General features: G+C 41.5%; 1 protein-coding gene and 2 long non-coding RNA genes across 7 annotated transcripts in view; 1 reads left to right on the top strand and 2 right to left on the bottom strand.

Annotated features, from left to right (window-relative positions):
- Positions 1-27,521: 27,521 nt before the first annotated feature.
- LOC144336355 (uncharacterized) lies at positions 27,522-69,458 on the bottom strand. The gene is made up of 4 exons (XR_013408049.1): positions 67,402-69,458; positions 58,893-59,074; positions 29,001-29,126; positions 27,522-28,368 (listed from the first exon to the last, which is right to left on the bottom strand). It is a non-coding gene; the product is annotated as an uncharacterized LOC144336355 (long non-coding RNA).
- On the top strand, positions 32,337-73,841 carry LOC106994245 (uncharacterized). Its single transcript, XR_013408048.1, has 5 exons — positions 32,337-32,511; positions 63,370-63,549; positions 66,590-66,662; positions 67,747-67,884; positions 73,415-73,841. It is a non-coding gene; the product is annotated as an uncharacterized LOC106994245 (long non-coding RNA).
- A 19,334-nt stretch (positions 73,842-93,175) lies between these two features.
- LOC106994247 (uncharacterized) overlaps positions 93,176-144,179 on the bottom strand; it is a 66,098-nt gene continuing 15,094 nt past the window's right edge. For 2 of the 5 annotated variants that reach the window (XR_013408052.1, XR_013408050.1), the window contains exons 3-4: positions 119,520-119,682; positions 104,296-104,628 (exon numbers count right to left, since the gene is read on the bottom strand). The gene's annotated coding sequence lies outside the window, so the exon portion shown is untranslated. Of the gene's footprint in view, positions 97,406-104,295; positions 104,629-119,519; positions 119,683-134,041; positions 134,162-144,179 lie in introns of those variants that run through there. The other 3 variants (XR_013408056.1, XR_013408051.1, XR_003724367.2) reach the window with 3 other exon arrangements.

Below are 144,179 nucleotides of genomic sequence, written 5' to 3' on the forward strand. Positions count from 1 at the left end.
TGTCTGGGCAGGGGGAGGGGTATGCAATGACACTTTTCACTCCCTAAACCCTTTCAGCTCCAAGAGAAGTCCAGTAGTGAGCCTTTGTCATGTAAAACGGAGTAGACAAAGGATAAATGCTTTCCAATGTTTGTCTCTTTTATGCAAGAGATAAGATTAAAATTATGCTAGCTAGTAGGGAGAAGATGAGTCTGAGGTACAGATCAGATAAGGGCTTTCAGGAGGAAATGAATCCTCTGAACGGACATTGTGCTAGACACTATGCAGCAAAGCCTTACTGGCCCGAACTCTCAATAATGCCATGATCTTGGGATTGTAAGAGAGGTCAAGACCCTCTCCATTCTCCATCCCATTTCCGACAAGACCAGAATTTAATCTTCACTCACTCATTCATTTGATAACTATCTCTCAAATGCCTACTATGTACCATGTGCCATTCTAGACACTGAATTGGCAAACAAAACAAAGGCAAAAAATAGTAAATACATAAGACGTCCTATTACATAACAAGCAATATGCGTATTAGTAAATGCTACGAGAAAGAAAAGGAGAGCAGGTAAGGTGGTTGGGAAAGCTGTGGCAGGGAATGGGAAGTGTGTTGTTAATCAGGATAAGCAGAATAGGCCTCACTGAGAAGCTAACATTTGAGCAGAGACCCGAGGGAGGTGAGGGATGTGGCTGTTTAGATGGCTGTCTGAGGGAAGGGCAGTCCAGGAAGAGGCAGGGCACAGGATCTAAGCAGCACACAGGCTGTGTCAAGGAACCACAGGGAGTTCTGTGTGGCTGAAACAGAGCGAGCAAGGAGGGCACAGCTATAGCAGCTGAGGTATTGCAGAGGCAAATGTAACGGCCAGATCATACAGGGCCTTACGCCCTTTGTAAGAATGTTGGATTTGATTCTGAATAAAAGGAGAAGCCTTTGCAGGTTTTTGAGCAGAGGAGTGGCATGATCTGATTCATGTTTAGAAAGGGTCAGCACTAACTTCTGGGCTGATGACAGATGGTGGACACCAAGGGTAGAAACAGAGAGACTGATGGGCATTTAGGGCAGTGATCCAGGCAAGAGCTAAAGCTGGCTCTGACCTGCTCGGTAACAGTGGAGGTTGTGAGAAGTGGTCAGATCCCTTCCTCTGTCCTCATCCCACTCTTGAGTCCATAAATACGGAGAAATGCACTCACTCCTCACACAGCAGAGCTAGCAGAACAGGAGAAAGGAGAAAAGTCTTGATATTCTTGTGCAAATGGAGGCTGTAAAATTGACAAGATAAGAGTGGACTTTGGACTTGATACTGAAACAAGCTGGGACATTGAGGAACTATTAGGATGCAATGATTGTATTTTGCAATGTAAGAAGAACATGAGATTTGGAGGGTCAGAGGTGAAATGGTATGTTTTGGATGTTTTTTTCCCTCCGAATCTCATGTTGAAATGTGACCTGCAATGTTAGAAGTGGGGTCTAGTGGGAGGTATTGGATTATGGAGGCAGATCCCTCATGAACAACTTAGCACCATCCCCTTGATTAGTAAGTGAGTTCTCACTCTGAGTTCATGCAAGATCTGGTTGTTTAAAAGTCTCTCTTTCTCTTGCTCACTCTCTCGCCATGTGACGTATCTGCTCCTGCTTCACCTTCTGCCATGAGTAGAAGCTCCCTGAGGTCTCACCAGAAGCAGAATAGGTGCCAGTGCCTTGCTTTCCGCACAGCCTGCAGAATTATGTGTCAATTAAGCCTGATTTTTAAAACAAATTGCTCAGTCTCTACTATTCCTTTATGACAACACGAAAACAGACTAATACACCTAGTATACTTCCAGGCACACTGTGTCAAACAATAGTAACTGATGGAAATACAGAGCTGTAAACACAGTGGTGTGACACACTTTCATGTGTCACATGAAAAACTACATGGTGTGACACACTTTCATGAAGTCAAGATCTTAGTCCTTCTAATCCAAATGTGTTCTCTTGACCTTTTTGAGATAGTGTAACATTTGGGCCTTTACTCAAAGACATGAAATCACTTAATGTAGACGAATATATTGTCAGAGGATAGATTGACATATATCTGCTACAGTTATGTCTCTTCAAATAATTGTAATATTCCTGTACATCTTAATTGGAAATTTCTGTTAGGGATATAAGTTTTATTACTCAATTCAATTAAATCAAGTACATGCAAGAAGTCATTGAGGAGTAGCAAGTATAGGTCTTACATGTTCAAACCCAGAAAATAGAACATAAGTGTGTTTTAAAATACAAACTTTTTCAATTAAACCAACCCCCTCCTGCTCAATAAAATTCATCTAAATCAAAATTGATGACAGTACTTTCTAACTGTAATAAGTGGCTGTAAATAAGCAATTCAATCTGCAGTGCCTGCAACATGAAATATAATTAACCTAGCATAACCTTCATTATAATATTTCCCACACCTTGAATCAAGGTTATCAAAATGGCCATTATTTACAAGGGACAGAAACCATTCATTGCTGAATTTGTTATGCCTGCATTCTGAGGCAACAGTTTATCTATCTTCGATTTGGAAATTAAAATTTTAAAGTAATTACATAAAATAATATATTACAATTATTTGTTGCTATAATACAGGATATGAAAAGTATTATACACAGAGAAATCTAAATAGCATGGCAACCCAGGTTCCATTTGTGAAATTTACTATCCTTTTATTGGGAGATTTTGATAAATCCTTTGTTACTAGAATGCTTCTGTATGTATTTTCATCAGTAAAATAAGAATAGGAGAAGTAGATGCCCCCTCATCTGAATGAAGCACATTAGGATTAAAACAGCAATATTCCAGTAGTCTTTTTTTTGAGACGGAGTCTGTCTCGCTCTGTCGCCCAGGCTGGAGTGCAGTGGCCTGATCTCAGCTCACTGCAAGCTCCGCCTCCCGGGTTCACGCCATTCTCCTGCCTCAGCCTCCCGAGTAGCTGGGACTACAGGCGCCCGCCACCTCGCCCGGCTAGTTTTTTTTTTTTTTTTGTAGTTTTAGTAGAGACGGGGTTTCACTGTGTTCACCAGGATGGTCTGGATCTCCTGACCTCGTGATCCACCCGTCTCGGCCTCCCAAAGTGCTGGGATTACAGGCTTGAGCCACCGCGCCCGGCCCAGTAGTCTTGCTTACAGCAAAATAAGCATTTTTGCTTGAAAAGACTAGATCAGTTGAGAACTGATGTTGGAAGATGATGCTTGAATTCTAAATAAAATTCTAAATAAAATTATTTAATTCTAAATAAAATTAACACTGGCTTTGTTTATGCAGAGATTGATTGTTTTTAAATCAGTGTATTCCTGTATTTATAGTGATGTTAATTGGATATAAAAATGTTATCATTTGAGTTAAGCGTCTTGCCACCTTTTTTTTAAATGGGAGCTATTATTATAATTCTTTATTATTATCATTATATTCTAAGTTCTGGGTTACATGTGCAGAACGTGCAGTTTTGTTACATAGGTATACACATGCCCTGGTGGTCTGCTGCACTCATCAACCCGTCACCTACATTAGGTATTTCTCCTAATGTTATCCCTCCGCTAGCCCCCCATTCCCTGACAGGCCCAGATGTGTGATGTTCCCCTCTCTGTGTCCATGTGTTCTCATTGTTCAACTCCCACTTATGAGTGAGAACATGTGGTGTTTGGTTTTCTGATCTTGTGATGGTTTGCTGAGAATGATGGTTTCCAGCTTCATCCATGTCCCTGCAAAGGACATGAACTCATCCTTTTTTATGGCTGCATAGTATTCCATGGTGCATATGTGCCACATTTTCTTTATGCAGGATATCATTGATGGGCATTTGGGTTGGTTCCCAGTCTTTGCTGTTGTGAATAGTGCTGCAATAAACATACACGTGCATGTGTCTTTATCATAGAATGATTTATAATCTTTTGGGTATATGTATATGCCCAGTAATGGGATTGCTGGGTCAAATGGTATTTCTGGTTCTAGATCCTTGAGGAATCACCACACTGTCTTCCACAATGTTTGAACTAATTTACACTCCCACCAACAGTGTAAAAGGGTTCCTATTTTTCTACAATCTCTCCAGCATCTGTTGTTTCCTGACTTTTTAATGATGACCATTCTAACTGGCATGAGATGGTATCTCACTGTAGTTTTGATTTGCATTTCTGTAATGACTGGTGATGGTGAACTTTTTTTCATGTGTCTGTTGGCTGCATAAATGTCTTCTTTTGAGAAGTGTCTGTTCATATCCTTTGCCCATTTTTTGATGGGGTTGTTTGTTTTTTTTCTTGTAAATTTGTTTAAGTTCTTTGTATATTCCAGTTATTAGCCCTTTGTCAGATGGACAGATTGCAAAAATTTTCTCCCATTCTGTAGGTTGCCTGTTCACTCTGATGGTAGTTTCTTTTGCTGTGCAGAAGCTCTGTAGTTTAATTAGATCCCACTGGTCAATTTTGGCTTTTGTTGCCATTGCTTTTGGTATTTTAGACATGAAGTCTTTGCCCATGCCTATGTCCTGAATAGTCCCAGGTTTTCTTCTAGGATTTTTATGGTCCTAGGTCTTACATTTAAGTCTTTGATCCATCTTGAGTTGATTTTTGTAACAGGTGTAAGGAAGGGGTCCAGTTTCAGTGTTCTGCATATGGCTAGCCAGTTTTCCCAACACTATTTATTAAATAGGGAATCTTTTTCCCCATTGCTTGTGCGTGTCAGGTTTGTCAAAGATCAGATGGTTGTAGATGTGTGATGTTGTTTCTGAGGCCTCAGTTCTGTTCCATTGGTCTATGTATCTTTTTTGGTATGAGTACCATGCTATTTTGGTTACTGTAGCCTTGTCGTAGAGTTTGAAGTCAGGTAGCATGATGCCTCCAGCTTTGTTCTTGTCCAGGATTGTCTTGGCTATGTGGGCTCTGTTTTTGTTCCATATGAAGTTTAAAGTACTTTTTTCCAATTCTGTGAAGAAAGTCAGTGGTAGCTTGATGGGGATAGCATTGAATGTATAAATTACTTTGGGCAGTATGTCCATTTTCACAATATTGATTCTTCCTATTGAAACTGAGTTTGAAAGAATTGCGGTTACATCAAGGACTCATACTAATTCTCACATCAGGTTAGAATCAGCAATAGGTTTACAACTATAAAAACAATGACAGCTCAAGGACGTTTGTTTTTTAAAAATAAAAATTTAAGTAGACATTTATAGATTTTACTTTTATTTGTTGGCTGAAGTTCTGTTTGGCATAAAATAATTGCAGGCCACTCTGAATTACACTTATCTGTCCTATTATCTCATATTTAAGAAATGGCTGAATCACTGGAAAGATTAGGAGGGAGGAAGGGCACTCCTAGGACCTGAAGGCTGTAAAGAATTTTCTGGGTCTCCAGAGTCCCTTATCCCCAGCATGGAATATTCTTTCAAATATTTTGATCATTCACTTTTATCATTAAAAGTTATATGTATATTAATTTATTATTATATATTAAGAATATATATAATGTGCATCTATTATGTTCAAATACAATAATTTTTAAAAGATGAAATATAGGTGAAATAAATCATACTTTAATAATAAATGCATATTTTCTTAACGAAGTAGAACCCATGTGCTCTCACTATAAACATTATATTGAATGTACTTCTGTATCAGTTAGCCTTTACTATATAACAAAATACCCAAAAACATAGTGACTGAAAACTGCTTTCACTCGCTAGCTCACAATTCTGTGAGGTGGCAGCTTTGGCTTTGTTTCTCTGGATGGTTCATAGGCTGCTCACTTCCAGGCTCATTCATGTGACTGCAGTCAGCTGGCATCTCAGCTGGGGTTGGATGGTCCAGAATGCTCTAAGTTGGAAATTGGCAGCCTGGATGTCTTGGTTTTCCTCCATGTGGCCTCTCTAGTGGGCTAACTTGGGCTTTTTCACGTGGTCACAGGGTTCCCAGCAGCAAGAGAGGAAGGTCCAAATGTGTAAGTTTTTTATTTTTTATTTTTCTTTTATTTAGTCGTAGTCTCACTCTGTGACCAGGCTGGAGTACAGTGGCACAAACTCGGCTCACTGCAATCTCCGCCTCCCAGGTTCAAGTGGTTCCCCTGCCTCAGCCTCCTGAGTAGCTGGGATTATAGGTGTGTACCACCATGCCTGGCTAATTTTTTGTATTTTAGTAGAAACAGGGTTTCACCATGTTGGCCAGGATGGTCTCGATCTTCTGACCTTGTGATCCGTCTACCTTGGCCTATAGAGTTTATTTTTAGAGCATTTTTAGGTTTACAGAAAAAAATTGAACAGAAAAGCAAACTTCCCAAAATACCCCTTCTCTACCCACTTGCATCCCCCGCAAGAGTTTCCCCTATTAACATCTTGCACCAATACAGTACTTTTGCTACAGTTGATGAACAAATATCAATACATTATTATTAACTAAAGTCCACAGTTTACATTAGGATTCACACTGTGCTGTGCAGTTCTACAGGTTTTGCCAAATGCCGGATGTCATGTATTCACCATTACAGTATTATACACAATAGTTCCACTAAAACTACCTTAAGTTCCACCTATCCATCCCTCTCTCCACCCCCCCGCCCACATACTCCTGGCAACCACTGATTTTTTTTTTTTTATTTTTACTATCTTTGGAAACTTGCCTTTTCCAGAATGTCTTATATTTGGAATCTTACAGTATGTAGCATTTTCAGACCAGTATTTTTCACTTAGCAATATGTAATTAAGGTTCTTTTTTGTTTTTTCATGACTGATAAGTTTTTTTCTTTTTGTAGCTAAATAATATTCCATTGTGCAATGTACCATACTTTGTTTATTCATTCACCCATTGAAGTAAAGTTGCTGTAAACATTCATGGGCAGATTTTTGTGTGAACCTAAGTTTTCAATTAATGTGGGTAAGTAGCAAGAAGTATGATTGCTGAATCATTTGGTAAGGTTATGTTTAGTTTGCAAGAAACCGCCAAACTGTCTTCCAAAATGGCTCTACTGTTTTGCATTTGCACCAGCAATGAATGAGAGTTCCTGTTGCTCTACACCCTCACTTAGCATTTTACATTGTCAGTGTTTTGGATTTTACTTACTCTAATAGATATGTAGTAAAATGCAAGCTTATTATTGTTTGAATTTATCTAAGTATGTTTCAAAGCCTGTTTGCATCATACTTGCTAGTGATCCCTTCACCAAAGCAAGTCATACAGACCAAGCCCCATGTCAGTGTGGGAAGAGAATACCCAAAAGGCACGGCTATCAAAAGAGAATTGTGAAGTCATTTAATAAACAATCTACCAGGGCTTTGTCATTGTTTTTCATCTTGGTTTTGTAGTTTGTGATATAGTGATTCCAAGTTCTGGATTATAACCATTACTTGGTTTTAATAATCATCAAGCTAAAAAGATATCTACAAAGATCACATTGAAAGTTGTTGACTGAGTTTACAATATAACATTCTGATTTTTTAGTCTCATTCATAATTATATAAAAAACCTTTTTGTTAAAATTTAACTATTAATTTCCATCTTCTCTGGCATCAATTCATTTTTCTTACAATTTTGAAGGTGAACTATTTTATTTTTTAAAACATTGATTTAAAAATTCAATGAAACTCTCTGAAAGATATTTGACATAATAAAACATTGTCTTGAATTTTATAATGGTACAGACAAGAGATTTCTAAATAGGTTGTCTACATTGTTTTCAGCATCAGGATCACATAATCAAGAGACATTTTCAAACATCTTTTTTCAGATTCTCTTTCTATAGCACACATTTCTTTCAAGAGCAATTTCTTTCTCACTTATCATTAAAATTAATGTGTTAATGTTTTAAAAATATCAACTAGCTTAACTATTAGCCATTTGTCATGGTAGAAATGGTAAGCAATTTTGGAACACTACTGTCTTTACAGAAGAAAGTAACTCATTTTAAAATTTAACAGTTCTTCTAAGTAACTTACTATGAGATAACTAAGGAAACTGTGTAGTACAAAAGTATTTTATGGTCATGGTCACAGGCACATGTAAACTTCAAAATAGTGGAATATGCTGAAAATGAAAAAGTGCTGGAAGGTGCTGCCATTAACACCTCTGTCTTGTGAAACCCCTGCCAACTGTGGGTTACACAAACCTCTGACACTTGAACCAAGTGAGGAAACCAGTATCAGTCCTTATGTTAATGGTGAATTTTACTCCTTTATTTATAATTTAAGATAAGTAAATAAAAGTCTGTTATGCTCAGCTCTGGGATGCCTGCACCCTCTTTGGAGACCCTTATAACAAACAGCCACTGATTTTAAGGTACATGTGAAGTGGGTCTTGGAAGCGGATTTGTGGCATGGTGTCAAGGAGGGTTTCTTCAGTGTCAGGTTGTATGGTACTTGTGTCATATTTGATTCAGAATACATTTTTCCATAGCATCCATGTTGTGATGCTTAGGGTCTTGAGTTATTTCTCAGATTTAAAAAAATCTATACCATAGCTATTAATCTATAATCTAAACTAATTAAAATACTATTTTGGTCACATAATAAATTAAGTCAATTTTATGAGCTAGCTTTCAAAATTAACCGATATCAGGATAATTCTGAGTGTCACTTGTTTTACTTTAACTCTCTTGTACCACCATGAATACATCCACCCACTCTGCCCCCTTGATGCTGAATGGAGCAGTGGGACACAGAGAGAGGTTGTCAGGACAATCAAACATCTTCCAAATGGGTTGTACCAATAGCTGTGGAGGAGAGTCATGGGCCCTTTCTTTTCTGAAACCATTCACCTGCCTTTCCTTGCAATGATAATAAATATACTACATGCTGAGAATGACAAAATCAGTTCTTTACTCAGGGGTTCAGTTGATAGGTGTAAAGCAGGACTTCTCAGCCACAGCACTGCTGGCATCTTGGGCCACATAATTCTTTGCTATGAATTTCAGTCCTGTGGATGTAGGATGTTTAGTAGTATCCCTGGCCTCTACTACTTCTAGATGCCAGAAGCACTCCTTTCCAGCGGTTACAATGACCAAATGTCCCCTGAGGGGCAGAGCCATCTGTTAAGAACCATTAGTCAAAAGGTTAAAGGATCAAGGGAGGGGTTGGATGTCCTGCTACTTCTTTCTTCCTTTGCACTAAACAACAAAGGCTGTTTCCCAAGTGAATTTCTTTTCTTTCCCTTCCTACATCCCAATCCTCTCTTCCTGAAGTCTCGTTTTTATTTCTTTCCTTTCTTGGTATCTTTACTTTCCCTATTTCCCTGGACATACCACTTAACCCTACAAAAATTATCAACCCCCAAATACACTCTTATCTTGTCAATTTTGCAGCCTCCATTTGCACAAGAATATCAAGACTTTTCTCCTTTATCCTGTTTCTGCTACCTCTGCTGAGTGGAGGAATGAGTGCATTTCTCAGTGTTTATGGACTCGAGGGTGGGATGAGGACGCAGGAAGGGATCCAGCCATTTCTCACAACCTCCACTGTTATCGAGCAGGTCAGCACCAGCTTTATCTCTTGCCTGGATCACTGCCCTAAATGCCCATCAGTCTCCCTGCTTCTACCCTTGCTGCCCACCATCTGTCATCAGCCCAGAAGCGAGGGCTGACCCTTTCTAAACATGAATCAGATTATGTCACTCCTCTGCTCAAAAGCCTGCAAAGGCTTCTTGTTTTACTCAGAATCAAATCCAACATTCTTACAATGGCCGTAAGGCCCTGTATGATCTGGCGCTCACATTTGCCTCTGCAATACCTCAGCTGCTATAGCTGTGCCCTCCTTGCTCGCTCTGCTTCAGTCACACAGAACTCCCTGTGGTTCCTTGACACAGCCTGCATGCTGCTTACATACTGTGCCCTGGTTCTTCGCTCTTCCTGGACTACCCTTGCCTCAGACAGCCATCCAAGTAGCCACCTCCCTCACCTCCCTCAGGTCTCTGCTCATGGGGCAGATCCCTCATGAATGTCTTGGTGCTGCCCTTGCATTAATGAGTGAGTTCTCACTCTTAGTTTACATGAGAGCTGGTTGTTTGAAAGAATGTGGTACCCCTTCCTCTCTCTCTTGCTTCCCTCTCTGGCCATGTGACATGTCGGTTCCCCCTTCTCCTTCTGCCATGAGTAAATGCTTCCTGAGGCCTCACTGGGAGCTGAGCAGATGCTGGTCCCATGCTTGCACAGCCTGCAGAACCATGAGCCAAATAAACATCTTTTCTTTATAAATTACCGAGTCTCAGGTATTCCTTTATAGCAACGCAAAATGGACTAACACCCTGGATATTGTGCAAAATGCACCAGAGAATGGAGGGGGCAAATTTCACCTGAGCATCAGTTTTAACTGATTAAGAAGGCTCATGTAAATGGCATCATAGAAATAAAAAACAGACTTGGGTCCTACGGAAAATTAGTCGCAAAGATGGTTCTACTTCATATTTCTTTTTCAAAGAGACACTTTTTTTTGTGGCATCAAAGGTCCTTCTTACTCTGGCTACTCTATTACTACAGTCTCCTCTCTCATGACATTCTACCACAAAACCTGCATTCCTGCTGTAGTGCTTTTTCAGGTCATGCCACAGGATAGAGACTGAATGTCATGTGTTGAAATCTATTGCCCGATGTGCTGCTATTTGGAGGCATCCTAATGTGATGACTTTAGGAGGTTATTAGGTCATGAGGGCTCCTCACAGGATTAGTAGCCTTAAACAAGAGATTCCAGAGAGCTCTGTATTTCTTCTGCATTGTGAAGACCCAGTGAAAAAAGGACCATCTATGAAACAGGAGGTGGACTCTCACTACTGAAACTGTTGGTGGCTTGATCTGGGACTTCCCAGTTTCTAGAACTATGAGAAATAAATTTGTGCTGTTTATAAGCCACCCAATCTGTGGCATTTTTTTATGGAAACCCAAATGGACCATGCTTTATTTCACTTCTGAATCTCTATTCATAACATCCTTTTGGACTGAAATTCCTATTGCCCTTTCTTCTCTAACTCTGCTTGGGGAATATCTGCTCGTTCTGGAACCCAACCTTCAGATAATCCATGAGGGCTTTTCTAAAACATTTTCACTCTTCAGGCCTCAAGGAGAATTTACCACTCTCTCCGTATTAATTTGCTAGGGCTGCCATAACAAAGTACCACAGACTGGGGGGTGGCTTATATAACAGAAATGGATTGTCTCACAGTTCTGGAGGCTTGAGCTCGAAAATCAAGGCGTCAGCAAAGTCGGTTCTGAGGGATGTAAAAGAATAATTTGATTCGAGGTTCTCTCTTTGGTTTGCAAATGGCCTTCTTCCTATGTCTCTTCACATCACCTCTCTCTGTGTGTGTCTATGTCCAAATTTCTCCCGGTTATGAGGGCACCAGTCCTATTAGGTTAGGGCCCACCCCAGTGACTTCATTTTAACTCTCTAAGATTATCTCTACAAATATCCTATCTCCAAATAAGGTCACATTCTGTGGTACTGGGGGTTAGGACTTCAACTCAGGAATTTTGGGGGAAATAATTCCACCCATACCACTCTATTTTGTTTATTTTCCTCTATTTATGCTGTAATAATTTTTTGAACTAGTGTATTTGTTTCTGCCTGACATCTTCCACTAGTGGGAACCACATTTGATTTTTCTTTATTCCTGACCCAGTGTAATTCATAGCACAAGAGGCTGATTGCTAAACTCAATTGGTTGGTTTTCTTTGCTGTGTTTTTTATTTTTGAGGCAGAGTCTGATTCTCTGTCACCCAGGCTGGAATGCAGTGGCACCATGTCGACTCACTGCAACCTGCATCTCCCCGGTTCAAGTGATTCCCGTGCCTCAGCCTCCTGAGTAGCTGGGACTATAGGTGCAAGTCATTATGTCCAGCTAATTTTTGTATTTTGAGTAGAGACGGATTTTTGCCATGTTGACCAGGCTGGTCGTGAACTCCTGACCTCAAGTGATCCACCTACCTCAGCCTCCCAAAGTGCTGGGATTACAGGCGTAAGCCACCACACCTAGCCTCAACTGGTTGTTTTACTGATTAAATGATCAACCAACAAAGATCCAAAATGATGGTAGTAAACCTTCCCCATTTAATGTTTAAGAGGGATGATGGAAATACATGTGTGGAATTCTACATTTACCTTTTATATAGGTCCATCTTCCCCATTAGACTATGATTTCTTTGAGGACAGAACCAGGTTTTATTCTTGATATACTAGATAGAAATCATTAATTAGTATCTTATCTGCTGTCTACCATACTCTTCCTTTTAAACAAAAGCTACATTTTGTAGTGGAAGGCAACATGTCTCAGACTCCTCTGCAGATAAATGAGGCTATGGGATGGCATTTTGGCCAATAAGAAGTAAATGGAAATGTGGATAGGACTTCCAGGAAAAGAGTAGAGGGCCCAGCTGGCATGTTTTCTTGCCCTTTGTCATTTCCCATTTTCCTATCTGGAGTGCAGAGGCAGTGTTCAGAAGTGAAGTGACCAGTCTGTAACAGGTAAATAGAATACAGTAGAAATGGCTAAGCAGAAGGATAGAAAATATCTTTACTTCAACCTCATTCTTGAAAGATGGTTTCCTAGTATAAGATTCTAAGTTGACATTTATATCCTCTCAGCATGAAGAAATTATTGCTGTCATTATTGCTGTTGAGAAGTTAGCCACCACTCTAATTGCCTTTTCTTTGCAGGTGGATGTGTCTTCTACTTGCTATTTTTAAAAATCATTTTCTCCCTCTCTTTTGGTGCTTTGCTTCACTGTAATAAGTTTAAGTATGAATTTATCTTGTTTATCAGACTTGTGACTCACTGGCCTTCTTGAACATGAGGATTGGAGTCTTTTGACAACTAAAAGCAATTATCAGTCATTCTCTCTCCAAATATTGTCTTTTTCTCATTATCTGAATATATCTCTCTAAAACTTTCACTAATATATGTCAAATATTCTTACTCTATCTTCCATCTCTCTTTACTCTCTTTCATACTTTCTATCTTTTGATGTCTCTGGACTGTATTCTGTATAGTTTCTTTAGCTACATCTCCCAATTGACTAATTCTCTCTCTAGCTACATCTCTCTTATCTGCTGTTTACATTGCCTTATTAATTTCAAGTTGTATATTTATTACTTCTAGAAGTTCTAAAACTTCTCTAGTGACACTTTTACAAATATATTTGGTTCTTCTTAGAACATTTCTTATTGTTGATATTCTTCCTTTCTTTCTCAAAACATTAAATATATTTTGCCTTTAGTATCTGGTAATTCCAGTATATGAAGTCTTTGTGAGTTTGATTCTTCTGTTTATTTTTTCTGCTGGTTTTTACTTATGGCTTCTTTGTTCTTTATGTGCTTTGTGAGTTTTGACTGTAGACTGCTTATTTTTCTCACAACATTTTCAGTGGGACTTCTTTGAGGCCTGACTTGAAATTCCTCTAAGAGTATTTGGATTTGTTTGGCTTACATAATATGACGAAAGACACTACTAATGTGGGGCCACTTTATATTCTTAATGTTTTTTTGAAACACAAAGACATTGTGAATTAGACAGCAAATCTACCATGAAGTCAGGTTTAATGGTTTGAATTCTCAGGAGAGATTCCCCTCATCCCCTAGACAGCACCCAGGTAGATTTCTTTGTTGTCCCTTCTAATGGTGGTTTTACTTCTTGTTTACTATTACCCTTTGGATACCAGCTTTATGTTGGGTGTTCTTTATTAGCTTCATTTCCTTATATGGACCTTAAGTTTCATTTCCTGACTCCTCTGATTTCACTAGACTAGCTCAACTTTTCCAGAGTTCAGCAGAAAATCTCAGAAAGAAAGACAACTTTGGCAATCTCTTGCTCCATGGGGTCTCTGCTTTCACTTTAGTTTTGACCTCTGTGGATTCCTTTCTTATGCACCAGGCATTAGATTATTTCTTCTCCAGCATTATGGTTGTTTCAGTTACCACATCATTCAATGCTATCTATAAGCCATACCACAAGACACAGAAACAAAAATTGTTTGTTTACATTGGTGAAAAATTTGCAAATCATCTGAATATTTACCCATGAAAAATTTATGGTGCATATACATGTATGAGCTGTACACATAAAATATCATGAAATCATGAAAAGGAATATGGTCGATGTACAGGTACTCACATAAAAATATGTTTAACATATATTTTTAAATGCAAAGAGCTAGTTGCACAACAATATACATAACATTACTCTGTTTATGGCTTATGTTTTAGAAAATGAGAAACGTATGTTCTTTTGCAAAGACACATTTTTATTTAAATGAACAGAAAAAGATCCAGATGCTTACATACTAAATGTAAAGGAATTTTATTTATACCTTTTTTAAACTTTTTAAAATGAAAATGTATTCCTGTACTACTCGAGTTTATTTAAAAATAAACACAAGTTTAAGAGATTATAAGTTATAAGGCATGTGAAGCACTTAGTACAGTGCCCGACACATCATAAGACCTTAAAAAATTTTTGCTTCTACTGTTATTTTCATTTAAAAGAAAGAATTATTGATACATAGTGGAGTATAGTATGATATGATGGTGGATTGTGCTGCTCTACTAATCAGTAGCAGACCTCAGATTGGAAATTTCATCTTTTTTTTTTTTTTTTCCGAGATGGAGTTTAGCTCTTGTTGCCCAGGCTGGAGTGCAATGGCGTGATCTCGGCTCACTGCAACCTCCGCCTCCTGGGTTCAAGCAATTCTCCTGCCTCAGCCTCCCTAGTAGCTGGGACTACAGGCATATGCCACCACACCTGGCTAATTTTTGTATTTTTAGTAGAGATGGGGTTTCTCCATGTTGGTCAGGCTGGTCTTGAACTCCCGACCTCAGGTGATCTGCCTGCCTCGGCCTCCCAAAGTGCTGGAATTACAGGCGTGAGCCACTACGCCTGGCCTAGAAACTTCATCTTTTTTTTTTTTTTTTTGAGACGGAGTCTCGCTCTGTCGCCCAGGCTGGAGTGCAGTGGCGCGATCTCGGCTCACTGCAAGCTCCGCCTCCCAGGTTCACGTGAAACTTCATCTTTTGATTAAAAATACCTATCTATTTCCAAACTATAATTTATAGATCACTTGTTTCACTTGCCGCTTTCATATGTTAATAGGTATTATTTAAAAAAAAATCCAGGATCAAATGTATTTTTAAATGCTGGGTTACACAAGTATAATAGTTTTTTGTTTGTTTTGGTTTTTAACAGAGTTATAAAATGCTAATATACATTACGAGTCTCAAAGAGGGAGATCTTGTATAAAACACTCCTCAGCTTATTGAAACCTAGAATCCTTTCTTTCAAGCATCCCCAGGGACTTCTCTTCCATGAAACACCCTTTTGGAAACACTTCACTAGACCATAATACATATAACAGATACCACAATATCCATTTACTGAGTCTGAATAAATTGTGAGTTTTTGTAGCCAAGTTGTCATGATGTTTAATGGATAGTGCATTCTCTTTTGTCCTTTAACTCGTCTAGAACAGATTCCAAGTATAAACAATGACTTGTTTTGTAACTGAAGGCAAGAGACCTTCCCTGTTGAGACATTCCCTGTCCATGTCTCAGTATACGAAACACTTCTTTGGATTAGCATTGATTAATGGATGGAAAATATGATGCATCTAGAGCTGTTTCTTGGCATCAGATAACCTAAAGCCAAACAACAAGGCAGGGATGAAAAATAAGAGGAGACAAAAACAAGGCCCCCGATGTCCTTGTTCCTGCTGACTGTTACTACACAATTAAGATCCCTGCTGATTGGGAAAAAAAAATACACTACCATCTGTAATTGGATGAAAAAAATATTTTTTGCACATGTTTGGACTGTATAAAGGAAAACTCAATGAAGTCAGAAGATATCAAAACAAAACATGCAATTTGTTAGCTGTAAGCTATATAAATAAGCTATGTAAATAATGAATGAATGTATACATCATGCTAAGTATCTCCTTCCTCCACTTTTTTCATCTGCTAATTGTAACATGTTTGCAGAGAGCTGTTATCTTGGCATTCTTCATCCTTTTGAAAATACACCATTCACACTTGTTAATTTGTTCTTACAGCATCAGTTAACCAAAGGGCAGGCATGGAGAAGAAGAGATTGTTACTGGTGGTAGGTACATGAGCTACTGGTGGCAAATCCATATGGGTCTGCAGCAACCTCAGTTCTTTTCTCCTCAGAAGAAAGAATTTGACTGAGGGGCAGAAAAAGAGACCAAGGCAAGTTTCAGAGCAGGAGCGGAAGTTTATTAAGAAGGCTTTAGGGGCGAGTGTGGTGGCTCACACCTGTAATCTCAGCACTTTGGGAGGCCGAGGCGGGTGGATCACAAGGTCAGGAGTTCGAGACCAGCCTGGCCAACATGGTGAAACACTGTCTCTGCTAAAAATACAAAAATTAGCCAGGCGTGGTGGCAGGCCCCTGTAATCCCAGTTACTCGGGAGGCTGAGGCAGGAGAATCGCTTGAACCCGGGAGGCAGAGGTTGCGATGAACTGAGATTGAGTCCCTGCACTCTGGCCTAGGCAAAAGAGTGAAACTCTTATCAAAACACACACACACACACACACACACACACAAGCAACAAACAAAAACAAGGCTTTAGAACAGGAAAGAAAGGAAAGAACACTTGGAAGAATGTGAAGTGGGTGACGTAAAGAACAAGACTTAGTTTATTCCAGATTGTGGGTAAAGAGCAAGTGTGGTGTTTAACCATGATCCTAGGACTTTATAGGCTGCCATCTTGCACCCCTTTCCCATGATTCTTCTCTTGGGGTGAGCTGCCCACACGTGTAGTACCCTCCTTACCCTTGGGAAGTGAGCACTCACAGTGTGTTTAGGAAGTTGTATGCATGTCCATCTCAGGCTTTCTTCCCTTTTCCAGTGGAGTGCCCCCAGAAGGTCATATTCTACCATTTTGTCTCTTAATGCGTATGCCCAGGAAGTTGCTTCTCCGTGACATCGGCATTCAGTTAACACTTTAATGTTAACAGCTGTGGATCACCTGAAGCCTGTCTCTCCTGGCTCTGGCCACATTTTTTAGAGAGGCAGAATGATAATTGTTGAACCATCACCTGACATCCTAGTGGGTGGCGGAGAAAAGCCCTCTCCACCCTCACTCATGTCTGTCTAACTACCTGTAACAAGAAGATAAAATGAGACCCCCGATGTCCTTGTTTCTGCAGTCTATTAGCACCTTCAGACAGAACCATCCCTAGGCACATGCATTTTTACTATGAATGGCATGTTAGGAATACAGAGAGAGTACAACCTGAAGAGGTAGAATGGGGACTTGTGACTTCAATAGAAAAGAATTGCTTCCATTTTTAACATTGGGGATTAGGATAGTTTTGCTTCTGTAGTATGTGCAACTGGGCTTGACTTAGATTATTCCAGACTGTGGGGGAGGAGGAGGTCTTTACTTCCAAGAACTGTCTGAAGAACAGAGAACTCTCCCTGGAACATGATTTTTTTAAAAGCCTTCTAGAAGGAAAAGACCTCTCTGGTGACATCAAAGGGCTTCCTCATTCTAATTCATAAAGAAGTTCAGTTGAAGTGAATAGAAGTTCCTCCATGGCCTGAGATTGTAACATTACTTTTTTCCTCAATTACATAGAAAGCAAAAAGTGATAATTTGGATTCTTTAATTTTTTAAGCACAAAAGTACTAAGTACAGTATTTCCTGACCCTTGCCTCTGAGTGGGTTAATGAGGGGAGGGCACTGGTGAGAAAGAAGTATATAGAGTACTGTCTGTGACCAAGAAGTTCTCCATTCTCATAAGGTTGAATTTGATCATTCTATTAATAATAAGTGCTAAAGTCTGGAATACGTCTTCTATTGTCCTACATTTGTTAAAATTGTTCATCTGTGCTCTCTTGCTACTCATGAAAATGACAGTGAAAAATAGCTATCCATTAACACAAAAGCAAAATGTGATGCAGTAATGATGCTTGAAGCTTCCTGCAATGTTAGAGTTTTTAGAAATCATTAATAATAAATTACCAGCAATGCAATGGGCAGCTGATAACTCCTTTCTTTGGTAGGTAGAACTCTCCATTATAAAATAGTAATACACTAAGTCATATGCCATAGCCTTCAGCAATTTTCTTAAAGTTATTTTACTTTAAGACCGGTGTTGTCAACACTGAATTCATTTTACAGATAAGAAAACTGAGGCTATTTTACTCAATGATAATGTCAGAATGACTCAGAATATTGTAATTGAAATCACTAGCTTAGTTCCAGATTTAAATTAAGGCCTCTCTCATATTTGTAAATGTGACAGGCACCAGGAGAGATCATTGGTTAATGAGTGGAGGGTGGAGTGGAGATAGGGTTTCATTAATCACAAACTGTAGGCCATATTTCTCAATGTGTGGTTTGGGGCCATATGGGGAGTAAGAAAACATACTCTGGGAGGAAAGGAAACAAACATAAAGCTTGCAAACAGGATGGCAAAACACCCTTGAGTCAAAGACCCTTGTTTATCAGCTCAAGGGCTCAATACTCAGTTATCAGTGCGTAGCAGGGTCCAAGGCATGCAGCAAGTCCAAACATACTCTGAGATGCTTCCCTCCTCTCATTTCCCTTAGTTCCATTCAGCAATCATCCAAGAACCTGATGGCTTCCTTTTTATGACAGAGTCTGCAAGAATACGAAAGCGAAATAAAAATGGCCATCCAATTCCCAGAGCCCACATCCAATTCCCAGAGCCCACAAAGAGGGACTTCACGAAGGATAGTTCTGTCCGGTGCTATCATCCAACACTTTACCTTTGTAATATGTGAAATCAGTCTGTTAGATAAAGATTAGCTCACACACTCAGTTCTTTTTTCTGAAGAAGAACTCATAGGAAAATGAATTCTGAAATACAAATTGTGTGACTTTTGGTAGGACACTTCCCTCTGTGCCTTTGTTTCCTTATAGATAATGGGAGGTGGAAGGATTAAAATAAGTCAGGATCCTAAATCACTGGCCCACCAGAGAGCAGTGGCTTAAACACGATAGTTTAAGTTCCTCCCTGCTTCAAAATTTGATGGTGCTTTTATGTTGAGTAGCATTGATATTAAGCAGTCACGGTTCATTGTTCCACCCAGTTCTAGGCTAGATATATATAGCCTGATACTTTATAGACTCCTAAGGGATGATCCTCAAACACATCAGAAATATAGAAAACCATAGAAATAACAAGTTCCTGAACATCTACCACTGCTTGTGAAATAGTTGTAAATCATTTGTCTCCAACTATATTATTTGTATAGTTACAAAATTCAGGACTCCATTCCAAGTGAGGAAGCAGATCTTCTCTTCAGTTCTGCAACTGTTGAAACTTTAGGTAGACTCAATAATAATGGCTTAGGGCAAAACCTTAAAATTCAAGCTCTTTTAAGGAAGAACACATAATTTTAACCACATAAACAATCTTACAGTCCTCATTCAAATCAGATACCATAACACATTTCTTATCAGACCTTAATGAATAGAAATTCAATTTCTTATAACTTAAATTCTGAAAGAATTAAGTGACATGAGACAGAAGAAGGAAAAATGTATTGAACAAAAAGAGCCTGATACATCCTCATAAGCTTATTGGTAAATATTTCAAAAAATAGGGAAATAATCATGAATACACGTCTTTTTTTTCTGGATATAAATAGACTTCACTTCAGGCTGCCATCTTCATTGTGTTCTTTCTTTCTCTTTCTCTCTCTCTCTCTCTCTCTTTCTTTCTTTTGAGATGGAGTCTCGCTGTGCTGCCCAGGCTGGAATGCAGTGGTGCAATCTCAGCTTGCTGCAACCTCCACCTCCCAGATTCAAGCGATTCTCCTGCCCCAGCCTCCCAAGTAGCTGGGATTACAGGCATGTGCCACCATGCCCAGCTAATTTTTGTATTTTTAGTAGAGACAAGGGTTCACCATGTTGGTCAGGCTAGTCTCGAACTCCTGACCTCGTGATCCACTTGCCTCAGCCTCCCAAAGTGCTGGGATTACAGGTGTGAGCCACCGCATCGGGCTGACTGTGTTCTTTCTCATGGAAAGAATTTCAAAATGACCTGCCAACAGGGTCCCAACCAGCCTGGAACAAAAGAAATGGCATCACCCACCCTGGTGTTCTAACAAGAAATTGCTTTGGAAGAGTTGATTGGCCTCTCTTTTCATATGACACCTGATTCATATCCTTGACAGAATTAATTTTCAATGAAGGGAGAGCTAGTTAGTAATTCATTGAAATGGCCCTGTGCATTGAGAGCCAATTCTCCTAAACTTGAACATCCTTGTCTGGCATCTTCCAGGAAAACAATCTTGCCTCCTTGAATGGCTTTTAACACCTAGAGCCAGGAAAATTCCCTGACACATTTAGACTCTGACTGAGGTCAACGTTCAGCACCCCACTAGCACTCCTAGGGATAGTGACACATTTTCCATCTTCCCTCTTGTTTCCATTACTCCCTGGGAAGGTTCAAATTAGGCAAGCATCAATATTTTGATGCAGTGACATGACAAATATCCACGGTCAAGGCTTGCAATTGCATTTTTGAAATGTCAGATAGAAGGGAATAAAACAAGCAAATAAAACCAACCAAAAACACCACAAAGAGAAAATATATTAAGTGCCTTGAGAGATGTCCTATAGAACAATCTCTTATAGAAAAAAAAAAAAAAAAAACTCAATATCAACATGCCTAAAACAGAATTTATTAATTTCCCTTCAAAACCCAGTCTGTGTTTCTTAGAGAATGGCATCACTGTTAAACCCACTTGTACAACCAAAGAACTAAAAAGACATCCTTGATGACTCCCTTGCCTTCAGCCAGCATGTAGAATTCTTCACCAACGCCTGTTGATTTTACCCCTTAAATATCTCTTGACTCTGACTCCTCTCCATCTCCACTGTCATCACCATCATCCTTCATCTCTAGTTACTGGTTGTGTTAGGTCATTCTTGCACTGCTATAAAAAAGTATCTGAAACTGGGTAATTCATAAAAAAAAAAAAAGTTTAATTGGCTCACAGTTCTGCAGGCTCTACGAGAAACACAGCAGCATCTGCTTCTGGGGAGGCCTCGGGAACCATCCAATCATGGCAGAAGGCAAAGGGGGAGCAGGCACATCAAATGGTGAGAACAGGAGCGAGAGAGAGGTACGGGGGAGGTGACATACAACTTTAAATGACCAGATCTCACAAAAACTCACTATTACAAAGACAGTACCAAACCATGGGGGATCTGCCCCGTGATCCATCTGCCCCCATGATCTCCCACCAGGCCCCCACCTCCAGCATTGGGGATTACAGTTCAACATGAGATTTGGGTGGGGACAAATATCCAAACTATTATCACTGGCGAAAACTGCTGGATTGTCTAGCCTCCTCTGTTAACTCTGACCTTCTACAATTTATTCTTATGCCACAGCTAGAATAATCTTTTTCAAACATAAATCCAATTGTAATATTGCTTTCTGGATGAAGTCCAAGATCTGTACATGGCTGACAAAATTCTGAATCTTCTGGCCTGACCCACCTCTTCAGGTTGACTTTGAGCTACTTCTCTTCATACACTGTGATACACTGTGCTTTAGTCACTTGGACCTCCTTTCAGTTCTTCAAACTCATGTTTCCTCCCAACCATAGCATCTTTGAAGATGCCATGATGCCCAATGTCTAATGCTCTTTGGTTCACACTTCGTCCTCCATTCACCTAATTAGCCATTATTAGGTGAGATCAAGTGTCGCTCTCTCAGAAAGGCCTTTCTTGATTCCCTCAGTCCAGCCATGTTCATTGTTATAAAACTGTCTTTCTTTCCTTCAGAGCAAACAGCTAACGTGCAATTTTACATTCATTCATCCTTTAATCCATTGTAAGTTCAATATAGGTGGAGACCATGTCTGACTTTCTTTATCATTGTTTGTTTGTTTACCAGTTTCAGTGAGAAATATGTTTAAAAGCTTCCATTGGGATTATGAATTTTTCGGCTTCTGCTTTAATTCTATCTTTTTTATACATTCTGAAGCTACACGATAAAACACACAAATTAAGACGATTTTATCAGCCTAGTGGATTGACACTTTTACAGAGGGTCCTTCTTGACTTGCAGTTTACTTTGTTTAATATTAGTATAACTATGGCAGCTTTCTTTTAGTTAGGGTTTGTATGGTGTATCTCTCTCTATTATTTCACTTTTTTTCCTGTATCTTGTATTCAAGATGCTTCTCTTGTAAGCATTGCGTTATTGGGTCTTGTTATGTTTTAATACAGTCTGACAATATAAATGTTAAGAATTATTTACATTTAATATAATTGCTGAAACCCTTGGAGTTTTTTATGTTATTTTTTCCAATTTGTTTCATCTGTTCTACATTTTTTTCTTTACTTTCTTTTGAGTTAATCAAATTTGTTTTACTACTCCATTTTTTTTCCACATCTTAGCAGTTATAAATAATCTTTTGACATTCTTTCAAAAGTTATGTTAGAGATTCAACATGCATCCTGCATTGGTTAATGTATCATACAAATTTATACTTTTATCAATTTCTGTACAATTGAAGCGTATTTGAACATTTTGACTTTATCTTCTTTCTGCCTTTCAGGCTAACATTCTCATGTATTTTAAATCTACATATTAAAAATTTAAAACCTTTATAAGGACATCATTAGTATTGGCTTATATAGTCAATATTTATTTAGATTTACTTACATATTTATCTTTCTTTTACTATTCATTCTTTGCTACAATTTTTCCCTGTCATTTAGCATCACTTGTCTTCTGCCTGAGAAACTCCCTTGTGTTTATTTCCTTTACAGCAGGCATTAGTGACAGATTCTTCCAGAAAATGCAGTGTTCAAGGCTGTGGGTCCAGCCACAATTTTACTGGAAACACAGAGAAGAGAGGACTTCTTGAGCTCTATTCTGTGACTATGAGATTAATGAAATCCAGACTTCAGGAAGTTCTACAGGTGAAACGTCCCTAGATTTTCAACAGATAAAGTATGAGGAGAAGAAAGGATTAGAAGGAGGTGCAGTGGATTAAAAGAGATTTACATATCAAACATTTCTTATTGGGCAAGTCTAGACTATATTGTCTAGGGATGCATATGGGGGTAATAAAGCTATAAACACAAGAGAGAGATTACAATAAAAGTGTAAAGGTTGCTTCTAGGGAAGGTGGTGCATTGTGATCAGGCTAGCACACAAGGAACGTTTCCAAGTGGCTGGAAAAGTTCATTTCTTTATGGCTGTTACAAAAGTTTCTGCCTTAAAATAATTTATTAAGCTACACATTTGTTTTGAGTGGTTTCTGTCTTTGTGTTTTTTATTTTACAAAAAAATATACAAAGTAAAAAATGAATTAGAAATTGTAAAATTTCAACTTCAGTATTTTTTGTTATCTTACTTTGGCAGGGATATTTTACACTTCAGGGTGACTTACTATTGTCTTTTGCATCCATAATTTTGGTTGAGAATTCAGCTGTCCGCCTTATTGTTTTTAAAGACAATGTGTCCTTTTTCCTCTAGCTATTAACATTTTATCTTTGTCTTTGGTTTTCAACAATTTTATTACCGTGCACCTTGGTGAAGTTTATTTGCATTTGACTATCATTGGATTCATAGTGTTTCCTATAACTGTGGCTTGAAATATTGCTTCTACCCACACTTTCTTTTCTCCTCTTTCTGACATTACGATGTCCTGAATATCTCGTACTTTCTTTTTATCTTGTTTGAATGTTTTTTCCTCTCTGTGATTCAGTCTAGATATTTTCTACTGACCTATATTCTAGTTTATTATTTCTTTCTTCAGCTATGTTCAGTCTGCTCCTAATTAATTTCTTGAATTTAAATTTTATTTATTATGTTTTAGTTCTAGAATTTCCTTCTTACTCTTTTTTATAGATTTTAGTCTTCTGTTGAAATTCTCCATCTCATCAACAACTTTCATTCATATGTTTAATAAAGTATTTAAAGTCTGTGTCTGATAACTCCAGGATCGATATAGTATCCAGATCCCCTGTGGATCTCTTTCTATTGTCTCTGAATGATTTTTGGTCACTTGGCTTATCTCAACAAAAAGAATGTTGGGGCCGGGCGCGGTGGCTCAAGCCTGTAATCCCAGCACTTTGGGAGGCCGAGATGGGCGGATCAGGAGGTCAGGAGATCGAGACCATCCTGGCTAACACGGTGAAACCCCGTCTCTACTAAAAAATACAAAAAGCTAGCCGGGCGAGGTGGCGGGCACCTGTAGTCCCAGCTGCTCGGGAGGCTGAGGCAGGAGAATGGTGTGAACCCCAGAGGCGGAGCTTGCAGTGAGCTGAGATCCGGCCACTGCACTCCAGCCCAGGCGACAGAGCAAGACTCCATCTCAAAAAAAAAAAAAGAATGTTGGGCTTTATTCTTTGAAAAATTATAGAGATTATTTGAAGTTCTGGATGATGTTATTTTTCTTCCTGGGGGTTAATGCCAGGCAGTTAAGTGAACCAAGTCACCTTAGTCCAACCGGGCTTAAGCTGATTTTACTTTCTGTGAGAGCTGGTCTATACCTAGTTTGCCTTTATGCTTAGAGTGCTGTCCTTGAGGTATCCCAGCTGAAAGCCTAGGGTGTTTCTCAGTGCCCATCCTCATAGAGCCATGACCTCCAATTTTGTTCATGAGATTGCTGAAAACTATCTTCAGTCACTTATGAGCAGGCTAATGCCTCAAGGACAGAGTAGAACTGCATTTTGATCTTAACTTCTTTGTATTTATCTTCTGTCTGGAATGTTGTCTACTGATGCCCTTGCTGCCTTGATAGCTCTCATAATCCTTCAAGTAGTTTTTAAAATATATCATCCATTTTTTTCCCAGTTGTTCTTTGTGAAGCGTTTGTCTAATAGAAGCTAGTCTGTCATAGTTACAAAAAAAGGCTCTTTAACTACTATTTATTGATCATTTACTCAGAGGTCCTGTTATTTTCTCACATCACTCTGAGTTTTTTCTTTATTGAACTCTCTACAGTTTATAATTATTTTTATGTTTCTTTTTTTTGACATCTGTTTCCCCCTTAGACTGAAAACTCAGTGGGTCATCAGGAATCATGTGTTTTGCTCATCACTGAATCCTTGATATCTAGCCAAGAATAGGCACTCGATAAATATTTTTAAAAAATGAATATAGGCTCTTGGTCTAAGCATTTTATATACTTTATCTCATTTAATCCTTTCCATAACCATATGAAGCAAGTATTGTTAGCTCTGTTTTAGTGAAGAGATAACAGAAAATTAGAGAGATAAGTAACTTCACGTGATCACTAGATGTAAAATGTTCTGTAAAACTCCTCTTCCTGCACACCTCATCATTATGCTTCTGCAACCTGTTACGTGCAGCCAGCTTTTTATTTTTAAATATACAGGTTATAAAGTGTGTTCCAGTTCCTTCTCTTCATTTTCTCCTTCCTCCTTTTGTTAATATTTCATGCCTTGTTTTTTTAGGCCTTCAGTGCTCATAAGCATTTCATTACCCAGTGAGCTGGAAAAATAAAAGACGATGAAGCTCACATAGCTGAGCAAGGAGTCTATGCTCCAAAACACCAAGAGGAGGGTGCGCCCTCCCCTCCCCTCAGGCCACAATTGGTAGCTTTGGTAACTAGACTCATTCATTTAAAATTTTTAAACATTTAATTTAATTTTCTTTTAAAATACACTGTATTTTTTAGAGCAGTTTTAGGTTCACAGGAAAAATGAGCAGAAAGTACAGAGAGTTCCCACATACCCCCTCACACACATACAGAGTGGTGCATTTGTTACCATCGATGAACCCACATTGGCTCATTCATTTTTATGCTGTGTAAAACCATCTGGGATCGTGTGTTTGCCCAGTTTCAGCTACCTTGTGTTAAGAGTCCTCTTTTGACCTGCAGTTAAAATTAAAAAGTCTGCTTCTTTGTCAGCATTCATTCTGTTCTTAACACGCTGCAGTCAAGTTCACTTACCCCTGAACTTTGACCGTTCTAGCACATTTCAGCATTCACATGCTCAAAATCAAGCAATTAACTTTAATATGCATTCTTAAAGGAAATCAGGTACAATCTCTGGAAGCCGTAAAGGATCACATTGTCACATTGAGTCTCAAATCTTTGTGATGCTGCTCACACTCACGGTGCTCTCTCCTCCTGCCCAACAGACCAAGGCCTGGCTCAGGTCCCACCACAGCTGTGAAGCCTGTTCTAACAAGCTCCATCCCGCGACAATTTTTTTTTTTTTCATCTTTGGCATCATATCTGGTATCACACGCTCCCAGAGAAAGTCATTAACCCTCTCTGAGCTTCAGTTCTCTCTTCTGAAAATGTGGATTAAAACACCTCCTGACAGGCTTGTAGATCAATTTACATGCACCCAAATGTGTCCAGGAGAGGCACAGAGCAGACAGGCAGGAAACGCCAGTACTCCCCTTCTCCTTGCCTGCTCAGGGAAGTTTTCCTGGAGGACAGGTACACAATGTGGGAGACAAAACTGTAAAACTATATGCAAATGTGCTTAGACATAGATTAAAACAAAGAAACAATACCTCTGTGCTATCAAGTCCTTTCTGGATTTGTAAAGAAAGGGGACTAAGAAGTTGCCGGAGCAGAGCAGGGGAAAGATAGTAGAGCTGCCAGTGAAAATCAAAGAAAAAGTGGGGAACAGAGCACCATGTGGCCCAGGAATATCTTATTAATCTCCATCCATCTCAAAGGGAAATGGAGCATAACATGGCTACTCATCAAGACAGGTAGCCCTGTGCAGTCTCCATCTACGTGGAGACTGAGCTTCCAGTCACAGTACAAAAGGACATGGGTGAGATTTGGACAGACAAGGAAGAGGAAAATGGTTTCTGAAGGGGGAAGACAGACAGATCCATAACTCTAGGGCACAAAATAAAGGTATTTAAGCATCTCACAGCACACCGAGACAATGAGCAAACCCACTCGACAGGGTCAAGTGCCTGCAAAGTCAGAAGGAAGCTGATAGTAAAGGATTTTGAATGTCTGGTTGAGGACAATGGGTTTTGTAGGGAACTACTGGGGAACTTTGAGCTGGCATATCACATGACGACTGAGATACTTGAGCAGCACACACTGCACAGGAAACAGGCCAGAGAGCAAGTGCAAGGTTCTTACAACAGTCCTGGTAGGAGCTGAGAAGGCTTCACCTTAAATGGTTACAATGCAAATGAAGCAGAAGGAATTTGTGTTCAAGCCCTGCCTTCTAAGATATTCCCGTGGCCTCCATTTCTTCTGGATTCTTTCCCAATATCACTATATGGCAGACTCCAGGTGTTTAAATATGTTTTTTTAAAAGTTGGTGAGCATTATATGTGCTTTTTAAAATATATAAATATATATAATATATATTTTATATTATATATTATTATATATAATATATAATATATATTTTTTAATATATATTTATATTTAAAAGTAAAAGAAAGTAATAAAATGGCCTTAATTCTGAGGATTTATTTAAAAAGAATTGTAACACAAAGAATTGGCAAACCTTCTCCCTAACCCACCATCAAAGAGAGATCCAGAATACAATATAATATAACATCAAAACCGGTGCTATTCAACTCAGGAAGCAAAAAGCATAACTATGACAACCATTGTGATTTTTCTTATATAGTAGACAGGATCAGCACAGGCAGAAAGAAACAAAAGCTTCTTAGCATTCATGAGTATATTGTTCCAAAATGCAGAAGGTGAAAGTCATGGTCATGCAGAAGTCAAGTGACCTGGGAAGAGAATTGGCCATGGCTCTCCAGGTGAGGAGGAGACAGAAATGAAGCTGGGAGACTTACACCCTTCACCCTTGCTCATGGAACCAAGCTCAAGCCTCGCTCCCCTGCTCGCAGTATAAATTGAATAGAGAAGTATCAGTGAGTATCCAACTGAAAGGCTTAAGGAGGAATATTCTGGGATGTTTCAAGATGCAGAAAAGGATCCAAACATCAGTTCTCAAATGAACGATGAAACACAGCTACCATTTGTTGAGACCCCTTCTGTGCCAAGCTCTAAATGCCCTTCTGTTGTCACGTCACCTAATTCTCACCATCAAAGTGGATTTGGGGGTGGTCTTCATCCTATTTTATATATAAAACTATGAAGCTCAGAGACCTGCAGTAAGTAGTCCAAGACCTCAGTGTAGAGCCAGGATTAAAATCCAGCTATCCCTCCCTCCAAGGACTGATTTGCTTGCCTTGTTATGGCATTGAATATTATTACACATAAGGCTTATAAAGTGGGGAGAAGACACCTTTATGCAGTGGCCGTGTTTTGTTGGCCTCATTTGAGTCTTATTTTCTAGTCCAAAACATCACAGTCCTCCCACTGCACAGCTGCCTCTACCTGGCCTGTGCCTTCTTGTGAAAAGCTCTTTGGTGTGGCTGGCAAGACTTCGGAACTGCATGTTTCTGTTGAAGAAAAAAAAAGTCTGAGTTAGGAATTTAGTCTCACTCAGACTCAGCCCTTTGGCCCGAATGCAGAGAAAGAAGTCCAAGTCCCTGAAGTCCAGAGAAGGAAGAGTTTCTGGAGCTAAGCCAGGGTGACCTTTCAACAAGGAACACCCTTTATTGAGGCAAAGGAGAATCTTTGCTCTTTTGCTGAAGGTGCCCCCTCCACTTAGAAAACTGTTTCCCCCACTCTCCACTTGGCTGACTCCTGCTAGGCATTAGTAAGCCCCAAGTCAGGAGTTGCCCCTCTAGGACACTCACCCTACTACCTCCTGTGTTCCCACCACACCCGTGCTTTCCTCTGACATCACACTTGCCCTTTAGGTGACTTCTCTCCTGCTAAACTATGAGCTACTTAAGGTCAGAGCTGGTTTTACTCTGCTAAGAATCCCTAGTGCTATAAACTTCATAAATGTTGAGTGAATAAATGGACAAAAGTGGCCAATCCAAGCCTTTGTGGGGAGTATTAGAGTAGGGTTTAGATCTGGAGTACAGAGAGGGCCAGATACCTCCTACCTGACTCCAGAAACTTCCCCTCTCCTCTGTCACCCCTCAGACTTTGATGCTCTCTCAGTCATTGGTAGCAACGATACCAGAAATACTTTAGGGGAGTCACCTTTGTCTGTGAAGTCGGAGGTGTGAAAGCAGTTCAGCTCTTTGCTTTGGGTTCATGCTTCATTCTAGGAGGCTGAGAGCTGAGGCTCTGCCCTGGTGGGTTCCTAGCAGAGGAGAAGGAAGGTGCAGTTTCAGAATCCCACCTGATTATATTTATTTCAGACAGTTATGGCTAAAGGTGCTCTAGGTTGGGGAAACAAGAATCAGAGGATGCTTCCTTCCCATTCGACAGTATATATCAATCAACATGACCTTCTTGAGTTGACCGCAACATCCTGAAATAGGATTTAGAGGCAGCCCAGAGAACCTGGTGCAAGCCCTGAGCTGACACAGTGCAGGATGACAAGGCAGACACTGGGGAAGGAAGTTCGTCTCTCTGCAGGTAACTGAGTGTGCATAGGGTTACCTGCCCCAGTCAGGCCATGCCCTGTTCAACTTTCTACCAAATATCTCTCCTCTGCGCCTGCTTCTGAGGGTTGGACGGAAGCCAGGTGCTGCTGTAACCATGAAGACGGGTTATTTGCTCACTTGGGCTACTCTCCTTTTGGAATCCTCACCTGCAGGCGACACCCATGCTGTACAGCTGGCTCAGGGTGGCGGTGGAGCCTCCTATACACAAAGCTCCTGTGGGGTGCTGCTGCCCTGGGCTCCCTTTTCCTTGTCTGTGTGCTCTGTCTGTTCACTCTTTACCTAAGGATTCATGAAACACATGTGAAGCAAATTGCATCAGGGATTGGTGGCCAGACAGACTCAAGGTTGAAGTCCCTGATCTTGTACTTGCACAAGTTGTCTGTTGACCCTGGGCCCTATTTTCTTTATCCATCCAATGAAGCTAAAAATTCCTACCTTGCAGGTTGTTGTGATGATGAAAGCTGTGGTTCTCAATCTTAGCTACACATTCGAATTCCCTGGGGAGCCTTAATGTGCCAATGCCCTGGCCCTACCCAATCAATCTTTGGAGAGTAGACCCAGGCCCCGGTATTTTGAAGACTCCTGGGTGATTCCTAAGCGAACCCCAGGTTGTGACCACTGGATTACAGGCAATGTGTATAACCTGAGTGGCATACTGCTTTTGGAATAGGCTATCCCATTAATAAATGATACCAATATTACTATAATATTATTGCTGCTCCTAATCTTCCTTCTGCCAAGAAAGGAAGTATGGTTATGGGGCTAAAATATCCAAACTGTAAATAACAGAGCACATATAAGTGACATCACTAGCCTCCAAGCTGCTCAGTGAGATAATAACAAGAGTGGCTTGAAGTAGCCAGTCAGCTGTGAGGACCCCAGTTCTTTAAAATATGTGCATGCCATCTCTCACGTCCTTGCCTCATCCAGCCTGGGTCTGTGCCAGTAGAAACATTTCCAGTTAAAGTCCAGTGCCTTTATTTCTAGTACTGATTGTCTCCTGGGAGACAGCTGTCAACTTGTGCATCCCAAGTTACCTTTGCTCTGCAGTAAACAGATGAGTCACAGTTGGCCCCAGCAGGTCAAGGAACAAGCAGCCCTGGGCCATCCTGTCTGGTGGCTGAGGCTACTGAGACAATGCCCTTGGTGCCTATGAAGGAGTCATAAAGTTGGGCTTGACACTCTAAAAAGTTATCTTAGTTTGCTGATTGTTTGGCTAGAGGGACTGGTGTTGTGCCCTTCCTGGCTGTATTAGGGCTTTGCATGATAAGCGTAATTAGGGTGAGAGGAGGCCAAGCAGCCTGCAGTGTCTGAGGCAGCAATGGGTCAGGCAGAGCAGTGCAGATCATTGACCTCAGTAGAAAACCCCCAAGCTGCACTTTAGATACCAGGTCCCCTCTTTTTCCAAACTAAAAATGCCCTGGGTGTTGGTAGCAGAAGGGCTGACTATAGGTTAATGTTGCTACGTATCCTGATTTGTGGGGCAGGGAGGGCTAGCTTTAGTTTTAAGTCAAATGTTTAAATGATTCTCAAATCTGTCTGCCTCTTTACCTCCAAACCACCCAAGCCTGGGCCAGAATCATTAAAGGATGGTGCACTTGTGCCGACTCGACAGCTACAGCCTCCCACCAGGATCCCCACATTCTCTCCTGCCTCACAGAGCAGCCGAAATGATCCAGCCTCGCCTCAGGTCGGACCATTTCACTCTCAACGTGAAACCCTTCCGTGATGCCCTGATACTTTCAGGATCAAGTCTGACCCTTTGACATGGCCTCCAAGCCTAGGTCAGCCTGACCATCATCCTCTTGCCGCCTTACATTGCTGCAGGTGGGTGGAAGGCCTTGGCTGCTCTCAACTCCAAACTTCTTTTCCTTTTAGGTCTTGGAACCACATTCGTCCACCCACCTGGGGCTCTTTCTCAAGCATAACTCTCAACCCCCTTCAGTTCTGAGCTTAAACTTTACTTCTTTCTCCCTCCCCTTAGAGTTCCTCACACATGAGCCCCTTGAACTCTGAGTTTGGGATCCTAACCCTTCTTAGGTTTTATTATTACCCCTTGCCTAACCAGAATCTAAGTTCCACGAAGGAGGGACCCCATCCATACTCCCCATGCCAGTGAATACATTTCACGTAAACCCTGAAAGTATTTGCCAGTGATAAGGTAAAAGCAGTGGGTTCACAAAGGACAATACCATTTGCAGAAGAAGCACCATGTAGCAATGAAAACCCAAATGGTTACTCAGATTATGTGAGGGCCACAGTCATGGGCAAGGTCCCTGTCACGTGTAAGAGACAATGTGAGTTATTTTATCTACATGAAATATGCCTTTTTTTTGGTAATTGTCATTTTTTCAAAGAACTTTTTGCTAGGTATCGAAAAGGTGAACGACTCAGGAAAATGGGCATTGTAGTTGATGGTTATTTAGCACTACAGTGTGCCAGGTCCAACAACCTTATGAAGTAGGTGCTATTATTACTGCCATTTAGTGAATAGGGAAACTGAGATGCATAGGAAATTAAGTAATTTGCCCAGTGCTGTAGAGCTGATCGGTTGAAATTGTATCTGAAGCCAGGCACTGCTGTTTCCGGGCAGACACCCATTGTACTGTCTCCCTGTGGAACTGCAGACCACCTTCCAACACTGAGGGTCTTCCACATTTGCCAGAAAATACCAAGGGCTGAAGATATGCAATAGGCTTTACCTCGCTCTCTCAAGAGGTGGAGCTGGTGCATGCCTCAGAACATAAAAGGGTGGGGTTTGATTTCTCATCTTCGTGAATTATTTCTGAAGAGTTTATTGTATAATCAGTGACTAAGTAATTGTGGCCATGAGGAGATACAAAGTTGTTTCATTACAGACGGTGTAATCTTGAACTTCATGGAAAGGCCCCAGGGCTCTGTGGCTTCCCATCCGTCTTGTGATCCGGAATCATGCTGATCTGAAAGAGTACTGTGACTCTGGGAAATTTGTTACCAATGGATGTTAGCCACAAGTCCTATTGGCAAATGGACCCCAGGTGGCCTGCAGTGCCAGGCTATTTCCCTGCCAGCCTCCCAGTCTGGCCCTAACTCCCCAATGTAAGTGAAGGGCACAATGGAAACGTTATTTTAGGCCTTTCCACTTTAATTTCATTTCCTACAAGGGCATCTGCTGGTTTTTCTTCATTTGGCTGGTGCCTCCCATATGATTAGTGGAGATCCACTGAGCAAGGGCATTGACCTACTAATTGTTAAATGCATGTAGAAACTCTGAGGGTTCGGCTTTCAACGATATCCCAATTATTACTATACATTGTTTAGATGTTCTCTTCCCCATACTGCGTTATTGGGTTCATACTGGCTTCTAGTAGTAAAATCACTTGCTCTGTTTCTAAGCCTGGTGACAATTCTGTTGTGATTAACTCTTTCCCAACTTCTTGAACCTGAGAAATATATTATTCTATTAGAAGGAGCTCAAAAATGGTACATACATTTTTCTCTTTTATAACATACTTCTATGAAGTATCAGACATTTCATTTGCACTTTCTCATCTAACCTTTGCAACATCCATATGCATACTTATTATTATTGTGTCCATTTTATAGAGGGGAATATTGAACACACAGTGTTTGTTTTATTTTGTTTTTAAGTGACTGACCTATCAAATGTCACACAACTAGTAATTAGCAGATTGGTTTATAAACTCAGGCAACTGGCTTCAAGCTTAACTACTTCATGCTTAACTACTGTACTGTGCTGTTCTACTTGACTTCCTTGTATTGTTTTTAATTTGAGTGATTTTATCTATTGTAGTTGAATCGATGACTACTTGTTTGTTTGTTTATGAAAAACATATGGTCTTGAGTAATTAGGATGTATTTCCCAGCATCATTCAATTTCCATGACACATATTCTTCCAACCCCAACACACACACAACTGTGCACAACATACCGTTGGATTCAGACATATAAACATTGGTGCATTTTCCTTTTCATGATATAAAATTGTCCTCTTTCTTATACCCAATCACCTTACCATTTTTTTCAAGATGATCTGGAACCTGCTCTTGGTGAGCCACTTTGGAAATTAGGGGGACTTTTCTGAGACAGCAATAGTGTCTCTAATAAATATGGAATTCCAGGGAAGGTACACATAGTGTCTTAACACTGGATGGACAGTGTTTATCTCTTCAAATGGTTTGAAAGAATCCTTCAAATCTTTTTGGAACTGATTTCACTTCACCTTAGAAATCAACCACATAACACATTGGGTTGGATCAATGCATCCTCTGTATCTCTTGGAGCAGCAGCAGTGCAGAATTTTCCTTCTAAGATCAATGGCAGGCTGGGAAAATACCCAGACATTGTACCCAATGTGACAAGCAATAAGGAGTGGAGGTAAGAGATCCAGGCCAAGTCTTGGCCTCACCCCGCTTACTGGTCTTATGATCCTAGGCACATTACAGTTTCTTTGAGGCTTGCGTTTTATTTCTTCACAATGGGCCTGACAATCCCTGCTCTCCTTCTAGACTTTTCAAAGGGTGAAATGAGATGACAGCAGAAGCTGCCAGGCATGGTGATGAGCACACAGCAGGCCCTCACTAATGTGGAGTCCAAATCCCACACCTTAGCAAGGCTGGTTTAGGAACACTCCAGGGAATGTTCAACATTTTTCCTGTAAGGTAATTTCTTAAAATGAGTACATTGCTAGATCTCAGATCCCCAAATTTCCAGAATATAACGGAAATGAAGTTTCAGTCACTTCGCAATGAAACCGCAAACAAACTAAATGGAAAGTGATTTGAAGACTGTCAGAGGCACAAGGAAGTAGTCTCTTAAGAATCATTTTCTTTCTTCATTTTCTTTCCTTAGGATTTGGGAGTAGATTATTTAGATTCTTTTTTAAAGTAATTTAGATTAACTTTTGAACGGTCAGACTATTTGAGGTTAAAAAGAGTGAAGATAGATAAGGTTAACAATCATTTGATAACAGGAAAAAAAAAGTATAAATCATAGTAACTGTAACAGAACAAAATCCATTTTCCCCACTTAGAAACAGTAACTATTAGGTGGACAGAACCCAGAGAAAACACTTTAGCAGTATTGTTTGCTGAAGAGAATTCCTGTAACTAAATCAAAAATACTATTTTCGTGGGCCCTCTACCAAGGCATAGAAATAATTTTGTTATTACAGGCTCAACTTTCTAGAGATGATTTTGTGAGAAGATTTCACAAATGGTCGTGCTTGTCTTTTAAAGATAAATGGTGATGAATACACTGAGAAATCAACTACAATCTTCAGGGTATGTGTGAGTCTCAGACTCAACACCTTCATGACCTGTTTCTTTTTCCTGTGAGAGTTAGGAATCCCTCCTACGTGTCTGTGCTGTTGCATAGAGATGAAAATTTACTTTCTGTTACGTTGGGTACTGGAACTGGCAGAGGTAGATCTCATCCCTCTTGGTCTTCCAGCCATTTGTCTTCTTCCTCTCTCTGCAGAAACGCATCAGTAGACACTGCTTTCAATATTCGGGCTTCTCAAGAGGCTATTTTTGTTGTTTGTGACTTACAACTCATTAGAAGAAGGTGAAAGATAATTCTGTACCTCCGTGGCTGTTTAACTCCTTGAGAACTGTTTGCTTATGAAATCAAGCAAGACTGGAGAGGGTGCTCTGGGACAGTGAAAGAAGCCCAGGACAAATGATTTTAATTGGCAGAAGCAGTGCTGACTGGGACCCCAGACAGCCACCTGAGACCACTATAACTTTTCTCACTGTTGCCTGTCTCTGTTCTGGTAGATGCCGGGTTGTGGGTTAGATGTTCTTTTGCTTTTAGAAAAAAAGAAAAGAAAAAAGCACCTGAAATTATCTCTGCTTGTATTCATTCATTCATCAAATACTGATTGAATGCATATTGACAGGCAAAGATCTGTGCTGGTAGCCATAGTGATCAGAGCCAGGCCCAGTGTAAGGCAAGTGGGACACTCATCCCAGGGGCATCATTTAAGGGGACACACACACACAAACAGGAATCAAGATAAATAACACCTTAATGCAATATTTTAAGAAATCAAAAGTAATGCAAAAAAAGTGTAGTAAAGACAGAATCAGTAACAGTGCTATGCCAGACCATACTAGTGCCTGAGGCAAAAGGAGAAAATTGAAAGGAAAAGGGAAAGTAGAAGGAAAAATACGGATCCTGTCTTTATTCATAATGTTGATATATTGTTCATCACAGATTTTGCACTCATTTTTTAGAGTGTCACATTAAAGTATTATTTATTTTGACTTTTGTTGGGGGGGCCCTTTCAAATTCTGTATCTGAGGTAAACACCTCAGTGGCCTCACACTAGTCCCAGTCCTGATGGAGATGCAGAGCTCCTGCCCTTCAGCAGTTTATAGTAATAATGGGAGTGCTACATGCACTAAAAAAATTACTGTATTCCCCGGTAAAAAGTGATACATGCAAGGAGAGAGGTTATGGATAAATAGCATAGGCACTAACAGGAAGGAGAGTGTATTTCTACGCAGGGGTCAGTGAAGGTTTTGGAAGAGACTGTGTTTAAATGGGACCTTACCATGTTCTGGTTGGAGATTAAGAGAGAGATGACTCCAGAAACCACATCAAGTTTTTAAATGAAGAAAGAAGCCTTACCAGGTCAGAATAGAGTAAGGGAGCTCACAGGCTTTAAATGGAGAAGGCGTGCCAAGTGTGGATGAAAGGGTGTGTTTATAGGGTGCAGAGCGTGTCTGGGAGTCCTTCCTGTGGCAAAGGAGAAGGCCTGTAGGGGTGGATTCATTTTACAACCACCTTATATAAACAAGACCCTTCTTTCCAGTTCTCTGGATGGTGACAGAAGCCAGTGTGTGGAAACGAGTGAATAAATCCTGCTTGTGAATGATGAAGGAGGAGCCTTGTACCTAAAAGTTATCTTCATTCATCAGGTTAAATCTTGCCTCAAAGACTGATCTCTGACCCAGCAAGCAGCATTCTGCAGCGGTCAAGATGCATGCCAATGACAAAAATCTTAATGTAGAATATCAAATTTTTATAAGCCACAGTTACACAAAAGCAGAGGATAAAGCATGAATTCAGAATCTTCTACAAATTAATATCCAAGATCGAATCAGGGCTGAGCTAGAGGGTTTGATTCTGAATTCTGTAATTCATTCAGGGCCCAACCTCCTTTATTTACTACTAACCAACTTAAGGTTCAGAAACAGAGATTCTGGGAGGTTGTTTTAACCTAGTTCTCTGTTTTGAATAAGAGGAATCATTTGCGAATCTCCACTAACGCAGCTGGAGGAGGAGCAGAGAGAAGGTTCCCACTATGCAGAGTGAAAGGGAGTGTTAGCAAGAGTCAGTAGAGATCACCTGATCCACAACAAGTCAAACATAGACTGCTGGGCAAGCAGTGAATGGTCACCATTAGCAATTATTTGTTGAGTTAAGAAATGAACAGCACAAATCCTGCAGATTGTATTTTTCTAAAATCAGCTCACAAACACATAATATTTAACAGGAAGGGGGAGAAACAAGCCACCTGAAGATAAAATTGATGGCATTCTATGCTCCCAAAAGACATTCACCATCTTCCAGGAGGAGTGAAGGTATTGATTGTCCACTGGGTGACTTTACACTCACATCGTCAAAGCCTTTACCTCACCTAGAGGCTCTACTTTCTCAGAAAACCAAATGATCAAGTTACCAGATTAGAAAAACAATCTGTTTTAAGGACGAAAAAGTTTTGGCCTAAAGTGCATTGATGTACTTACTTTTAACAGAGTGATAGGAAATAGTTTTTCATAGACTCAGAGGAGGTGAGCATAGAAAGGGGGCATGGATGTTGCTAGCCCAGCAGTAGTACAGCTGTGGAATCCCTTCTCCAGGGGAGGCCCCTCAGCTACCCCAGTATGTAAAAGAAATCAAAGGGAGCTGCTCTGGCCAAAGTCAGAAAGGACCTGGAAACCTCAAATCACAGCTTTTGCCTAACCCTAAATAAGCCAGTGTAAAACCAAACAAAACAAAACAAAAAAGGAGAAGAAGACGAAAAATCCTCAAGGAAGCAGAAGCTGTGAAAGTTTGGATGATTTGCTCAAAGACACACAGGTGTAAGGGATGGGTTTGGGATACAGCTCCTGACTCCAGGTTCTGGCTTTTCCTGCTGTGCCCACAGAGAGGATGTCAAATCCAAAAGATGCCATTTCCCCTTGCAGTGTGTGCACTCACAGGACCCACATGGTGTATCTGTAAGGCACACTGGAGTAATAGACGGAGGTCATTGGTCCTTGGGGATTGGGTGGTTCCAAGCCTGGCCCAGCCACCCTGAGGGGCAAGAGACATTTTTCTCTCCATACATCTGTAACTCATCCCTGTGGGGAACACAAGCTGGGAAGCTCTAGGCTAAGTAGTCTGGCTCCCTACTCTTCCAGAGAAAAACAAGAGAGGAAAAGATTTGGGCCTGATCATGTTCTAACTGTGCCTTCAGTGCTAATCATGTACTGTTTTCTACACTTGCTCAGCAGCAAGACGTCCTATGCACCTGGAACAGGGCTGTGTGCTAAACCACGTCAGCAGAAGCTGGCTGTAGGGATGGGGAAAGAGGACAGATGCCAAATGTCTAGCACGGTGGTGACAACAGGAGATACTCAATGAAGAACATTCTCTCCCACATCCCCACCCACCCCTAGGACTGTTACCAACAGCAGTCTTCAAACCACAAGGGGGACATCAAAGCTGACTTCCAGTAAACCAGGCTTGCTCAAACTGCTTAAGAGAAAAAAAAAAGGACCTTTTGCTTTAAACATAGCTTTAAGGAGAAAAGTTGTGTCTCTCAACTAATATAAATATATTTAATATTTGAGATGTTGGCTACAACCAACCTTAATATTGTTTTGAAACGTTCAAGCAGTAACAGACCACAAATTGAGAGATATGCAGGCTTCCTCGATGTGCCAGCTCGATTATACTACTTACTCTGTGGACTTTCTGCTCAGAGATTAACTGTGACCGTTTCATTTCATTTCACACTTTCCCATTTAAAATGGTATGTCGCTGAGCTAATGCACTTAGCATAGCCATTTCCTGTTTGGTTTTCCTTTTCTATTTAAATACTGTAAAAGATATTGCACTATTCCCTGTGTGGGCTTTAATCAGTAAGTCTAATTTTATTGGGTAAATTACATAACCAGTGACCTACAAAGGCATCTGCTTCTAGCCAGTTGTGTGACCTTAGGCAAGTTTCTTATCTTCCTTGGTCTCAGGTCTTCGTTAAAAAAAATAGGATTAATAATGCCCCCACTGTTAGGAAAATTAATTGTTGGGGGGATTGAGATAATGTGTTTACATTTCTTAGCACATAGGCCCCTTCCCAGATTCTTGTAGGAAGGTAAGAGAGTAATAATTCAGATTCTGAATGTGCTAGAACTATTCTAAATGCTTTCTGCACACTTACTCACTTAATCTTTTCAAGGACGTTGTGAGCTAGAAATTATGATTATTCCCATTTTACAGAAGAAGAAACTGGGACATAGAGAGGTTAAGGAACTTGACCCCACACACAAGTAAGAGGGGTCAAGTTCATGCAGTTGGTTCCAGAAGCTGAATTCATAGCTCTATGACCCTTGCCAAATGTAGGTTCCTAACATCAACGTTTTTGGGTGATTCCATATGTCTGTGATTCATAAATTTTTGTGAAAGAAAGCCAACTTCTCTTTTAATATAGTCAAAGTGCTGGACAGAAGTTTAATAATTCTATTGGTATAGCCTCTCTTCCCAAGAATAATACTAGATTCAAACCGAATCAGATAAATGGCTGCCCAGGCACCTTCCCCTTCTCTGCTCAGTGTCCTCTTAATTTAACCAAAGTCTCAGAGAAAACCAAAATCTGTCCTTTGAGTTTCAAATGAATTGCCTCATATTCCCACCTGAGGGATGCTTACGCCCCTTTCTCCTGCTGGATTCTAGATGGAGAGGGAAGGTGTATTTTTCCATACTGCCGGTCAAGTTCCAGTTCTTTCTGCAGAAATATTAAATCTATGTATAAATATGTGCATCACCACACTGTCCACTGTGGGCTTTCTCTAACATGTGGATCTGGATGTCAAAAATCCAATCCCTTCTCTTGATTTATACACACACACACACACACACACACACACACACACACACACACGTCTTTATCTGTTCTGTTTTGTAATTTATATGTACTTTAGATCCTTTGCTGAAGACTTGGATAAATAAAGGGGTTTATATGATACCAATTCCAACAAATTAAAACAATTTAAAATTGACGTTATGTAATTTTTTTTCCCATCAATTGGGGCCTGTACCACGTGGTTCAACAATCTCCCCACCCTTCTACCCAGATTCTCACTAGTAAAAAATAGCATACTTTCTTTTTTTTATGCAGAGCAAGTCAACTCTGTCTTTGTTCAATCTTTTCCTTCCATAACTTTCCTTAGGCTTTTTTGTTCAACTCTTTGCATCAGGCTGGCTCATCAAGGTAGGAGAAATTCTGAAGCCAGCTACTTAGATAATCTGTTTTCTTAGATGGCATTAAGATTGTCCACAACTGGAATAAGTAATGCATCTCTGAGATTAACCAACCTTGACAGTTACATAGCAAGTTTCAACATCCCATTATAATTCTCTCTCTTACAACTCAAGGCAATTGCCTCTTGTCCTTTGTTCAGAAACCCAGGGTGCAGGATTCATTAACCCTTAACTAATATTCCATTCTAGAGATTGTGGGCTTCTTGGTGTGAAAGCTGTTTTTAATTTTCTCCAACCCTTGAGGCCACTGACTGGAGGTGAGGAGATAGAAAGTGAGGCAAGAGAAGCAGTTACCTGGGAAAGCTCTCAGCACTATGGGGGTGGGAAAGAAAGAGCACTGATCAAAGGACAAAGGGGCAGAGTTTAGGTGGCACCACTGGAGGTGACTCAGAGAAGGGACCATGGCAGAGACAGCCTCAAAGCTTGACTTGTCTGGGAGCCCTGAGAGAATAATTTTCAATTTTCAGTAACTGAAAATTAGGTCCAGGTCTGCCCTGTTTTATGTTTTGCTAATGTGCAACAAGCTGCCATTTTTCTTTCCTCTATTCATTTGATCTCATGACCAGCATTTCCAATTAATATTTGTTTAACACCAGGCCTGGGGTAGATATTTGGAGAACAGACTGAGAAGAAAATGCCCGCACCCTGCCCTGGAAACTTTCAGAGATACCTGCTGATTCTTCTGGTGCTGCTGTACTTGTAACTGCAAAGCAAGTGCACCAGCCATTCTGCCCAGATTCAGTCCCAACCAGCTTCCTACTGGGGGAAGGAAGAACACAATAGGAATTAGTGAAATTTCCAGTTTTGCCAAATACATGGACTTTGACACACAATAAAAATGTGTTTATAAAAGTTAAAAATGCCTTATGAAAGTGTACACTTACAAAGTAGAAAGCTGTTCAACCCTAGTCCTGCCAGCCCTGGGAACGCGGACAGCCCGGTCCTGAAGGAGGGCAGTGAGATCTTCCAGCAACACTTCAGAGTGGGTGCCATCGGATGGCTTCTCCTCAGGGAAGCCATTTGCCATCAAATAAAAATATTTCCTCTCATTTAATTATGTAGATTTTTGCTAAATTAAATGTACTAAGAGGCTGGAATCCAACATTTACAAAGGAGAAATCTCAGACTCCTCTGTTTTCTGCTGGCCTGTGCTTTCTTGAAAACAGACACCGGGCAATGGAAAATGTGGTAAAAGTTTTAATGCTCATGCTAAAAGGAAAAACACCTTTCCTTTCCTTTCCTTTCCTTTACATTGGCCAGCCACACCTGGCAAGGCAAAGATCAGCTGAGTGAAAAGTCATTTGTGTAAAATCCAGCCAAGCTGTCAGTTGAGCTTAGCAAGTAGTGACTTGGAAACAAAAAAATTAGGGGAAAGAAACTCATCTTCAGATATATTTTATTTTTGGTGTTTATATATATATATATATATATATATATATATATAATTGACAAGGAGTACATTGAATTCATCTTCAAAGAAATGTTCTCAAGAAAATATCCCAAAATATCCCAAAACATACCATTTTAATTTATATTAATGCTTGACATGAAATGGGAGAAAATGAAAAGTAATGAAAACCATTTTCCATAAAGTAGGACATATTTGCTCTAAAATTTCCAGTGTGATGCTACTCTTTTATGGAGCTGAAAAAAGGAGGCAGAAAAGAGGGACTCCTAACAATGTCTGTAAGTCTTTTCTCTAATTCAGCCACAAAGGGATTTACATGTTGTTCTTGCTTGATCCCAAAACATGTGTCCCCAGGTGGGAAAAGAAATCTGGTGGTAGGGAGAGGAGAAAATTCTACTCTCAGCTTTTCCACATGGCTTTATTAAAAAATCATTTTACTTTTTTGGAAACAATTTTTATATATGAAAAATAGAAACACAGATGCTTCCTAACAGATCCTGATGGTCCCATGCCTTGAGACTGTATTCAGAAAGGTGAAGAGATAGAGATGTTTCTCTCTGCTCTGAAAAGAGCACACAGTCACTGCCTCAGCACCACTACCTCCCTGTCCAGGGCAAGTCTTGGGATGCTTCTGAATTTGTACATAACGCTGAAGTCTGCAAAAGCCTTCTCTAGCATTAAATTCCCTAGTCAACTCTTAGGCCCCTTTAAACCGTGAACAAGACGACCCTTGTTCTGGAAAATCTATCTTGCCAACACACACATATATACAAAAACACAACTGTTGGGCAAATAAATCTTTCCAGAGAAAATAGATTCCTTTCCAATTCAGTCAACTGTACTGAGCTGGAAAGTGAGAAACGTTATTTTTCCAGGACGAAGGAAAAACAAGATCTCTCCTTGTTTACCCTGTCTAGCCCATTTCAAAAGAAGGTCAGTTTAATGCCTTCATTTAAAAAAAAAAAAAAAAAAAAAAAAAAAAAAAAAACTCAAGTGTTGTGTATCAGAAGACACTTAGTTCCTTTCAGGCTGGGAATCACACATTGAAGCTCTGTGGCTTTTTCCTTTGACCTAAGATACACATGGCAGGGCTGAATTGCCTACTGCCCTGGAGATGTCAAAAGTATCAGGAGTGGGAAGGACAGAGTCTGGTGATGTGGAATTCTTTGCTATTGGCCAGCCTCCTGATTGCCAGCCTGTGTCCCACCCCACTCACTGAGCATGAAACATGGAGCTTATGAATTGATCCCCACGTCATTCAAGGCCACACACATTCTCCATGCTTACTTCTCCCTATTCCCCATAATTTGAGGGCCTGGATCATCCCCTTGGAGAGTGAGAAAACATGGAGTTATAATATTCCTGACTGAAGAGCATGGATAGAATATAAATTGGACACAATGCTTGTCTATTCCCTGGGATGCTCTTTAGGACTTAGAGTTCTAAGTCTCAGGGAAGTCCTAACTACAGCGACAGTAACTGGAGTCTGAGGATTCCAGCTTCCTCGTTCCTCAACATAAATACAGGCTTCACATGTATAGCATGTAGCATATAGTTGTTGCCCAGTAAAAATTTGTTTCTATTTTTTCACCAAAAAATTTCTATTTGCCATTAGATATGGCAGAAAAAAGGTAATAATTTCATATATTTTCATTTCTTCCAAGCATCATTAGTTCTTGTCTTATCTAATTTGTGGTTGCCATAAGGGTATGCAATTATACATATTTCTTCTCTGCCTCATCCCAAACCTATTCCAAACAGAATAGTCTGATATATGACTGCTGGGTCACAGTGGCACATGAGCCAGAGCCAAATGGAAAAAAATGCAAAATATCTTACTAGTAACTATATTGATTACATGTTAACAAGATAATATTTTGTATATACTGGATTAAATTCAATATATCATTAAAATAAATTTGACCTATTCCTTTTTACTTTTTTAATATCGCTACTAGAAATTTAAAATTACACATGTGGCCTGCACTGTATTCCTATTAGACAGTGCTGGTGTAGACTACTTTGTGAAATGTAGAATAAATAAGGTAATAATTAAAGGTAAGGGCCTATGATAATAACTAGCCTTTATGGTACATTTACTATATCTGGCATTTTATATGATTTTATTTCATTCTAATAACGTTTATGAAAGGTAATTATTATTAGCCCATTTGTTGAAAGTATCCTGCCCAAAATTTTACAGCATGCTAGCAGAGCTGGTATTTAAATTCTGGGTTTCTGGCACTAGAATACACGAGCTTTACAGTCTAAAATGATATCTCTTAAGTATTCCTTATCTCACTTAAAAAAAATTCCCAAGAATGTTGACATCAGGTGACCTGGAAAAAATAGGATTATCTACTCCATTAGTTACTAATTACAGCTTTAAAATTTTGATAATCTGAAAATCAGTGTTATATATTTTTTATTTTATTATTGAGAAGGAATAATAATAGAAACGTTGGTCTCTAACCTATGAATTTAAACTGGAGAAAATTAAAAATTAAACTTCTGTCTTTCCTAAACACAGAAGAAAAGGGAAACTTATTTGATGGGAAAGACGTTAATATTCATTGAGCACCTACTATTTCCATTTGTGTCCCATAAATGCATTATTCTTAACAGGTCCAAAACAGAAAACATCATCTTTATCCCCAAACCAGCTCCTCCTCATCCTCCATTCTCTATCTTAGGTATAGTCACCTGAATCTACCTACTTACTCACTTACGCCAGAAACCTCATTCTTTTCTCAGCTCCTCTCATTTCTTTACCCTCCTTTCAGTCTTGCCAGTTTATAGAACACGGGTATTCTTACTTTGCCTGAGCAGTAGAGATTGTGCTTCCCAGTGACTGTGCCAAGTTCTTATTCTTATCAGCAGAACGTTTTCCCATATCCCCCAGCACATGGAGTTATTCAGCTTGCTAATGTTCTCCAAATAGGCATAAAATTATATCTCATTGTTATGTTAATTAGCTGAGGTACTTATGATTTGTTCATTTTTTGGGTTCATTGCTTTGTAAATTGCCTGTTCATATACTTTGCCCATTTCTCTAAATGAAGTTGCTCTCTTTACCTTGTTTGATTTGACTTCTTATTTGATCTGGTCTCTTCATTTATATTCTAGATAGGAATCCCTTGTCTGTTTGAATATTATAAGTCTCTGTTCCTATTTTTAAATATGTTTCTAACTTTATCCATGTTATGTGTCTTTCTGTATAATTAAAAAAACTTAATTTTGATATATATCAATAATCAATGTTATACCACATGGCTTTTGTGAAGTTTTTGTTTAAGTTTTGAAATGCTCTACTGGTCCAACATTACATACATTTTTAGAACAAATTTATTATGAATTTCAGACTAGAATTTTGATGGAATTACACTATACCTACTAGATATATGCAGAGAGGGTTAACGTCTTTATGATATTAAATCTTCCCATATAACAATAAGAAATATTTCTCATTCACTCAGGAAGTTTTTCAAGGGGGCTGTATGTATTCTTGTTTAATTACCAGATATTTTTAGTTGTTGCTACTATAAATCGTATCTTGCTTTTAAAAAAATAACATTTTATAGTTGCTTGCTGTTGGAAATGCTCTTATAGTTTGATCACATGTCCACCAAGTTTTTACTGTTTAGCTGTTGATCCTATTGTTTATTCTGAATAGATGGATATATCATCTGCAAACACTGACAGTTAATTTCTTCCTTTCCAATCACCATTTTTATCCTTCTTTCCTTCAATGTGGGTTAGGATTTCCAACAGTGTCGTATTGGTTGTGTTATATAGTGGCTTATCACAGTGAGAATGCTTGTCTTAACAGGAATGCACTTAAATTTTCTCCATTAACTATAATGTTTGTGGAGGTTTTGGAATATAACCAAAATCCACTTAGGGGAATTAAAGAAATCCTTTTCTACTCTTTGCTAAGAGCTTTTATCATAAATAAGCAAAGAATTTATCAAGTACTTTTTCTGCATCAATTGAAATTATTGTGAGATTTAAAAAATTTAATTTACTAATGTTCTTAATTTTGTTGGCAGAATCCCTAATAAGGAATCATTTATTAATCAAGCTGTATTATTTTAAAACATACTATTGGATTCAATTAGCTAATATTTTAAAAGATATTTTTCATCTACTTGAGTAAGATAAATGGAGCTATAATTTTCTTTCTTTCTTTGTAAAACACCATCGTTGTAAAATGTCCATCTGATTGCACCAATATCATAAAATGAACTCAGCCAGCTTTTGCCATATCTGTTTTGGAATAACAGAATACAGATGAGAATTTGTTGTTCCTCAAGAGTTTGATAGAATGCACCTGTAAAACCATTTGGGCCTACATTTTTTTGAGAAGACAGATCATTGATTGCATTTAATCTCTAAAATCTGTTGGTTTAGTCAAGTGTCCTATTCTTTATGTCAATTTTGGCATTTAATATTTTTTCATTTTGATTAGGTTTTCAAAATTTTTATATTTTCTCTCTTCTAATATTTCAATGCTTTTTGAAAATGATACCTGTTGATAGAGAATTCAAACAATATAGAAAATATTAAAGAAAAAAATAACAAAAATCCACCCCAAATCCTATGCTCCAGAAATAATCATAATATAAACATCTATAGAGATATTTTTATAGCAGTCATCTTTCTATGTACAGAATTATAATAATAATAATAACAATAGACACACATATAGCACTTATTATTATTATACACAGATACTGTATTAGTCTTTTCTTGCATTGCTATAAAGAAATATCTGAGACTGGGTAATTTATAAAGAAAAGAGGTTTAATTGGCTCGTGGTTCTTCAAGCTGTACAGGGAAGCATAGCAACTTCTGCTTTTGGAGAGGCCTCAGGAAACTTACAATCATGGCGGAAGGCAAAGAGGGAATGAGGCGTCTCACATGGTGGGAGTAGAAGCAAGAGAGAGGGGAGGTGATACACACTTTGAAACAACCAGATCATGCAAGAACTCACTCACTCATTACCACAAGAACAGTACCAAGAGGATGGTACTAAATCATTCATGAGAAACCGCCCCAACGATCCAATCACCTCTCACCAGGCCTCACCTCCAACACTGGGGATAACAACTGAACATGAGATTTGGGTGGGAACACAGATCTAAACCATATGAGATACTGATAGAATAATTATGTACATATATAGATAGAAGAATGGATGCTTAGAAAGCTAAATGATGGATAGACAGATATATAACCCTGCAAGTATTTCTATTACAAGACCTACAAGAACTTTTTATTTGCATTTAATGATCACAAATATATCCCCTACAGGATTCTGCACTCAATGAGAGTGGGAACCCTGTTCTATGCATCACTGCAGCCAGGCTGGTTTCTGGCATTGATTCAAGTTTATAGAATGTTTATTGAATGAGTGAGTAAATGAAGAACATGCAGTGCAATGTGCAAACATTGTTCAAGGAACGACATACATTTTGCTTATGTAATCCTTCCCAGCCCCTTGCAAAGAAGATGTATCATCCCCATTTTTCAGATGAGGAACTGAAATAGGAAGAAAGTAATTTGCCCAGGGCGTAAAGAGCAACATGCTGGATTCTGGCACGGGCTCTGATTCTGATAGCCCCCCTTTCCACTATACCACACTGATACTCAGAACAAATACCCCAAGAGGCCAAAAAAGGTATGAAGAATCTGCAGTTCCTTCATTGAAAAAATATTTATTAAACTCCTAAACACCATGCACTGGGATAGGAACTGAGTTTCAATGACTCCTAAACAAGGCTCCTGCACTGTATCCCAACAACGCAAAAAAAAACAACCTATGGTTATGCTGTGCTCTGGAGTGTGTTGTGTGAGTGAAGGGAGAAGTACAAAAAAGAAGGTAGTTCCTAGAGGCCTCCTATGTAAAAGCAGGAAAATAGAAGGCAGGCAATTGGAGGAGCCAGGGACACTGCTCCAGGCCAACACGGGTCCAGCAGTGGAAGTGACGAAAACAGGAGGGCCCTGTGGGAGACACAGCAGCCCTGCTTAGAAAATGGGCCTACCCACTTTGGGCCTACCAATTAGGGAAAAAGGCCCTCGCTGCTGACCAATTAGAAGAAGGTTCCCTTTCATCTCGCTGACCCAGCCCCATGCTGCACACATCGCAGGGGCCGAACAAGAGCGAGTCTCAGTCCCGACTGCCCTGACTTAGCTGGGTGCCCTTGTCACAACAAAACCCACATCATCACCCAGCCCCCTGGGCGAAGCTCTCAGTAGGGCAGCCCTCATCATAGCTCCCTTTATTTAAGGCCACTTTTACAAGTCATTAGAACAGATCCTGGTTGGTTTTATGACATCTGCCCCCTAAGGTTAACAAATATGTCAATCAAGAGGTTTATAATCCAAGGAGGGAAAGGAGGCAGGGCAGGTTATTTTCTAGTGACTTTCGTATTACCAGAAATCCCAATTAAGAATTTCAGATTTTTTTTTTTTTTTTTTTAGACACGGTCTTACTCTGTCACCCCGGCTGGAGTGCAGTGGCACAGTCTCAGCTCACTGCAACCTCCGCCTCCCAGGTTCAAGTGATTCTCCTGCCTCAGCCTCCCTAGTAGTTGGGATTACAGGCACCTGCCGCCATATCCAGCTAATTTTTGTAGAGAAGGGGTTTCATCATGTTGGCCAGGCTGGTCTTGAACTCCTGACCTCAAGTGATCCGCCTGCCTCAGACTCCCAAAGTGCTGGGATTAGAGGCATGAGCCATTGCACTGGCCAAGAATTCCAGATTTCTTAACATTGTTTTCAAACATCACCAGTTCTCCAAGAAGCTATATACACTGGAGAAGAGTGTGTTTAAAAACAATTTTTTGTACCGTGTTCTTTTCTCTTCGTTAAAAATTTTAAATCTTTGTTTTGAAGTTTAACATACACACAGAAAAGTGCACAAATTTTAAGTGTACAGCTCAATAAAGTTTTACAAAATGACTGTATCCAAGTAACCAGCACCCAAGTCAAAAAACAGAATTATTAATAACATCCAGAAACCCTCTCATATCTTCTTCCAGCCACTGCTCCCTCTCCACAGGTAACCTCTGCTTTTAACTGCTAACACCCCAGGCTCATTTTGCCTGTTTGTGAACTCTACATAAACAGAATAATTTAGTGGGTTCTCTTTCCTGTCTGGCTTCTTTTCCTCAACCTTATATTTGTGAGACTGATACATGGTCTTGCCAGTAGCAATAGTTCATTTATTCTCATGCTGTATAGTATGCCCTTGTGGGGATGTATCATAAATTATTTCATTCATTCTACTGTTGGTGGACATTTGGATCATCTTCAGTTTAGGGCTAATGTGAACAGTTACCAGTCTGTTTTTAGTGTTTGATTGTTATTAACATACCCCTGCCAAAAGCCACATCAAATGTGAATGTGAAATTCAAGGGCTGATAAATTGCTGTGGCCGTAGGAAGCAAAAATAACTGTAAAAGATCTTTTATCTTGATTAGAAAACTTAAAGACATGTTACCATATAAGCCAATTATATACTGTATAAGCAATTATATGCAGTTCATTGCATAATGCTGGTAGTCATTAGACTGTGAGAAGCAAATAAGATTGATGAATTATCAGGTAAAGAATGGGGGCTATGTGATTCTGGCAACAGCTGGTCAATTTTACTCCCTGCGTTTAGAAGAGCTTGGTAACTTTTTCATGATATGACAATGTGATATTCATAGGATTGTGCGTATAAACTGTGCTGATTGACTTCAAACTCTGTGAGGTAGGTGGCAAGTAGCATCACTTTCATTTTCCAGAAAAGGGAGTTTAGACAAATTGCTTTCCCTCCCTCTCCCCATGCTCAGGACGGCAAGTTAGTGTCATGGCTACAGAACGATAGGCTTCTGCCTGTGAGCTGAGCTTCTCCAACTGTCCTCCCCACATGTGCCCAATATGCAGCAGGAAGGCAGTGGGAGGAACTGCAGCCTTGAGGTGGGAGGAATTCTATTAATACCTTGGATATTTATAGTACTCTGGAGTACTTCGAGCATCTTTTCAGAAGAGCTGGCCAAAGTCTGTGACTCATATGCCAACACAAGGAGCAATGTCATTTTGGAGACAGGCTGTCACATGGCTCTTGCAACTTCCGAGACTCCTTATAGGGGCCAATTTCTCACCCCTGGTTATTATATTCAAGAAATTGATGAATTAATCAAGGAACAATCCTTGAAGATGTTTTCTGGGCATCTCCACACAGGCTGGCTCCATCCCAGCGGTTCTTTGCCTTTTGTGCTGTGAATTTCCTGGGCCATCTGGTAAAGGCTTACAGACTCCTTTTCAGAATATTGTTTTAAAATGTGTAAAATAAAATACATGGAATTACAAAGGAAACAAAGCATATTGAAATACAGTTATACAAACTGTAGAAACAAAAACAAGTTTGTGATCTAATAATATGTGTGTTTCTTTACTGACATGTTCCACAACCAGATCTAGAGGTGAGAAAAGAATCAACATAATTTCAAAGTAATGATAAGTATTCACAATATTTGACAATACCTGCAATAATGTGATGTGATATTAAAATACTTTTCCTTCTATTGGTGACAGTCACAGATACTGCAACTACTTCTGCAGTTTGCCGCCTATCATCATAGTTGAAAGAGATTTAAAATTTCCATTAGAGGTTAGTAAAAACGTCAGAGGTATCTTTTTTTCCTGTCTAAATTCACAGACACCTGAATTCCATCCCTCATTCCTGAAATCTATTCCTACCTTAATACCCCAAAGATGGCTCCTGGGTTAGGTGCACACACACACACACACCCCTACCTCTAAACACCATCAGCTATCTGAAACCTGGCAGCCTCTCTCCAGAAAGCTGGACTCCAGGCCAGTCCTATGGCCTAGCCAGAGAGTAGGAAGCTAAGGGCTTGTGATTATGAATCTCAGATTCTGCTACTACTACCAAGTAAGAATTGGCCTTAGGTATAATCAAGGTCAGTTCCCGCATGGCTCCTTGTGACAGGGCTGAGTAACAGGCCTTCTTTTCAATGATGTTCTAAACAATTGGCAAGTTCAGATAATATCCAGGAACTACTGTTAATATTAAGTTGATGCTCATTAAGTGGATGAAAGCATTATGATTATTAAAGAAAATGTCCACATTTTTAAAAGATGCATGCTGAAGTATACAGGGGTAAATAACATATCTGGGTTTTATAATCGAAGTTTTTTTTTTTTTAATGACTCTGGGTTAAGAAGGGGATGAATGAAGCAAGAGTGGTGAAAAATTCAATTAAAATTTCTGGACTGTAGGTGATGCTTATATAGGGGCTAGTTATACTGTTCCCTCTGCTTTAGCTTATGTTTAAAACTTTTTCCTATAAAAACCTTAAAAATAATTTTGGACCAAAAAATTAGGTGGAGAATAGTTTTTTATAGTGCCAATTTGCTTTTTATCATTTTTAATTTTTTTTTTTTACATTTTTACAATATTTTATTTTATTTTATTTTATTTTTACTTTTTATTTTTATTTTACTTTAAGTTCTGGGATACATGTGCAGAAAGTGCAGGTTTATCACATACGTATACATGTGCCATGGTGGTTTGCTGCACCCATCAACCCATCATATAGGTTTTAAGCCCCAAATGCATCAGGTATTTGTCCTAATGCTCTCCCTTCCCTTGCCCCCTACCCACTGACAGTCCCCGGTATGTGATGTTCCCCTCCCTGTGTCCATGTGTTCTCATTGTTCAGCTCCCACTTATTTTTTTTTCTTTTAGCAAAATTATTTATTTATTTATTTTTTATTATACTTTAAGTTCTAGGGTACATGTGCACAACGTGCAGGTTTGTTACATATGTATACACGTGCCATGTTGGTGTGCTGCACCCATTAACTTGTCATTTACATTAAGTATATCTCCTAATGCTGTCCCTCCCCCCTCCCCCCTCCCCACAATAGGACCCAGTGTGTGATGTTCATCTTCCTGTGTCCAAGTGATCTCATTGTTCAATTCCCACCTATGAGTGAGAACTTGCGGCATTTGGTTTTCTGTTCTTGTGATAGTTTGCTAAGAATGATGGTTTCCAGCTGCATCCATGTCCCCGCAAAGGACACGAACTCATCCTTTTTTATGGTTGCATAGTATTCCATGGTGTATATGTGCCACATTTTCTTAATCCAGTCTGTCACTGATGGACATTTGGGTTGATTCCAAGTCTTTGCTATTGTGAATAGTGCCGCGGTAAACATATGTGTGCATGTGTCTTTATAGCAGCATGACTTATAATCCTTTGGGTATATACCCAGTAATGGGATGGCTGGGTCAAATGGTATTTCTAGTTCTAGATCCTTGAGGAATCGCCACACTGTTTTCCACAATGGTTGAACTAGTTTACAGTCCCACCAACAGTGTAAAAGTGTTCCTGTTTTTCCACATCCTCTCCAGCACCTGTTGTTTCCTGATTTTTTAATGATTGCCATTCTAACTGGTGTGAGATGGTATCTCATTGTGGTTTTGATTTGCATTTCTCTGATGGCGAGTGATGATGAGCATTTTTTCACGTGTCTGTTGGCTGGCCAATTTGCTTTTTATAATAATTATTACTCAATTTAGTTCAACGTACAACGCAATGGCTAAATTGTATCATTTCTCTTATAGTAAGTATACGAGTTTTAAAAACTGGTTTTCTCCATACCTTCTGCCAGTTGTCATGCATGGTCTCACCCTCCAGGAGTTCATTTTTAAGCTGTGAAGACATAATGGATACACATGAGACAAGAGTTGGGAAACAATGTCAGACAGGGTATGATGTAAATGCCAAGACAAGTGACAAAAATGGAAAATGTGATATGTGTTCAGGAAAAGGGGTGATCAGGGAGGGCTGGAAGGCAAGGCTGGTGGCTTTGAGTTGCAAGTTGTTCGCTGCCTATTGGTCTCAGAGCTTTGGATTCATTGCCTCTTTCCGTTTAGGCTTCTTTCTTTGCATTCATTTCTCCATGGTAGAACTCCCTCTGGATTCTTAAAGCTTGTAAGCAACAACTTTTTTACTTTCAGTATCTCCCTGTGCCCTTTCCTTATGAGGCTGTATTTGACACATACTGAGTCTCCATGGATGTGTACCCTCCATCTGCTCACGGCTGCTCCATCTCACTGTTCTGTCCCAGATGGTGAACTGCAGCCCAGATGCAACCACCACCAGCATTCTTGCCTGCTCAACCCAGTGTCCCCCTGGCCCTGAGTGGCAGTAATGTCTGCCAGGCAGGCAGCCAGGGAGCTAACGTGCCTGGACGTGACAGTGGCCTCAGAGGAGAGCCCCTTCCTGCCAAGTGCTGGGGAAGGGGAAAATTGTCAACCATAAAGGAAAGAGTGGACACCTAACCAAGATAGGGAACTCAGCTGGTGCTGAAATCACAGCCCTTCAAATGGGCTAGAATGATCTCTCAAAACAGGAGGAAAAAAATTCCCTAGAAACCATTCAAAGAAGACCCAAGTTCAAGTTATGGATGATCTAAGTTAAAAAAAAAAAAAAATTTTGTCCCGACATTTCCTAGGTCATTCACACAAAAGAAAGTTTTTCTTTGCTTTTTTTCCCTTTTGGCTTATTCTCACTCTGAATTATCTGAAGCACTGTGACCAGGTTACTTGGCCATGCTGAGTTGGCAAACAGATGAAGCCATGTGGGTGAGGAGGTGGGATGTACCTAAGCATCTGCCATCCACATCACACTGGGAGACTGCCGTGTCACAGTAGCCATTGGATCCTTTCATGGCTTAGAATCACAAGTTTGAAGTAAAAAAGAAAACATCAAATCCATGTTACTTAAGAGTGGTAGGATTCAAGAAGACTATCAGAACACATTCCCTGCCTCACAGGCAGAACTTCAACCCAAGTAGTCATCTGTCTCTGGACCCTGCCTTCCCTGGGCTCCGTATCATTCCCCACACCTCCTTGGTTATGGGGGACTCCATAGGAGACTCGGGTCTACGGGACTAATTTCATTCCACCTCTCATGTGTACAAAAACGAAAACAAAATGCTTTAACATCATCAACAACAAAAGGAACACTGCTGTTCTGCATCTAGGGGAGAAGCTTCTCAAAGGAAAAGACATCAAAGTGTGGCCATGATTTATGCACACGAGGTCTGAGCCTGACCCGGAGAGGCTGGGACACAGAATCATTGAACTTTTGCTGAACGAAGTAATGGGAAGTTTGAGTTTTCTTCAGGGAAACAAAGAGACACCACAGGGGCTGCATCGCTGGGAACAAACAGGGGTCTCTGGTGAGAGACACGAGAGTCATGTGCATGTGGCAGGTGAGGGGCTCAAGAAGGACCGTGAGATATTTATTGGGGTGAGGATAGCTATGGCATTTTAAAGAACAGTGGCATTTGATTTTTTATTTGAAATAGTTTTCCTTCTGCATCATCTTGTGACCCATTCCATAACCCCAGCCCTCCCCCAAGTCTTTACATATGGCAGTTTTATGTGAGGGAATCTTTGGGGAAGAACAGATGTGAGATGCTGTCTGGTGAGGGGAAGGAGAAATAGGACAGTAACCACAGGAGCTGTGAGTAGTCACTAAGAAGAGGCGGTCGTGGAGAGAAGGCTGGAGCACAGGCCACCTCGCCTCAGGAGCAGATGTATTTCACTCAAAATATACTAGAAGAAGGTGACCCTGACGGCAAGGTGGGAGGGGAAAGCTGGTTCTTACTGGGGAAGGGGCTGTACTGGCAGGAGACACTTAGGTCCTTAAGAAACAAAAAATCACATTTCCCTGGTTTGAATGAGAACCCACATACACATACAGATACATATAATTAATCTTTGCCATTTTTGGCTTACTAAAGTTTTATCTTTCATTACAGAATTTATCACATTATACTGTATTATTTCTGATATATTCATATGTTTTATAAATACACATGTGAACTTTATATCTTTTGTACCGGCAAAGTGCCTGGCATATGTTAAGAATAGTTCGTTGAATGAATACTTGAATAAATGGCTGCTACATATATTTGTTAACAAGATGAAACTCTGAGTCACTCAGCAGAATCAGGTCTCATCTGCCATCATGGGACTGATGTCAGTTTTGTTCCTACTTTTCTCCACCTCCCTGATCCGTTTAGATGAACCCTGGGATTCAGGAAGTACTAGTTCTGTGATGTCCTGCACTGGGATACACAACACTCTTCTATGCACCACAGTTTCTGGCTGAGGAGGAGGTGTGAACAGGCTGGCGTGGGCATGTCACTCTCACTGGGCCTGGCAGAGCTGGCCAGCTGCACCGTGCAATACAGGGGTCAGCTCATTGCCAAGAGCAGTAGTGGCCTTGTGAGTAAGCTGAGTGGGCAGGCATGGCCTGAGTCATTTTGCAAGTGCCCGGAAGCTGACCATCCCACAGCCTCCAACACTGAACTTCCCATTTCCTGTTACGGTAGCCAAAACTCTACCACCCTTAGCTATTCATGTTTTTGGATCTTTCAGAGATCTCAATTAGTGAGTATTTGTGTTGGCTTCCAATACAGGGAGAGAAGGACAAGGGAGGAAGACAGTGAGAAAAAGAAACAGGAGGAAGATACCGATAGGCTTTGTACCCTTCCCTGTCCTTGTGCGGAACAACGCTTTCTCGAAAGAATAGCTTTAGCTCTTCCAAACTGCCCAGACAACCGTGAGAAGCCCACAGGGTCAGGACTCTCCACACATCTTCTTACACACATATTTACTCTGCCAGCCATACAACATCTGAAAACTCACACACATGACAGAGATGGGAGAGAAGGATAAGAAGATCAAAACAAAGTGTGCTGTACAGTAAAGGCACTGTAATCTTGACCTGATACCCCAGGCCCACATTTTAGGCTCCCTTCCCCAACTAGGTAAGACCTAAGATCTGAAGAAGAATCCTTTTCTAGATGAAGGTTACGATTAAGAGGAGACACACAACTGTATTTTCCTGATCCCAAATTAGAATGTAGGATCAGACAGATCTGTAAATATTTTTATCTATGAAGTCTTAAAAAAAGGAAAACAAATGAAATTGCTGCAGTTTACATGTAATAAATCTCCTTTATTGATGAATGGATTTAACTTTATTGACTTTGGTCTGGAAGAGAGCTACGAATCAGGTCTTCCACCGCATCAAGACCACTCTGGAGCTGCTGCTCTTAACCACCTACACCATGGACATATGCATAGGCCAGTCCCTGGAATCTCCATTTCATTTGCCTTTCATGACCTTTTGCCTTTCAAATCATTGAACAAATGATTTGTTTTGCTCTCACTTCTCATTCTAAGTAAATGTTCACTTTTTTTGTTTGTCTTTAAGAGATGAGGTCTTGATATGTTGCCCAGGCTGGACTCGAACTCCTGGGTTCAATTAATCCTCCTGTTTCAGCCTCCTGAGTAGCTGAGACTATAGCCCTGAGCCACTGTGCCCAGCTAATATTCACTTTTCTACCTAATTTTGTATTTGTGATTTTGTATTCCTTTTCATCAAGAGGGCCCCCATGTTATATAAGTTTCAGTCCCTACAAAGTTGTATCTGCCCTTTCATATACTACCCATGTAGTACACGCTCTTAGTGTGCATAATTACACAGGAAATCTCAACTAACGGATATCACATTACCATGTTTTTTTTTGTTTTTTGTTTTTTGTTTTTTTTGAGACAGAGCCTTGCTCTGTGACCTAAGCTGGAGTACATCTGGGCTCACTGCAACCTCTGCCTCCTGGGTTCAAGTGATTCTCCCGCCTCAGCCTCCTGAGTAGCTGAGATTACAGGCGCCCGCCACCATGCCTGGCTAATTTTTGTGTTTTTAGTAGAGATTGAGTTTCACCATGTTGGCCAGGCTGGTCTCGAACTCCTGACCTCCTCATGTACCTTGGTCTCCCAAAGTGCTGGGATTACAGGCATGAGCCACTGCTCCCAGCCACCATGATTCTTAATTAAGCAGAATGTTGTCTGCATGATGCCCTTAGAAGTAATTAATGAAATTAAAAGCATGAAAGCAGATAGTGGAGATTTCTATTTCAGAAATGTAGTAAGTACTTAACCTGGTCCCCAGACTTTTGTCCACCTGTATGCACAGAAAAATATGATAACAGCTAACACTCACATAGTGTTTACTGTGAACTAGGCCCCATTTAGTCCTCGTAGCCACCCATTGGAATAGGTGCTAACTCATTTTACAGATTAAAAAAACTGAGGCACAGAGAAATCAAGCATTTCTAAAGTTACACCTAATATAAGGCATACCTGGTTTGTTGACCCAGGCCATCTAGGTCCAGAATCCAAGGTCTCCACCTCTATGCTATTATCACCTATGTAGGGTCATTGCTGATGTGTGAGATGATGATCCAGTAGCACAGAAACAAATCATTACTTTGTTTTCTACTGACAAATATTGTCTTTTACTCTTAGCATTCTGGTTAAATAAAATCATGGTTGCTTTCCTTTCAGTTTCTTCCCTTCCTCAACTAGGAATGAGAGGTATCCCTGGACATGCCTGACACGTAGTCTGACGCATTGGCAGGGGTTGAAGTTGGCTGAGTGGTGCCTCCAAAGATATCAGGCCCTAATCCTCAGTCTGTGAATATTCTTTAATATGGTAAAGTTTTCACAGATACATCTAAATTAAGGATCTTGAGATGAGAAGAACATCTTGAATTATCTGGGTGGGCCCTAAATGCTATCAAAAGTGTCCTTATGAAAGAATAGCAGAGGGTAATTAAACACACAAAGGAGACAGCAATGTGAAGGCAAAAACAGAGATTGGAGTGATGCAGCCTCAGGCCAAAGAACAGGAAGGAATGCTTCCAGCAGAAGCTAGGAGAGACAAGGGACTGATTCTCCCCCAGAGCCTCTGCAAGTAGTGTGGCTCTACTGACACTTTGATTTCACATTTCTGGCCTCTGTAATTGTGAAAGAATACATTTCTGTTGTTCGAAGGCATTAAGATTGTGGCAATTTGTTACACAAGCAATAGGAAACTGATACAGGGGTCAATATATAGCAGTCAAAACAGTTTAAACGCAATAATAGTCATAACTGCCATGCCTTGCACCCTTGCAATGTACTGGGTATGTACTGTGTGACATACAGTCCTCCATTTCATTATCATAAGGTAAATGAAGAAACTGAGGCCACACAGCTACTAAATGGCAGAGGAAGGATTCGAACCAAGGTCTGTCCAACTCCAAAAACCATAAATAGAAAGACTACACTATTCTGTAAATTCCAGCATCCCACATAGACATTCATTCCACTAAAATGATATCCAAATCCTAACAGTTCTTAATGCTCGCTATGGGTAGATTTATTTCTTAATCTTTCCCTCTTTGTCCATACACCCTCTCTCATTTTGTTATCTGTTGGTTGCTCTTAGTGCCACTTAAAAAAAAATAACGTCCAAATTACTATTAGTCTGTTTTCCCAATGAAGAAACTGAGGCACAGAGAGGTTAACTCACTTGCTGGAATCCTGCAGAGCCTGATCCTGGAAACTGTGCTCTCACTACTATGATACATACCCCTACAGAATCTTGGTCTGGGTCAGTAAGAAATATCTGGCAACTTAATACTTTTTTCTCATGTGACTTTTACTTTGTAGAGTAGGTGTATCAGCTCTCTGTGCACACTTAAAGGTTAATTAAACCACTACAAAATGCAAAAGCAGCTAGGTCTTTGTTTCCGAGGTAATAAAATCACAAAGGATTCCTGTTCAAAAATGAAGGCTATAATATTCTGTTGCCAGTGGGTTTTGTGCATTTTTCCTGTTTTAACAACGTGTACTTCTCTCTTCACCAGAAACATTAGGTCACAAAAGCCAATCTCATCTACATCTTTACAATGTTGTTTATCATCTTTTTGCATGCGGGAGATAGAACTGGTAATGAAACAGCCAAATTGGATTCCAGCGAGGATTTGTCCTGACTTAGAATACTTTCAGAATCCATTCAGAACGCCTCTGATTTATCATTAAGCCCCCAGAAGCCATTTATTTTGGGCCAGCTTTTCAGGGATAGGACATCAGTTGTGTGCTAGTTATTGGGAATTATAACACAGCTGATGAAGCGTGACAACACAGAGTCTATTGGATTCGCAAAAGATTACAGAAGGGTGTTACAGAAGTCAACAGCTATTATGCTGAAATTGTCTCTGAGCAGAGAGAGAACATGAAAATAAGGAAATAGATTCTATCCTGCTGCCTGTCATCCCTCCTAGGGTCTTTGGGTTCAGTGTACATGAATTCCCCTCCCACAGTTCCTTTTCCTACCCCTGCAGTTTTTCAGCGTCTACTCCCGCCCACTCCCTCTCTCCCTCAAGCAGGTTATCATACAAAATTAGAACTAGGGAAAAAGGGTGGATTGATACTTATGGCTGTGCAGTGGTAGGTGGTTAATTCAGCCACATCATGGATACAGTTATGTTAAGCAAAGGGCAGACAGCATGTTATTAAATGAGGTTTTAGCTGACCCATAAAATCCAAAACACTTCAGAAACCAGGAATCATAGTCTTGTCATACTCACTGTAGCATCCACTTGAAGGTGTTCTAGGTCAGCCTTCCGCCTTCCCACAGTGTATGTGGCATGCCCAGGAGAAGCTGGAGGAAAGCAGTAGTGAATTGTTTCAATCTCTCTGGCAATATTTTCTAAAATTACCAATGTACACACCTAGTGACCTAATGATTACACTTTTTGGTGATTCCATCCTAAGAGAAAAGAAAAGCATGACCTAGTACATAGTATAATATGTCCAAGCGTGTTTATTACAACATGATACCCCATAGTTAAAAAAAAATCTGGTAGGAAACAATCTGCATTTCTAGCAATAAGAAATGTCTGAAGAAAGCATGGGAAATATCTATCATGCAATATCATGCAGCTATAAAAAAGAATGAGTTAGATCTATATGCATGAACCTAGAAAGATATCCACATAGATTATTAAGTGGGGAAAAAAAAAGTCAGTTACAGAGTAACACACACAATACCGTATTATCAAACTTTAAATTTCTAGGCCTTTTCCCAGAGAGTGCCATCATGTTCATATCATCTCTAAGTTTGAGGCAGCTCTTCAGCATATCCATAATGCAAAAGGAAACTGGAATCACAAGTTGAGGTGGTTTCAATGCAGCTCTTCTTAGACAGACAGATGGACTTCATAACATGTATGTGTCCTGCCCGAGCTTTTACTGCCCTGGTAATCCTCATAAAGTAAAAATACCTCTCAGTCTCCAGAGAAATCTCTTCAAGTTGGGATTCTGGGGGAGGTATTAGGTTTAGGGGTAAGATGAAAGAAGGCATTTCAGATTTGCCTTTTCTTTTTTCTTTCCTTTTCTTTTCTTTTTTTTTTTTTTTAGACAGTCTCGCTCTGTCACCAGGCTGGAGTACGTGGCACAATCTTGGCTCGCTGCAACCTCTGACTCCCACGTTCAAGCGATTCTCCTGCCTCAGCCTCCCGAGTAGCTGGGATTACAGGCACGTGCCACCACACCCAGCTAATTTTTGTATTATTAGTAGAGACGGGGTTTCACCGGGTTAGCCAGGATGGTCTCGATCTCCTGACCTCGTGATCCACCTGTCTCGGCCTCCCAAAGTGCTGGGATTACAGGCTTGAGCCACCGCGCCCGGCCTGTGGCCATTAATTCTTAAAGTTTCAAGTCAAAGCCATCTTTACCTCATGCAAGCTGGGTTCCTTGGCTGATACCTTCTTCTACATCTTCTCTCTAGGCCCCCGTGGCTCCCTTTATTAAGGACAGGTGGTGAGCAGAAGTAGACAAGGCTTATAAACCAGGCTGCTCCTCAAATGCAGCCATAAGAAAAGAAACCTATGGGGTGTTTTAAATGCATGCCTGATATAAAGATAAACCTCGGGTATCATATATCAGGGGATCCCAATCCTCAGGCCACCTATGGGTACTAGTCCATGGCCTATTAGGAACTGAGCCGCACAACAGGAGGTGAGCAGCAGTCAAGCAAGTGAAGCTTCATCTGTATTTACAGCCGCTCCCCGTTGCTTGCATTGCCGCCTAAGCTCTGCCTCCCAACAGATCAGCAGCAGCGTTAGACGCTCATAGGAGTGCAAACCCTGTTGTGAACTGCACCTGCCAGGGATCTAGGTTGGGCGGTCTTTAGGAGAATATAATGCCTGATGATCTCTCACTGCCTCCCATCACCCCAAGTTGGGACCGTGTAGCTGCAGGAAAACAAGCTCAGGGCTCCCACTGATTCTTCATTATGGTGCACTGTATAATTATTTCACTATATATTGCAATGTAATAATAAAGTGCACAATAAATATAATGTGCTTGAATCATCCCCAAAACGTTCTCCCCACCTCCACCCTGGTCTGTGGGAAAAACTGTCTTCCACAAAACCAGTCCCTGGTGTCAAAAAGGTTGGGAACCACTGTCTTATAGGATATATAAAGTGCAAGTTCTATGTGTCCCAGAAAAGGATTTTAAAGGTAATTCATGGTGTGTACATGGCGTGTATCTTATTATATATTAGTAATACTTTGAATGTGTAAAGTGCTTCTCCCTGTTCTGTTGGATTTATCTTTGAAGTAGCTTATAAAGATATGAGTATAGAAAACATTCCTTCACTGGCCCTATTTTATAAATGAAGGAACAGAGACTGGATGCAACATGTGGCAGATTATGCGAAAAATCTAGTAGCTAAGCAAACGTAAGAATTCAGGTTCCCTGGATTCCACGACAGTTGACTTCCCCATCTGAAGTGATACCTGAGCACAATAGCTTTTAATCGTCAGATTATAATGGTTCCTTTTACTCTGATAATATTGCTGATATTTCTAGAAATAACTTGTTCATCCATTTATTAATCTCATAAACCCCTGACTGGGGGAAAGGGAGTGGAAAGTGGTCAGAAATGGGGCTGGAACCGTCATCAGGAAGCCAGAACCTCCACTGCCTGGAGAGTTCAGTTCAGTGTCAGGCCTTTGTCTTGAGGGCAACGGGAAACTATGGAAAGGTATTTAAGTTGGGGGATGTGGTGATCAGCAGCATTTGGCAGCAATCTAGTCAGAAGATCACGACGATAAAGCAGGTGAGAGACGACGGTGGCTCAAGGGCAAAGGGGATCCCATCAAGACATGGGAACCGCCACATCGTTCTTTCCCCAATATCACTGTTTCTATACTTTTCCTTCTAGGAGGCCTGCAAATGTCTGTTATCGGGAGGAAAATCCGGCCCTGCTATTTCTCCAGCCTTCCCTTGTTCCCAGTCCGGCCCTGCCCCTTTAACATTCAGGAATGAGAGCGGAAGCAGAAGGCCCAGGTCCCCGCGGGTCCCGACGCCCGGATTCCACAGCCTGTGAGGATCCCTTGCGCCTAGAGGGGGACGAGGCCACTGGCACTACGTCGTGACTTCACCAACAGCCTGCAGTTCTCGTTAACGGGCTTTCGCCAGGCCCCTTGGCCTAACGCCAGGATTCCCGGTGCCAGCCCTCAGCGCTCTGAGATTAGACAACGCCCCACAGGCCGCGGCTCTCTGTTGACCATCCGCAGCGCCGAGACCGGCCTACACAAGCCTGCGGCCGCTAGCTCTCCCACAAGGCCGAGCGCGGCCAAAGGGCAGCCCCGCCCCCGCCACCTCCTGCAGCTCTATTGGCTAATGCGCCTGCCACTCAGCCGCGCGCCCGACCTCGGCCTCGGGCCTGGAGGAGGGATCCCAAATCTCGGCTCGGCTCGGCTCCAGCTGCCTCGCTTCTCCTTGACGTTTACTGTGTTTGGCATCTCTGTTCCAACGCCAGCAGCCGTTTCGCGACCCACGGCGGACTTGCATAAACACTTTCTAGTTGGAATCTCACCCTACGAGGTGGGCAGGGTGGTGATATTCCTGTTTGACGCCGACAGAAATAAGAGAGATTGACTCTCAGAGTCTTGTGGCGGGATTTTAAAGGGGGATCTTAATAGTGGCTCCAGACAGACCCGTGTTTTCTGCTTCTAGCATTAACTACGTCATTAGACACTTCTGAATTAATTTTGTCTGTGAAATGGGGAAAAGATAGCCACCTTGCATAACTGGTGAAGAATTCGTAAACTGACAGAAAAATCTAGTAAGAGGATTGGCCCGTGGTCGGCTCTTAGTGGTGTATGTGGGGCTGTGAACATTCCCAGGTCTTCTGACCTCTTGTCTGGGACTCTTTCTGCTAAACTAGCGATTCTCAGAAGCCCAGAGACTTCGGGAGATCCGGGGGCATCTTCAAGGGGATCCCTGAGTTCTAAACTGCCGAGGAACACTCAAGAGAGAGAATAAATATTTCCACCATATTATTACGGATAATATATATGTTGTCATCTATTTGCCAAAGACTGTTGTAAGTGCTTGTATACATTAAGTCACTTAATCTTCACGGTGAACACTATGGTACATCCTATTATAATTCCTATTTTACAGGCAAATAAACTGAGGCACGGAGACGTTAAATACCTTTCCAGCTAAAAAGTGTGGGAGCTGTTTTACGTTCATGCAATCTAGCTGATAAAGCCACACACATTAGTGTTTGTACTATATATTATTGCGCAAGAGGTGTCTTTGATAATGATTCTTGAGACACAATTTACAAGATGCCTCTGACTTTTATTAAACTCTCAAAGGGCAGGAGAAGAAAAAAAGAAAAATACAGAGGAACCTAAACCCTAAATCAGAGACAGACTACATGCAGATGTACAAATGGAAGATTAGAAACCCAAGTTGTGGGTACCATGTTTGGAATTCCGTTTTAGCGGAATGCTTTGGACTATCACGTCCCTTGGTGGCTCCCTGGAGCTGCCCACTAAGGGAGAACGATTGAATGACAGGATTGGAATGGAATGTAGCCATCATCTTATCTGACCACACAGACACCTCCCAGCAGATGAATGCATCACCTCCACATGATAATTTTGAAGACTTTCTGAGAAAGTGATAATATTAGCCTGTTACCTCACAATCACAAGGAACAGTACAGTGACTACAAACCCTATGTGCCTTATTCAACAGATGTCACAGAATAAAGAAAAAGAATGGGAGAGAATGGGAGCTGATAGACCAGAGGAGACCAAAGACTTAAACTGAAGACTAAATCATGGGAAATGGGAGCAAGGACTTATTTGTTTAGAGGGTGAAAAGAGTGAATTTGCCTACAGGGCAAATCTGGAAGCAGCTCTCCCTGGGAGCCAGGTTAGAGTTCCTACTAAGGTGTCCTTGGCCTCTGCAGTGGTGGTGGCCTTGAACTACACAGCACACTTGGACACTCAGCTTCTGAATGTCCAGAGCAGTCCTGAGTCTTGCCTGAGAAAAATACTCAGGTGCTTGGGCTTCGCCTCTCCCTTCTGCCTTCTTTTCCTCCACCTTTCCAGGTCAGCCTGGGGAATATGGGGTGTGAGGAGGGAGGTGAGTGGAGGCTGAGTTTTGACCAATGTTATATGACATTTGAACCTGACCGATGGCAAAAGGAAGATCCTTTGGGAGGCAGGCCTATGTTCTCATCCCTCTTCCTGCCCCTTTGGATCAGATAGCTGTCAATCATTGTCTCTGGGGCTGGTAAAGAACAGAGAGGGGCACTGGACAACATCAGCCAAGTAAAAGTAGTGCTGGGGGTTGGGTCCCAAGTGATCTGTCAACACATCCTGAAATGGTATTTTGAGTGACCAGAGAAAATGCAGGCTCCATGAAGGAGAGAAGTCTAGGGTGATTCCTGTGGAGAAATATTGGTTGTGAGATTTAAGAGGTGAAAGTGACATAGGAAATGAGGCAAGAGGCTGAGAGTCAGTGGCACCACTTGCTTTGGAAATGGAGCAAAGGCTGTGAAGCTCACAAAAGCTTGGTCCTGGGGTGAGGTGTGGGGAAGGTTGGCCACATAGGACAAGAGCAGGGCTGCAGAGTTAAAGTCCCAAGGACAAGCAATGTGACTGTCTTTCCAGAAAGATTGGGACCTCACCAAACTACCATCTCCCAAGCCCTTCCATCCAACAACTGGATATTCTCTCTATGGCATGAATAACAGTTATTGTGCCACTTGGTATACAAAGACAATTATTATACATTTGCTTTGTACTGGGCTTTTGCTAACTGGCTGTAAGTGCTAACCTTTCATAAGTGACTCTAAAAAGGATGATTTCTGCACAGCTCTCTTAAGCATTTGTGGACCCAGTCAGGAAAGCGGAAAGAAGCAACAGGCTTAGCAGATCATTCTGAATAGCTTTGGAAACATAAGCCAGGGAGACCCAGAATGAGGTAAGGAAACTAGTCTTCTCATTTGGAACCTAGAACATTTGAATATGGACACTTTGATGTTTACCTTGGCACCATTAGTATTGAGCAGATTTGTTAAGTATTAGTTTGAACCATCTGAATGATGTGCTGATATTCAGCTGTTTTTGATGCACAAAACATAGCAATTTCCTATGGCTGAATCTGATAAAATCCTGAGGTAATAAGATACTCTAAGAGATGTTAACTTAGTTGACTAGGGGAGAAAACTGAGGAACTTTGGGGACCTAGGTCTCTAAGAGTGAGTGTTCCCAATTACAAAACAATTCATTAAAAAGAGGCTTGCAGGATCTCCAGTTAAAAATTCTAGCTTCATTTATTTATTCATTCATTGTAACAACATCAAAAATCATTAAGCATCTCCCATGTGTCAGCCACTGTGCTAGAAAGACAGAATAAAATGATGGTCACTGCCCTGAAGGAACACACAGAATAGCGGGAAAGGAGTGAGGATGGTGCAGTGGACAGGACTACAGGGAAGGCCTTGGGGAAACAGAAGAGGAACAGAGAGAATGATTCTGGGGAAGGAAAGGAGGAAGAGAAGGAGAGGTGTGGTCTTAGCCAGAGAAGGTTTTGATGTGGGAAAGGCAAGTAATAATTAGCCAAATAGGCAAGGCAGGAAGGAAAGTTCCAGACAAAACCAGGCAGAGATGACCATATGATTTAAAGAAACAAGTTATATTTAGAGTGAATATAGGTGTATTAAGTCTACAGAAAGGCATTTATCAAAGGGCTTTAGGCATCTCCAAGTCAGGAACCGTGTCATATTTATGTTCATATAGCCAGTGTTGTGTCCAGGACCATACCTAGCACATGGTAGGTGCTTGGTAGATATTGAAATAAACTGGCCTGAGGTAAAAAGCCTGAAATTGAAATATACCACAAATTTAAAAGAACTTTTTTCTTTCCTGCTCCCATTAGTCTGAATTGATGAGGTTTCAATGTATTACTTGAAATGTTATGCATGAAAACATTCATTTGCAACCTATCTCTAGAAAGAGATGTGGTTATGTAACCTTTTAATCTGTGTGTCTAAGTAGATATCAAAAGTATGTCTTGCCTTGAGGACTTTCCTAAGTCTGTTCAATGCTGCTATAATAGAATACCTGAGCCTAGGTAATTTATAAAGAAAAGAGGTTTATTTAGCTCACAGCTCTGCAGTCTGGGAAGTACGAGAAGCATGGTGCCAACATCTGCTCAGCATCTGGTGAGAACCACGTGCTGGGTTGAAAAACATGGCAGAGAAGGTCACAGGGGAAGCGAATACTTGTGAAGAGAGGCAAAACCTAAGGGACTCTGGGTTTTATACCAACGCACTCTTTTGGAAATAAATCCACTCTCACAAGAACTAGTCTAGCCTCCCCAGAGCAGGAACTCAGTCACTTGGTGAGAACCATGACAAGCCATTCATGAGGGATCTGCCCCTGTGACCCAAACACCTCCCATTAGGCCCCACCTCCCACCACCACCACAATGGGGGTCAAAGTTCAACATGAGTTTGGTGGGAACAAATAAACTATATCCAAACCATAATACAGACTTTTTCAGTTCCTTATGTTGAATATTTAGTGTGTACTCTCCATAGGCCAGGTGATATAACAGGCTTGTGACCACAGTGGTAAATAAGGCAAATATAGACCCTGCCTTGAGAGAGTTTAATATTTAGTAGATAAAACAGTTATTATCTGTTAATTTGCCTGGATGAATCAGGGAAGGCTCTCAAATGGAGCAGCCTCTGGAAGATGAGGGCATTCCAGGGAGGAAGGGCAGCATATGCGCCAGCATGGAGGCAGGAGGAGATAGCATGATGTACCTGGAGAAGAACAAATAATGAGTGCTACATGGGGCTATTGGAAACGAGAAGGAAATGTGGAAGAAGAAGTTAAAAAGGTGGGCAAGGGTTAGCTCTTGAAGTGTCTTGAAAAGGAGTTTGTATTTTATTTTGTAGTCAAAGAAGAGCCATTGGAGGATTTTAAACTAGGAACCAAAAATAGAGTCTGAAAATAGAGGTGCAGAGACTGGTAAGTTGGTGGTTGCCAATCAGTGGTCCAAGGAAAAGATAGATAAGCAGAGCCGTGATCAGCACCAGAGAGGAGGCAACAGAAGGGAGATGCTCAGGATACAATCAATGGGCTTCGAGAGTGACTGGACGTGGGGCACTGGAGAATAAGTGACATGGAGAGATCTAGATTGACCTCTGGGCCTACAGCTCAGGAAAGTGGGTGGGAGGTGGCATTCAGAGAGACCGGGAGCACTCTTCATCTTTCAGAGTCCAGCACATGATCAACAACAGCTGACTTATGAGTAAGATCTTGGGGTCCTCAAAACACCAAAACACTGGTATTTTTAGAATTTCACATTCTTACTGCCCAAGGAAACCCCTTGCAAAGAAAAAAAAAAAACCTTAAGAAAAGTAAAAGTATTTAAAAGGCTCCGACTTCTCCAAAACACCTCCTCTTTTCCTACTCTCCCAATTGTACAGTCAAAGCAATAACAGCAGCCACATATTAAGTCATTACCATCTATAGCCAAATAACTACAAAACCACAAGAGGGCAATGAAAATGGCCGTAAAGGCACAGAGTTGTAATTAGTTTCCCATTAGCACCAGCTACACTAATGTCAACATAGAACAATTAACATTCCTAACCTCATAATTAGGCTATAACCTCTGCATGTCTTGCCAGAGTAGATTGATGAATGGCACAGGAGGAATAAGCAATAATAAGGCAGCCGTGCAGTGAGACCACTGCATCCTGACCTTGTCTGCGGGTGATCCACAGTGCTGTTGGATAGAAAGGCAGTGGGAGAACTCAGTTGTGATTTCCACTGATCTAGCCAGTCCCCAGCTAAAAACCATCTAATTCAGCTGCACTTTCTTTGAGTCCCAGGAAGTGAGTGAGTGAGTGGGAGAAAAGCTACAGCAGTAATAACACAGAAGGCAGAGTCCTTTTGCATTTATATCTCTTTATTCTGTCCATCACTAGGCAACCATTCTTTGTGCTTAAAACTACACATCTTTGTACATGTGACACCTTCTTCTTTGACGTAACCACTTTGGTTTGCAGTGTGCTAAGGGATATCTATTCTATTTATTTCTGTTTAGGTCAACCGCAATGAAGACCAATCCATTTGACCTCCATCCTGGCTCATCTCCTCTGTGTTCTCATAGCATCATATTACAGAATGGATCACAGACGCCTTTGCAGTTGCCTATTTATTTGTCCATTTCTCCCTCCAGACTGTGAGTTCCCAGAGGGCATGTCTTATCTATGTTAGTAGCTACATCTCCAGTACGTGGCTTTGTGGACAACACTCCATAACTGTTGGAGGAATGAATGAATGAGTGAGTGAGTGAATGTTTTCCCTGAAATTCAAGCCTTGGTGGTTGAACTTGTGATTATTTGGTTTATGGAACAAGCTAGGCTGATTGAATTGACTCGGGCAGGCAGAATTAGGCAAAATGTAACACAAAGAAGATGAGTACACCAGCCTCGCTGATTGAGGAGGTTAGCTGTGGATGAGCCAAGTGCCAGCTGCCAGCTGCAGTTGCAAGGCCATGTTCTTCTTCTAGCTAAGAACATTTCGTGGCAGAGACTCACTCAGGGGTCTGAATATCAGAATCACAACCAGAAAATGGCATTATTGCACAGGCAAAAAGTTGGCGGCTGTCTCCAAGTAACAGTGTCTTGTTAGGTTCCCTAGAAGCAGAGTCTAAGACAAGGACTCTTGGTCAAGTGATTTACTGAGGTCATGCTCTCAGGAGAAAGGGAGTGAGAGGAGCATAATAGGCAGGGAGAAAAGCTAGAGGAGAGCTCAGCTGGAGACTGGCTGCAGCCTGATCACCTTGAGCTATGGGGTTGGCCAACCCTTTGTCTTTCTGTGTGGATCAGTCATTGGCTGTGGGCTATCCCCCTGGGGACAGGAACCCATAACCTCCTAGTGAACACATCTCTTATTTCAGTAGAGAGCCATTCTCTGGAAAAGTGGGCAGCTGTGAGCTGTTGACAGTATCCAGAGCTGGAGGATGGGTGCATGGCTGGTAAAGGTGCTCTGAGCATGGCACCTCCAGCATCTACAAGAGTTGTATTGTGTGAAATATTGTTATAGTCACTTCTCAAAAAAAGACATTTATGCAGCCAACAGACATATGAAAAAATGCTCATCATCACTGGTCATTAGAGAAATACAAATCAAAACCACAGTGAGATACCATCTCACGTCAGTTAGAATGGCGATCCTCAAAAAGTCAGTACACAACAGATGCTGGAGAGGATGTGGAGAAATAGGAACGCTTTTACACTGTGGGTGGGAGTGTAAAGTAGTTCAACCATTGTGGAAGACAGTGTGGCGATTCCTTAAGGATCTAGAACTGGAAATGCCATTTGACCCAGCAGTCCCATTACTGGGCATATACTCAAAGGATTATAAATCATTCTACTATAAAGACATGCACACGTATGTTTATTGCAGCACTATTCACAATAGCAAAGACTTGGAACCAACCCAAATGTCCATCAATAATAGACTGAATAAAGAAAATGTGGCACAGATACACCATGGAATACCATGCAGCCATAAAGGAGGATGAGTTCATGTCCTTTTCAGGGACATGGATGAAGCTGGAAACCATCATTTTCAGCAAACTAGCACAAGAACAAAAAAAAAACAAACACCGCATGTTCTTACCCATAAGTGGGAGTTGAACAATGAGAACACATGGACATAGGGAGGGGAACATCACACACTGGGGCCTGTTGGGGGATGGGGGGCTAGGGGAGGGATAACATTAGGAGAAATACCTAATGTAGGTGACAGGTTGATGGGTGCAGCAAACCATCATGGCATGTGCATAACTATGTAACAAAACTGCATTCTGCACATGTACCCCAGAACTTAAAGCATAATGAAAAAAAAGAGTTTAAAAAAAAAAAGAAATATTGTCATAGTAATCACTACTGATTATTGAGCATCTACTATATGCCAAGCGCTGTGATAATTAGATGTATTTGCTCAGATACTCCTTTGGATACACCTGTTAGAAAGGTAATATATTAGCATTTCCATCCGACAGATGAGGAAACTCAGATTCATGCTTAGAATAATTCCTTTCTCTGTCTACATTCCTATGATAGAATCAGGATAGTGCACATCCAACTGGCCTGAATTCCATGCATTCATTCTATTAATGAATTCCACCAATGCTTTTGAGCACCTATTACGTACCAAGACTAGGCTAGGCCCTAGGGATATATATCAGTGAAACGATAGTCTTGAATCCTGTCCTCAAAGGATAGGACTAAGCCTCAGGCCTAGATCCAATGTGATCTAATTAAAAAATATTATTTGGATATCTGCTATGTACATTCTGATTCACCATGCCCTGATCAAGAAAGAATCCAGACCCCGTGCCTCTGTGAAAGTCCACTTGAATCCCTCACGTAAAACATGCTACTGGATTGGGAAAACCTGTTTTCGATACTTCATACAAACCAAGCACGGCAGGCACTTTCCCTGTGCATGAAGATTAAATTTGGTGATCTCTAAATTCCCTTCCAGCTATCACATCCTCAGATTCCCATCTCTGACCATCCACAGTGCTCATGGCTACACCTTTACTGGGGACTGTGACGGTCTGTTTTATGTGTCAACTTGGGTAGACTGTAGCCAGTTAATCAAACACTTATCTAGGTGTTGCTATGGCAATATTTTGTAGATATGATTAACATCTACAATCACTTGACTTTAAGTGAAGGAGATTATTGTCACTAGTATGGGTGGACCTCATTCAATCAGTGAAAAGCCTTAGGAACAGAACTGAGGTTTCCCTGGGGAAGAAGAAATCCTGCCTGTGGAGTGTACCTTCACCTCTGCCTGAGTTTCCAGCCTGCTATCCATCACTACAAATTTTAGACTTTCAAGCCACCCCCACAATCACTTAAGTGAATTCCTTGAAATAAAACTCTCTCTCCCTCTTTCTCAACACACACACGCACGCACACACACACACACACACCCACCCCTCTCCTCTTGGTTCTGTTTTTCTGGAGAACCCTGAATGACACAGGGACTCACCATGTACTTTTCTCCTTGTAATATTGTCTGGTATATACAGTTTTACAGCTTCTGATGTGCATAGTTATGGCCCATCCAGGTTACTAGTACGTAGATGAAACCCATGCTTAGAACACCAACAAAACAAGGATACCAGAGCACGAGAAAAGCTTATCGTCAATTCAATTAACTTAACCAGAGTTTTACAATAAGAACATGCAGAAATTTTGCTTACACATGAATTCTAGGTTTTTTTTTTAAGTATCTGTATATGGGTGGGAAGGACTATAATCATTTCAGGTTGGAGCCCCTAAATGTATTAATCCAGCTCTGTACATCTCCAAGTAGAATATAAGGTCCATGAGGTCAGAGGCCAAGCCTTGGTTTCTTTATGAGCCTATAGTACCCAGTATGATATTTTACAGATAATCACATACATAGGAGGTGCTGCATCAACCTAGTATTTTCCTTTTGTTTTATTATCCAGAATATGTTAACTTTGGGAAATGGGAAAAACAGGCTCAGAGAAATGCAGATTTGTTTGTTTTTAGGAAAATTGATTTACCATCTCCAAAGGAGAGGCTGCTTCCTCCATATGGCTAGATTTATTATCTGGAAGGCAGTCCAGAAACCAGCCCTTCTCTTGTTTCTGTGTCCATTGGCAGGTGCTGGGAGTCCAACTGACTGACATGTGTCAGGTTTTGTGAGTGTTTTAAGAGAGATTCATTTTGCAACAGCACATAGGCAGGCTGTCCCAAGCCAGCAGCAAGCAATGTTGGCAGTGGAAGGGATTAAAAGGACTTTTGCAGAGACTCAGAGTCTAGACTCTTTCTTGAACACAACCTGGAATAGCAGTGTGATGTGTAAACAGCAGGTGTCCAGTAAATTTGTGTTTATAGGCCAGCTGACTTTTGACCCCTGAATGATTAACACCCCTGATGGAGTATGTAGAAAGGGGTCCAGATCCTTAAGCAAATAACTTCTGCTTCAGGTGAGAATCTACCAACTTGAAAAGAGTTGTTTCAACCATAAAAAGGGACTTCAGATTGAGTCCAGCCTGTGGTAGGAAACTTCCACTAACTTGAGTGTGCACCCTGGTGTGTCTCATCCCCAACCAAAGACAAAACTGATCATGCAGCCTAACATTACAGAAATAGAGAATAGAACTCAGAGCCCAAGAGAAATATATGGAAAGGCTTCCAGAATAAGAAAATTAGGAGAATTATAAGACAACTGTGTGTAGGGGTACCCGAAAGGCATTGAAGAGAGAAAAACAACATAAGAGCCGAATGAACTCCATCTCCCATGCATCTCTTTCCTGCAGGCCTTGCTAGCCCTGGCCTTCCCTCCTTCCATCCAGTCCCCTCCACACTGGCCAGAGTGAGGCTGTGTACGTCCTCTGTCTACCTAGAGCTGGTTATGTAAAGCCCACATCCTTCACAGGACACTCAAAAGCTCTCAGAACTAGCTATTCTCAGCCTCTCTCCAGCTGCATCCCCTCACTACGCCTTGCCCCAGATGCTCTTTGGTCGCACAGAACTACTTCACATTACTTTAACTACTCCATGCCCTTCCAGCTTCCAGGCCAAAAATGCCTGCAGCCAACCTTTCAAAAGTTCACCAACCTTTCCAGGCCTAATTCAAAGCTAGCTCCCATCCCCTCTGGCTGAATCCATCAGCCTTTCTTTGATGCTTTCCTAATACTCCCTACTCTCCATGGATATTGTATTCCAATTATTTATATAGTATATTCACACTTCAATTCTCAGCAGAATGTGAGCTCTTCAAAATCTCTGGGCAATGGTCCATTATTTTTAAAATTCTTGGTGCCTTGTTCCATACTTGTCACTTAGTGGGTCCTCAATAAATAGAATTAGATAAATGAAGTATTCAACCAAGTGACCTATATTGCCAAGCCTGCCCTGCAGCTCACACTCAGGCATTTCTCTCAAGCTCTTCCTCCCTTTTACCCCATCTGAAAATTGATGCTCGTTAGCGTGTCCGATGCTACTGCCGCAGATTTCCATATGTGCCCTGTGCCTTCCACACAGACTCTGTGCTCATGTTGCAGGAAAATAAGCTTCACAGGCTGTACGCATCCAGCACCAAACAATGTGAATATGGGGTGTCCAATAAACACTGATCACGTTAATGGTTTGTGATATTTTTCTGCCATTCAGTTATGTGCTTTGAGAAAAGAGATAATGGCACAGGGTCAAAGGCCGATGTGAATTGCAGGGAAATCCACTTGTTGGTTGGGGGCATTAGGTGCACCCTCTGCCTTCCTGCAGTCATTCTCTATCCACTGCGGGTGGGTGGCCCTCCGACACAAAGGGATCCATCCCACTGCAGGGCCCTGTTTGTGGAGGGGCTGATGAGTGACCTCTCTCAAGTCAGGTATAGCCCTTAGGCCAGGAGAGAAGCTAGAAACATGCTGTGGCGCCCAGTTCCAGGTTTCCAAAGACCGTGCCTCATTTGAGTGGGGGTTGCTCTTCAGATTGAACTGAGGTGTAATTCTGCTTAAATCAACATTCAGGACGAGCCATAACAAATGACAGCTTTTCATTGCTGCTGTAGCTCCATAAGCAAGATTATCTTAGCAATTAGAGTGTAATTATTGTCTACAATCAGAAGGGGAGAAGTGTCAGAACAAGGCCGGCAGAAGTGGTCACATGATGGATAATTTATTAGATGGTGAGTGGCTATTTTTCTCTCTCCAGGCCTTTGTGAGAAAAACACCCAAATGCCACAAGTGCATCCTCAGGGAGCTGCAGGGTGGCAGGAGCCGAGGATGCAAAAACATAATTGCCTTCTATCTACTCTGATTTGAGCTTCATCAAATCCTTTGGCTCCCAAGGTATTCTGCAGCAGATGTGTGCACAATATTCCAGCACTGGGACTTGTGTCTGCGGGTACTGCTGGGGGCCTAAGAGTCTGAGGGTCTGCAAAGCCTCCAAGCCCTTCCCCTTCCTCCCAGGCCTCAGGGCCTGTGCTGGCCACCCTCCTATACAGCCCTTACTTGGCATTCTTGCTAAGTTCTCTGGGGGCTCCAACCTTGACTCTTTTCATTCCATGATGATTTCTTCTGGGCTCTGCGCCTCGGGGGAGAACTTGCAATGCTAGTAATAAACAAAGAGCGCTCATGATTAAAAAAATGAATTTTCCTGTCTTAGGAGAGAACAGCAGAGCTTCAGGGCTTTCATAGGATTCTGAACAGCCACCTGTCCTGTCCGGCCATTGTCTACCCATGCATCCATCCATTCAGTAAAACTCTTTTGTGCTCACTGTGCTCAAAAAGCAGGAAGGTTTTGCCCCAAGGTAGTTCACAGCAGAGTGAAATACAGTCTAGAAACCAGATAAGCACCATGAGGCGATTTGAAAATAAAAGATCATTCTCCTCTACCATAAACCATGAGTCCTTAGGGAGACATGGGTATACACACACCCTCCCAGATGACAAGGCAATAGCTTATACATGGGATTTCAGCTTCCCTGGAGGAGCTAAATAAGTGAACCTATGAATGCCAGTGTTTGGTCACATAGAAGGCACTGAAAAACCTATGGTGACCAAAAAGGCCAGTGGTTGCCCTACCCTCCAACACTCACCCCCCCACACACACTCTTCTCTGATTTGACCAAGCCATTCTATTGCACCTCTCTGACACAATAGGCTGTTTCATACCTTTGCTATTTTTATGTTTGTCTTCCAGGGCCTGGTCTGCTTGGTGAGACCTCAGCAGCTTTGGAACCTGCTTTTCTAGAGACCTCTCCAGAATCTCCTGGCTAGGTTCAACCTCTGCCATTACTGTGCATTGTCCAAATCTTCCTTGCACTTAGCACCCTGGAGCATGTATGTGTGATCTCAGGCCAGCCAGTGAATGTGCACTTAGAAAGCTCACTCATCCTTAAATCCATGAGGCCCAGAACAGAAACAATCAGATGTTCTGAAAAAATATCAGTGTTAACTACTCAAGTATCTTCTTGTTAAAATATTCTTCTTAATCTGTCTCTCATATTCAATCATTCACTAACTCAATTTCAGACATTTATTGAACACCTACTATGTGCCAGATATTATGATCAGCCTACCTGTCATGGTCTCTTTTGGAAAGAATCTTCTAAACCTGCATCTTAAAATTACCTTTGGGGGTTGTGCTGATAGTGTGTATTCAAGTCTTGTGGTGAACAGGAGGAAAAATATATCATCTTACCTTTGCAGAGGTTATTTATTTTTTATAAAGCATCTTCAAACCCTTTGGTTAAGACCTCTCACAGTTGAGCAAGTAGAGTTGTGCTGAATTCTAATATAGGGAACCATGGGAGGCAACATGGTTTGAAAATCTGAGCTGTGTGTCTTCTCTGGAGAGAGCACATGCATCCACTAGCTCCTGACTCCACTTTGAAACAGGGATGGATAACAAATGGCATCAGTGCCACTCAAAGAGTTGTAAGTGGCAGCCAGCTATTCCTCTGCCTAATGATCGCTTTGTGTATTCATTTTCCTCTTTTCTCATTTTGATCTCTCCCATTTCCTATCTTCCCTTGCTTTCTGCTTTCTCTCTTTCTGATGACTTTATCCTCCCATACATTCATGCCCTTGAAGGGCATTACTTAACACCCGCCACTAGGCACTCAAGAGGTTTGCTTCCCTTTGCTTCTAGGCTGGATTAAACCCACGTTCCAGCATGTGGTATGGGAGGCAGGGAGGGCCAGAACTGGCACAGCCTCTGTGTCTTCAGGCTGCTGATCATTCCATTCCACACCAGACTTTCTCAGGTGAACGAGCTAAACCAGTGGCACAGGTCTGACCTATAAACAAGGCAGCACCCAGGAGCAGGCCATTGTTGCTTTGTCTGGGTTGAGCCCTCAGCTTTGTACAAGTCAGACAAAACACCTGAACATGGAGCCTGGGCTCCTGCCCAGGGTTTCATTCTCACTGTCGCTAAGCCACAGGATGGGAGCAGAAAGGCAATGCTTGCTTTCAACCCCCGTGCACACAGAAAAGCCTCCTCAGCCCAGCATCAGCTTCCCTAAACACCACCCAGGGGGCAGTGAATGTTGATTGACTGGTCCTGATTTATTGGAGCAGAAGAGGAAAAGAAATGACAGGCCCTAAATGTCAAGGCAAGGAGGAGTGTGGCCTGGCCGTAAAGAGAGCCGAGAGTGTGCACTGGGATGGGTCACGTGACTGGGATTCTCAGGCCAGGAGAGACCAGAAGCCAATTCAAGTGGGAGGTGTCAGAAATGCAAAGTCGGCTGTAAAAATGTCAAGAGCAAGGCAGGGAATGAGGCAAAGGGAAGAGTGCCTTCTGTTTTGTGGGAGGCAGGTTACAAAATGTTAGGAGTGCACATTTACTTTCATATGTCTGTTTGGTTGCAAGTCGAATCTGCTGTCTGCTGGAACTCAGGAGAACTGATAGAAATGCATCATCCAGAAACCTGATCCTACCCCAGGGAGTTCTGATGCTACCTTCCTATGCTGCAGAGGACTCTCTTGCTGCAGCACTAAGAGAAATTTAGATAGTAAGTCAATCCAGACATGCGCCGTGAAAGTGAGCTCTTACAGGCGTGGCTTGCCTGGTGAAAGGTAATGAGGAGTAGCTGAGGCTGCACCTGCTCAGGAGCCCATGTGCTCAACAAGAAAACTCCAAGCTTGCTTCAATTTGGCATTGTTTTTAATGAACATTCACTGTTTTAATTCCATTCACTGTTTCTTGTTTATTTGAGATGGGGTCTCTGTCACCCAAGCTGGAGTGCAGTTGTCATCTTAGTTCGCTGCAGCTTCAAACTCCTGGGCTCAGGTGATCCTCCCACCTCAGCCTCCCCAATTGAGACCACAGGCATGCACCCATCTTCATTCTGTTTCTTATCTTTGCTGGCCTACTGGGGGGGTCCTCCTGGAGATGAGATTCTTCCAACCTGACAAACTCTATAATTATTTCTACCAGAGCCACAATCTTCCTGGCCAGTGGCTGAAAGGGGGCAACGCCCAACATGGAAATGCATACCTGCCACTCAGCAGGAATCTGGCGGGGCTGAAAACCCACCACATAAAGGCACTCTCAGGAGGCAGGAACCGGGCCACTGTCTTAGTTTCGATTCCTGAAACAGGAATCTAGATGCAAATGTTTACTGGGAATGTGATCCCCAGAAACACAGTGAGGGATTGGAGAAGCAAGATAGAGAGAGGTGGGTTAGCCAATAAAGGGAGTATTCATGAGCAGGATGCTGCACAGAGCACTTGGGTTTTACTTGCCCTGGAGTCCCTCTCAAAGGCTCAGTAGAAAACACGTCAATTTTCCTGTTGGCAGGGGGTTAAAAAAAAAAAAAGACTTTATTATATTTTTTTAAAACCAGCTCCATCCTTCATTGGTTAAGGGTTGCTCCAGGCACCTTTAACTCTGATGCTGTTCTGGGCTTCCCCATGCAGGGGCTTAACAAATTTCTGTGGCCAGAGAGAGTCATCAGGCAGAGATGCAGAAGCATCTCTGGGTAAGAAGCCACAATGTGTCCATGAAGCTGCAGATGACCTGCAAGGGAACCTGTTCCATCCACCTGCAACAGCCATCATGACAGTAATGTCTTCTCATCTGTGTGCCCAGACATGTGCACATGTGCATGCACATGCACACACACTCACACATACACAAATGCAAATTGTTGTACCCTTTTCTCATTTGCACTCCCCCTCACCATGACCACGTAAAAATAGAGTCTCCAAATAGTCTCAGCCCTGCTGAGCCATATAGCCTTGCCCTGCAATATGAGCAAGTAGAAACAGTATATGTAGCCTCCCAGGCCCCAGCTACTCCAAGGTAAATCCATGCCAGTTTCTAACTTCAGCCCAGCTGGAAAGGCTAGGACTTGCATTGGCTGTTTTGCTTAAGCCCTGCTGAAGGGCAACATGGGGTGATGGGAAAAACTGGAACAGATGTCAGGAATTTGAGGTTTCTTGTGTCCTGTTTGCCAGTAAGTTACATAACTTCCTTAGTTGACTTCTAGAACTTAGTTTCTCCCTTGGTAGAACTAGAGTAATAATACCCGCCCTATTTGCCTCTAAGAGTTGTAGGAAGACTCAAAAGGAGCCAATTCACGTACCTGCGATCACCTTGACATGCTAGGGATATTCCTCGCAAAGCCTTATCCTGCTGAATCTTCACCTAAGTACACTGGTTTTAGGCTTGAAGCAGGGACCTTGCTGGCTGACCTCTCAAAGCCTCCCTTTCCCTTGTTCCCATGTGTAGCATTCTGTTTTGGGAGCACAGAATATCCTCTGGTCTAGAGGAAGCTAAGCCACTGTTTGCAATCAGTCCAAGCAGATCAAGTTAAGGACAAGGCCATTTTGGAGGCACACAAGGAGTCCTCTTTGCAGATGGGCACGACAGGCTTGCTTGCAGCCTGAGTGGTGAACAGCCCCTTCCATCTCTTCATTTACTCGTATCAAATAGCAAATTCCAGAATCACTGTACAGAGTGGTGGATGGGACAACACAACTTACCCAAAATATTAATAGGCACCCATGAGGGCACTAGCTGTTGTGCCTAGTCTGTGTCATTAAGGCCTGAGTGATGTCAACAGAGAAGCCATTGTTGGCTGGACCTGTCCCCTCCAGCTCAACCAGGGAGTGTTTGTTAGTCACTTAGGAAGAGCTGCCCTAAAAGGTGAGTGTGGTTCTCAAAGGTGGGAAAAACTAACAGTTCTTGAAGAGGATTCAAGGTGTATTGGACCATCAAATACTGGAGTTGATGCTGAAGTCTGTAACAATGGTAACAATACCCAACGTGTATTCATTGTGGGCTCAGCCAAGATCTCTGGGGACTAACGAGGGGAAGGGTGTTGAGCCCTTCTACACAGGCTCAGAAAGAAAGGTTCTCATCATCCATTTAGAAACAATGGAAGCAAAGGAACTCTCTGGGACAGAAACTTTGTCAGTCGGGGAGAGGCTTGAAGGAGACTCTAAATGGTTCCCAGAATGAATTCCCATGTAAACCTAAAGAATGCTGACGGGGAGAAGCCACTGCTCATTCTCCCTTTTAAGCCAAATAATATCCTCCTGCCGGAACAGAGTTGTTCTTGGCACTTGGAAGTAAATGTGAGGAGGGAATCAAAACACAATGCCTGAGAAAGAAATCCATAAGAAATCTGAAGGCCAGGACGTGGTGAAAAGTAATAAAGATAGACGGGTCAGTGGCAGGAACAAAGATTAACTGTACCAGAGGGGATGGTGCTTTGGCTCTGAAAATAGGGATGAGCCAAAGCAGGAAGTGCTGCAGAGACACACATGTCCTTCATTTCCACCCTGAAGGCTCAAAGGAAGGCCGCTGCCCAGCCACGCGGAAGCTGCAAGACAGGCTTCTGGAGGCTGGGGCCTCCTTGCCCTAATCCTGGAAGGATATTCCACGTCTAAATCACTGAAGCTTCATCCTGTGATGCAGAAGCTCTCCCCTTGTGAACAACCAACACAGGAAGTAGTGAAACCTGGTAGAGAGAATATTTTCTTTCTCCACCTTCAGTTATACCAGAACTGCCTCCAGGGACTTTGGCAGGTTTGACAAATGGCAGAATAATTGAGAAGATTTTCTTTGTTGGCAAAGGAAAGCCAATGGTTGGGCACAAACATGCTGCTGCGGTTGTTTGTACAATGAAGCTCTAGATTGCAGGCAGAAATGTCAGGTTCCTTTCAGCTCTCTTCAGAGCTAATCTAGTTCCCACGTGCAAACTCAATCTGTAGCATTTGGGTAAAGAATACTCAGTCCTCTGCCATGACAAGAACAAATTCATCACCCACACCATACATTGTAGCTAAGGGCATCATTGTGCCCACATGAATCACCAGGCAGAGACGGCTGCCGACTCTGAAATTCTTTACTCATAGAAGACTCACGTACACTAATGCCGACTATTTACGCAAGCACATTTCTCCAGGTGGCCTGGAGCAGTTTACAAGATGCTGGCTCATTCCTTATCATGTCACTTGGAGGGAGAGCAAAAGGTGGGGAAGAGGAAGGGCCGGCATCATCATCTTCATTTTATGTGGGGAAACTGAGGCTCACACAAGCCATAAAGTGAAATGTATAGACATTTATGAGTCAGAAATCGACCATGGAAGAGGCAAAATGAGCTCATCTGAATCATGAGTGGACTATGTCTTGCCCAACAATTTCATGCAGCTCTTCCAACACAACTGTTTTGATACAGCAGCCTCAAAACAAGCCAAAATTCAGACTCGCTGTATTTGGTTTATAACCAATTTCCCATCTTTCATTCCTTCTCTGACTTCTACCTGATTTCTGAATTTGGTTGACCCTGTTTTTTGTTTGTTTGTTTGTTTGTTTTGTTTTACTTTAAAAGACCCTCAACCCTCCTGGGGTCCTGACCTGCTATTTCTTTCATTTTGAACCTCTACCAGTCCTTTCCTTCATCTGTTCCCAATCCTTATACCCTTGATGCCTGGAGGTAAGATTGACAATGGGGTGAAGATCAAGGTTGAGGCAAAGCTCACAGATGGCCTGCAAGATGCCTGTTTTACTCATCATTTATTTTTTAAAAAGCTGAACATTTATCGGCTGAATTTTTGAGCCATACCAAAATATCCTCATGTCAAAATAGCTGCAGTAAAGTGGTTCTATTAAAATAGCTGCCTCCAAAGAACTGAGAGTGGAGATGTCACCTGCTTCTGGCACCTGACTTTGGTCCTCTTCTGCGTGGCATTGCCTTCTGCTCTGCTGGATTCTGGTGTGTGGCTCATCAGAGGAGGCACTAACACCAGGGCTGCCTTTTATCTTGCTGATCCAAGCGAGGACTATGTAGGTGTCGCAGATGAAACTCATCCAGAAACCCAACAGGATGCTAATGGCATGGCCACGTGTTTCCAGCACACCATGAGGCAGCTGGCTGGCATCAGTCCTCTTCCCAGCCTCCATCCCACCCCCATCCACCCATAAGCTCTTCTTGGTCAGAAATGCAATTCTTTGATGGTGCCAGACAGCCAGATGATGCTGGAAAGAAGAAAGAAAAAGAAAAAGCAGGTTTCTAAATTAAGCACAAGGCTCGTTTATAAAAATAAATAGCCACAGCCTAGCAACGTGCTCACAGCTCAGCTTTCCTCCGTAATAAAACCTCTGTGGCTGAAGCCTGGGATGACACAGCCTTCAGAGGGCCCCACGCCCTGGCCCTCCTCATGCCCTGGCCCCTCCCAGGGTAGTACTCATCTGGAGAGTGCTGACAGTGGTACTTTGAGGGCCCCATTCTTCGTTCAAGGCCAACCAAGGGCCAGACTCCAAAAAGCAGAAGGAAGGCAGAGCTTAATGAGGCCCATGAACACTTGCAGACTCTTGGCAGCAACTAATACACCTGTAGCAAAAGTGGTCGAAGTTCCTTGGGCTACTCTGTTGAAATAGGGACTCCTCCTTAAGACCATGTCTTGTTTGTTCACCATTGAACAGTACTCAGCTTAGCACAGGGCACGTATTGAGTACTCATTCACTATGTGAGGGAAGGCTGGTTAGAGGCATAAATGAATGAATGAATGCTGCCATCCCATTATTGATGTTCCCCAAACTCTTCACTACAAATAGAGTCAGTTCCAGAATCCAAAGAGAGGCATCCTTCTCCTGATTATGACATGCACCAAAGAGGCATCCCCTGAGCTGGATATTTAAATCCGAACCCACAGCTGAAGTGAGCACCAACATGTACTGAACAAGTGTGGGCTCTTACTGACTCAAGTGGTGAGGCTGTTACAATGGGCAAGGGCAGAGGGCATGGGATATGTAGGTAAGTATTGTTAGCATTCCTGAATCTTCTCATGTTCTTTAGGCAGCAGCAGTTCCAAGGGTGAGCTGTTGCTCAGCAGAGAAATGGCAGGACAAAATAGCACATTTGCTTCTGGTCTTAGTCCTGTTGGAACACAAAAAGTGGAGTCTTCAATGCTGTTGGAGGCTCAACAGGTCAAATACATCAGTAATAGGCATGGTATGAAAAATTTAATCCTGCTACCAACTCCCCCAAGTCATGGAGTGGTTAAGTATGGCTGGGGTCATACAGAGACAGTCCTCAGAATACTGAAAATGTGATCATCCTGAATCCCATAAGGATCCTCGTGAGGTTAGAAGGGGGCAACGTGACTCCATTTTGACACCTGAGAGCAATTGCTTTGGTGAGTTTCTATGTATTCCTTTGTGATCAGAGAGTGGTACAGGACAGCATGTGAAAGTCATAAATCACCATCTCAGAGCAGGGCTACTTAGTTACAATATTTAAAAAGAACAGAGAAATTGTCACACAGCATCATTTAGAAATCTGTCTTCAGGCATCTTTGTCTGGCCTGGCTGGAAAGAGTAAAACCATATTTATGTCATTGAGAAAAAGGTTCTTAATTAAATTCAAATGTATAAGAATATATCCTAGGTCTACTTTTGGAACAATAATCTGGGAACAAAAAAAAAAAATCCAAACAGCAACAAAACTGGTACAGTAGCATTTAGCTTCACACAGCAGCATATAATAGAGAAGCAGAAGTCCTCGTAGACTCTGGACTCTTAGATTGACAAATCCCACAAGCCAGAGCACCAAAGTCATTGCACTGGGACATTTAGGAAGAAGAACTCTAGCAGTGACCGGATTAGGAGACAGCTCCAGCAGAGAGTCAGCACACAGACTGGCCAAGCTACCCCCAGATCTTTGGTGATATCTCTTTGGTGGAGATAAAGGAAACCCTTTCCAGAGCAGGCCAACTATGGCATCCACAACCATAGTCCCTGCTCCAGCCTAGTGAGGACATAATGTGTTCCATAAGTCCCTAAGGCTCCATGCCCAGGGCTCCCACTTCTGACACGGTGGCTCAAGGATAAGACCCCACTGACCCCATTCTCTATGGAGGGTACAGAAATACGTAAGAACAGAGTCCAGTACTCAGCTCTGTGACCTTAACTACTTGGAAACTCATTTTCCTTGTTCATAAAGTGGATAGAGTAAAAACAATGCTTTCTGTCTTCCAAGAGTGTATGAGGATCAAATAAAATACTATTATGTTCAAGTGCTTCCCAGTCTGCAAGCTATTGTTTCACGTGACCATGTTTTATAAAATATAAAGGTATACAGTGAGAAGTTTGCTTCTGATGTGAAGATTGAGGCTTCCTTTGTCACAAACTTTTAGGGTGCTGCCTGGTTCCATCTTATTCATAATCCTATTTTTTTTTCAGGTACCCCTGGCCAATTCCTTGGCTTAAAATACCAAAGACCTAGCATTTTAAAATTGTGTTTCTGTAACTGCTTCTTTCCTCTTACAATCCCTCAAAAAGTCTGCAATTCTAGAATGCATGAGGAACTCTGGGGCTCACATAGTCCACCACTCCACTTTGCAGATAAACACGCAGAGGCACAGAAAGGTTAGGCAGTTGTCCAAGGTCACCTGTGGAGTTTCACTCACCCTATCCTCAGCTTCTCCCACAGCCTGCCAGTGTCTGCCCTCCAGTGGGTCTTTGACAAGGGCCACAGTTCAGATTCTACTCTTCTGCAGCTGGGACATCCATCTTCTGCCCTCGGACATCAGAACTCCTTGTCCTCAGGCCTTCAGACTCCAGGGTTTACACTAACAGCATTCCCCCGCTGGTTCTCAGGCCTTTGGCCTTGGACTGAATTATACTACCAGCTTTCTTGGGTCTTCAACTTGCAGGCGTCATATTGTCCCTCCATAATTGCATAAGCCAATTTCTATAATAAATCCCTTCTTAAATATCTAGATAGATAGGTAGGTAGGTAGGTAGGTAGGTAGATAGATAGATAGATAGATAGATACATACATACATACATACATACATACATATCCTATTGGTTCTCCTTCTCTGTAAAACCTTGACTGATACAGATTTTGGTGCTACACTCCCTCAATAATGACCACATTTTCCCACTTTTAAGTGAGTAAATTGTTACTTAAGCTAGGTGTCTTATTTAGGATGTGAGGGATGGGGAGCCAGAGGATGGTACACAGTTGAGGGAAAGTGGATTAAAGCATGGCAGTCATGGGAACAGGCACCTCTAGTGATCATGATGCCTCATCTTAGATTATACCTTTGGAATTTGCCTTTTGTTTTTGAAAAAATAAATATATAACTATTTCATTTTTGTAGCTATTTGTAATAATTTGCTTCCTCACAGAAATGACAGAGTACATTCATGCAAAGCATATAAATGCACCTAAGTTGTTTTTGAGTTGTTTTAAAAGGATGTGTTAAGAAGTAGGATTTGTTAAGTGACAATTCTTCTACCATCAGCCCACCTTCCTGTCTGCAGATGACCTTATGTCTATCCAGGAAAGAAAAAATGAGGTTATTTTGTGTGAAATCCCACCCATCATCCCTACACCTACCTATCCATTTGAAGCCAAATTCTCCTCCTCTTTCCCTCCTCCCCAAACTACGTACTCATACAAAGAAGGGTCTTTCTTTCTGTCTGTGATTACAACTCTACCTCTGTGCTAGACCTATGGTGACCAACCATCCTGGCTTACTCAGGACTGAGGAGATTTCTGGGACACAAGACTTCAGTGTTAAAATCAGGAATATTCCTGGCAGACTGAGACAAGCTCGTAACCCTGGTAGGCCCCATGCCCTTGCCCAGGGACCTTTCTAAAGAAGCCATGATTGAATGAATTGATACCAAATAGTAGCAAATTGCTATGTGATATTGGTGGTCAGGAAGAGAACTAGAAGGGATGAATGAATGAAATGTAGTGATTTTTTTTTAATGAAAACCTTCATGAATATGTTGGGAAAAACCCAGAGGAGGATATCCTGTTATCCAGATGAGCAGAAGAGCAGAAAAGTTACACTGAAGAATTTATATAGAGATATAGATCCCATTCACTTGGTGGGTAAGTCAGGACAATACACATTACATAGGAAACAGACCATAGTATTGCTTCACAACTTTCTAACTTCCTGTCATGCATTTATTAAAAATTATAACATCTGCAACATAGGTTAAGTTGAAAGGAGAATCTTCTTACGGCCACACATGACCACCTGAGTGGCCTCATGACCACGGAAACTACCTAGACCCCTGAGGACTGAGAGGTTCAGTATTTCAGCTCACATGTGACCCACTGACCACATACCACTATGTGGCTGGTTGGGAATCTTTGAACTATAGGATTATAGCATTCTGGCCTAAACAGGCAGGTCTAGACTCTACTCCATCACAAATCTGAAATCTTGACCCACATTCTCCCTAGGTTTCTGGTAAAACTAGCAAAGCCTAGGAGGTCAAACTGCCTCTGATAACCCAATATTGCGAAGCTTCCTCAAAGGCTATTTCCTGAAATGTGGGTTCCTGTTTACATTTCCCCTTCCTTGGTCCAGGTTTATCCCTACATATGCACAGAGTTGCAGCTTGACCAATGACTTAATGATTTTGGGAAAGAAGGAAGTAATCCTATGCTACACTCAGCTTATACTCAATAGTTGACCTGAAATAAGATTTAAAAATTTTTTAAAGATATTGCCAACAATTTAAAAATTCAGATATTTTTCATTAAAAATTTGAAAAATAAGCTGGCTCCTTTCAAAAAAGGAAAGATCTAGTAGCTTGGGGCCATAGTTTTCCCATGGGCACAATCATCTAAGACTGAGGGCCTTGGATAGTCCAGCAGACGGGTGTGTTGGCTGCCAGGGTTCAAATTCCATCGCTGCTAACTTACAGGTAACTGTATACATGAATGTACCCTCTCAGAGCCTTGGTTTCTCATCTTTAAAGAGTGTAAAACTAATAGTATTCATTTTTGTATACAAAAAAATGCTTAAAACTATCACATATTAATCATTCAATAAATGCCAATGGTTTTCCCCCAACACATACACTTATACAGGTAGCTTTACTGTTTTTCTTACCTTCATGGTCCCATGAGCGTAACTGCTAGTCTAGATAATTAAACTAAATGAGTTTGGCAACTGTGATACTTCAAGTCACTAGGTTTGCTCAAGTCCACATCCTTTCCTGGGTTGACTGATCGCCATCCCAGCATGAAACATGTCCCTTCTCTGTCTCTGAGTTCCTTCCTCATCCTGGTGGAGCCCATAATGAGGCCTGACAGCAGGGCAAAAGACACACAGCCAAGCAGGGCTTCAGATTTCCTAAATTCGAGGTTTCTGGACAAAGAAACATGGTCCCTTAATCGCTTAAGACTGTCTCATCCACTTTCTAACATTGAGTCTTTCTCTACCACTTTGACTTCCCAGTCCTCCCATAGGTATAATGGGAAAATCTTTTGCAGAATTCGCTTAGAAAGTCAATCAACAAGACACAAATCCTTGGGAAAACAAGGGGTACTTTCCTCACAGAAAGTTGTTTCCAGTAAACCAATTTCTGCTGCTTAGCAACCTTAATGATGCCTTTTTCACAATTACAGCTAAATAGAATCCTGTTGTCTACAGGGGATTAAGTGGATGCTTTCATGAGTCAGAAGAAAGCACCAGGAAATGTTGTACTCAAGCTTTAGATGAATGTAAAGATACTACACAAGGAGCGAAAACAGGGAAGCATGCCCTGGTTGTGTTGCATGATGAATATAGCTATTTTATTCATGCTTTGGGGTTTGACGTTTGTTTTGGGAGTTAGTCGTAAAGAACTGGGTTGTTCGTTCATAGCTGAGTAGATGGAGTCGTGATACCACCACCCTGTTTCTCTCAAGACTAATAATTAAAGCTGTGGTTACATCTTACAGCAAACTAAGGGAGTGACAGTGGAACTCCCTGGAAGTGAGGAAGCGCTTCTGAGGCAGGTTAAATGTTGCAACTGTCAAATCCCACAGTGTAGTCATTATGGTAAGATGAGGTGAACTGTGAGCCAGCCAATAAGAACAGCTGCTGAGTGGTACCATTTCCAATCACAGTCATCTCTTGGTTCTGACTAGAGAGACAGGGCAGGGGCAAAACCAGTCCCACAATTCCTTTTTACAAAGTTTAACACACTGGATGACTACACCTCCCATTGCTGAAAGCATGGAAAATCCTTTGTCACAATTTCCTAAGCTTCTAACCATATATTTCCCCTAATAACCAAATGTGCCTGTTTCAACAAAGTCAATCAGTTAAAGAACAATATTTGGAGAGAGGAACATTTGGAGTGAGGAAGGAGGGTTTCCCAGAAAATTCGGTGTCTTATTTATAGCTTTTTCTTTTTTTTTCCACTTGATCCAGCAAATTTTTGTTGCATGCCTACTGTGTACCACATGGAAAACAAAAATTAACACTTACTAAGCTAAGACATACTATGTGCCATGCTACTGGCTGGCTCATGGTTCACCTCATCTCCTTACCATCATGACTACACTGTGGGATTTGATAGTTGCAACATCTAACCTGCCTCATACATGCACTGTTGCTAAACCCTTTTCATTCATCATGTCATTTACTCATTTATATAACCCTATGAGAGAAGTATCCTTATTCCCCCATTTTACAGATGAGGATGCTAAGGTCCACAGAGATATGGCTATTTACCCAAGGTTAATGGCAAAGCCATGGTTCAAACAAAGACAGCCTGGCTCCAGAGCCTGGGCGCAGTAAACTTGTTTCCCACAAAGTTTGTTTCTGGGTTCTCTATTCTGTTCCATTGGTCTATGTGTCTGTTTTTATGCTAGTACCTGCTGTTTTGGTTACTATAGCTCTGTAGAATAATTTGAAGTCAGATAATGTGACTCCTCCAATTTTGTTCTTTTTGCTCAAGATAGCTTTGGCTATTCTGGGTCTTCCTCAGTTCCATATAATTTTATAATTATTTTTCTATATCTGTGAAGAATGTCATTGGTATTTTGATAGGGATTGCATTGAATCTGTAGATTGCTTTGTATAGTATGGGCATTTTAATAATATTGATTATTCTAGCCCATGAACTGGATGGAATATCTTTCCATTTTTTGGTGTCCCCTATAATTTCTTGCACCAATGTTGTATGGTTTTCATTGTAGAGATCTTTCATTTCTTTGGTTAATTTAATTATTAGATATTTTATTTTATTTTTAGCTATTGTACATGAGATTACTTTCTTGATTTCTTGTGCAGATTAGTCGTCGTTGGCATATAGAAATGCTACTGATTTTTGTATGTTGATTTTGTATCCTTCAATGTTACTGAATTTGTTTATCAATTCTATTAATAATAGCTTTTTGGTAGAGTCTTTAGGTTTTCCCAAATGTAAGATGATATCATCTGCAATGAGGATAATTTGACTTCTTCCTTCCAATTTGAATGTCTTTTACTTCTTTCTTTTGTCTGATTGCTCTAGCTAGGACTTTGAGTACTATTTTGAATAAAATTGGTGAAAGTGGGCATCCCTGTCATATTCCAGATCTTAGAGGAAAGGCTTTCAGTTTTTCTCCATTCTGCATGATGTGCATCTGTCATACTATATGGCTTTTATTATGTTGAGGTATTTCTTCTATGCCCAGTTTTTTGAGGGTTTTATCAGGAAGGCATGTTGAATTTTATCGAATGTTTTTTCCACATCAACTGAAATGATTATATGGCTTTTTTCCTTCATTCTGTTGATATATCATATTGATTAATTTGTGCATATTGAACATCCTTGCGTCTCTGGGATAAATCCCACTTGGTCACAATGAATGATTTTGTAATATGCTGTTGAATTTAGTTTGGTAGTATTTTGTTGAGGATTTTGGCATCAATGTTCATCAGGGATATTGGCCTGTAGTTTTCTTTATTTGATGTCTTTGGCTTTGATAGCAGAGTAATACTGCCTGATATAATGCATTTCGAAGTATTCCCTCCTCCTCTATTTTTTGGAATAGTTTGAGTAGGATTGGTATTAGTTCTTCTTTAAATATCTGGTAAAACTCACCAGTGAAGCCATTGGGTCCCTGGCTTTTCTTTACTGAGAGACCTTTTATTATGGCTTAGATTTAGGTACTTGTTAGTCTGTTCAGGTTTTGGATTTCTTCATCGTTCAATCTTGGTAGGTTGTGTGTGTCTAGGAATTTATCCATTTCTTCTAGGTCTTCCAATTTATTGGCATTCAGTTACTTCTAGGAGCCTCTAATGATTCTTTGAATTTCTGCAGTATTGGTTTCGGTTTTTCCCCATTCAGTATGATGTGCATCTGTCATACTATATGCCTCCTCTTCCTTCTTTCTTTCCTTCCTGTCTTCCTTTAGTGAAGGTAATTTTCTCTGATACTATTATTTAGTTTCTTGCTTTTTATTTTTGGTATATTCATGTCTCCTTTTTCATCTCCGATTTTGTTGGAGTCTTCTCTCTTTTTTTCTTAGGCTAAAGATTTGTCCATTTTATTTATCTTTTTAAAAAACCAACTTTTCATTAATCTTTTGTATTTTTTGCATTTCAAATTTCATTTATTTCTGCTCTGATATTTATTATTATTTTCTTCTACTAATTTCGGGTTTCTTTTGCTCTGCTTTTCTAGTTCTCTAAGATGCATGTTTAGGTTATTTGAAGTTTTTCTACCTTTTTGATGTAGGCACTTATTGCTATAAACCTCCCTCTTAGTACTTATTTTGCTATTTCCCATAGGTTTTAGTATATTGTGCTTCAATTTTCACTTACGAAATTTAGGCCAGGTGTGATGGCTCACACCTGTAATTCCAGAACTCTTAGCGGCCAAGGCAGGTGGATTGCTTGAGCCCTGGAGTTTGAGACCAGCCTGGGCAACATGAAAAAAATCCATCTCTACAAAAAATACAAAAATTAGCTGGGGGTGGCAGTGCATGTCCATGGGTCCCACCTCCTTGCGGGGCTGAGGTGAGAGGATCACTTGAGCTCCAGGAGGTGAAGGTTGCAGTGAGCCAAGATTGTGCTGCTGCATTCCAGCCTGGGTGATACAGTGAAACCCTGTCTCAAAATAGAAAGAAAGAAGGAAAGAAAGAAAAAGAAAGAAAGACAGACAGGCAGGCAGGCAGGCAGGCAGGCAGGCAGGCAGGAAGGCAGGAAGGCAGGAAGGCAGGAAGGCAGGAAGGCAGGAAGGCAGGAAGGCAGGAAGGAAGGAAGGAAGGAAGGAAGGAAGGAAGGAAGGAAGGAAGGAAGGAAGGAAGGAAGGAAGGAAGGAAAAGAAAAATTTAAATTGACTCTGTCTCAAAAAAAGAAAACAGAAAATTTTGCACTGACTCACTGGTGATTCAGGAGCATATTGTTTAATTTCCATGTGTTTGTAAAGTTTCCAAAATTCCTCTTCTTATTAATTTCTAGTTTTATTTCTTTGTGGTCAGAGAAGATAGTTAATATTATTTCAATTGTTTTGAACTTTTTAAGACTTGCTTTGGGGCCTAACATATGGTCTATCCTTGAGAATGATCCACATGCTGAACAGAAGAATGTGTATTCTGCTGCTGTTGGATGAAATGTTCTGTAAATAGCTATGAGATCCATTTGGTCTGTAGCGCAGATTAATTCGGATGTTTCTTTGTTGATTCTCTGTTTGGTGATCTGTCCAGTGCTGAAAGTGGGGTGTTGAACTCTCCAGCCATTATTGTATTGGGGCCTATCTCTCTTTTGAGCTCTAATAATATTTGCTTTATATATCTGGGTGCTCCAAGATTGGGTGCATATATATTTAAAATTCCTCTTACTAAACTGACCCCTTTATTATTATATAGTGAGTTTTTTTGTCTCTTATAATTTCTTTCTTGAAATCTATTTTGTCTGATGTAAGTATAGCGTCTCCTGCTTTTTTTCATTTCTGTTGGCATGGAATATCTTTTTTCCAACCCTGTATTTTCAGTCTATGTGTGTTTTTATAGGTAAAGTGTGTTTCTTGTAGTGAACAGATCAGTAGGTCTTATTTGTTTGTTTGTTTATTTATTATCCATTCAGCTACTCTGTATGTTTTGATTGGAGAGTTCAGTGCATTTACATTCAATGTTATTATTGGCAAGTAAGGACTTAGTTCTGCCATTTTGTTATTTGTTTTCTAGTTGTTTTGTGGTCTTCTCTTCCTTCTTTTTTTCCTTCCTGTCTTCCTTTAGTGAAGGTGATTTTCTCTGATACTATTATTTAGTTTCTTGCTTTTTATTTTTTTGTGTATTCATTTCTTTTGGTTTGAGGTTAACATGAGGCTTGCAAATGCTATCTTATAACTCATTACTTTAAGCTGATAACAACACTTTGAATAAATAAACAAGCAAAAAGAAAACTAATAAAAACTCTGTGCCTTAACTTTATTCCCTGGCATTTTAACTTTTTGTTGTTTCGATTTTATATCCTATTCTACTGTTTATATCTTGAAAAGTTGTTGTAGTTATTCCTTTTGGTTGGTTCATCGTTTAGTCTTTCTACTTAGGGTAAGAGTAGCTTACACCACAGTTACAGTGTTAGTGTTCTGTGTTTTCTTGTGTACTTACTAGCGAGTTTTGTACCTTCAGGTGATTATTTATTCTTGCCCCATAGCCACCACAGCTGGGAATGTGCTGAATCTGACCTGAACTCACCAAGTCTCAGAGTCTTACCCAAGGCCCTTGACATAGTACCTGGGTATTGCTGCTGGTTATTCAGGGCCTAAGTGCTCTGCAGTTAGCAGGTAATGAATGCAGTCAGGACTGGGTCCTTCCTTTCAAGGCAGCAGTTTCCCTTCTGGCCCAGGGCATGTCTAGAAATGTCATCTGGGAACTAGGGCCTGGAAAATAGGCCTTGCAACTCTGACCAGTGCCCTATCCTGCTGTAACTGAGCTGGGATCCAAGATGCAAGACAAAGTCCTCCCCACTCTTCCCTATCCTCTACTCAAGCAGAAGGAAGGTGTCTCTTTTAGAGCCACGATCTGTGCAGCCTGATGTTAGGGTAGGGGTGATGCCAGCACTCTTTTAGCTGCCCCAGGTGGTGTGTCAGAGGTCCCATGCCCCCACCCCTCAGTCGATTAATTCTGGGCCCAGTTCATCCCTAGGATTCACCTATATGTTGCAATCCTTGTGGCCCAGGATACCTTTGAAGGTTATTTAGAGCCCAAGAGCACTTTAGCCCACAGTGGTGAGGTTTGGGAAAATTCAGCTTTCCACCACTGGGATCAGGAATTGCCCTCTGGCTAGAGCTAGTTTAAATGCTCCCTCTGTGTGTGGGCAACAGCTGAGTTGGGTTGATTTTCTTTCTGCTCATTATAATAGGACAGCACTGAGTTCAGTGTCTCACAGTTTGTGTACTCTCCTCTCCCAGTGACCAGAGACACTCTCTGAACCATGCTGCATCTGCCAGAAGGATGGGAATGGGATGGTGTCAGGAGTCAAGGCTATGTTTTCTACCTCTTCAGTGCCTCTTTCAGTGATATGAAGTTAAAACCAGGTACTGTGAGTGCTCACCTGATTTTTGGTTCTTATGAAGGTGCTTTTTTGTGTGTGTAGATAGTTGTTAAATTGGTGGGCTTGCCAGAGGGACCACTGATGAAGTTCTATTCTGCCATTTTGCTTGACCTCTCTAGGATACAAGTTTTTGGGGTTTTTTTTCCTTCAGCATATTAAATATATCATGTCACTCTATCCTGGATTGTAAGGTTTCCACTGAGAAGTCTGATACCAGATGGATTGGAGCTCCTTTGTATGTTATTTGTTTCCTTTATATTGCTGCTTTCTTTATCCTTGATCTTTATCCTTTCTTTATCCTTGATCTTTGGGAGTTTGATTATTAAATGCCTTGGGGTACTTCTTTGCATTAAACCTGCTTGGTGTTCTATTCTTGTATACTGCATCCTCTAGGTTTTGGAGGTTCTCTGTTATTATCCCTTTGAATAAATTTTCTACCTCTCTCTGTTTCTCTACCTCCTATTTAAGGCCAATAACTCTTAGATTTGCCCTTTTGAGGCTATTTTCTAGACCCTGTAGGCATCCTTTGTTTTTCATTCTTTTTTCTTCTGTCTCCTCTGACCGTGTAATTTCAAATAGCCTGTCTTCAAGCTCACTAATTCTTTGTTCTCATTAATCAATTCTGCCATTAAGGGACACTGATGCGTTCTTTAGTATGCCAATTGCACTTTTCAGCTCCAGAAATTTTGATTATTTTAATTATTTCTATCTCTTTACTAAATTTATCTGATAGAATTCCGAATTCCTTCTCTGTGTTATGTTGGATTTCATCAAGCTTCCTCAAAACAGATATTTTGAATTCTGTCTGGAAGGTCACATATCTCTCTCTCTCTGGGATTGGTCAATGGTGCCTTATTTATTTTATTTGGTCTTGATGCTTTTGGATATTTATCAGTGTCTAAGCATTGGAGAATTAGGTATTTATTTTCGTCTTCACAATCTGGGCTTTTTTGTACTTGTCCTTCTTGGAAAGGCTTCCCAGGTATTCAAAGAGACTTGGGTGTTGTGATCTAAGACTTTGCTCACTGCAGCTGTATCTGCTTTAGGGTACATCTTCAGCCCAGTTATACTGTGGCTCTTGCAGGCTCATAGAGATACCACCTTGATTGTCTTGAGTAAGATCCGGGAGAATTCTCTGGATTACCTGGCAAAAACTCTTTTCCCTTATTTTTCTTTAACAAACGGAGTCTCTTTCTCTCTGTTGAGCTTCCTGGAACTGGGGTAGGGGTGGCACAAGCACCACTGAGGCCAACATCCCTTGGACTGCTCTGGGTCAGACCTGAAGCCAGCATAGCCCTGGGTCTCACCCAAGACCTGAAGTGACCACTGCCTGGCTGCCACCTATGTTCACTCAAGACCTAAGGGCTCCACAATCAGCAGGTGGTGAATCCAGCCAGACTTGTGTCCTTTCCTTCAGGAAGGACAAGTTCCCCCTGCCCCTGGGGTGCATGTCCAGAGACGTCATCCAGGAGCCACAGCCTGGAGTTGGAAACTTTGAGAATCTACCTGGTTCTCTATTTACTGTGGACTGAGCTAGCATCCAAGCCAAAAGACAAAGTTCTCCCCATTCTTCCCTCCCCTTTCCTCAAGCAGAGGAGTCTCTCCCTATGGCCACCACACCTCAGGCCTAGGGCAAGTATTGCCTGGCTATCACTGATGTTCACGCAAGGACCATTGGCTCTTCAGTCAGCTTTGTTGAATGCTGCCAGTCCTGAGTCTCTCCCTTCAGGGCAGTGGGCTCCTCTCTGGTCCGGAGCAGGTCTAGAAATGCTGTCCAGGAGCCAAGGCTTGGAATAAGAGATCTCAGGAGCCTGCTTGGTGATCTATCCCACTGAGCTGGTACCCAAGCTGCAAGACAAAGTCTCCTTTACTGTTTCCTCTCCTTTCTTCAAGCAGAAGGGATGTCTTCTCATAACCTCCAGAGCTGGAAATGTGCTGGGTCACTCCTGAAGCCGGCGCAGCTCTGAGTCTCCCCCAATGCCTATAGCAAGTACTGCCTGGCTATCACTGCTGATTATTCAGGGCCCAAAGGCTCTTCAGTTAGAAAGCGATACATCCTGTCAGGACTGGGTCCTCCCTTTCAAGACAGAGAGTTCCTCCCTGGACCAGGGTGTGCTTAGAAATGTTATCAAGCAGCTAGGGCCTGGAATGCAGCCTCAGGACTCTGCCTGGTAGTCTTTCCTACTGTGGCTGGGCCCGTATCCTAGTTGCAAGATAAAATCCTCTTTATTCTTCCCCTCGTCTCCTCAAGTGGAGAGAAAGAGCCTGTCTTGGAGCTGTGAGCCATGCTGCTTGAGGCTGGGGGAGTGACTCAAACACTCCCTTGACTACCTCAAGCTGGTGTTTTCCTAGGTTGCATGCACCCCAAGTCCACTGGCTCCCTGCCCGGTACAGTACCAGGACTGGCCTAGGAATTGCAGTCCTTGTGGCCTAGACTGCCTTTCAAGTTTATTTAGGACTCTAGAGCACTTTAGCTCACGGTGGCAGGGCTTACTGGAACTCAGGTTCCAACTGCTGGGATGGACAATTTGCCTCTCCCTAGGACTCATCTATATGCTCCCTCCATGGGCACGGCTGAGTTCCGCCCCATGTTTCTTTCCATGACTAGGCAGCACTGAGTTCCAATGCAAAATCCCACAGTCACTGCACTCTCCCCCTACTATGCAAACAGATTCTCTCTCTACATTTCCCTGGCTGCTGGTGAGGGATGGGGGAGGGGTGGTGTAGGTAATTCAAGGCTGTCTTTCCTACCTTTTTCAGTGCCTCTTTCCTTAATATGCTAAAACAAGATACTCTGATCACTGACCTGATTTTTGGTTCTTATGAAGGGGCTTTACTGTGAGGACAGTTGTTCAATTTGGTGTTCCTGCAGGGTGGATGATCACTGGGGGCTTCTATTTTGCCATCTTGCTCTGCCTCTCTCAATTTGTTATAACTTTTTCATGATCATCTTTTTGATCCTGAAAGTCAAATTTAAAAATGTTAACCTATATTTAAATTAAACTCTTAAGTTGCTGAAGATAAAATTGCAAGAAATGTGAACAGAAAAATGTAAGAAGTATGAAGAACTGTTGTTTTGACTTTTTTGGTCCATTTTTGACCCTTCGCTCTCGCTTCCTTGTTCCTAATTCCTAAAAATATCACCAAGACCTCAGGCTTCTCAAATCAAATTTCTCTATGTCTTTTCCCACTTGCTGTGTCCTACTCTCAGCCTTTGCTTCCTCACACCTGGCCTGTGGAGTAGCCTCTCAAGTAGAGGTGAGAAAAATCAAGAGGCTTAAAAACATAAGATAACTGCCTCCCCAATTCTACCATATTCTCTGTCCTGCTAGAGGGAAAAAAACTCAAACCAATGACATACACTGGGTCATATAATCCTTGTTGGTGTCAGACTCATTAGCCAGGAAACTGTTTAACTTCACTTTCTCCAAGGTTCCCATCCACAAAAGCAAAGCTTATTCCTTGCTCCCTACTCAACACCCAGGATTGTGCTGGCAAGATTTATAAACAAAGGTTTATGGAGCGCTTCTGGTGGGAGTGGAGAAGTCTGACTACCATGTGTGTTCATTGTGAGGAAAGATCATTTGAAACTAGTAAACCAACAACAAACTACTGAGAAGGAAAAGACTGAAACAGCCCCTGCCTGGGGAAGTGAAAGAAATGGCCTCTAATCTGGCAAAAACTGTTTATGGTGAGGATCAGCAGACTAAAGATGCAATAAACAGCGCTGGAAGTCGCAAGAAACATGAGAAGGTAGGTGGAGGGGCATCAGGATTCAGCTGCCAACAAGTCCTATCAGGGAGCTGAACACACTGTCCAGGAAAGTCAGAAATCCAAAAGATCTTTCCCACATAATCCCTGCTTTCGAGATGTTCCATATCTTGAATAGTATATTGGATACATGGCTATATACTCTTTACAATATAAATCAGATCACTTATACCTAATATACAGCATATGTGAATTCTGTCTTAATTTGAACTTTTTTTAATCTGCCTGATCCAATTTTAATCAGTGAGTTTACTGATGTACCCATAAGCAGCTCTATTCCCATTTAACAATATTTACAACTGTCTTTATATTTATATTCAAATAAGATTCATACAACATAATCATAGATACGATCAAATTAAAACTGGCTTTATCTATCATTCTCTGGTAACTGTTATCACTGCACATCTATAACACATAGATAATTACTCATATGCCAAATGTCTTTGGAATTACCAAAAATAAAATTAAACTATGTGCCTCAGACTTTTGGTATGAAATGTATCTTACTATTTTAAAATCTATTAAAAATTGGTAAAGCATTATGGAAATGTGACAACTCTATTTATCAGGATATTAGTTTTCCCAAAAGATCCTATATTCTTACTAAGCCTAATAATAGAGTTTATAATATATTTAGACTTTGGGAAGAAATAGGTAACAACAGTTATTAGTGAATTATTAATTAGTTATTGTTCAGTTTACAGTTCTAACATAAAAGATAATATATCTCAACCCAGATTCCATGCCTTACTGAGAACAATCAATGTCTGAAAGCAGCCTAAAGTTGTATTCTTACTAAAAATCTATCACACTTTTGTAATTCACACATACTTGTGAAATTCAAGTTTGTGTATTCTCTTCCTAATGGGAACTTCAAATAACATATTTGAAAATAAGCAGTAAATATAAGTCAATTAATTCATTTGCCACCAGCTGAACATTCTTGTCAATATCAGCTCAGGCTCAATCTTCAAAGACAGTGAGGTATAATCACCACACCATCTTCCCCATCATTAGGGCTTGGGTAATGTGAGTCTGAGATTCACATGCAGGAAATGTACTGGGGTCTGCTCTAGGGAACAATCTCTCGGAAGGAGAAATTGAGCCCCTTGCAGTGACGACAAAGATCCAAGCCCATGGGAAAGGGGGCTAGACTTTTTATTCCCACCTCGACCCATCACTGAATGTAAGTGTCCCTGGCAAAGAGAGCCATCAGCAGCAGAGAAAGCTCTAGACATAGAGTCACAAGACCAGGGACCCGTCCCACTGACCAGCTGTGCAGACTTCACCAAGACACACAGCTCTGAATCTCTTCTTAACCTGGAGAGGGTAGATATGTTCCTGGAGCATTCAGGGACTCCTTAAGGCATCAGAGAGTGGGGAGGAAGGACAGCTGGGCCGGTTACTTATTTAGGAAGTAACTCTCCTGTGGATCTGCTCTCCACAGCTGATAGTATCCAATCATCAAATTGAAGGTGTCCACAGGAGGCAGTGAATCTGGGCACCAGTCAGGCCACTGTCAGTATCCAAGGGGCTTTTGGGAAGTGGTAGTGCTTGCAGTCAGATGGGTAGTCAGGCAATAGCTCTGGGTTGTCCATCCATCTGGAATCAGGACTCCACACACTAGAAAAGGGACAGAGAATTCAGCAAGAGCTGCAAGATGCTAAGGGTCCTGCTGACAGGCACTAATATGGAGGGCTCCCGTTCAGCTGGACTAGTAAACTCTCAGCATGGCTTATAAGGTCATGATGATCTTGTCCCTGCAGACATACTCTCTCTTTCTTTTTTTGAGATGGTGTCTCCCTCTGTCACCCAGGCTGGAGTTCAGTGGCACGGTCTCGGCTCACCGCAAGCTTCGCCTCCCGGGTTCGTGCCATTCTTCTGCCTCAACCTCCTGAGTATCTGGGACTACAGGCACCCACTACCATGCCCGGCTAATTTTTTTTGTATTTTTAGTAGATACAGGGTTTCACTGTGTTAGCTAGAATTGTCTCAATCTCCTGACCTCGTGATCCACCTGCCTCGGCCTCCCAAAGTGCTGGGATTACAGGTGTGAGCCACGACCCCCGGCCCAGACATACTCTCTTGCCACAACCATTGCTACTCCCACCTCCTGCCTTGCTCCCCAACTATACTGAACTCTTCTCCCTCTCTACAGCATATGCTGTGTGCTCTTTCAACTTGACTATTCTGCCTGAAGACCATTCTCCTTGGCACTCTTTCTTTACTTGAATAATGCCTACTTGTCCCTCAGGTGTCCACCAGGACCTCCCGGGAAGCCTTTCTTGACCTCCCTAGACTGGGTTAGGCAACCCTTCTGTGTTCTCCCAGAGCAGCACATGTACAAGGATTATATAATGACTGGCACATCATAAACACTCTAAAAACAGTGGCTACTATTGATATTATTCTTCCTTGATAGTACATATCTTTCTGAATTGTATGCCTGGGCCACCTGGGCCTTCACTGTATCTGCAGTTTTTGGTACATTGCAGAGCATACAATACGAACCTGATAATTGTTTGTTAAAATAATGAAATTCTCAGTTACACAACTGGGCAAACATGAATGTGACAGCATGGGGAAGGGGTTGGCCAGGGCTCCTTTGCAATATCCCAGAGACTTGCCCTCAGAACCAATGCCCAGCTCTGCCAGGGGCTGGGTCTAAGCCCCTATCTGTGTTGGCTGTTGTACTTAAGATTGTGTACGGAAAAGGGAGGAATCAACCTGTTGGCTGAAGACTCTCAGAGCCTGCAACCAAGAAGGACCAGGGCAGTCACAGACAGTCATATGGGCAGGACTGCTGCTCATAGTGCAACTCCATCATTTGTTTATTTAAGAAGCAGTGCAGTTTACGGAATGAACATCATGTTCTTTCCGTATTAGTGCCTGTCAGATACACCTGTGATTTGGGATCAGATACACCTGAATTCAAATCCCTATTCTTTACCCTAGAGCTATGGGGTAGAGGTTAAGGGCAGAATCTTTGGGGCAAGACTTCTTAGAATTGAATCTTAGCTTCACCACTTCCTGGCTGTGTGACATTAGACACATTATGTAACCTGTCTGTCCCTCAGTTTTCTCACCTGTAAAACAGAGAATAATAATTCCTGCTTCATAGGGCCATTATGAGGGTTAAGGAGTTAATAATTATAAAGTTCTTAGAACTTCATTTGGCAAATAGTGAAGCACTATAGCTAGGTTTGCCTAACCATTCTAAGCCTCAATTTTCTCATTAGAAAAAATGGACATAACTTGGAATACTTGGTACAATGTCTCACATATGGGTCATTCTCAGAAATTATATGATTTCCATTACTGTTACTTGTCTTGTAAGTGGAATATCTTTTCTAGGGTAAACTAACTTGATTAATAGAAACCTTCCTGTGGATACTTCTGGTCTCAACTGACAATCTGGGGAGAAAAGAAGCTGTTTCTTTGTGGTTCTGGGCCAGTCACATCCCTTCTGGCTTGCCTTTTTTTGTCTAATGTTCTGAGAACCTTCTTCATAGACCCAAACACTTAATACAAACCCATTTCTCTGGCAGATAAACAAAGGAGAGGTTCATTAGTTTCCAAGGGCTGTCATGAGAAAGTACCACAAATTTGTTGGTTTAAAGCAACAGAAATTTATTCTCTCACAGTTCTGGATCCAGAAGTCTGAAATCAAGGTGTCAACAGGGCTATGCTCCTCTTAAGGCTCTAGAGGAGAATTTACTTTCCTTTTCTGGCTTCTGGTGGCTCCAGGCATTCCTTGTCTTTACGCAGCAGAATGCCAATCTGTGTTTGTCTTCACTTGGCCCTCTCCCTCTGTCTGTTTCTGTCCCAAATCTCCTGCCTTTTTCTTATTACCTGTCTTTGAATTGAGGGTTCACCCTAAATTCTGGATAACCTCAAGATCCTTAACTTAATTACATCTGCAAAGACACTTTTCCAAATAGGTTCACATTTACAGGAACTAGGGGTTAGAATGTGGCCACATCTTTGGGGGTCGACTATTGAACTCACTGTAAGGCGTAACTGAGCCCTAACTGGGGCTAAATAGAATGCATCCGTTTACCTTGTTTGGACCTACCTGTGCTTCCTTTTCCTTTTTCCTTTTCCATGAACACTTGTTCCAGTTTTGTCTATTTGCCATAAATGGGATGGGCACAGCCAGAGGAACAAGCAAGAAATCACAACCCACAAATCTGCTTATTCCTGAGCCTCACCCTGGCCCACACCTGCAACTGCTTCTTGCCTCAGTGTTTGCTGTGGGCAGTACATGAGCTACTTGACCCAATACTCGTGTGAAACTTTATTCTGCTTGGCCCTCCCAATTGCCTTGCAGACATCCAGGAGAGTTGGGTATCACTTGGGACCTGGCAGTGCCGGCTTGCCCTGCCAGGCTCTTCAACGGGGTTGCCTTGGTCACATATTAGATTTCATACATGGGGCCAAACCAGGAGACCTTGGTGAGCTGGAACAAGAAGAGGCAGTGGATCTGGGTCAGAGCAGGAATTATACTTGCAGTTGGACTGGGCAAATAGGCTCAGAGAAGGAATCTGGGTCAAAAGCTTGGCAGACTGGCAGAAAACCTGAGCCCTGATGCACAAATTAAAATGGATACTAGCTTTCCATCTACACAGGCCAGTTCTTGGTTCTCATAAGTCTGACTTGGGGGTTCTGTGACATGTGGCATATCATGGATTGCAAGGGCCAACTAAATTCTGTTTTTCTCTCTTTCTGAGTCAGAGCCTCACTCTGTCACCCAGGCTGGAGAGCAGTGGCACAATCTTGACTCACTGCAACCTCCGCCTCCAGGATTCAAGCGATTCTCCTACCTCAACTTCCCAAGTAGTTGGGATTACAGGCATGCGCCACCACTCCCGGCTAATTTTTTTGTATTTTTGATAAAGGGTTTCACCATGTTGGCCAGGCTGGTCTTGAATTCCTGGCCTCAAGTGATCTGCCTGCCTTGGCCCCCCAAAGTGGTGGCATTACAGGCATGAGCCACTGTGCCCAGCAAGGTTCAACTAAATTTAGCATATATTTATTAAGGATTTGTTGTATGGCAGGATCTAGTAATATAGAGGTCAGACAATCCTTGTCTTCAAGTAGACGAAAGTATAGCAACAGATACTCACATAGAAGAATTGCCATAAAATGTGATAACTGTATGTGCACAGTGTTATGAGAGGCCAAAAGTAAGAAAAAATCATTCTGCCTTGGGCTAGGGAGTGGGTCATGACGGGAGCATAGAAGAGGAAATACTTGATCTGGATCTTAAAGAATTCAGTAACGAATGGCTGAGAAGAGCAGCCCAGGAAGCTTGTCCAACTGACTAAGTGGGTGCCTCTTCTTTTTTGTGTTTATCTCATCCATAACCTAGACCTTCGGTGGAAAGAGCAACCTTCATACAAGAACTTTTTAAAAAAATAAACATTACAGAGGCAGATATTAAACATATCCGACAAATGAGTCATGCCCAGAGAAACAACCAACCACAAAAGACGCCATTTGTAAGGAACTGGCTTAGTGGTTACTAACTTAATATCAGTGACCCACAGCCATTACTACTATTATTCCTACTGTTACGTACTGGTTTTAGACTTTAGTGTATCGTGATGTTTCAATGACCCATTACTATTGAGCATTTCATGTGGCCTATTTGAATATATATCTTATTAAAAATGTTTTTCATTTATTTCACATATAATATTGGTGTAAGACACTTATAATCACAATCTCTGGTAAAGGTAAGATGGCTACTGCTCATTATTGCCTGCTCCATGTATTTTTGGTATTTAATGAATATCTCTTTGAACTTTCTTGGGGGTGTCTTCTAACACAACACCTTTATAATTAGTAGAGATGTTGTTAAATTTGAAAATGATGCATCTTCACAGAGTACTAATTTTGTTTAATTATTATTCGGTTGCATTTAAGTAATTTAATTGTGTAAGTTTCAAATATAAGGTTTAAATGTATTCTAATACTAGAACAAACATAGATATATTACTCAACTTTTGATATATATAACATATATGTCAGCATTGAATATAAAATTCAAATAGTTTCTAGAATCATACAACAAATCTCTTTTAGATAAGAGAAAAAAAAATAAAGAACATCCAAACTAGAAAGAAGTCAAGTTATCCTTGTTTACAGATAAAATGGTCTTAGTTTTAGAAAAGAACTAAAGACTCCACCAAAAAGCTGTTAGAACTGATAAACAAATTAAGTAAATTTGTGGGATACAAAATCAAATACAAAAATCAGGAGGAATTCCCATAAGCCAACAGCAAACAATCTGAATAAAAGGAAATCAAGAAACCAATCCCATTTATAGTAACTACCAAGAAATAAAATACCTAGGAATAAAATCAAGCAAAGGAGAGAAATAATTTTTTTTTTTTTTTGAGACAGAGTCTCACTCTCTCATCCACCTCCTGGTTTCAAGCTATTCTCCTGCCTCAGCCTCCCAAGTAGCTGGGATTACAGGTGCCTGCCACCACAGCCAGCTATATTTTGTATTTTTAGTAGAGACAGGGTTTCACTATGTGGTCAGGCTGGTCTTGGACTCTTGACCTCAAGTGATCCACCTACCTCAGCCTCCCAAAATGTTTGGGATTACAGGCATGGGCCACCATCCCTGTCCCAAAAAAAAAGAAAGATTTCTACAAGGAAAAAGATAAAGCACTGATGAAAAAAAATTTAAGATGACACACCCCCAAAAATGGAAAGATAGCCCATGTTCACAGATTGGAAGAATTAATATTGTTAAAATGTCCAGACTACCCAAAGTAATCTACAGATGCAATGCAAACCCTATCCAAATACCAATTACATTGTTCGTAGAAATAGAAAAAAAATCCTAAAATTCGTATCAATTCTGAATAGCTAAAGCAATCCTAAGCAAAAAGAACAAAGCTGAAGGCATCATACCATCTGATTTCAAAATATACTATAAAGTTACAGTAACCAAAGCGCATGGTACTGGCATAAAAACAGACACATAAACCAATGGAACAGAATAGAAAGCCCAGAAATAAACTCATGCATTTACAGCCAACTAATTTTCAAGAAAGGTGCCAAGAACATGCATTGGGGAAATTACTGTCTCATCAATAAATGGTGCTAGGAAAACAGGATATCCGTATAGAGAAGAATAAAACTAGACTCCTATCTGTATTAATATATAAAAATCAAATCCAAATTAATTAAAAACTTAAATGTAAGGCCTGAAACTATAAAACTCCTAGCAGGAAACATTGGGAAAATATTTCAGAACATTTGTCTGGGCAAATTTTTTTTTTAAGTAAGATCCCAAAAGCATAGGCAACAAAAGCAAAAATTGATAAATGGGATTACATCAAACTAAAAGGCTTCTGCATAGCAAAGGAAACAATTAACAAAGTGAAAAGACAACCTACGGAATGGTGGGACACAAATTATGCATCTGACAAGAAATTAAGAACCATAATACATAAGGAACACAAACAACTCCACAGCAGTAAAAAAAATCGATTTTATAATGAGCAAAAGATGCGAATAGGCATTTCTCAAAAGAAGACATCCAAGTGGCCAACAGGTCTATGAAAAATATTCAAAATCACTGTTGTCAGAGAAAAGCAAATCAAAACCATAATGAGATATCACCTTATCCCCACTGAAATGACTATAATCAAAAGACAAAAAATAACAAGTGCTGGAGAGAATGCAGAGGAAGAGGAATACTTTTACACTATTGGTGGGAATGTAAACTAGTACAACTACAAAAAATGGTAGGGAGATTCCTCAAAAAACTAAAAACAGAATTACCATGTGATCCAGCAATCCCACTGCTGAGTATATACCCAAAAGAAAGACAATCAGTATGTGAAGGAGATATCTGCATTCCCATGTTTATTGCAGCACTATTCACAATAGTCAAGACATGGAATCAGCCTAAGTGTCCATCAATGGGTGAATGGATAAAGAAAATGTGGTATATATACATAATGGAATATTATCTGGCCATGAAAAAAGATGAAATCATGTCATTTGCAGCAACATGGATGAAACTAGAAGTTATCAAATGAAATAAGCCAGGCACATAATTAGAAATACTGCATGTTTTCACTCATATATGGTGAAAAATACATTGAGGTAGTAAACAGAATGGTGGTTACTAGAGGCTGGAAAGGGGAGAGGAAAGGGGGATGAAGAGAACTTGGTTAATACGTACAATAACACAGTTAAATAAAAGGAATAACTTCTAGTGTTTGATAGCACAGTAGGGCAACTACAGTTAACAATAATTTACTGTAAATTTCAAAATACCTGGAAGATTGAGAATGTTCTCAATGCAAAGAAAAGATAAATGTTTGAGGTGACAGATTTCTCAATTACCCTGATTTGAGCATTACACATTGTATAATTGTATGAAAATATCCATGTACCCCAAAGATATGTGCAACTATTATGTACCAATAAAAAAGGGGAAAACAGGCCTTAAACAATACAGAAGGAGCCAGACACAAAAGGCTGCATACTGTCTGAATCCATTTATATTTTGAAAAAGACAAAATTACAGGGGTACAAATTAGCTTGGTGGTTGACAGGGGCTGGGAGTAGAGGAAGGAAATTGACAGCAAAGGAGCATAAGGAAATTTGGGAATGATGACAATATCCTTTACCTTCATTGTGATGGTGGTTACATGATTGAATGTATTTGTAAAAATTCAACCAACTGTACAATAAAAATTTTACTTATGTAAATTATATCTCAAACCTGACTTTAAGGAAAGTCAGGTTAGTCCAGGCTCCCTTTCCAGGAAAATTCACTGCTGCGTCCATTTTTTCTGATCTGCTTTTAAGAATACCTAGAAGGAAGAGTTTGAGAATTACTCATTTAATATCTCTTTAAAAGAGGGGTCTTGGAGTATGATTCTGCCTGAGTTAAACCCCAAGATCTTGAACAATTTAAACTTGAACAATAATTGTAGGCATAGAGGTATAGGGCACTTTCAAATTGTATGAAATAACAACATACCTACCCACAATATTTTATAGATACATAATCATTTATTCTAGCCTTGTGTAGCTTCTTTACTTGTGAAATATTCACTTGTGACTACAAGTGCATTAGTTTCCTAGGGCTGCTGTGACAAGATACTACACACTAGATGGCTTAAACAACTAGAAATCTATTTTCTCACAATTCAGGAGGCTGGAAGTCTAAGATCAAGGTGTCAGCAGGGTTAGTCTCTTTTGAGGTCTCTCTTAGGCTTATAGATGGCTGCCTTTTTGCTGTGTCTTCACATGGTCTTCCCTCTGTGTTCTAATCGCCTCTTCTTATAAGGACACCATTCATATTGGATTAGAGTCCACCTTAATGAGTTCATTTTAACTTAATTGCCTCTTTAAAGGCCATATCTCCAAATGCAGTCACATTCTGAAGTATTGGGGGTTAGGACTTCAATATATGAAATTTGGGGAGATGCAATTCAGCCTGCTTCCCACCCCTTCCCTCTTCCACCAGGCACATTTTCCCTATTCCAGCCACCCTCCAACCACACTGCCTCTTCCAAGATGTAACTTTCTTCTTCTTGGTTTGCTTTGGTTACTTCCACATGTTGATCAAACATCTGTAAAAGGAAATCAAAGCACTAAGGCACTGTAAAGATGCTAATACACTGTATGCAGGCCCAGGTGGAAAAAAGTGTGTCATTTAATGTTTGTATGTATTTGTTTGCTTTGGTATATTTCTACAGATCCTTCTCTTGAAAGGCTATATGGAGCAGCTTTGAACATCCAAACTATATTGGGAACATACCAAATATGTGGAACAGAAGCCTAAGTGCTGCCCATACCACACAGCCTTGTACTCACTGCTCCTACACATATAAATGAGTGAACAATGGTTGAATAGAAAATCTGCAGCAAGGCAACAATAGTCCAGTTTTTAACCTCAGCTTCTCTGTAGCTAACATGAATAATTCATGGTAAGTTGGATCCCTACAGTAATTTATCGATGAGTAGTGTAATCATTTATTTCAAGCTAAACACATTTCTCTGGCTCTGCTTCCTCTACCACAAGATATTCTGAGGCAGCTCTGGGAGAATTAGAAGCATGTTTCCCCTCCAGTATTTGCCTGGTCTCATAGAGCAGCAAATAGGAACATAAAGAGCCCAATCTGTATGTACAAAAGCAGTTGATGTAGACTACTTTTTGGTTCAAGTTTTGAGCAAACAATATACAGAGAACCCTTTGCACTTAATACTAAGACAAGGAAGTGATGAGCCCATCAAGGTTGGGTGTGAGGCATGGATGAGGATCGGTGAAGGACATAAAGTCAGGGTGATAACAAGCGAACGGGACCTACATAAGAAGGAAGGCAGAAACATTTCAGGTTACACCATAACATCATCAGGAAGGGACTGGATGAATAATTGCAGCACCAGCTACCTTCTATTGAGTGTTTCTTACTCTGCAAGGCCTACACTAGGTGCTCTACATATCATGGGCTTAAGCTGAGCACAGCACTGCCATTTGCCTTGTAGGATCTCTCATTTGCAGATAAGGATAGTGAAGCTCTGTAAGATGCACTACATGGTGGAGTTAGAACCCAAGCACCGAGTTTTCCCTGATGCCCAAGCCCATTCTCTTTTGATATCCATTATAATGGTCCCACACTGTGGCTATAGCATTATGTTGTATTATGTGTTATTCATAGTTCATCATATTGAGTAGACAGGATGGACTTTCAGCAAACTGAGCAGAGTTTGTTTCTAAGTGTGGTTTCAATTCATCTCAAGTTTTCTTGTTTTTATTTGCCTATATAAAGTTCAAAGAAACCCTATCATGCAGATTCTGCTAAGAAGAAGATGCTTCAAGCAGAGAAATGCAGTTGACTTTTTCATTCAGGGTTCTAATGTCCAGAGTGGGCTAACTTTATTAAGGAGTGTAGGCCCTTTATTGAAAGGGGTGGGAAAGGTTCTATTTTGCAGCAGTTGGGAAGGCATGGTCTCTCCACAGGTGAGGTTGTTGTCTAGTGGGAGATAGAACAGACTGGGTTTCTGAATAAGTACCTGAATACATTCGATTTCAATATTCCCCAAGTGATTGAGGGGGTTGCTATAATGCTTGGTGCAAATTGGCAAGGTCAGTAGGGACAAGTGGGAAGAGTCCAAAAGAAGAAACCTGATGAAGGAAAGTGAATAGAAGAGAAGAAGGAGCACCAGGGGATGGCCACGGTGGCCATTGTAAGTGCCTTTGACCCAGACACTCAACAGAGCACCTAAGCCTAGATGGGTAGAGCTAAGATTGTTTTTGATGCCTGGGTTGGATCCAAAACTTCCAGCCAGATCTGCCTTTACTTGGGTGTCTTGGCTTTTGCATTCCCACAGCTGTGACTCAGACCTGTGTTTTCTGGGATGGGAAAGGAGTATGGCAAATTATTAGGTAAGAAGGGAAAAAAGAATAACTAGCAACCATTATTCCTGCACACTGGGAAAGAGGGTCCTGCCTGCCTGGCCCTGCCTCTCTTGGTGATTCATGCTGTGGTCGTGACAGTGCCTTTGACTCATCCAGCCTAGGAACCCAAGAATCAACTCTGACACTTCATTCCCATGCATGGCATACCTGGTCGTCAACACGGAGGAATTTTAATCCCAGACTATTTTTTGAGCCTGTTCCTTGCTCCATCCCACTACCAATGTGTTGAGTCAGGCCTTCCTCCTCTCTTATTTGGAGTAGTAAGAGTCTCCCAACTTGTCATCCTGCCTCCAGTCTACCCAGGCAGCCCATCCTCTGACCTTCCACCTGAGTGATCTTTCTGGAAAACAAACCAATCCCATCACTCCTCCCCTTCTTAATGCCAGAGTAGGATTCTCAACTGAAGACTCCCCTGAACTCCAAGAATCCAGGGGCAAAATTACACATTTATGCCATGTAGCAGAGTTAGTTAGTGATTGATAAATATTCCTTGTGTATCCCCATATATTTCAGCCTCCCTTGCAGTCAGGTTGGAGCATGGGACTAATTTGATCAACTCAGTGTGGTAACATGCTATATTTCACAGTTATCTGTGGCTCTGATTAGAAGTCATGAAGGTTGGATGACTTTTTTGAATGGGGAAACAAATTAGTTACTTCTTACTAATTGCAATATTTGGGGGGATTAAAAACAAATCTATGAAGACACATGAGCCATAGGAAATAAAGTATTTAAAGAGAGTCCTTAAGAATGAATATTGTGGACCACTGGCCTACAGAATAAAGTCCAAACATGATACTCACATCAAAGCAGATGAGACACAAAAGCCATTCTGGCTTTGTTGACAATAAAGTCTTGTTGCCCTGTGCTTTGCCAACCTGGACCTTGACTCATTATTTCCCAGTTACGCTTTACATTTCCAGGTGGGCCTGCCCTTGCAACCTCTAGTCCCTCATCTCCAGCCTGTCCAATTCTCCCCTTATCCTGCAAGACCCAGCTAAAATGTTGAACTCAACCTTCTCTGTTGAATTCCCATTGTCCTCAGCCACAATTTTAGTCACAGTGCTTCTTTCATCATATTGGCATCCCTGACTGTTCGTTAAAATGTGAACTTCTCCCACACAGGTAGTGTCTCCTTCCCATCTCTGCACCCCCTAACACCCAGGATAGTGCCTGGCACAGAGGGGGCATTCACCAACTACAGTCTCCTTGGGGGTACTCTTCTAGGCTCCTTAGATGGGTAGGTTGCACGTGACGACGAGTAAACTATTTATCTAAGTGCCCCCTTGCTGTTCCTCAAGTGTGCCAAGCCTGCTCTCCCCCACAGCCCTCAAGTTTGCACCTATCTCTGCCCAGAACTCTCTCCAGACCTCACATACCCCTCTCCCCGACATCAGTCAGAGCGGCTTTCTCTGGTCCTTCTCCCTTTCTCTCCTTATTCTGCCTTGTGTCTTCACAGCACATCTGGTATATTTTATTTTGCATTTACTGCTAAGTCTGTTCATTGTCTCCCCCAAGTAGACTATAGGCTCTGTGAGGTCAAGGGCTTTGTCTTGTTCATTGCATACTAGTGGGTACTCAAAAAATATTTTTGAATGAAGAAATAATAAAGTTATCATCTTTTAACACATCATATCTGAAACCAAGCCTCATTTTTCAAGCATTCTTTTCATAAAGCCGTAAAACTTTAGATTAAGAAAGGAATTTAGAGGGTTTACTTGAGCTCTGTATTCTCATTCAACTGAGGTGGAAGCAGAGATCTCTGACAGCAAAATCCCTCGCCCCATGCAGCGCTGAAGCTAGAACCCTTGTCTGACTCCTGGGCTTGACTCCTAGCACAGTGTTTTGCGTGGTAATAAGCATTTAGTTAATCAATGAGTGTTAAGTTGAATTAAAACTAGAAAAGGCTGAGCAGTTTGATGCCTGTGTGTGCAGCTTTCTGCGCTATAATAAACTGAGCTCAAAAGACATGGGCCTCTAGGGAGTTACTTGAGAAAACAGAAGTATAGCAGCTGGGGATCCAGGTTCTTACCCTGACACATGGACTCTGTTGGGCAGACCTAGACCAATTAACCATACAATTACCAGACCCTCCACGCTGCATGTCCCCCAGATCTGTAGACATAGCTGGCACTGTTTGCTGGTCACCAGTGGATGTTAAGGGTCAAAAGAGAAAAGGATCTCTCTTTTCGCCAGGAGCACTGACTGCTAGGGAAAAGCAAGAAATGCAACATCAGCCCACCATGGTAGGTAGTGGTTGAGGAGCCTGGGAACAAAAGCTCCTTCCCTTCTCAACCTCATACACTCTGGGCCAGTTACTAAAATTGTCTAGACCTTCACTTGGAAAATAAATCCTATAGTTAGGAATAACCAGGGTTTCATTACAAAGTTCTTGGCATATACTCCAGAACAAAATTATATATGGTAGTGGTGCAAATTGGCAATCAAACAGTGCCTTCTACAATGAGGGGCAAACATAATGAAACCTTAGTTTGGTAGATCATAACAAAATTGCTCATATTATTTCTTCATCTCTCCTTTAGATGGAAAAGTGTCACCTTTTCTATATGTTCTATGCCTATTTCAGCTTCTGCCCACAGACTCTCAGGAATACAGAGAAATCTTTCTCTAAACACTCAAGATTAAATAGATTAGGAGATTTCCTAGCCTGACATATGGTTGTTCAACAAGGACCCAGTTTCCACCACTCTCCTCTTCTGCAGCATGGCAGACAACCATGAATAACCACAGGGTCCCAACCCCAGCCTTGGAGCTCACCTCATAATTCCTCATGATCCACAGAGTCTTCATAATCAACTGGAGCTGTTTAGATGTAATGAAATTATTTGCCCTCCTCAGTTTCAGTTGTATAAATCCAGGACCAGAATGTACAAACTGTCCTCAAACTTTTATCTATCTCTACATCATGCATTTCTAAATCAAAGGCAGTTGCCTGTCTTGCAGGATTTGTTTTCTTTCTTTTTTGTTTTTCTATTTTCCTCTAAGCATACAAGGAAGAACAGAGATTTCAACCATTATTTCTCAGTGAACGAAACATCAAACTATAAGTTTTCAAGTCGGCCATGACCTGGCATATCTCCGCTCTGTCTTTTGAAAACAAAGCCAAACAATCTATGGTACGGTCTCCTTAAGTTGTGTCCTAAATATACAGGGTTGTGCAAGATGCAATGTTTTGGTCAGTCACTAGGTGGCATCTAATTGAGGGACTGGGTGAACTCTCCCAGAAAGCATGTTTTAGAGCACACCACAGTTCTCCATTTTGGCTGCCATTGTTTGGTGGGCGTGTTGGAGTTAATCCATTGCCATCTGTCTTTATTTTGCTAACTTACTCAGTCGGACGCCACACAATTGAGTTCTGCAAATGTCGGCTCTCCAGTACAGCAATTACCGAGTCTCTCTCTAAACAATATCACCGCACAGCATTCTTCCTGCCTTGCCTAGAGCTTGAAGCATTCAGGCTCATTTTGACTTCCTTTGCTTATAGCGCTTGTCATGTTCAAAGATGAAAGAAAAATGGTCTGAACTCAAAGCCACAACAAGGCATGGCTTCTCTTTCCAAACTGAGAACATACCAATCAACGTGTTCCTATTACATAAAAACCCCAGGCAGCACAGCCAAGGATGTGGGCTTGTGCTTGTGCAGTCCAGGAAGACACCACCTCCTCCTCCAGGACGCAGACAGAGTGCATTTTGTTGTTAATGATGATGTCGTTCTTTTAATATTTGAGGGACTGGTGGGAGAGGTGGCAAGTGAGGCATATGGAAGTAATAGGAGGAGGAAGGAAGGAGGGAAGGAAGGAAGGAAAGAGGAAAGAAGGAGGGAAGGAAAGAAGGAAAGAGGGAAGGAAGGAAGGAAAGAGGAAGGAAGGAAGGAAAGAGGGAGAGAGAGGAAGGAAGGAAGGAGAAAGAAAGGAGAAAGAGAAAGAAAGAAAGAGAGAGAGAAAGAAAGAAAGAAAGAGGAGGGAGGGAAGGAAGGAAGGAAGGAAGGAGGGAAGGAGGAAAGGGAAAGGGAAAGGAAAGGAAAGGAAAGGAAAGGAAAGGAAAGGAAAGGAAAGGAAAGGAAAGGAAAGGAAGGATATGGAGGAGTGGGGAGTGAGCTGATATTTGAAGGACCTAACTTCCATTGCTGTTTCAGAAGAGGGATGAATTAATTATCTCAGTAACCTAGAAATGGTGTTTATTTTCCATTGTTTGCTCATTTCATTCATTCATGTATTGTGTACTGAAGACCTACTCTGTGTGTCAGGCAGTGTATGAGATGTTCCAGATACAGGTAGGATCGATCCACCAAGAATCATTGTCCTCTTGGAGCTTACAATTTGTGGGGAGACAGATATTGATCAAGTAAACACAAGCATGATAGCTGTTGTGAAATAGACACAAAAACACACAGGGTGTTGCACAAGCACACAGTGGGTGCCCTGCCCTCGTCTGGGGGCCAGGAAAGGATCTCTGAGATAGGTGAAGATGAGGGGGTTTTTAGAGTATCATTCTTCTTTGTTGTACTCTCACATGCTAAATACTCTACTTTGCAATTAGCAGATGCTAGATTCATATTTGGTGACCAACTAGCAAGTGAGAAAGATCTAGCAGAATGAGAACCAGTGAAAATACAGCCCAGTCCCTGATGGGACTACTTCCTCCTTAATCCTTTGCTTTTGCCTTTTTTCCCCACCAAAATTATATTAAGATTTTCATCCATCTTTTATCTTTATTTAAGTCCATTTTGTTCAAAGTTTTCAATGCCTGGTAAACCAAAAGTGAATTAAACATTAACATATTAGTTTACATTGCTATCTACGGTAGTTCTTCAGAATTGATTCACTGTTTAAATTTTAGAAAATATGAGGCAATTTGGGGAGCGAAGAAGAGGAAGCAAGAAAAAAAAGGAACATACTGTGTTTGTCTTCTCCACTGTATTACTGTATTTTCAAATGTAATTTCTGTCTTCAGGGTTTCCACTATGAAGCAGAAGGAGTCCATATCCTATGTATTGACATAAGATTCAAGCAAAGGCAAGCCCACCAATATGTAGTTTTTGGGAACTGTAAGCTCCCTGAGTTTCATGATAGGTGCTGGAATAGGTGGATATTGTAAGGATGTAGTGTGGTCTCACTACTTACCAGTGCATTTGAGAGTGACCCATTCTTGTAGGACTTTATCTTGACAACCAAGTCTATTTGTCATTAAATATTTGTGGTCTGAGTCCTTTAAAGTCATTTCCTGGGAGAACTGCCTTGCCAGGTAGTTTGAAGACCAACCCCAGCTACACAGTAAAATAAGGAACCTTTGCCGTGCTTTATTTTGGTCTTAACTCATTGCTCCCCTAAGCTGAATCGGGAGTGTCAGGCAGCTGTCCTTCATGACAGTGAGATTCTCCTGCCTGAGGCTACAACCTTCCAGAAGGCTCAGGTGACTGGGGCCTTCCAGGGGGAGTGGCTGAGTCTGTCAGGTGGTCCCTGGGTAGAGCTGGGGTACCCTCTTCCTCCCGCCTCTCTGGGATCTGCCTACACTGTGGACCTGGTGGTGTCCTGGGGTGGGGGTGCAGAGGGCAAGTGGGGATACCAGGGGAAGAAGAAATGTCACTCGAGCTGTGGCAGACACTGGAGGGCCAGGCTCTGCACAACAGCCACTGTTACCATGGAAACTTCCAAGGAGACCGCCGAAGGCCACTAGAAGCAGCCCTGGCAACATTCTTCCCTTTCTGACCTCTCATTACATTTGACGTAACTGACCAAACTCATTCTGGAGACTTCTCCTTCCTCGGTTTATGTGACATGAACTCTCTTGGTTCTGCTCCTCTCACCCCGAGTGACCTCTGTCAGCCTCCTTTGCAGACACTCACTTCACTCTCTCTTCATTCACTCTCTCTTCATTCACTCATTAATCACCGTTACAAAAACCCGGCATTAGGACCCCTGCTTTCTTTCTCCCCTTTTTTGCGATGTTTCTTCATTTTCTCGGTTTGAGCTATAAGCTTTCTAAAGAAGACATAGGTGGAGTTCAGCAAAGAGATGGAGGAAACGAGTGTTCACTGGTTGGTTGCTGCTTCCTCTGTACCTGTGGCCCCGCTGTCCTGCATGTGGTGCCTCTGCTCATCCCCAAGAAAACCCTGCAAGAGTGGTGGGTCCTTAGCCTTTGCTGTTTTGTACATGATGTTCCTTTTGCCTGTGATGTTCCTTTTGTCCGTGATGTTCCTTTTATCTGAAATTCTTTTTGATTTCTCCCTCCACTCACCTTCCAAATTTCTACTCCTTTTCAAAGCCCAGTTCAATTACTGTTTCCTTTGTGGGATCTGCCTGAACTCCCCAAGCCCCATTATTCTCGTTGTCTGAATTTCATGGCACGAATGTCATCCTTCTATTAGATTATTTACCACATTACAGTACAGAGTGTAGTTTGCAAATTTTCCTCCCTCTCCCCTAAGGTTGTCTTTGGGGTGCTAGAGGACAAGATGAGGTCTTATCTGTCTTGGCATCCTGACATCTATCACAGTGCCTAACACACAAGCAGGTGCTTCGCAAACATTCCTTTATCATGTAATAGCTAGTGTTTCTTAGCTCAGCGCATTATCTCAGGCAGTCCTTCATATAACCCTATGGAGTTGGTCATTATCCAATGAGGAGAGTGAGCTTTAGAGAAGTTAAATAAATTGCCCAAGACCATACAGGAAGAATCGGGACATGAACCAGGGCAGACTGAATCTCGAGTCCACACTGTGCTGCATGGTCACCCTCTGGAAGCCTGTGGTGTCCCCTCTGGCTGCTGCCCTATAGCGAGCAGAGACGATCACTGAGCCCAGGCACTTGTACAACCCAAAGGTGAAGAAAGCAGGTGTAGATGCGTGAATGAAAGGTGAAGGAGCAAGTGAGTAAACCCACTCTCTGGGTCTTTCATACAATCCAGCTTTCATTCCTGCTCATTAACCCTACCCTCTGCTCCTCCCTTTTAGTCCCATCAGTACCCCTCCAGCCCTGACCTCCCTTATCTCACTCTGACTTCCTGCAGCACCTCATTGATGGGTTCCTCAACCCACAGCTCTTTCCTCCTCTCTCCCTCCCTGTGCCACACAACACATACAACACCTAAAAATTAATTCTCAAGGCCTGTTGTCAGATCCACACTCCAGGATTGATTTTGGCTTCTGATTCATTGTTGAGTGAAAGCTCTGCACTCGAGGCTGTCATTTCTCTTCATATATCTGTCGTTCTAAACCAAGCAGCGTTGTTGACTGCCTCTGGCCTGTGATTTGCCTGTGTTGCCTCCAGATCTTTGCCTGAGCCATTCTTCTGTGTTTTGAACACCTGTCCCACATCAGGAAATGAGCTGGGTTCTGGGAATACAGAGATTAAAGCTTCAGTCTCTGATGCTCCCAGATTAGTGCGAGACAGCTGAAAGAGCAATAACAAGGTCCCAGCACTATGGCAGGTGTTTCAGAGGAAAGCCCAGGTTGCTATGGAAGCACCTAGGTCATCTACCTTCCCCATCTCCAGTAATCTCAGCCCTCAGCCCCTTTTCCATCTGACCCGACTCACCTCTCCTAGGGGACTTTCTGTGCCTGACCCTTCATCTGCTCCCCTCATTTATGCAAAATCTTCAGAATATATCTGTATTTGTTGATTTATTCATCTGCAACAATATATTTGCTGAACGTGCCTCCTCAACTGGTGAACTGTAATGGGGGAGGAAAGGATAAAAGAAGGCCGACTGGAAGAAATGAACATGGTGTGTCTTCTTAAGGAGGTTGGATCCCAGAGAAGGAAGATAATGGGAGAGAGAGAGGGGTGGCTTTTGTTGGGCTTCACCCTAACTATCCATTTATGGAGTATGTCTTGAAGAGAAAGGATTATATGTAACTCAAACCTGATCCACAAAACTTCTCTATTCCAAGCAACTTCATGTGGGACCCTTTAGAAGAGGAGACCACGAAGAGAGGATGCAGTGTCTATACAGCCGAGCTGACCACTGAGCACAGGCAGCATAGCCTTGGAACTCTCAGAGATACTGGGGCGGGGAGGGGCTCATACTGTGAAAGGAGGACCAAAGTCCCACAGGGGCATGCAGCTAAGCAAGCAAAATCTGGTCTGCAGTCATCAGTCTCACTTGGGTCTAAGGTTAATGAGGCCCGGGGAACACTCACAAGGAGTCTAGTTATGGCTCTGTAGTGGTTTACCCATTGACTGAAGCAAAACAGGCTCCATAGAAGATCCCAGGAGAAACAGAACAGCTGGCGAGGCTCACCTAGCCAGACCCATAACTTTTCCCACCATCCTGCCAGGCAAACGTTGTCATCCCAGCACCTGGATCCAAGACACTTTGCTGCCATGTTTCCTCAGATCTCATCCTCTCTCCCTTCCTGCTCAGAATTCCACATTTGTCACTTTCTGACCTGCATTTGACAACACTCAATGTTGTCTAATCTAACCAATATCTATGCTTCAGCCTTCTTGCCCTCAACTCCAGCGTGTTCCTCTCTGGCTCCAAGCCCCTTTCCCTCCTCCAGCCTTTTACAACCACATCACTCCATGTAAGTCACTTGTCCTTTGAACAAGCTGATCTGTAGGCTGAGGAAAGTCTCTACTTTCCTCGCAGAGGAAAGGGTGCTGGGAGCTGAGCTGTAGATGTTCTCTTTGCTGTCTGTCATTCTAGGGGATTGCCAACATTGGGCAGAGTCTCCTGCTGGCTGAAACTCTCTCATCACAAAGGATTTCATTTTATGTCAGCAGTTTCATAGGCTGAGGGGGTGGTAGAGATAAGAGAAACATGAAGAGAATAAGCCACAAATGACTAAACTCAAGATAGATTTAGGGCAGAGATGTAGAGATTTGGTAAAGGTCCAGAAATCTAAATGCTGGGTGTGCTTACTAAGTGTACCTGTGCATTAAGCTAAGCAAACGGATTCCCTGTCTCCTTGACAACCAGAATACAAACATGTCTTACCTGCATTATCTGTTCTCTTTGCCATAGCCAGTGCATAATTAGTTGGGGGAAAATATGCACGCAAGATGAAAGAGTCCATAGCTCTTAAACGATATTCATCCCTCATTGCTCTCTGGTGGACAGTTCACCTACTCAACCTCACTAACATCTCCCTTGCCTCATTTATCAGCCATGCCTTTCACTTACTGTTGGAAAGCTAGTATAGCCCTGCTTCTCCCTCTCAGTCAACACTATTTAAGGGACTGATAAGGAAATTCACTAGGAAGGTTTTTCTGGAAAGCTCTCTATTTATAGAAACACACTGAGATAGCCATAGACACTGACTGTTAAATAGCCTCCGCTGTGCATGAAGGCCATGTTGTCACCATCTTAGACAAGGAGGAGAGACCTTTCCTCCTCCTCACGGAGACCATACTCCTCTTTGCTCTCTCGGCATGCAATACCAGCCATGTCAGGGATTTGCCTAACAAGCTGGACAATTTCCAGGATATGGGAGGCAGCAGCCTCTAAATGCTTAGGGGTTTTAGGGGCCTGGTCTCCTAAGACAAGCAGCAACCAGAGTAAAGAAGTCAGCCCTGAGAAGATAGAATCTCGGCCCTCAAGTCTGGAATGTTCCTTCCCCTATGCCTATCCTCACCACCACAGCCCGGGGCTAATGGGTGGACTGTCAGCATGGGAGGACCATGTCCTGACTCCCTCCTGGTGGGACACAAAGGGCCTGAAGGCTGCATTTAGAGCGAGTCATCGCACTGAACACACACACACACCCCAGACTTGTACCACAGGGCAGAACCTCCCCAGGGGTGAAGGAGGAAAGGATGGGAGCCAAGTGGGTGAGAGGAAGAGAATAAACATCAGGGTAGGGGCCCTGGTTCTTCAAAACAAGTGTGAAGCAACAGGATGAAAGAATTAAAGTGGATTGTGCTTTGAGGCCCCACTCCTTGGTCGCTATGTCAGGTCTTTTCAGGATAAGTCTGAACATTGCGTGAAGAAGAGAAGGGGCGCGAACGTGTGTACATGCAATGGGTATGTACTCCATGTGGATCCTGTGTGCATGTGCTGGTGCTTCTGGTTGTGTACAAACCCATATGATGCTGCAGACTACACAAGCACTCCACATGTTAGCCTAACCACAGAACCATTGTCAAACCCAGCTCTAACGCGAAAAGCCTCTTCCACGAGTTGACAGAAACCATATTCAGGTTCACATTCTGGGAATCACTTAGCATAGCTGGAGGAAGGAGGAGAGTTAAGTAATGAGATGGAATGGAACAAAGAAGAATGTCTACCCATTGTCATCACCAACATCCTGGTGGGGAGGTCACTTGGTGAGGAAAAAATAGGACCCATTAGGAATGAGTTGGGATTGGATTCCTGGTGGCCTTCCCAGAAGGCATTCTGCTGTCTTGTGAGAAGCGGGAACCAGAGACAGAGAGGCTGGCTGTGCAGATTCCTTCCAACCCTGCCAGCAGTGGCTTAGTGTGAGGTGCAGGTGAATTTCTTGACAGGGATACGTATCTTGGAAGTGGTAACAGATTTATGGCAAGTAATTGCACAATAATAGCTGGCCTGAACAGAGTTCTTGAGCAATTGCCAGAACTCTGGATTACTACTATCAATTTACATAACAAACATTTTACACCTACTTATTGAGAATAACTAACTTTTATTGAAGGTCACATTCTGTTCTGAGCTCTACGTATCTATTAATCTCCACAATAACTCTACGAAGTGGGTACTGTTGTTACCACTCGCATTACAGAGGAGGAAACTGAGGCATAGTGAGCTTAAGTAAGTTCCCCAAAGTCTCTCACGGTATGCAAAAGCCAGGGTTAGAAGGACATTTTATTTCAAATCCCACACTTTTAGTCAGTAAACATACCTGCTTCTTATATTTACTTTTGTACAAAGCTAGTACAAATAGTAGGCATTCGAAAGAAGCTAAAATATCATGATCCCTACCTTTAAAGGAGTTTATAGTCGGGGGAGAAACAGGCAGTGCTGCCTTCTGACTTAAGCAAATTTAGCCATTCAGAAAATTTCAGGTTCTTTTTACAACGACTGGTAACCTCTTGAGGTCAGAGACTTGTGGGGAACTAAAAATCCCCTCCCTATGACCTCAAAAATGTCTAATTGAACCCCATGTGACATATAGATGCATATTGGCAAGGAAGCACAAATACACTCATTCAACTTGTTCAGCAGTTTGGAGAAGACCCACTCTGGCCTAGGCACTCCAGCAAGCACCGTGTATTGAAGACTCCAGCTGGGGCAGATGTCTTGATAGTCCTAGGACAGTGCTGGACAGTTCTGGGTGGGATCAGGCAAGAGGGTCCTCTGTGAAGGAAGGGACAGAGGGCCATGGGCTGACTGTGGGTCTAGATTTACCATCTTCTTGTGCCTTGTTCATAAAGGAGAGCGAAGTCAGTGCAATATGTCTAACTGCTCACCAGTCTTGACACTATTCATATTACCAAAGAAATGATTTCACTGAAGATGTGGGGAATGCTAGATAATGCCCTGCAGATTCTTGTTCATGATCAGGCTCCTTAGGGACTGGCTCACCACCCCATAGTGTTACTTCTGATTTGCTGCTTAGGCTTCCTGTTTCACAGGTCCCACCTGATTACCTCTATGTGTTCAAAATCAGCACCACTGAGTCATTTTGTTGTACTATGCCTTTCCCAAATGGTACTTTGTTGTTCCAAATTAAAATAATTGGCCTGGTGCAGTGGCTCACACCTATAATCCCAGCAATTTGGAAGGCCAAAGCGGGAGGATTGCTTGAGCCCAGGAGTTTGAGAACAGCCTGGCTAATACAGTAAGACCTCGTCTCTACAAAAAATTTAAGAATCAGCTGGGCGTGGTGGTGTGCACCTGTAGTCCCAGCTACCCTGGAGTCTGAAGCAGAAGGATCGCTTGATCCCAGAAGGCAAAAGTTGCAGTAAGCCGTGATCACACCACTGCACTCCAACCTGGGCAACAGAGCGAGACCCTGTCTCAAATAAAACTGAAAAATATAAAATAAAATAATAGAGAACATCCCATAATATAAGAAACATTGTTAAGGACCTGAATGTAAGGCAAAGCTCTCTATATGAAAGGATACTTTGGGGGAAAATATGCCCTATATTTGTTTGCTTACTGTCATAGAAGAGCACCTAGTGTGTGCCTGACATACAGTAGGTGCTCAATAAATGTGAGTTTTCTTCCCTCCCTCATTATCTCACTTAGTTTCATGGAAGACACTATGAGGAAGCTATCATATTTATTTTATAGACAGGAAAACAAAAGTTTAGAGTTTAAGTAACTTACCTAGTTCATGTGACTACAAAGCGGCCACTCTGGTTTCCAACTGGAGCGCCCATGCTGTTCCTAGGATGGATACTGCCTCTCTAATCATCATAGCTGAGCTTTGCAGGTGTGCATTGACAAAGCTCTTCCACATGCCCCGTGTCACTGGATCCTCAGAACACTCCTGTAATATCAGAATCATTATTTTCTTCAATTTTAAGTGAATGAAGCACCTTGGGGAATTATAGCAGTCTGCCCAGGTTTTCTAACGTAGCAAATGGGTCCATCGGGATTTGAGCCTGTGTTTTAACTATTGCCCAAATCTTCCCTTTTGGTACCACACTATGTGGCATCTCAGCGTGGCACCCAAGGACGGCTAAAGGGTGAGCGTAAACTGAGCGATGGGGGCCCAGTTCACAATCCGACTGGCTCATCAGTTTCAGAGCAGCCCTTAAATCCTATCTCAGCCCCATGGAGAGGCCACTTTAAATAATTATAACCAACGTTTTCATTACATGCTATTGTTTATAAAATACCTATCTTGTGTTCTCATTTTGAATGAAGAGCCACTGCATTCAAAAACAGAACAGTAAGGTGACGATATTTTTCAAGCTGGCTAGGCCCAGCCCTAACAATATGCTTAGATGCCGAATCAATTTCCACATCCTGAAGGCCACTTTCCTAAGTGACAGTGAGTTTTCTTGCTTCACTTCATCTCATTGAAGTTACCTTGATCCTCTAGGTATAATATTCTTGATCTTTTAAAAACAGATTTGCTGTATCATGATTATACAAACAGTATATGCCTTTTGAAAATAATTTAGAAAATACAGGATAGAATAAAGAAGAAAGTAAGCATTTAACAAGTATCCCACTTACCAAGATATGGTAACATTAATGTCTGGTATATACTTCCTGTGTGTGTGTATAATGGCTTCATAATATTTCATCAAATATACATGTATGTGCATACCATTATTTATGTAAACATTCCATCCCTAATTCCTAATTAACGAACGTTTGCTGCTTGGTTTCTTCTCAATGCATATACAACATTTCAATGAAAATCTTTGAGCATTCATCTTTGTGTACTTGTCTCATTTCCTAGAAATGGAATTACTGTTCATGGGAATATACTTTTCAAAGGTTTTTAAAAGCATGTCGAAAATTACCCTCCCAAAAAGTTGAGTCTATTTATACGCTCACCAGGACAGCATAAGCATATACCTTTCCCACACTGCTGCAACAGTGAGAATTAGCAAACCTTTATTCTTTAACAGCTGGTAGGGAAAAACAGTAACTTTGTTCATGTTTCTTTCACTACTTACAAAGGTGAACATCTTTTTATTGGTGTGTTAGTAAGACGATCATATCATTTATTGTCCAATCTGGAGTATTTTAAGAGTAGAAGTGGGTACTGACTGGAGGATCAGTGAGAGCTTATGGTCACACTGTGGCTGACCACTTGCATTTCTTAGTTTGAGAATTCCTTGTTTGTAGCTTTTTCTTACTTTCCTATTGAGTTGTCTGCTCTTAATTACATAAAGGTCATGTTATAATAATAACAATAATCCTTCGTAATTTGTGTAAAATATATATTCCCTGTAGGTCACTTATTTTATTTTTAGTTTTGAAAGCAATACAAAAACATAGTTTTTAAAGTTTGCTTCAGATTTCTTAATTTCAACTCTTTTGAGACTATTGTAGATTCTCATGCAATTATAAGAAATAATATAGACAATCCTCTTGACTCGTTACCAAGTTATCTTCAGTGGTAACACCTTGCAAAGCTATGGCACAATATGCCAACCAGCTGTTGGCATCAATGCCTCGTGTTGCTCTTTTAGAGTCACACCCACTACCTTTCCACCCTCTCCTTAACCCCTGGCAACCACTAATCTGTTCTCCATTTCTATAATTTTGTCATTTCTAGACTGTTACATAAATGGAACTATACAGTATGTAACATTTTGGGATTTTTTTTTTTTCCACTCAGCATAATTCTCTGGAGATTCATCCAGTTTGTTGCATGTATCAGTAGCATGTTCCTTTTTATTACTAAGCAGTATTCCATGGTATAGATGTATCCCAGTTTGCTTAACCATTCACCCTTTGAGTAATATCTGAGTTGTTTCCAGTTTTTGCTACTACAAAAAGGCTGCAATAAATATTCACATACAGATTTTTGTATGAACATAAATCTTCATTTGTCTAGGATGAATGTCTAGGGGTATGATTGCTGCCTTACACAGTAGTTGCATGTTTAGTTTTTTTAAGAAATCGCCAAGCTGTTTTCAGAGTGTCTGAGCTATTCTATATTCCCCCCAGCAATGTATAAATCATTCGGTTTCTCTGCATCCTCACCAGCATTTGGTGTTGTCACTATTTGTTATTTTAGCTCAGCTAGCTGGATAGTGATATCTTATTGTGGTCTTCATTTGCATTTCCCTAATGGCCATTCATATTGAATATCTTTTCATGTGCTTATTGCCATTTATCTCTCTTCCTTGGTGAAATATCTCTTCATATCTTTTGCCCATTTTCTGACTGCGTTGTTTGATTTTTGCACTGTTCTATTGTGAGAGTTCTTTGTATATTCATTCAGATATTAGTCCTTTGTCAGATATGTAGTCTGCAAATATTTTCTCCCACTGTGTATCTTGTCTTTTCTTCCACTTAATACGGTCTGTCACAGAACAAAATTTTGACATTTCTAATTAATTAACTTTTCCTTCATGGATTGTACTTTTGATATTAAGTCTAATGACTCTTTGCCCTGTATCCTAAAAATATTCTATTTTATTCTAACAGTTTTAGAGTTATACATTTAACAATTAAGTTCATAATTTATTTTGTATTAATTTTGTGTAAAGTGTGAAAGTTAGATTGAGGTGCAATTTTTGCCTATGGATATGGCTCCAGAGCCATCTTTCTTGCTTTTTAAAAATTTTTTTTCAACCTTTGTTAAAAACCAATAGAGAATATTTGTGTGGGTCTATTTCTAAGTTCTCTGCTCTGTTCCATTGGTCCATGTGTCTCTCTCTCCACCACTAACACATAAGCTTTTTTTTTTTTTTGAGACGGAGTCTTGCTCTTGCCCAGGTTGGAGTGTCATGGCACAATCTCGGCTCACTACGACCTCCGCCTCCTGGGTTCAAGTGATTCTCCTGCCTCAGCCTTCTGAGTAGCTGGGATTACAGGTATGCACCCCGACGCCTGGCTAATTTTTGTATTTTTAGTAGAGATGGGGTTTTGCTATGTTGGCCAGGCTGGTCTTGAACTCCTGACCTCAAGTGATCTGCCCACCTCAGCCTTCCAAACTGCTGGGATTACAGGCATGAGCCACTGCAGCTGGCTATATAATCTTGATAACTGTAACTGTTTAATAAGTCTTGAAATCTGATAGGTTGATTCCTCTTATTCTTCCTTTTCAAAATTATTTTAGCCATTCTAAAGTTTTTGCCTTCCAATATAAATTCTAGAATAATCTTGTTTAGGTCTACAAAAATCCTGCTGAGGACTTGATAGAATTGAGCTAAGCCTTATAGTGGGTGGAATTATGGTAGCTCCAAAAATATATACACGTCATAATCTCTGAAACCAGTGAATGTGAGCTCATTTGGAGAAGGGGTCTCGCCAGAGTAACTAAGTTATGGATTTTGAGATGAGATCATCCTGGATTATCCAAGTGAGACCTATATCCAGCAAAAAGTGTCCTTATAAGAGACACATAGAAGAAGACAGAAGAGGAGGAGGCCATGTGATCATCATGGAGGCGGAGATTGGATTGGTGAGGCCACAAGCCAAGGAATGCCGACAGCCACCAGAAGCTGGAAAATGCAAGAAAGAATTCTCCCCTGGGGCCTTTGAAGAAAGTGCTTGAGTGCCAATACATTGACTTTAAAGTTCTGGCCTTCAGAACTGGGAGAGAATAAATTTCTCTTATTTTAAGCCACTCAGTTAATAGTAATTTGTTCCAGCAGTTATAGGAAACCAATAAAAAGCTGTATATCAAAATACGTTACAAGATTTTGGATTTTATCTAAACCTGTTTTTAGCTGGCTTCTTCTGACCCTGCTTTGGAGGGGTGGTGGGTGGGGGATGGAAGTCACCTCCTTGTTACTGTCAAATGGAGCTAGAAATCCAGGTCCATCACTCAGCCTATATAAGCACCAGAGATGGCAGTTCCTTGCTGCTGCTGGGTGAACATGAGAGTTGGTCTCCCCATATAATCTCCACTGACACTGTTGGTGGGGAGTGGGAGACTTTTGTACAGGCCAGTGGACATGCAAGTCTTGGTTCCCTATGTGGTCTTCTCTGACAGTACTGCACTGGGGGATGGGGGTTCCTAGTACAGCCTTACAGAAGGGGAAGTGTAGGTTCTCCACCAGGCCTTCACTGGCATGGGTAGGGTTGGGAACACAGTTTTTTCTAAGGTGTTTGGCTAAAATACAGCAGAGCGGTTATTGGCTAAAAGTCTGTCTTTCTAGACTGCCGCTTTCCTCTTCCTTTGGCTAGAGAGAGCAGGCTTTCCTTGGGGCTTTTGTCAGGGGCCTGGGGTCTGCTCCTATTAGCCTTTCTGGGTTCTCAGAAAGGCTTTCTCAGGCTTGGAGCTGAGCTGGCTTCCTCAGCTCCAAGCCTGGGGTAAATGAAGCAAAAGGAAAACTCAGGCAACTCACCACCATGTCATTTCACAGGTCCCGAGGTCCCTAGCTGCTCATGCCTCCTTCTCCCCACCTTTCAGAAACATCTCATGTTTGTTTTAGATTGAATATCCAGGGATTTTAGTTGTATTTAGTGAAGAAATAGGGGAAAGTACATCTACTCCATCTTCCTAGAAGCAAACGTTTATTTTATTTTTTAAAAATAACTAACACAACCTAAAGAAAACATCACAGCTCCTCACTGCTCCCGCCTTACCCTCACTGCAGTCTCCATAAGTAACTGCTGCGTCTCCAAGTGTCTGCAGGCAGCATAATTCAAAACAGAAGGCTCACGTCTTCCACTTCATGGTTCAATTTAAAGTAACTATTTTAAAGTAGGTACTATATTTACCTGTATGGTTCAAAAAGGCATATAGAGAAAAATCTCCTTCCCATTCTTATTTCATAGATACTAAATTATCTTCCCTAGAGGCAACCAATATTAGTATCCTCCTGTGCATGTTTCCAGAGATATTTTATGCATAGATTTGCAAATAAATCATGCCTCTTGGGATAAAATGTATTATGGTTTCCAGTTATTGATACCCTCTCTCCCAGTAAAGAGGAATGCCCTCTTTCCTCATTGCTGGCTGGGCAGTGCCTTCTGGAAGGAGGCACTTCTGGAAGGAGTGGAAGGAGTATACCTGCCCCCCCATAAACAGACACACCCCTGTGACTCACTCTGACCAATGAAATGTGAACAGAAGTCATGTATGCCAGTTCTAGGCAGAAAGTCTAAAGCCATCATGGGCTTCCACTCCCTTCTGGCTCTTTTTCTCTGCCATGAGAACAGATGTGCAAGCAGCTGCTCTTCCAGCCTGGGTTTCATATGTTTTGTGGAGCAGTCTCAGCAAACTCACAGCCACTGTATTAGTTAGCTATTGCTGCATAACAAATCACCCTAAAATTGAACAGCAGCTTACATAAAACTATTTACTGTCTCACAAAATTTCTGAAGGTCAGGAATCTGGAAGCAACTTAATAGGGTGATTCTGGCTCAGGGTCTCGTAAGGTTGCAGTCGAGCCGCCAGTGGGTCTTCAGCCATTTGAAGGCTTGACTGGGGCTTAGGCATCTGCTGCCAATATGACTCCTTTGTATGGACATCTGCAGGAGGCCTCAATTTCTTGCTAGTTGTTACCAGGAGATCTCAGTTCTCACCACATGGGGCTCTCCATAGAGCCACTCAACATGGCAACTGATTTCCTCCAAAATAAGTGATCCAAGAAAGAGAGAGACAGCATGTGCTCAGGATAGAAGCCACAGTGTCTTTTATTACCTAGTCTGAGAAATGGTATCGCATCACATCTGTAGTGTTGTGTTGTATTCTGTTGGTTGTAGAATACCAACTCTAGTGCCATGAGGGAGGGGACAACAGCCAAGAGGCAAGGATCACTAGGGCTGTCTTAAAGCCTGGCTTTCACAGCCACAGACAGGAGGACTAAGGGGGAAAAAAGCATGCTTTTAATATGTGGGAATCAGTTGTTGCCTCAATATAACCTATCAAAAGCTCACTGGTACACTACATATCTTTGTGTATAAATAGTTTGCATTCAATGTATTTGTACCTGCTGATACCTTTGTACATGCCGTGTCTTTCTCTAACAGATCCAGATTCAATACTTACTAAATGCCAACAATGAGACGGAGAATAGTATGAGGTGCTGTACTTATTTTCACAACAACCCTGTGAGGGAAGCCTCATTTATTATTATTGCTGATCCTATTTTCTAGATGAGAAAACTGAGCTTCAAAGATTCCCTGTAGCTGGGCTCAGTGGTGTGAGTCTGTAATTCCAGCTTCTTTGGAAATTGAGGCAGGAGGATGCCTTGAACCCAGAAGTTGGAGGGTGCAGTGAGCTATGATTGCACCACTGAACTCCAGTCTGGGTGACAGAGCAAGATGAAGAAGAAGGAGAAGGAGGGGGAGGAGGGGGAGGGGGAGGAAAGAGTCTCACCAAGAAGGCGTTACCTGAGGCCCCATAACTAATAAGTGCCATGGCTAAGATTTAAATTTCTTCCTAAAGATGAGCCACTCCCTGAACGCCTCCCTGATTTCCCATTCCCGCCCAAGCCACCTACTGCTCAATACTCCCACCAATGGCCAAGTATCATCTCCTCACTACCACTGAAACTCTTAAGAAAGCAGAATTCATGCAAAAGGAACAAGGGGGAGACACTCCCTCCTGCAGGATGGTGACTTGGTGCCTCTGGGATTTGCTATGAACACCATGAGAATCGATCAATACCTTTGTCCATAGAGACAAATTTATAAAAGGTGGACAAATCCACCTTGTTTGAAGAAGCAAATTGGCTGTGGTTTGCTGACCTAAGAACCTACTTAACCCTTATAGTACAATTTATATTGGCAGATGCAATGTGAGTTCATACCATTAACTTAGAAATGAACTTGTGCAATGCACATATTTGGAGACTTGCCTCTTCCACCTGTGTATGCATGCATGCAACTGTGTGCACCTTGTTCTTGCACTATACTGGAAGTTCAGTAGGGGTAGGGATCACACTTGTTTTGTTGGCTTGTTTTTTTCCCTGCAGCACTGGAGCATCCCTTTGGCCAGAGCTGAGGTTAATCTATGCTTTTCACTGATGAACAAAGCAAGGAAACCGTCACTTGCTTCTGTCTGTAGAAATTTTTGCAGGACAGGAGATTTGCAATCACTTGCAGTTATTATTAACTGCTAGCTAACTGCAACAATTATTTTTCTTAGTGGCATAAATGCCTAAGAGCTTTCAGTTTTCCCTGTTGAGAATGCACTGCGGCTTACTTTACATCCTCCCAGTTCCCTGAAAGAATCCAGAAAATGTAAAGAGAAGAAAACCACACAGAAATAACACAGGTATTGTGCTCCCTGGACCAAGGTAATATTCAGTTTCAATCTGGCGGTTAGGGAAGAGGAAGGAACATCTTAGTCTGAAATCCTACCCACGAAGAGTCCAAAATAAAATAAAATAAAACACGTATTGTTTAGGCAAGTGTTATTGCCAGATGACATTTCAATTCCAGTCTGCTCTGCCTAATGCCTTCGTTTCCTACTCTGTAGGACGAAAGCAGCCCTCTCATCCCACAGGTTCAGAAGAAAGCTCCCCTTTGCAGGCAGAGATGCCATTTTCGGCTTTGGAAGAGAAACAAATCATGTTATTGTCAAGGCTGTTACTGAGAACATCATGCTCTCAGCCCTACTGGCTTGGCCATAGTCAAAAGAATCAAACAAAGCTGTTTGCCTTGAATTTCATCATTCTGGCTTGCCCAGCTGGGATCTCCCCCCACCCCTACCCTAATTCCACTCTCAATTCAAATGCCCTAGAATTTGTTCCAGGAACAAGTTAAAATTCCTGCTAATTTCAGACTTACCAATAATGCAAGTCTTTTCTTTTTTTGTTAAGAAATGTTGATTGCTGGAAGATCCTGGACAGAGAGCTCCAGAGTCTGAAGCCCCTGAGTAAAAGAGGGAGATGGAATGATCAGTTTGCACGACTGGAGGATATACATGAAGTGTAGGCCACTGAGCAAATATCTAATTGCCTTTCAGGGCACAGAGGCCCTAAGGCCCCACGCTTGGCTCTGACACCTGTCACCACTCTTGAGTGGACCCAAGGGAGTCTGTCTGCGCAATAAAGGCATTTGGGTCCTACCTGTTAATCTCTCGCCTCAGGGCCTGTACGTAGGTCCCTTATTCATTATACTGTCAACTCCTTCACCTTTGAGGCGGAATAGAAATGCAATAATTGTCCCGTGGGATTGGGAAAACACAAAGGATAATGTGTTCCCCCAAACAGTGTTACTTAACAGTCCATCAGATAGGGGAAAATGTACTGGCAGCTTTTCTTATGCTTGCTTTGAGCACGCATGCATGTACACATGCATATGTGTGTGTGTGGGTGTGTGTGCGCATGTGTGTGTGCACACTTCAGTATGTGGGGCGGGGAGGAGCCCTTTTTTTCTTTTTGGAGTTTGCTTTGTTATTAAAATTTTCTTTGAAAAATGCCATTTGCTAGAACATTCTTTGTAGAAACCTCCAATAGGAAATACTAGAGTCAATACAGGTTAAGAGATACTGTTTAGAAAGCAACACCTTTGGAGACAGAAATAATGAGATTTGAATTCTTGCTCACACAGGGAGACTGATATGAAGCAAGTGAGGTTATTGTCTCTACTCCTCATTTCTAACCCACCTCTGGGAAATGGATATACTATAATAAAGCCTAAGGGACAGGGTGACTGTGAGCATAAAATAAAGTGGAATATATAAAGTACACATGCGAGGAACCAGGCATAAAGTAGATGGGTAAGAACAGTGACAGCCAACATTTATTTAGCTTCTATATGAAGACATTGGCTTCGGTGCTTTACCTAGAAGATGCCATTGAATCCTCACCACTACCCTGAGAGGTAGACACTACAATTATCCCCATTCTACAGAAAACGAGGCTTAGAAAGGCTCTGCCTGAGGACTGCAGCTAGTTAAGAGGTGGAGGCAGGATTGGAACTCAGGCCCAGCTCTATTCACAGAACCCTGTACCAAGTAACTCAGGTTACTGAGTCCCATGAGCCAGACCTGGCTTACGGGTATGTTTGCTGTGGCTTACTGTATTTATTTTTAAAAATCTAACTTACTTGCCAACAGTTAAAAATTGGGAGAGGTTTCACAGTTCTTAATCTTTGGCTTCGCTTTAAAAATCTGAAGCTCTGGTTACCCTGACCCTGTGTTCTCATGTGGCCATGACAGGCTGGAGCTGCCCAGTGGCTGTCACTTTTGGACAGCCAGGAGTGTGTCACAGTCCACCCGCTCCTCATCCTCACACATTCAAGTAACCACTGGGCCCCTGGGAGCATCTGAGGGTTTGACTTCTCTCCTACTGCCTTTTACATCCATATTCCTCTCTAAAGCCATAAAGTTGTTAGGCAACAATCTGGTATCTGTATATGGTTCCTTTGTGGAGTAAAATGCCTGCGGTAACTCTCATGTCTGCTGAATTCTAGTCATTCCTGTCTGATGCAACTCCCAGTACAATGTCAATAACACACAAATAGTCTCCTGGATGCCTCGGGGACCCTCCTGATGCCTCTCTCTGCTCTAAGCCTGGAAAGACCCAGAAGCATCCCCGGCTCTGAGCAAATATCATCCCTTAGGTTTGTCTTTTTCTTCCCTTTGATCTCCCAAAAAACTATCCTAGCCCAGAGACTCCCCACTTCTGCCTTCCTGGATTATTGCAGTAGCTTTCCACCTGACCCCCTAACATACCCCCACCCATTCAAAACCTTCATATTCATCTTCAGCAAATCCTTCTTTTCTCTTTTTTTTTATTTCCATACGTTTTGAGGGAACAGGTGGTATTTGGTTACAAGAGTAAGTTCTTTAGTGGTGATTTGTGAGATTTGGGTGCACCCATCACCCAAGCAGTATACACTGAACCCGAATGGTAATCTTTTATCCCTCACTTCCTTCCTGCCCTTTCCCCCTGAGTCCCCAAACTCTATTGTGTTATTCTTATGCCTTTGCATCCTCATAGTTTAGCCCCCACTTATGAGTGAGAACATACGATGCTTGGTTTTCCATTCCTGAGTTACTTCACTTAGAATAATACTCTCCAATCCCATCCAGGTTGCCACAGATACTATTAATTCATTCCTTTTTATGGCTGAGTAGTATTCCATTATATATATGTATATATATACCACATATATATATGCGTGCATATATATGCATATATATATGCCATATATATATAGATATAGATATAGATATATACCACAGTTTCTTTAACTACTGTTGATTAGTGCGTATATGGGTTGGTTCTACATTTTTGCAATTGTGAATTGTGCTGCTATAAACATGCATGTGCAAGTATCTTTTTCGTATAATGAATGACTTCTTTTCCTCTGGGTAAATACCCAGTAGTGGGATTGTTGGATCAAATGGTAGTTCTACTTTTAGTTCTTTAAGGAATCGCCACACTGTTTTCCATAGTGGTTGTACTAGTTTGCATTCCCCCCAGCAGTGTGTAGAAGTGTTCTCTGTTCACCACATCCATGGCAACATCTATTATTTTTTGATTTTTTGATTATGGCCATTCTTGCAGGAGTAAGGTGGTATGACATTGTGGTTTTGATTTGCAAGCAAATCCTTTTTTCATGGCCAGAGTTAGCCTCATGGGCGTGCAGTTTAGAAAGACCCCTGCTTAGAAAGACCCCTCAGCTGGTTTATACCTTGCTGTTGCATTTTGAAATGTCTCATGATTTCTGAACAAAGGCCTGCATTTTTATTTTGCACTAGGGCTGACAAGTAATGTAGGTTTCAATTCAAGAAGCTTTGATGGCTTCTAACCTTAGCAGTATTTCCATCTTTTCTGGACAATGACAAATAAAGAACGTGATAACATTTGTATGCTGCAGTGGGCTGCTCCGGAAACCCAGACCCTGACCAGCCATGCAGGAGAAAACAGATGTGATGGCAAATTGTGGCTCTTTAGCTTCAACCAAAGATGCTGAGTACACCTGTGAGGGCAGTTCTGGCCTGCAAGAGAGAGCCTGTGAGTTCACTATAGTTCCCATCAGCTTTATCTCAGGAAGCTTATCCTGCAGTCAGGCTGATCTCTGTGAGTTTATGTATTAGTCACACTCTCATCTCCAGGCCTTCATTCTTACGAATCCAGTTTCTAAGACTAATCACTTCCCTTCTCAGTGTTACCCAAATCCTGCCCACATTCTCAGAGCAGCTCAAGTCCGCAAAGTGTGCCCTGTGTATTAATATCAACCAACAGTGCTTCATTCACACATTGCATGATTATTGATGTCTTAATCTGTGGAGGTACTGAGCCAGTGTGGGGGATATGATTGTAATAGCATGTGCAAGCCCCTGCCTGATGAAATTAGGGATGCAAACGAGTAAAGGGGTCACTTCAGTGCAGTGTGACCAGAGGTGTCGCAGAAGAACTAAGGGGAGGATGCACCCATCTCCCAGGGCTGCTCTAATGAATTACCACCCACTGTGTGGCTTACAGCAACACAAATGTGTTCTCTCACTTGTCTCCTCCAGGATGGTTCAAGTGATTCACCATCCTGGAGGAGACAAGTCTGAAATCAAGGTGTCAGCAGGGCCGCACGCCCTCTGAAGGCTCTAGGGAAGCCTCCTTTCTTGCCAATCTCAGCTTCTGGTGCTTCTTGGTTTGGGGCTTGCATAGCTCTGGTCTTTGTCTCCTTCTCCATGTTGCCCTTTCCCTCTTCTCTCTGTGTCTCTCTTCTGCATGCCTCTCATAAAGACACTCACCATTGTATTAAGGGCCCACCTGGATAATCCAGGATTATCTCCTTTCAAGATCCTTAATTTCATTATGTCTGCAAACAGCCCTTTTTAAAACTAAGATAACATTCCCAGGTTCTGGGAATCAGGTTGTAGATGTATCTTTGTTGGTGACGGGTGGAGACCACCACTCAATTCACTTCAGAGGGTTTATGACAGGGGCAACTAAACCCACACTGGGGAGTTGGGGGAGGTCTCCTTGAATAAGTTAACATTTAAACTGAATACGTCAGGCAAGCGGGGAAAGAAAGGTGTGGAGGAGTGAAAGTGTTTCTGGAAATAACATGTGCAAAGATCCCAATACAAAGTTAAGCATCCTGGATACCTGGAGCTGAAAGAAGCTAAGTATGTCTGCAGAATACTTAGCAATGCAAGGAAGAAACGGTAAAAGAAGCAGCTGGAGAAGTAATCAGGGCCAAATCTAGATGGGCCTTGTAACCACAAAGTCAATCTGGCTGATGTAATGGGGAGGCATTGAAGGGTTTTCAGCAACAGAAGGACATTACCAGATTTAGGAAGATTGCTACGGCTGGAGAGTGAAGAATGGTTTGGAGCAGGCCAAGACTAGAACCAAGGAGACTGGTTAGGAAATGGTAACACAATCCAGGCAGTGCATGACAAGTTAGGATGATGCTGAAGGGAAGGGAGAAAAGTCAATACATTTGAGAGGTTACTTGGGAGGTAAAATCAACAGGACTTGGTAACTGATGGGGTTTCCATATGAAAGTTAAGGCTTCTGGCTTCTGGTGTGGACAGAGTTGCCATGGTTGAGGTGGGCACTGAGAAGGAAGTGCAGTTTAGGTGGGCACTATATGGGGTGAGTTTGAAGTGTCCATAGGACAGTTGACTGGAGTCTCTTATTGGGCATTTGAATTTGGATTTCTGAAGCAGAGCAGTGTGGGGCTAGAAATATAGACTTGGGACCCAATAGCACATGGATGCCATGTGAAGTCACGGAATGAATGACCTTGCTCAGGAATCGGTGGCAAGAAAAAAGAACACGTCCCAGGATGGAATGCCCAGGAGCACTGGTGCTTATGTGATGGACAGAGGACAAGGAACTGTGGCAAATGGCAAAAGACATAGAGGGCGACCACTTCCAATATTCAGTTATGTGTGACTTTTTACCATACAATTGGAAAGTTATTGTCAATTGTCCTATTTTATGTCCCTCATTTTATATTTCATCGGACAATTCAAGCACAATATTGTTCTGTGTTATGCTGTCTTGACCACTATTTTGTATACCTGGGAACCAAAGCAAGGGTTGAGAACAGTGGCCCCATCTGTTAATAAGCACTGCACAATCAGCTAGGTATTAACTGTCCAGAGCCTGAGTTAGAAAACAGGAAAAGGAGACATTCCCAATATCCTCTGATCCTTCCCCAAAACCCCATCATCCAATGTCACCATCAATGAACATTCTGAAGAATTATCTTAAGTTATAGTTAGGTTTCTCTAAATTAAGTAGTTATCTTTTTTGCTTAAGGTATTCCCTTCCTCTTCCCCTGTTCTCCTTTTCAGCTAGTTTTGTTTTGTTTTTTTTGTTTGTTTGTTTGTTTTTTAAGACAGAGTCTCCCTCTATCACCCAGGCTGGAGTGAAGTGGCATGATCTCGGCTCACTGCAACCTCTGCCTACCAGGTTCAAGTGATTCTCCCACTTCAGCCTCCTGAGTAGCTGGGATTACAGGCACCTGCCCCCATGCCCAGCTAATTTTTGTATTTTTAGCAGAGACATGGTTTCTCCATGTTGGCCAGGCTGGTCTTGAACTCCTGACCTCAAGTGATCTACCCGCCTCAGCCTCCCAAAGTGCTGGGATTATAGGCGTGAGCCACTGTACCTGGCCTTTTCATCTAGTTAAATCCTACATAACAACACCATCCAATAGAATTTTCTGCAATGATGGAAACATTCATTATCTGTGTTATGTGATATGGTAGCCACTTGCAGCAGGTGGCTAGTGAGCACCTGAATATGGCTAGCACAACCGAGAAACTGAACTTTTAATTTTATTTACATTTAATTTATTTAAATTTAAATGCCAACATGGGGCTAGTGGCTACCATATTGGACAACATAGCTATATAACTTTCCATGAACTCAAAATTCACTTCCTCAAGGAACATTCCCTTATCCCTCTTCCAAAATTAGGTCTCATCTGCCCACTCTATGCTGTCTAGAACCTTGTTCTTTCATAAAGTTAATTAGGATTATAATTTTGAATAAGTTTATGTGTATTCACAAGTTTAATGTCCATTTCCTCTGGTAGAACAAGCTCTAGGAGGGTAGAGACGATGTCTCAGTTACTATAATGTGTGATACTTACTCAGTGCTCAATAAATATTTATGGAAATAATGAATGAGGCCAGACGTGGTGGTTCATGCCTGTAATCCCAGCACTTTGGCATGCCAAGGCAGGCAGATTGCCTGAGCTGAGGAGCTCGAGACCAACCTTCGTAACATGGCAAAATCCCGTCTCAACTAAAAATACAGAAATTAGCCAGATGTGGTGGCACATACCTGTAGTCGCAGCTACTCGGGAGGTAGAGGCAAGAGAATCACTTGAACCCGGGAGGCAGAGGTTGCAGTGAGCTGAGATTGTGCCACTGTGCTCCAGTCTACAAGACAGAGTGAGACTGTCTCAAAAAAAAAAAAAAAAAAAGAATGAATGATCAAATGACTCATTAAAATATTTTATAAGATTATATACCAAATATTTGTTTATTAAATAGTTGACCACAGAATGCAATCGTATAATAAACAATCCTGGGAGGCTAACAGCTCTAATCAACAGAAATTGGGACTGACAGGGGAGGTATGAATTTGACATGTTCAGTTTTGGGTATGTGAAATTTGAGATGCCAGATCAAGTGCGTTAGGCCCTTTACCTTACTGTCAAGAGCCTAAAGGCTCTTCTAATTCATGATAACATCCCACATCTCCTCTTTCTTGTACTTTGTAGCTAAGAGAAAAACCATTCACCCTTCTCATTAACGTTTCTCATTCTTCCCTGAATGTTACATCATTGTTCAGCCTCTTGAAGTTGCTCTAAATCCTGAGTTTATCAGCATACTTATCTCCACTCCCAGCTTTGCATTGTGTCAGTATTTATTTAACATATTCTCAAAGCTGTGAATCCAGTTAATTGGTAAACATTGGCTATGTCAGAACCTGTAGCACAGTACCAAAGGAAGGCCTCCATATAGATACCAAAATGCCCGAATCAGTAGCACCCTTTGGATACGTCCTTTCACTCATTAAGTAAGCCCTGCCTGGAATGGAAGTTGAGCCAGGTCAGGCGCTCTGGCCTCATGCAGCACCTGGGAGCTGGTTAGCAAGCTTCTTAACTCTCTTCTGCTCCAGCTCCTTCTCAGCACTGTTGTTTCCTTCTTCTCCTAACAGATAAGTGGAAACTGGAGGGCCCTGTGGGCCTGGCTGAATCTAGCTCCCACACCCTGAGCAAGCAGAGGGCCAGGGCCCTTTGCCCAAGTTTCCTTGCAAAGCCATGAAGGACAATTTCAGAAAGCAGCACTCTAAAGGCACTCAGTGTCAGAGCCAAGGTAAACAGCCCGAGACACAGCTGCCGGTCCAACTGGGGTTAGGCAACGTGGACAACCAGCGTGGGAAGCCAAGAGAAGCCGAGGAAGCCAAACAGAAGGGAGGTTAGAAGGGGCAGTTGAGAGGGAGGCTTTGGCAGTTCTTGACTTCTGCTGCCATTGCAGTGGGCTCTGGAAGCCTCAAAAGGGACCATAAAGATGAGAGCCAAGGAGGTGGCCACCAGAGGATGGATCTGATTCGGAATAGACAAAAGAGACATCATCCGCACTTCAAAGCCATTTATCAAACACAGCAAGTGTGCTCTGCATAAGGCTAAAGACCACGGGCTGAAACATACAGCTCAGGGTCCCAGAGAGGACAGGCAGACACCTCCCTGTGAACCCCAAGGCCTTACTGGGCAGCTCCCAACCTGGAAAGGAAAGTTAGCACCACCAGCATACCATCCTCCCTGTTCTGCTTCCCTGAATTCCTTCTCAGCTTCTAGAAAGGGCAAACCGTCCTTCCATTACCAAAAGGCCCCCAACCACCACCCCTCCACTTCATAGAAAAGCCATCACATGTTAACAGTCCTCACACTTCCCTGCATGTTACATCACTGCTGACTTCTTTTAGTTTTCTCAAAAGACCTAAAAAACTACTATGAGGAAATGAATAAGTTTGTGTTGGATAACCCATAGCAATCTCATTTACTGTGAACAAGAGCCACAAACGGGACAGTGTGGTCATCTCTCAAGGGTGTTGGTGGCCGTTCGGGTGATTCCCAGAGGAGATCAAAGCCAGGCAGAAGAGATGGCAAGTGTAGCAACTGGTGTAGTCAGTGGGTTCTGATTTCGCCGGAGCTAAGGCAAGGGAACGTCTGAAGCGAATGAATAAAACCCTGCACAGCTCTGAGAATGCCTGTGGCCTGGTCTGTGCTGTTGTCACATTTGTATGTAATTCATGGAGTTGGTAGCTGAGTGGTCAGGGCCCAGCCAGACAGAAGCAGCCTGTGCAGTTCCCCCAGGAGCCCGTTGGCCAGGTTTACCCTGCCTAGTTTCACCTCAAAGAAAAACATCGATTTAACAAATATCAGACCTCGGGCCCCTGAGACATTGAAGCAATCAGGTTCTGTGGCCTGTAGGAAGCTTCTGCAATGCCAACCTGCTAAATGGTACCAAATGCCCAAACATTAGTCATATGCACTATTATCAATGACCTACTGCATGCCAAGTGCTTGTATATACACTGTTTCAGTTGATCCTATTCCAAAATTTCTCTCCTCTCATCCTTACAGGCAACCGCTCTCATTGAAGTCATGATTTCTGCCTTTATCTCTGACTGGATTTCCCTGACTCATCCACACACAGCCTGAATGAACTTGGAAATGTATACATACGAGCAAGTCATTCCCCTTCTTAAGACTCTATGCATTGCCAGTTTCCTTTGGGTCACATCTGCTCTCCTGGGTTCAGCATTTGAGGCCCTCTCTTGCTGCCGCTGCCCTCCTCCTGTCCCTCGGCCTCTCTTCTTGCGCCCACCCTGAGTAGGTGCACCCCTGTGCCTTTTCAAGAGAACTTCCCCTGCTTGTGGCCACCAGAGAGTTCAGATTCCTCCTCTGGGATCGCTGGCATCCCACTTTTCTCCCTGAGACCTTTCCTGACTTCACCCATTGCAGTGAGTCTCCCGTACCCACGGGGAGGCAAACTTGGCAGCTTGTCCTTCATCCAGTTGCACTCACTACACTCCTCTGTAATCATTCATTTCTTTCATTCTCAAAGGAGTTGATATCCTCAAGGGAGCCAGAAGTGGTTCTTGGTCGAGGGAGGCTGGAAAAATTTTGTTCTTTTTATTATAAATCACAGATATGCATATAGTACACAAATACAGTATATCTGTGGTATTAAAATTTCACAGGTTGGAGAAGGGAAGATTTTGAAAAAATGTCTACCAAGGCTCCTTAGAGGATAATAATGAAAAAAAGATTGAGAAATACTGAACCGGTTTGTTTGTACGTCTTCCTCACCAACTGGACCGTGATCCTCTGTGAATCCCCAGGGCCAATGGAGTGCCTGACACATGGAGTGCTTCTGAGGAAAGCTGAATGCATGCACACATGAAGGAATCCTCCCAATACTCCTGAGGGGTGGCATTGCTGCCCCATTGGGAAAGATGAGAGAACAGATGCTAAATGCCCCCCTCCAACACCATCAAAGTCCCAGAGTTAGTAAGCGTTGCAGTAGAAACATTTTACATTCAGAACTTCTAGACTTTAAACCCAATACTTTCACACCTTACTTTGGTGTAATTGATAGAATTTACACAAAAATAGGAGAATATATTTACCAATTTGCCTTATCCTTCAAGAATGTTCTGGTTGGAATATCCTAAGTCAATTTCCATATTCAAGAAGAACCTTAGGAAATCATGCCTATAGTCATATAGACTCCAGCAAAAATGCCTCAGCACCACAGTGAGTTTTGGTGGGAATGGTGGCCTAATGAGGTGAAGCTGTAGCACCCACTTAACTTGTAACTGAGCCTTGCAGTTAATCCAACTAAATTAAATTTTATAAAAATTCAGCCTTGAGCCTCTTCTATGTACACAACTGAGCAGCAGAGGGCCATTTTGCCCTCAGGAGGTGGGGGTGGTAGAATAAGAAAAGAATATAAGCAATTATAATGCAGGATTCAACAAGATCACAGTCCTGAGACATAAATTCTAAGCCAGGAGATGAGCCACAGTTGGGAGATAATGAGACCGGGAATGTTCCTAATAAAGATACTCTCCCTGTTGAAAGCCAAGCAAAGTGACATGTATAAAATGGTTTTATGAGTAAATTTGTTGAAGCAGGAGGAGTTGAGTAGCTCAAACCCGTGTTCTATCCTTTCCAGGGTCATGATGAGGTTTAAAAGCTGATTTATGAGTCTGTTTGTTTAATCAAACTTTCCTTATTTCCCACTCCTGAGCTTATGAGCAGAAGCGAAGCAGTGAGAAGAATCCCTGCTGAGCAGAAGTTCATCCTCCCAGGACACAGCCTGTTGCTTTTAAGCATAAACACTTCATATAAAGAAAAAGTGCACTATCGTAAGCGACCAATTGAACGAATTTTCACTAAAAGAACAAACCCTGTAACCACCACCCAGATGCAGAAATGGAACAGTACCACATCCACAAAGCTCTCCTGGTTATTCCTTCAATCTCTACCTCCCCTCGCAGGTTACCATAGATTCGTTGTGCTTCTTTTCTAACTTTAAAGAAATGCAACGATACACTAGATACTCTGACTCTGACCTCTTTTGCTCAGTAAATGTCTGTGAGATCCATCAAGCTTATATGTAGCCATACTTTGTTCATTTTTGTTGCTGAAAGAATTTCATTGTATGGATATACCACACTTATGTGTCCATTCTACCATTGAAATTTGGGTTGTTTCTGCTTTTTTAATATTATGCATAGTGCTGTTATGAATGTTCTTCCTACGTGTCTTTTGATAAGCATATGTACTCATGTATATCTAGGAGTGAAAATGCTAGGTCATGTGGCACATGTATGTTCAGCTTTAGGAGATCCTGCTGCATAGATTTGAAAAGTGGGTGTAACAACTATATACTAACACTGTATACTAACTGTGTAAGAGTTCCAAATACTACAAATCCTTGCCAACACTTGGTATTGAATGTCTTTTTCATTTTAGCCATTCTGGTGGGTTTGTTTTTGAAGTTCATGATTTTAATTGGCATTTTTCCGAAGAGTAATGGAATCAGAGGCAGCTTTTTATGCATTTATTGACCATTCAGAGTTCATCTTTTGTAAACTCTACAAGTGTTTTGCACACTTTTCTGTTGGGATATCTATCTTTTTCTTATTAATTTGTAGGAGAGCTTTGTATATTTGGATACAAGTTTTTTTCTCAGATATATGATTCACAAGTATCTTCTCCCAATCCATGACCTTGTTTTTCACCCTCTTAATGGTGTCTTCTGATAAACAGAGATTCTTATTTTTAATGCTGTCTAATTTATTTTATGTCTAATCAACTTTATTTTTAGTACATTTTTTGTGTTATTTATGAAAGCTTTGTCTTTTCCACTACCGTGAAGATACTCTTCTGCATCGTAACACTAAGTCCCCACCAAGAGCACAATTTATACTTTTACTTATTTAAGCCTTTTTTTTTCTTTAGGAGGTATAATTGACAAATAAAAGTTGTACATATTCAAGGTGTAGAATGTGATGTTTTGACATATGTATACATTGTAAAATAATTGCCACAATCAAGCTAATTAACATATCCACCACCTCACACAGTTACCTTTTTTGTGTGTGTGATGAAAATACTTAGGACCTACTTAGGCCTTCTTCAATTTATCTCAGTAATGTTCTCTAGTTTTTAGTATAAAGATTTTGCATATCTTTTGGTGGATGTACATGAAACTTTGAGCAAATACCAAGTACCTATCTTTCAAAATTGCAAGAGATATAAAAAAGAAATTTTGAAATATGTGTGCTGACTTGAAAATGCTTTGGTACCATAGTAGAACTCAATTGCAGAAAAATAAAAGTCTGAATATTAATGAAGCCATCATTGTGTGATGGTAGGCAATGAGAAAAGAAAGAAGCAAGCAATTGAAGTGTGCTGAAATTGTTGACAGGGATGCCTCACAAAGGATCTTGAAGATTTGAGATGAGCTTGAGGCAGGAACGGAAGTTAGAGAGTGGAATGGAGGGAAGTATTCCAAGAGGGGAAACTGAAATGAGTCAAATTTTGAGATTAGAATGAACTCAGCATGTTAAGGGATTAAGAAGATACTGGTTGACTAAAATGTATACTCTGACTCATGAGTTGGGGGAGATAAGATAACGCCTTGTGCTTAGAGGCACATAAACAAAAGAAGGAAGAGTTTCAAGTCCACCTTAGTGGTGAAGTTTGGTATCTTGGCCCCTGAAAGGTAACTCAGCAAATATTTATGTATCCTTGTTTGACACTAACTGGCAATCATATGGCTGCTTTTAACAACTTCCAGATAGGAACTGATAAGGACTCTTACACTCACACTTGAACCAGAGTACCTATCCAAGAAGGCCTCTAATCTGGAAATGAAATATGTTTTATAGACTGTATAATCCAGAGAGCCTTTCATAGTAAGCCAGCACTCAAGGACCAGCCAAAAGGCTTAGATCCAGCACCTACCACCAAGTGCTTCTGAGAGGGCTACAGTTGTAAAACCAAGTGGTGATAACTACTCAATGTCCTATCAGCAACAACTGGACTTCCTAGAAGCAATGGAGCTAGGTTGGCCTTCAAATCTTAGATCACTGAAAAGGTTTTTGTTGCCCTATTTCCATCCCAGCTGGGACATCGTCTTGCCAATAGCAAAAAAGAAATCAGCAGTCCTGGGGCAGGTCTGAAACACATGGAGGCAGGTCCTCAGGCCTCCTAGGAGCTAATGGAATGAGTAAGGAGTGGAACACTCAGAATTGAGTTCAAATGATAAGATTCCTAATGGGACATGAGTATGCATTTTGCCAAGATTTAGTCTAATTTTGGAACTCAATTGGAAACTTCTGAACGTCATGTTCCATTTGGCTCTGGCAAAACACAGTTCTGCATTGCTTTGTGTTTATTTTATCCCTCAAGATCAGAGCATAATTTACTTGTAGCTAGAATTTTGTGTTGAGTACAAACCTCCATTTAGAAAAACAAGCTGATATATATTTTTTCCTTGTGGGTCCCTAGGGGGGAAAAAGATGTACACAATGGAGAAAGGTTCCACTAGAAAAAACATGCATACCCAATATAGAAATTTTACGCAAACAGAAGCACCCAGAGGAGAAATATTTTATAAAGCCTAAAGTATGATGAGTCCTCAAACTTGGCATAAAGTAGTACAGATTAGATCCAGAAAATCCTCAGGACTCTCCTACATTTAGACAGAACAACATCTTCTCTAGCACCTCCTCCTTGTGAAAATTTCTTACCATATTTAAACAAATATTTTGAGAAGACATATTATAACTTCCTTTGGAATTATGTCCTCCAACACTTACAATAAGGATGCTTCCCTATAGGTACCATTCCCATCTTTATCTCATGTTTGGTTTACTCTCAAATGAACATCTTGGTCTTTATTGGTACAAAACCAAATTCTCCTATAGCTAAAGTACGCTGGGGCCTACAATAAGACAAAAACCGAAAAGAATTGAGGATAAGATTGTATTTATCATGACTCTTTCAGAACTCCAAATCAAAATAAACAAAACAAAACAAAAAAGATTATTTATTGACTCGTGTAGCTACACAGTCTTCTTCACCGCCAAAGACCTCCGGGAATGACTCTGATTGGCCCATCTGAACCATGTACTAAAGTGTGGCCCAACCACTATGGCTGGGCCTAGGTCACATGCCCACATAGCATGTGATCAGGGAAAGTGACTATATTTCCAGAAGAAAACAAGATTGTAGATGGCCACCTAGGGAAACTTGAAAAAAGCAAAAAGAAATGCTCTTACAAAGCCTTGAAGCTAATGTTAGGATTTTAGAGAAAGCATTATTTCTTTGAAAAACACAACGTGTCAACAAAAGAGGATGCCATCACTATCAGTGGTGCACTAGCACTAATTATCCATGAGATCTGTTCTAGAATGCCACAGTTACTTCCACTATGGACATCTTAGGGGAACAAAAAAGGCAGCATACCATAATGACTAAGGGCACAAACTTGGATTCTAACAGACTCAAATTCATATCCTAGTAGTGTCACTTGTTGGTTTTGGTATATGGGCAAGTTACTAATCCTCTTTAAGTATCAGTATTCTTACTTCATCATCATCATCATTATCGTCATCAAGAATGCCTAGGAACTTCAAGACAAGAGAGTTTTGGGATGAATGATAGTGATGATGTTCCATTCTACCACCTTTCTGGAATAAGAAACATCTCACTATATATCGTCTCCACTGATATGCAACCCTATCCCTTGCGTTAGATATGTTTCAAACCTCCCTCTTCCACTTTCCATAATTTCTCTTCTTATCCACTGAGGCATGAAATACTAATATATCTAGGTAGGAAAAGGAAGATAATGGTACCCTTGATACTTGATGTAGCCTTTCCAAAAGAGATTTCACAGGCAATTGAGGTCCAGGAAATTGCAGTCTTAGGAGGTGTCTATGCTATAAGCAACAAAGGATAACTCCTCAGAGGGATATTAAAACAGTTGACCAACTTCTGGAACCAATTGGCAAAGTAATGTATAACCCCACTAGACTATGTTGCAAAGGATGCAACTGTGAGGACACATAGGAAAAATTGGAGTCTTCAAAAAAATATGCTTCTACCTCATTACCTCTATTATATCTTACTTCTCATCAAACTTTCAAGTGAAGGCTCCAGAAAGGGGGACTTCTCAACAAAGACTGATTCCTTCACTTCCACTGCAGCTGTCAGGAATCCTGTAGCCTGTAGATTTAGGATGTAGAATTTTTTCAATTAAGACAAAAAGTTGGGGACAGGAAAATAGGTTACTCTTTGAGATTGTCCTCCATGCTGTAATCAATGTCTATAATACCAATGACTCAGGGTTCAAAGTCTTATGTTTTAAAAGAAAAATTCTCCTATTTTTTTCCTTTTAATTGTGAAAGGCAGATAGAATAACATCTTGTATTTATATAGAATGGGTCCTTAGAAAGTGCTACAAATGATGCCATTCCCTCTCCCCCCAAAATTTCTAATGGAAGCAACATATTTTCCTCACACCACTTTTATAGATTATATAGTCTGTCAGAAGTGTTGTAGAAGCCAGAATCTGGGTTTTCTTTGAATTCCAAATGTAGTGTTAGGTTTCCTTTCTATTAGAAAAACAACATTTCTAAGCAAAAATGGGCTTTTATGCATGGTGTTCAAGGTAATTGCCATGAGAAGGAACTCAGTTAAGACATCTTGCTTTTCAGCACTGTAAAATCAACATTTTTCCATTTTCTTAAGCACTCTTTACACCCATACCTGTAATGGTGGTTTAGTATTCTGTCCATATCAAACTTGTGTGCTCACAGTAAGCATTGCTCTGTGAAACTCATGTGTATCTTCAGTCACAATCCATTTCTTCTTGTGTGTTGCAGTCTTTAATGCATGGAAGCCACATATTGAGGCCAACATTATCTTATCTTCAGATGAGAAATAAGCTAAGGCTCAGAGAATCTAATGAAGTCAGTGATTTATATAGAGTTACACAGGTAATTAGTGGCATTAAAGTGACAAGAAGGTTGTAGTTTCTAGGTTTTGTTGTTTTTTGTCTTTGTTTATGGCATTATTACAGTGCTGGACTTCTCAGAGTAAAATAGCTGGTGTAACAAATGAGTCCCTTGATGCCCAATGGTTTAACACAATAAATATTTATTTATCACTCATGTGACAATACGATGTGGGTTTTCAGCAGGCGATGGCTCTCCTCCATACAGTGTCTCAGGGACCCAAGTCCTTCCAGTTGGCGGCATCACCACCTGAGGGTAGTGGTTCCCAGCATGGGGTGACTTTGCCCCCTGGGGCATATTTGGCAATGCCTGGAGGTATTTTGATTGTCGCTACTTAGGGAGATTCTCTTGGCATCTAGTGGGAAGGGAGCAGGGATGCTGCTAAACATCGTATAGCACACAGGATGGTCCCTACGACAAAGTATTTTTTTGGCCCAAAATGTTATTGGTGCTAAGGTTGAGAAACGCTGCCCAAGGGACGTGTTATCTTCTGTATGTAGCCAGCTAAACTGTAAGAGAGGGAACCGATTAGACTGAGCCACTTTGTAAATGTCTTGGCCTGGATCAATACTAGTCATGAAACTCCCACCCAAATGCAAGAGGGGTTGAGAAATTAGTCTGAGGGGGCAGCTGTTTCCAGCAACAACTCTTCTTTAGGGGAGCAAGAACTTTTGGTGAACAGCTAGTCAGTCATCCTGTCATGGTTGCACTGGTAAAATTTGAACCACGTATTTGCCTGCTTGCTCACCACATTGCTGAAGTGGGGCTAATAAAACTGATAAGAAATAAACAGCCCTAACCTCCTCCTTAGGTTCCAGATTCTTCTGTCCAGTGTCCTACTAAACACACTGTTAAGTGTCAAAAACAACAC

Source organism: Macaca mulatta, chromosome 17 (assembly GCF_049350105.2).
Source record: "Macaca mulatta isolate MMU2019108-1 chromosome 17, T2T-MMU8v2.0, whole genome shotgun sequence".
Lineage (NCBI taxonomy): Eukaryota > Metazoa > Chordata > Mammalia > Primates > Cercopithecidae > Macaca > Macaca mulatta.